General features: G+C 53.3%; 9 protein-coding genes and 2 long non-coding RNA genes across 15 annotated transcripts; 5 read left to right on the forward strand and 6 right to left on the reverse strand.

Annotated features, from left to right (window-relative positions):
* The first annotated feature begins 308 nt into the window (after window positions 1-308).
* Window positions 309-4,092, forward strand: RLN3 (relaxin 3). The gene is made up of 2 exons (XM_005588220.5): window positions 309-536; window positions 3,267-4,092. The coding sequence occupies exons 1-2, from the start codon at window positions 347-349 to the stop codon at window positions 3,503-3,505; spliced, it is 429 nt and encodes a 142-aa protein (XP_005588277.3). The 5' UTR covers window positions 309-346; the 3' UTR covers window positions 3,506-4,092.
* A 273-nt stretch (window positions 4,093-4,365) lies between these two features.
* Window positions 4,366-25,927, forward strand: IL27RA (interleukin 27 receptor subunit alpha). Of its 2 annotated transcripts, XM_074026128.1 has the most exons (15): window positions 4,366-4,540; window positions 4,936-5,053; window positions 10,102-10,199; window positions 13,622-13,779; window positions 13,868-14,025; window positions 16,995-17,154; window positions 17,258-17,331; window positions 18,555-18,738; window positions 18,831-19,019; window positions 21,755-21,856; window positions 21,931-22,089; window positions 23,519-23,644; window positions 24,358-24,451; window positions 24,631-24,724; window positions 24,832-25,927. In XM_074026128.1, the coding sequence occupies exons 4-15, from the start codon at window positions 13,698-13,700 to the stop codon at window positions 25,024-25,026; spliced, it is 1,617 nt and encodes a 538-aa protein (XP_073882229.1). In that variant the 5' UTR covers window positions 4,366-4,540; window positions 4,936-5,053; window positions 10,102-10,199; window positions 13,622-13,697; the 3' UTR covers window positions 25,027-25,927. The 2 variants fall into 2 exon arrangements, with proteins under 2 accessions (XP_073882229.1, XP_005588282.3); XM_005588225.5 differs by lacking the exon at window positions 10,102-10,199.
* Window positions 25,928-26,073: 146 nt separating this feature from the next.
* Window positions 26,074-35,012, reverse strand: PALM3 (paralemmin 3). The gene is made up of 7 exons (XM_005588227.5): window positions 34,876-35,012; window positions 31,996-32,044; window positions 30,154-30,234; window positions 29,467-29,609; window positions 29,246-29,330; window positions 28,189-28,234; window positions 26,074-28,035 (listed from the first exon to the last, which is right to left on the reverse strand). Exons 1-7 carry the CDS (start codon window positions 34,914-34,916, stop codon window positions 26,312-26,314), a joined length of 2,169 nt encoding a protein of 722 aa, XP_005588284.3. The 5' UTR covers window positions 34,917-35,012; the 3' UTR covers window positions 26,074-26,311.
* Window positions 35,013-43,430: 8,418 nt separating this feature from the next.
* MISP3 (MISP family member 3) lies at window positions 43,431-46,130 on the forward strand. Of its 3 annotated transcripts, none has more exons than XR_010583545.1 (3): window positions 43,431-44,563; window positions 45,022-45,165; window positions 45,408-45,761. XR_010583545.1 is itself a non-coding variant. In XM_045379870.3 (3 exons), exons 1-3 carry the CDS (start codon window positions 43,996-43,998, stop codon window positions 46,111-46,113), a joined length of 1,164 nt encoding a protein of 387 aa, XP_045235805.2. In that variant the 5' UTR covers window positions 43,431-43,995; the 3' UTR covers window positions 46,114-46,130. The 3 variants fall into 3 exon arrangements, 2 of the variants coding, with proteins under 2 accessions (XP_045235805.2, XP_045235806.2); XM_045379870.3 differs by having other exon boundaries at window positions 45,092-45,165; window positions 45,592-46,130; XM_045379871.2 differs by having other exon boundaries at window positions 45,092-45,165.
* A 4,918-nt stretch (window positions 46,131-51,048) lies between these two features.
* Window positions 51,049-53,140, forward strand: LOC141409214 (uncharacterized). Its single transcript, XR_012428461.1, has 3 exons — window positions 51,049-51,178; window positions 51,304-51,395; window positions 53,002-53,140. It is a non-coding gene; the product is annotated as an uncharacterized lncRNA (long non-coding RNA).
* On the reverse strand, window positions 51,306-55,102 carry C19H19orf67 (chromosome 19 C19orf67 homolog). The gene is made up of 6 exons (XM_045379969.2): window positions 54,768-55,102; window positions 53,205-53,349; window positions 52,979-53,079; window positions 52,710-52,895; window positions 51,952-52,086; window positions 51,306-51,480 (listed from the first exon to the last, which is right to left on the reverse strand). Exons 1-6 carry the CDS (start codon window positions 55,100-55,102, stop codon window positions 51,306-51,308), a joined length of 1,077 nt encoding a protein of 358 aa, XP_045235904.1.
* Window positions 55,103-55,387: 285 nt separating this feature from the next.
* LOC141409215 (uncharacterized) lies at window positions 55,388-55,839 on the forward strand. Its single transcript, XR_012428462.1, has 2 exons — window positions 55,388-55,512; window positions 55,609-55,839. It is a non-coding gene; the product is annotated as an uncharacterized lncRNA (long non-coding RNA).
* A 1,472-nt stretch (window positions 55,840-57,311) lies between these two features.
* Window positions 57,312-60,293, reverse strand: SAMD1 (sterile alpha motif domain containing 1). The gene is made up of 5 exons (XM_005588662.5): window positions 59,275-60,293; window positions 58,558-58,852; window positions 58,367-58,463; window positions 58,157-58,268; window positions 57,312-58,057 (listed from the first exon to the last, which is right to left on the reverse strand). The coding sequence occupies exons 1-5, from the start codon at window positions 60,226-60,228 to the stop codon at window positions 57,899-57,901; spliced, it is 1,617 nt and encodes a 538-aa protein (XP_005588719.4). The 5' UTR covers window positions 60,229-60,293; the 3' UTR covers window positions 57,312-57,898.
* A 1,208-nt stretch (window positions 60,294-61,501) lies between these two features.
* On the reverse strand, window positions 61,502-90,013 carry PRKACA (protein kinase cAMP-activated catalytic subunit alpha). Of its 2 annotated transcripts, XM_005588234.4 has the most exons (10): window positions 89,064-89,312; window positions 77,418-77,479; window positions 76,830-76,958; window positions 72,907-73,005; window positions 70,819-70,901; window positions 67,226-67,352; window positions 67,041-67,136; window positions 66,825-66,947; window positions 63,437-63,601; window positions 61,502-63,049 (listed from the first exon to the last, which is right to left on the reverse strand). In XM_005588234.4, the coding sequence occupies exons 1-10, from the start codon at window positions 89,107-89,109 to the stop codon at window positions 62,924-62,926; spliced, it is 1,056 nt and encodes a 351-aa protein (XP_005588291.1). In that variant the 5' UTR covers window positions 89,110-89,312; the 3' UTR covers window positions 61,502-62,923. The 2 variants fall into 2 exon arrangements, 1 of the variants encoding a protein (XP_005588291.1); XR_012428460.1 differs by lacking the exons at window positions 61,502-63,049; window positions 63,437-63,601; window positions 77,418-77,479 and having other exon boundaries at window positions 89,064-90,013.
* SMIM46 (small integral membrane protein 46) lies at window positions 83,132-83,454 on the reverse strand. Its single transcript, XM_074026133.1, has one exon. It carries the CDS (start codon window positions 83,411-83,413, stop codon window positions 83,261-83,263), a length of 153 nt encoding a protein of 50 aa, XP_073882234.1. The 5' UTR covers window positions 83,414-83,454; the 3' UTR covers window positions 83,132-83,260.
* Window positions 90,014-91,057: 1,044 nt separating the features above from the next.
* ASF1B (anti-silencing function 1B histone chaperone) lies at window positions 91,058-106,899 on the reverse strand. Its single transcript, XM_005588233.5, has 4 exons — window positions 106,606-106,899; window positions 95,891-96,006; window positions 93,079-93,255; window positions 91,058-92,216 (listed from the first exon to the last, which is right to left on the reverse strand). Exons 1-4 carry the CDS (start codon window positions 106,712-106,714, stop codon window positions 92,010-92,012), a joined length of 609 nt encoding a protein of 202 aa, XP_005588290.1. The 5' UTR covers window positions 106,715-106,899; the 3' UTR covers window positions 91,058-92,009.
* Window positions 106,900-117,173: the final 10,274 nt, after the last annotated feature.

Below are 117,173 nucleotides of genomic sequence, written 5' to 3' on the forward strand. Positions count from 1 at the left end.
GTCCAGGACCCTAATGTTGTGGGGGTCTGGTTGCATCCTCTTGCCCTGCCTGTTGGGATTATTCATTTCTGGTCTCTGCAGGATGGAGACCTTCTCGCCTTTCTGTCGATGATGACAATGAGCTGGGCCACGTCACCCTGTCCCTGGCGAAAGGTTATCACTTCACTGGGGACATGAGAAAGGTCGGGTTGCTGAGGCCGTGCCTGTCTCCCCTCTGCCGGAGAAGATAAGGGAGGCACTCAGCTTTCTTCAGGCAGAGTGTGGGGGAGCCACGATGTATAAATGGGGGGCCAAGAGGCAGCGGAGACACTGGCCCACTCGCACGTCCAAGGCATCTCTGTCCAGCATGGCCAGGTACACGCTGCTGCTGCTCCTGGCGGCGTGGGTGCTGACGGGGGAGCTGTGGCCGGGGACTGAAGCCCGGGCAGCGCCTTACGGAGTGAAGCTTTGCGGGCGAGAATTCATCCGAGCAGTCATCTTCACCTGCGGGGGATCCCGGTGGAGACGATCGGACATCCTGGCCCACGAGACTATGGGTGAGGCTGGGGAGAGAGTGGATGTAGGAGGGGAACGGGTGGCTGGATGGGTCCCAGGAGCTAAGGACAGAGATGAGAGGAGGTTGCTGGAGGAGGAGGGTCCTTGCCCTGCCACATTCAGCCAGGGACACCTGCCCAGCCTTGACACAAGGGCTCAGGAGTTAGCAGAGCTGCAGAGCTGGGATGGGGGGTTGCAAGCCATCCCTGGTGGCTGGAAGTCCGAGCACAGGTTACTCTTTTCTGAGCAGCTGCTATGTGTCCTGTGCAAAGCAAAGCTGCTGCTTGTATGCTCCGGAGGTGGGGGCTGGGAGAGCGCCATTGGCAAAGACAACACCAAAGTGGTTTCCAACCCTTTCCAGGAGATAAATGTGAAGGGTGTGATATACACATAGCCAGATTTTGTCACCTAATGCGTGACCTCTCTCCAGCAAGCTGGTTTCTCCTCCCGTCTCTGTCTTTTTTTTTGAGATGTGGTCTCACTCCATTGCCCAGGCTTGAAGGCAGTGGCCCAATCACTGCTCACTGCAGCCTTGACCTCCCAGGCTCAAGCGATCCTCCTGCCTCAGCCTCCAGAGTAGTTGAGACCACAGGCAACTGACACCACGCCTGGCTAGTTTTAATTTTTTTTTTTTTTTTTTTTGTAGAAACAGGGTCTCACTATGTTGCCTAGGCTGGTCTCGAACTCCTGGGCTCAAGTGATCCTCCTGAGATTGGAGTCTCTGAGTGGCTTTATCTTCAAATGGGAGACACAGTTCCTGAACCTTGCAGGATTAAGTGGTGTGATTAAGTCAAAAGAGATTAGGGCAGAGTCTAAGCAGGGCAGCGGCACAGTCTGGGATCTATCAGGAGAGTCGGAGGGAACAGAAGACCTAGCTTCATGAGGGGCAGGGGCCTGGGAAATAGATATTCATGTTGGTGAGAAGGAGGATAGGTATGAGCGTGGACCTAGAAGACACACCACTTGGATTCAGATAGTAACTCTACAACGTAATAGTTGTGTGTTCGTATGCTAATCTTTTTGTTTGTTTGTTTGTTTTTGAGACAGAGTCTCGCTCTGTCGCCCAGGCTGGAGTGCAGCGGCATGATCTCCGCTCACTGCAAACTCCGCCTCCTGGGTTCAGGCCATTCTCCTGCCTCAGCCTCCCGAGTAGCTGGGACTGCAGGCACCTGCAACCACGCCCGGCTAATTTTTTTTATTTTTTTTTTTAGTAGAGATGGGGTTTCACCATGTTAGCCAGGAGGGTCTCGATTTCCTGACCTCATGATCCACCCGCCTTGGCCTCCCAAAATGCTGGGATTACAGGCGTGAGCCACTGTGCCCGGCTTTTTTTTTTTTTTTTTTTTTGAGACAGAGTCTCATTCTGTTGCCCAGGCTGGAGTGCAGTGGTGCAATCTCGGCTTACCGTAACCTCCATCTCCTGGGTTCAAGTGATTCTTGTGCCTCAGCCTCCCAAGTAGCTGGGATTACAGGTGTGTGCCACCATACCCCGCTAATCTTTTTATTTTTAGTAGAGACAGGGTTTCACCATGTTGGCCAGGCTGGTCTCAAACTCCTGACCTCAGGTGATTCACCCTCCTCAGCCTCCCAAAGTGCTGGGATTACAGACATGAGCCACTGCGCCTGGCCATGCAAATTCTTTACTGAGTCCTGCCTCGGTGGTCTCCTCTGGAAAATAGGGGTGCTAACTGCACCCACCTCAACTGGTTGTCACTCAGAAGAATAAAGAAGTTAACCTGCTAAAGCACTTAAACGTTGTTTGACACACAGTAAGTGATCAATAAATTATTATTATTATTTTAGAGACAGGGTCTTGCCCTGTTGCCCAGGCTAGAGTGCAGTGGTATGATCACAGCTCACTGCAGCCTCAACCTCTTGGGCTCAAGCAATTCTCCTGCCTCAGCCTCCTGAGTAGCTGGGACTACAGGCTTGTGCCACCATCTCTAACTTATGCCACCATGTCTAACTTATTATTATTTGTAGAAACAGGGTAGTGCTGTGTTGCCCAGGCTGTTCTTGAACTCCTGGTTCTAGTGATCCTCCTGCATGGGCTCCTGGAAGTTCTGGGATTACAGGTATGAGCCACCATGCCTGAACTAAATAATCATTTTTGAGTGCTCATCATGTCCCAGACATTGTTCTAAGTTTTTTTTTTTTTTAATGGATATTAACTCCTCTACTCCTTATAAAACTTGAGAAGGTTGGAATAATTATTTTTTTCCACTTTGCAGAAAAGAACATTGAGGCTCCAATAAGTAAATTTACTTGCTCACGATTACAGCTTGGAGGGGCTGGATTCATGCTCAGTCAGCCCAGCTCCCAAATGTACCAGGTCCTCAATTAATAATAAAGAGTAAGGGAAAATAAATGACAGGGCTGGGTGCAGTGGCTCACTCCCGTAATCCCAGCACTTTGGGTGGCTGAGGTGGGCAGATCACTTGAGGCCAGGAGTTTGAGACCAGCCTGGCCAATATGGTGAACCCCGTCTCTACTAAAAATACAAAAATCAGCCAGGCCTGGTGGCAGACCCCTGTAATCCCAGCTACTCTCCCACCTACTCTGGCAGAGCCAGAATTTGAACCCAGGACCGGGTGGAATCAAAACTCTGAACTATGTCTGTGAACTATGTCTATAACTGTTGTCACAAGATCAGAGCTAGACCGTCCAGGAGCCAGGACTGTGGGTGCAGCGGCAGCTGAGCCCTGAGCACTAACTCTGTTCATCTTTTGCAGGAGATACCTTCCCGGAGGCAGATGCTGATGGAGACAGTCTGGCAGGCCAGCTGGATGAGGCCATGGGGTCCAGCAAGTGGCTGGCCCTGACCAAGTCACCCCAGGCCTTTTATGGGGGGCGACCCAGCTGGCAAGGAACCCCCCAGACTCTTCGGGGCAGCCGAGATGTCCTGGCTGGCCTTTCCAGCAGCTGCTGCAAATGGGGGTGTAGCAAAAGTGAAATCAGTAGCCTTTGCTAGTTCGAGGGCTAGGCAGCTGTGGGCACCAGTACCAATGCCCCAGTCCTGCCATCCACTTAACCAGTGTCTGGCTGGGCACCTGTCTTTCGAGCCTCACATATTCATTCATTCGTCTGCAAGTCACAGAGTCCAGGCACTGTGGGCTCAGGCACAGTCCCCCGACACCACCTAACCAACCCTGCCTTTTGACCAGCCTATCATGACCCTGTCCCCTGAGCAAGCTGTGCCCCTGCCTGGACAAGTGGGGACCCCTGATCCTGACCTCTTACCTCTCCCCAACCCTAACTATGCGTTTGCCTGTGACTGCACTGCCACAACTGGGTCCCTATTCTACCCAGACAGGCCACACAGTGACCCCTGCCCCCTGCCCAGTCCAAACTGTGGCCAGCTCAAATTAAGCCTCTGTCTTAGTCCAGCCTTTGCACGCAAGCTTCCTTTTCCCTGCTTTCCATCCCCTCTCCTCCAACTCCCCTGACAAAGTTCCAAGGCTGTGGACCCCAGAGAAGGTGGCAGGTGGCCCCCGTAGGAGAGCTCTGGGCACATTAGAATCTTCCCAAACTCCAATAATAAAAATTCCAAGACTGGCAGACAGTGTGTGTGTGTGTGTGTGTGTGTGTGTGTGTGTGTGCGCGCGCGCGCGCGGTTGTTGGGCGTAGGACAGGTTTCAGGGATGCGCGGTACGCGGTACCCTCCCTCGGAGGCCCCCACCCCCAGACGCCCTAGGCCGCCTCCCCACTCCCCCTCAGCAGCCCCAGCGGGGACTTTCCGTCGCGGGGAAGGGGCGGGGACCCGGAGCGAAAGGTGCGGAGGCGGCTGCAGGGGTGGCTCGGCTTCCCGTTGCCGCCTCGGGCGCTGTACCCAGAGCTGGGAGCCGAGCAGCGCAGCCGCGCGGGCCCGGCAGGGCTGGGCCGGACTCGGGACGCGCGGGGGGCGCCATGCGGGGAGGCAGGGGCGCCCCTTTCTGGCCGTGGCCGCTGCCCAAGCTGGCGCTGCTGCCTCTGCTGTGGCTGCTTTTCCAGCGGACGCGTCCCCAGGGTGAGTGCTGGAGGGAGCTCGTGTCCCGGGTGCTAACGCTGCTCTCCCCGCGAAGGCGCCAATGCTCTAGGATAAGCCACGCGTTTGCGGAGCGAAAGGCAGAGGTGCAGGCGCCACTCGGCTCCCCCGGGGCAGGGACCCGGCGACACTGGGGAATGGGCGGCAGCAAGGTCGAACCGGAGCCCCGGGGCGGGGTGGGGGAGCTCTCCGGGTGGTTAACAGGATGTGGCGAGCACAGGGAAAGGGGGGGGTTGCACGGAACCTGGGGAGGCTTCCTGCTGCTCATTTCCCTAAGCCCCCCACCTTGCAATTGTCAGAAGTCCAAGTTCTGGGGTGCGCAGGCGGAAGTGGGGGATTCGACCCCCTTTCCTGAGACCCTCTGACTCCCTCTCCAGGCAGCGCCGGGCCACTGCAGTGCTACGGAGTTGGACCCTTGGGCGACTTGAACTGCTCGTGGGAGCCTCTTGGGGACCTGGGAGCCCCCTCCGAGTTACACTTTCAGAGCCAAAAGTAGTGAGTACAGGGAGGTGACGTGGGGAAACAAGCTTTGGAGGTGGCCGCTCAGGTCCCAGACTGCCATGGTTGAAAGGTTCTAGGAGTCAAGCCTGGCCAACATGGTGAAACCCTGTCTATACTAAAAATACAAAAAAAGTTACCCGGGGGCGGTGGCGCCCGCCTGTAGTCCCCGATACTCAGGAGGCTGAGGCATGAGAGTCGCTTGAACCGGGAGGCGGAGGTTGCAGTGATCTCAGATCTCACCACTGCACTCCAGCCTGGGGCACAGAGTGAGACTGTCTCAATTAAAAAAAAAAAAAGAAAAAAAAGAAAAAAGAAAAGTCTCAGGAGTCTGCCCCCCTCCCCCAATACTCCTCCACTCCGAAGCCCTTCAATTCTAGCTTCCCTCGTTTCTCTGCTGTGTCACCCTGAGCAAATCACTTTCCCTCTTTGAGGCTCCTTTACATTTCTCTGTTAAATAGCAATCATAGGACCAGGAGAGGTGGCTTGCACCTGTTATCCCAGCATTTTGGGAAGCTGAGGCGGGAGGATCGCTTGAGCCCAGGAGTTCAAGAGTTCAGAGTTTTAGAGAGCCCGTCTCTTTTTCTTTTCTTTTCTTTTTCTTTTTTCTTTTTTTTTTTTTTTTTTTTTTGAGACGGAGTCTCACTCTGTCGCCCAGGCTGGAGTGCAGTGGCGCGATCTCGGCTCACTGCAAGCTCCGCCTCCTGGGTTTACGCCATTCTCCTGCCTCAGCCTCCTGAGTAGCTGGGACTACAGGCGCCCGCCACCGCGCCCGGCTAATTTTTTGTATTTTTAGTAGAGACGGGGTTTCACCGTGGTCTCGATCTCCTGACCTTGTGATCCGCCCGTCTCGGCCTCCCAAAGTGCTGGGATTACAGGCGTGAGCCACCGCGCCCGGCCTTTTTTTTTTTTTTTTTTGAGATGGAGTCTCGCTCTGTCGCCCAGGCTGGAGTGCGGTGGCCGAATCTCAGCTCACTGCAAGCTCCGCCTCCCGGGTTTACGCCATTCTCCTGCCTCAGCCTCCCGAGTAGCTGGGACTACAGGCGCCCGCCACCTCGCCCGGCTAGTTTTTTGTATTTTTTAGTAGAGATGGGGTTTCACCGTGTTAGCCAGGATAGTCTCGATCTCCTGACCTCGTGATCCACCCGTCTCGGCCTCCCAAAGTGCTGGGATTACAGGCTTGAGCCACCGCGCCCGGCCTATATTTTTTTTTAGTAGAGACGGGGTTTCACCGTGTTAGCCAGGATAGTCTCGATCTCCTGACCTCGTGATCCGCCCGTCTTGGCCTCCCAAAGTGCTGGGACTACAGGCTTGAGCCACGCGCCCGGCCTTTTTTTTTTTTTTTTTTTTGAGATGGAGTTTCACTCTTGTTGCCCAGGCTGGAGTGCAATGGTGCGATCTTGGCTCACTGCAACCTTCACCTCCTGGGTTCAAGCGATTCTCCTACCTCAGCCTCCCAAATAGCTGGGATTACAGGCATGTGCCACCATGCCTGGCTCATTTTTGTATTTTTAGTAGGGGTGGGGGGAGTTTCACCATGTTGACCAGGCTGATCTTGAACTCCTGACCTCAGGTGATCCACCTGCCTCGGCCTCCCAAACTTCTGGGATTACAGGTGTGAGCCACCGCGCCTGGCCGAGAGCCCCTCTGTTAAAAAACATAAACTATAATATAAATAAAGAGAAATAGGCCAGGCGCTGTGGCTCACGCCTATAATCCCAGCACTTTGGGAGGCTGAGGTGGGCAGATTACTTGAGGTTAGGAGTTCAAGACCAGCTATAGTAATCCCAGCTACTCGGGAGGCTGAGGTGGGAGGATCACTTGAACCCAAGAGGCAGAGGTTGCAGTGAGCTAAGATTGTGCCACTGCACTCCAGCCTGGGTGACAGAATGAGACTCTGTCTCAAAAAAATTTTTTTAAATAAAAAATGGCCAGGCCGGGTGCGGTGGCTCACGCCTGTAATCCCGGCACTTTGGGAGGCTGAGGCGGGTGGATCCCGAGGTCAGGAGATCGAGACCATCCTGGCTAACACGGTGAAACCCCGTCTCTACTAAAAAATACAAAAAAAAAAAAAAAAAAAAAATCAGCCGGTTGTGGTGGCGATCGCCTGTAGTCCCAGCTACTAGGGAGGCCGAGGCAGGAGAATGGTGTGAACCCGGGAGGTAGAGCTTGCAGTGAGCCAAGATCACGCCACTCCACTCCAGCCTGGGCGAGAGAGGGAGACTCCGTCTTGGAAAAAAAAAAAATGGCTGGCGCCGTAGCTCACGCCTGTAATCCCAGCACTTTGGGAGGCCGCGGCAGGCAGATCACGAGGTCAGGAGTTCGAGACCAGCCTGACCAACATGGTGAAACCCCATCTCTACTAAAAATACAAAATTAGCCAGGTCTAGTGGTGCATGCCTGTACTCCCAGTCACTCAGGAGGCTGAGGCAGCAGAATTGCTTGAGCCCAGGAAGCAGAGGTTGCAGTGAGCCAAGATCGCACCACTGCACTCCAGCCTGGCAACAGAGTGAGACTCCGTCTCAAAAACATAAAAATAAAAATAAAAAATAAAAACGGAAATAATAATGGAATCTGCCTCTGAAGGTTGAGTCTGAGTGTTCAAAGAGTTAGGTGCTTGGCAAGGAGAAAGTTGCTTCATAATGTGAAGCTGTTCTTTATTGCTGTGTGACATCAGGCAAGTCGCTTAACCTCTCTGAGCATGTTAAAAGATTATTCAGTGTGGTGCTGGGGATGCTGCAGTGAAAGAGGTAGACAGAAAGCCCTGCCCACAGTCCAAGGAAGAGACCTGTGTTTCTTCATGATGAATCGTACCTGGAAACTCATAATTTCAAATTGGGCTAAGTGAGGGAAGAGGAAAAGGGCCAGTGAAAGATAAGAATGGGAGACAGAGGTCCTGGATTTTTTTTTTCTTTTTAATAATAATGATTAAAATACACACAACAGGCCCTGCACGGTGGCTCACGCCTGTAATCCCAGCACTTTGGGAGGCCGAGACAGGTGGATCACCTGAGGTCAGGAGCTGGAGACCAGACTGGCCAACATGGTGAAACCCCGTCTCTACTAAAAATACAAAAATCAGCCGGACTTGGTGGCACATGCCTGTACTCCCAGCTATTTGGGAGTCTGAGGCAGGAGAATCGCTGGAACTCGGGAGGCAGAGGTTGGAGTGAGCTGAGATCGCACCACTGTACTCCAGCCTGGGTGACAGAGCGAGACTCTGTCTAAAAAAAAAAAAAAAAAAATCACACAACATAAAACTTACGATATTTTTAAAATTTATTTTGGGAACAGTGTCTTACTCCTGTCACCCAGGCTGGGGCAGTCAGCTCACTGCAGCAACTTCCCAGGCTCAGGTGATCCTCCCACCTCAGCCTCCTAAGTAGCTGGGACTACAGGCATACACCACCATGCCCAGCTAATTTTTTAAATATATTTTTTAGTAGACACAGAGTTTTACCATGTTGCCCAGGCTGGTCTTGAACTCCTGAGCTCAAGAGATCCACCTCCCTCATCCTCCCAAAGTGCTGGGATTACAGGCGTGAGTCCCTGTGCCTGGCCAAAATCTACGATCCTAACCATCTTTAAGTGTCCAGTTCAGTGGCATTAAGTACATTCCCATGGTGCTTTCCTGGTTACCATTCACCTCCAGAAGGGGGCCTAGTTTTTTTTTTTTGAGATGGAGTTTCGCTCTTGTTGCCCAGGCTGGAGTGCAATGGCTTGATCTCTGCTTACTGCAACCTCCGCCTCCCGGGTTCCAGCAATTCTCCTGCCTCAGCCTCCCGAGTAGCTGGGATTACAAACATGTGCCACCACGCACGGCTAATTTTGTATTTTTAGTAGAGACGGGGTTTCTCCATGTTGATAAGGCTGGTGTTGAACTCCCCACTTCAGATGATCCACCCACCTGGGCCTCCCAAAGTGCTGGGATTACAGGCATGAGCCACTGAGCCCGGCGGGGGGCCTAGTTTTAATTGGTGCAGGGATTGGGGAGTCAGATAAGTTCCTTCTTTTCTATTTTTATTTTAGTTTTTTTGATTTATGTATTGATTTTATTTATTTTGGGAAGAGGTCTTGCTCTGTCACCCAGGATAGAGGGCAGTGGTGCGATCATAGCTCATTGCAACCTCAAACTCCTAGCTCGAGCCATTTTCCCTCCTCGGCCTCCCCAGTAATTGGAACACAGGAATGTGCCATTCATTTTAAAAATTTTTTTGTAGTGGTAGCTCACGTCTGTAATCCCAGCACTTTGGGAGGCTGAGGCGGGAGGATGGTTTGAGCCCAGGAGTTGGAGACCAGCCTGAGCAACATAGTGAGACCATCTCTATTAAAAAAAAAGAAAGAGGCCGGGCGCGGTGGCTCACGCCTGTAATCCCAGCACTTTGGGAGGCCGAGGCGGGCGGATCACAAGGTCAGGAGATCGAGACCACGGTGAAACCCCGTCTCTACTAAAAATACAAAAAATTAGCCGGGCGCGGTGGCGGGCGCCTGTAGTCCCAGCTACTCAGGAGGCTGAGGCAAGAGAATGGCATAAACCCAGGAGGCGGAGCTTGCAGTGAGCCGAGATCGCGCCACTGCACTCCAGCCTGGGCGACAGAGCGAGACTCCGTCTCAAAAAAAAAAAAAAAAAAAAAAAGAAAGAAAGAAAGAAAGAAACAAAGAATAAGAAGAAGAAGAAGAGGAAGAGAAGGGAAAAAAGTAAGAATAATTTTAAAAGTAAATAAATAAATAATTTATTTGGTAGAGACAGAGTCTTGCTCTGTTGCGTAAGCTAGTCTTGAACTCTTGGGCTCAAGCGATCCTCCCACCTTGCCCTCCCAAAATGCTGGAATTACAGGTGCCATTATGCCCAGCCTGTAATTTTGTATTCTTTGACCATGATTTTCTCTCCCAGCCTCTGTAGTCACCAGTTTACTCTGCCTCTAGGAGGAGTTCAAATGTTTTAGATTCCATGTATCAGTGAAAACATGTGGTGTTTGTCTTTCCGTGTCTTATTTCACGTAACATATTGTTCTCCATTTCCATCTACTCGCTCTGTCGCCCAGGCTGGAGTACAGTGGCGCGATCTCAGCTCACTGCAACCTCCGCCTCCACGGTCCAACCGATTCTCTTGCCTCAGCCTCCCAAGTAGCTGAGATTACAGGTGCGCATCTCCACATCTGGCTAATTTTTGTATTTTTATAGAGCTGAGTTTCACCATGTTGGCCAGGCTGATCTCAAACTCTTCATCTCAAGTGATCCACCCGCGCAGTGTATTTTCTTCTTTTTTTTTTTTTTTTTTTTTTTGAGACAGAGTCTCTCTCTGTCGCCCAGGCTGGAGTGCAGTGGCCGGATCTCAGCTCACTGCAAGCTCTGCCTCCCCGGTTCACGCCATTCTCCTGCCTCAGCCTCCCGAGTAGCTGGGACTACAGGCGCCCACCACCTCGCCGGGCTAGTTTTTTTTTTTTTTTGTATTTTTTAGTAGAGACGGGGTTTCACCATGTTAGCCAGGATGGTCTTGATCTCCTGACCTTGTGATCCGCCCGTCTCGGCCTCCCAAAGTGCTGGGATTACAGGCTTGAGCCACCGCACCCGGCCTTTTTTTTTTTTTTTTTTTTTTTTTTTTGAGACGGAGTCTCGCTCTGTAGCCCAGGCTGGAGTGCAGTGGCCGGATCTCAGCTCACTGCAGGCTCCGCCTCCCGGGTTCACGCCATTCTCCGGCCTCAGCCTCCCGAGTAGCTGGGACTACAGGCGCCCGCCACCTCACCCGGCTAGTTTTTTTGTATTTCTTAGTAGAGACGGGGTTTCACCGTGTTAGCCAGGATGGTCTCGATCTCCTGACCTCGTGATCCGCCCATCTTGGCCTCCCAAAGTGCTGGGATTACAGGCTTGAGCCACCAAGCCCGGCTTTTTTTTTCTTTTGAGACAAAGTCTCGCTCTGTCGCTCAGGCTGGAGTGCAATGGCCAATCTCAGCTCACTGCAACCTCCGCCTCCTGGGTTCAAGTGATTCTCCAGCTTTAGCCTCCTGAGTAACTGGGATTACAGGCGTGCACCATCAGGCCTGGCTAATTTTTGTATTTTTAGTAGAGATGGGGTTTCACCATGTTGGTCAGGCTGGTCTCAAACTCCTGACCCGAACTCTGCCCACCTCAGCCTCCCAAAATGCTGGGATTACAGGCGTGAACCACCGCGCCCAGCCCCACATATTCTTGATCCATACATCTGGTGATGGACACATTCCATATATTGGCTATTGTGAGTAGTGCTGCATTGGGAAGACAGATGTCCGTTGGACAAACTTATTTCATTTCCTTATTATTTTTATTTATTTATTTTTTTGAGACAGAGTCTGGCTCTGTTGCCCAGGCTGGAGTGCAGTGGCTCAATCTCGGCTCACTGCAACCTCCATTTCACGGGTTCAAGCGATTCTCCTGCCTCCCAAGTAGCTGGGACTACAGGCGTCGGCCACCACACATGGCTAATGTTTGTATTTTTAGTAGAGATGGGGTTTCACGATGTTGTCCAGGCTGGTCTCCAACTCCTGGCTTCACGTGATCCGCCTGCCTCGGCCTCCTGAAGTGCTGGGATTACCGGCGTGAGCCACCACACCTGGCCCCTCTTACTATTTGTCAAACACACCAGGCACAGTTTGGCCTCCAGGCCTTTGCACCCTGTGTCTCCTCTTCCTGGAATGCTGTTCTTCTAGCTACTGTATGGTTCTGTCCTCATCTCCTTCAGGCCTTTATTCAAATGTCTCCTCAGGCTGGGTGTGATGACCTGCCCCTGCCCCACCCCTCTCCCCCCACCTCACCGCCCTCCCCGTACCTGTAATCCCAACACTGGGAGGCCAAGGGGGGTGGTGGTGGGGATTGCTTGAGGCCAGGAGTTCCAGACCAGTCTGGCCAACAGACCGAGACCTCTCTCTCTCCCTTTTTTTTTTTTTTTTTTGAGACAGAGTCTCACTCTGTTGCCAGGCTGGAGTACAGTGGTGCGATCTTGGCTCACTGCAACCTCCGACTCCCTGGTTCAAGCGATTCTCCTGCCTCAGCCTCCCAAGTAGCTGGGATTACAGGCATGCGGCACCACGCCCAGCTAATTTTTGTATTTTTAGTAGAGGGGGTTTCACCGTTTTGGCCAGGATGGTCTCGATCTCTTGACCTCGTGATACACCTGCCTTGGCCTCCCAAAGTGCTGGGATCACAGGTGTGAGCCACCGCACCTGGCCTCTCTCTCTCTTTCTATATATATGGTGTTTTTGTTGCTGTTTTTGAGACAGGGTCTTACCCTGTCACCCAGGCTGGAGTGCAGTGGCATGATTCCAACTCAACCTACTGGGCTCAATCAATCCTCCCACCCCAGCCTCTCAAGTAGCTGGAACCACAGGTATGCGCCACCACCCCTGGCTAATTTTTAAAACATTTTTTGTAAAGATGCGGGGTCTCAGTATGTGATTGCTTGAGGCCGAGAGTTAGAGGAGACTAGCCTGGGCAACATAGCAAGACCCCATTTCTACAAAAAATTTAAAAATTAGCTGGGCACTGTGATGCACACCTGTTATCCCAGCTACTCTGGAGGCTGAGTCAGGAGGATTACTTGAGCCTAGGAGTTCAAGGTTGCAGTGATCTATGATCCCACCACTCCAGTGACAGAGTGAGATCGTGTCTCTAAAAAAAAAAAGAGAGGACAGGACTGGGCGTGGTGACTCATGCCTGTAATCCCAGCACTTTGGGAGGCCGAGACAGGCGGATCACCTGAGGTTGGAGTTCGAGACCAGCCTGACCAACATGGAGAAACCCTGTCTCTACTAAAAGTACAAAATTATCCGGGTGTGGTGGCACATGCCTGTAATTCCAGCCACTAGGGAGGCTGAGGCAGGAGAATCGCTTGAACCTGGGAGGCAGAGGTTGCAGTGAGCCAAGATCGCACCATTGCACTCCAGCCTGGGCAACAAGAGCAAAACTCCGTCTCAAAAAATAAAAAAAGAAAGAAAGAAAGAGAGAGAGAGAGAGAGAGAGGAGGGAGGGAGGGAGGGAGGGAAAGGGAAGGAAAGAAAGAAAAACAGAGAGAGAAAAGAGCAGTTACAACTGGGCATGGTGGCTCATGCCTGTAATCTTAGCACTTTGGGAGGCCGAGGTGTGTGTATCACTTGAGGTCAGGAGTTCGAGACCAGCCTAGCCAATATGTGAAACCACATCTCTACTAAAAATACAAGAAAATTAGCCAGGTGTGGTGGCACACGCCTGTAATTCTAGCTACTTGGGAGGATGAGGTGGCAGGATCACTTGAACCCAGGAGGAAGAGGTTGCAGTAAGCCAAGATCACATTACAGTCCAACTTAGGTGACTGTGTCAAAAAAAAAAAAAAAAAAAAGAGCAGTTACATTTATTACCCTCATTTTGTAGATGAGGAAACTAGCGCACAGAGACGTTAAGTTACTTACTCAAGGTCACACAGCTCTGAAGCAGCAGAGGTGGGATTTGAACCCAAACGGAGCAGGCTGCAGCCACTCTGTTGGCACAAGGGTGGTTATTAGTGGCCCTGGCTGTAGCCGAGTGTACATCTCACTCCCGCCTCTCTCCTCACAGCCGTTCCAACAAAACCCAGACTGTGGCAGTGGCAGCCGGGCAGAGCTGGGTGGCCATTCCTCGGGAACAGCTCACCATGTCTGACAAGCTCCTTGTCTGGGGCACTAAGGCAGGCCAGCCTCTCTGGACCCCCATCTTCGTGAACCTGGAAACCCAAAGTAATGTGGCGGGAGGGTGGGGCGCTCTATGCGGGGTGGGTGCTCTTGGAGGGCATGGCTCGCTACACCCTGGTTTTCTCTTCCCCAGTGAAGCCAAATGCCCCCCAGCTGGGCCCTGACGTGGACGTTTCCGAGGATGAGCCCCTGGAGGCCATTGTCCATTGGGCCCCACCTACGTGGCCGTCTCATAAAGTTCTGATCTGCCAGTTCCACTACCGAAGATGTCAGGAGGCGGCCTGGACCCTGGTGAGTGCTGGGGTCCTTTTCTCCCCACGCTATCCTGGGCAGGGACTGAGGCAACATCCCCTAATCTGAAACCCAGCCAAGGACTCATTCTGTGCCTGTCCCTGAGCCTGTCTGCATCCCACACAAAATGCCTGCACGTGCCTCTTGTTCAGTTACAAATTCTCCTCCCATGGCCGGGCGTGGCGGTTCACGCCTATAATCCCAGCACTCTGGGAGGCCAAAGGGGACAGATCACTTGAGGTCAAGAGTTCGAGACCAGCCTGGCCAACATGGCGAAATCCCATCTCCACTAAAAATACAAAAATTAGCCAGGCATGGTGGTAGGTGCCTGTAATCCCAGGTACTGAAGGCTGAAGCAGGATTCACTGGAACCTGAGAGGCGGAAGTTGTAGTGAGCCGAGACTGGGCCACTGCACTCCAGCCTGAGCGACAGAGCAAGACTCAGTCTCAAAAAAAATTTTTTTTTCTCCTGCCAAAATAATCTATCACCCCGTCATGGTGGCTAATTCCTAAAATCCCAGCACCTTGGGAGGCTGAGGCAGGAGGATCACTTGAGGCCAAGAGTTCAAGACCAGCCTGGGCAACTTAGGGAGACCTCATCTCTACGAAAAAGGTGAAACAATTATGAGGGCATGGTGGCTCATGCCTGGAGTCTCAGCTACTCAGGAGGCTGAGGCAGGAGTCTCAAACTACTCAAGAGTTTGAGAACAGCCTGGGCAGGATAGCAAGATTTGTCTCTAAGAAGTTAAAAAATAATCCGGCTAGGTGCGGTGGCTCACACCTGTAATCCCAGCACTGTGGGAGGCCAAGGAGTGTGGATCACCTGAGGTCAGGAGTTCGGGACCAGCCTGGCCAACATGGTGAAACCCCATCTCTACTAAAAGTACAAAAAAGTAGCTGGGCGTGGTGATGGGTACCTGTAGTCCCAGCTACTTGAGAGGCTAAGGCAGGAGAATCGCTTGAACCTGGGAGGTGGAGGATACAGTGAGCTGAGATCGTGCCACTGCACTCCAGTCTGGGCAACAGAGCAAGACTCTGTCTCAAAAAAAGAAAAAAAAAGAGTTGAGAGTTGTGATTATTCATGCAATTCAGAGCAACATGAGATGCAGAATTTTTTTTTTTGTTTTGAGACAGAGTCTTGCTGTGTTGCCCAGGCTGGAGTGCAGTGGCCAGATCTCAGCTCACTGCAAACTCCGCCTCCCGGGTAGCTGGGACTACAGGTGCCCGCCACCTCGCCCGGCTAGTGTTTTGTATTTTTTTTTAGTAGAGACGGGGTTTCAGCGGGTTAGCCAGGATGGTCTCGATCTCCTGACCTCGTGATCCGCCTGTCTCGGCCTCCCAAAGTGCTGGGATTACAGGCTTGAGCCACCGCGCCCGGCCAGAATTTTTTTTTTTTTTTTGAGACGGAGTTTTGCTCTTATTGCCCGGGCTGGAGTGCAATGGCAGGATCTTGGCTCACTGTAACCTCTGCCATCTGGGTTCAAGCGATTCTCCTGCCTCAGCCTCCCGAGTAGCTGGGATTACAAGCATGCGCCATCATGCCTGGCTAATTTTGTGTTTTTAGTAGAGACGGGGTTTCTCCATGTTGGTCAGGCTGGTCTTGAACTCCTGACCTCAAGTGATCAGCCTGCCTGGGCCTCCCAAAGTCCTGGGATTACAGGCGTGAGCAACCGTACCCAGTCCCTTTTTTTTTTTTTTTGAGACGGAGTCTCGCTCTGTTGCCCAGACTGGAGTGCAGTGGCACCATTTCAACTCACTGCAACCTCCACCTCCCAGGTTCAAGCGATTCTCCCACCTCAGCCCCCCAAGTAGGTGGGATTACAGGCATGTGCCACTATGCCCAGTTAAGTTTTTTTTTGGTAGAGAGGGGGTTTTGCTGTGTTGGCCAGGCTGGTCTCAAACTCCTGACCTCAGGTGAGCCACCTGCCTCCACCTCCCAAAGTGTTGGGATTACAGGCATGAGCCACCTCACCCGGCTGAGAGGCAGACTTTGGAATCTGACTACCTCAGTGCTCAGCTCCAGCACACCAGCTCTGTGACCTTGGGCTAGTCACTTTCCCTCTCTGGGCCTCAGTTCCCTCACCTATAAAATGAGATAATAATAGAAGTTACCACTTCCTGCTATACCTAACACACAGAGTGACCACCTTTTCTCTGTCTGCTCAGGACTGTGCCAATTTTTCTGACAGGCCCATGTTCTGGAAACCCCCTTGGTCCTGGGCAAATACAAACAGTTGCTCGCTGTGCTGATAGATAAGTTCAAGTACCAGCTAGGCGCAGTGGCTCTAATCCCAGCACTTTGGGAGGCCGAGGTGGGCAGATCACCTGAGATCAGGAATTCAAGACCAGCCTGGCCAAGATGGTGAAACCCTGTCTCTACTAAAAATACAAAAGTTGGCTGGGCACGGTGGCTCACACCTGTCATCCCAGCACTTTGGGAGGCCGAGGCGGGCGGATCATGAGGTCAGGAGATCGAGACCATCCTGGCTAACACGGTGAAACCCCGTCTCTACTAAAAATACAAAAAATTAGTGGGGTGTGGTGGCGGGTGCCTATAGTCCCAGCTACTCGGGAGGCTGAGGCAGGAGAATGGCGTGAACCCGGGAGGTGGAGCTTGCAATGAGCTGAGACTGCGCCACTGCACTCTAGCCTGGGCAACAGAGCGAGACTCTGTCTCAAAAAAAAAAAAAAAAGACTCCGTCTCAACAAACATAAAAAAGCCAGGTGTGGTGACAGGTGCCTGTAATCCCAGGTACTCAGGAGGCTGAGGCAGGAGAATCACTTGAACCCAGGAGGGAGAGGTTGCAGTGAGCCAAGATCGCACCACTGCACTCTAGCCTGGGCCACAGAATGAGACTGTCTCAAAATGAAAAACAAAGTCCAAAAAAAAAAAACAAAAAAAACCCGATAAGTTCAAATACCCTTGACTCAGGCCCTGGGCCCATCACGCTCACCTGTCTCTTCCCCAGCTGGAACTGGAGCTGAAGACCATACCCCTGGCCCCTGTTGAGATCCAAGATTTGGAGCTAGCCACTGGCTACCAAGTGTATGGCCGCTGCCGAATGGAGAAGGAAGAGGATTTGTGGGGCGAGTGGAGCCCCATTTTGTCCTTCCAGACACCGCCTGCTGGTGAGGATATCTGGGCTTGCCCTCAATCTACGCCCTTCCCACCCACGGAGTCTGTCAAATCATGTCCCACTCATTTATTCCCCCGTTTCCTCATCCTTGCCAGCTCCAAAAGATATGTGGGTATCAGGGAACCTCTGTGGGACACCTAGAGGAGAGGAACCCTTGCTTCTGTGGAAGGTGAGCTTCAGGGACCAGTTACATTTCTCTGCATGTGTCAGGAATCCCCTAAATAACAATGACATAAGACCGGATGCAGTGGCTCACGCTTGTAATCCCAGCACTGTGGGAGGCCGAGGAGGGTGGATCACTTGAGGTCAGGAGTTGGAGACCAGCCTGGCCAACATGGTGAAACCCCATCTCTACTAAAAATACAAAAATTAGCTGGGAGCGGTGGCAGGCACCTGTAATCCCAGCTACTTAGGAGGCTGAGACGGGAGAATCGCTTGAACCCAGGAGGTGGAGGTTGCAGTGAGCCGAGATCACGCCACTGCACTCCAGCCTGGGCAACAAGAGTGAAACTCCGTCTCCAAAACAAAAAACAAAACAACAACAACAACAAAACACCAATGACATAAACAAGACAGAGTTTCCCATACTGCCCCCTTGAGGTTGCTTCGAAGATTCAAGGATGCGTTGCTAGAATGGTCAGTATAGGGTGGGGCATGGAGCAAGTCTCCACCAATGTCAGCTGCTTCAGAGAGGTCTGAGCCATGAGGATGGGTGCAGATATTCCGGGCGGAGGCAGCAGATGCAAAAACCTGACAGCGAGACTGGAGCTCAGCCCCAGAAAATATAACACAGTGTGCTAAGAGTTTATTTATTCATTTACTTATTTTGAGATGAAGTCTCGCTCTGTCGCCCAGGCTGGAGTGCAGCGGTGTGATCTCATCTCAGCTCACTGCAACCTCCGCCTCCCAGGTTCAGGCCATTCTCTGCCTCAGCCTCCAGAGTAGCTGGGATTACAGGCACCTGCCACCACGCCCGGCTAATTTTTGTATTTTCACTAGAGTTGGGGGTTTCACCATCTTGGCCAGGATCGTCTTGAACTCCTGACCTCGTGATCCACCTTCCTGGGCCTCCCAAAGTGCCAACATGGTGAAACCCCATCTCTACTAAAAATACAAAAATTAGCTGGGTGTGATGGCAGGTGCCTGTAATCCCAGCTACTCAGGAGGCTGAGGCAGGGACATCACTTGAACCCGGGAGGTGGAGGTTGCAGTGAGCTGAGATCGCGCCACTTCACTCTAGTCTGGGTAACAGAACGAGACTCAGTCTCAAAAAACAAAACAAAACAAGAAAAAGCTTCACTGACCAGTGGTTTATCAGGTGACCTCAGGGAGACACATACATGTGCCTAATTAATGGGAGATATTAACCCTTTTTTTCCCTTCATCCCTCAGGCCCCAGGGCCCTGTGTGCAGGTGAGCTACAAAGTCTGGTTCTGGGTTGGAGGTCGTGAGCTGAGTCCGGAAGGAGTTACCTGCTGCGGCTCCCTTATTCCCAGCGGGGCAGAGTGGGCCAGAGTGTCCGCTATCAACGCCACAAGCTGGGAGCCTCTCACCAACCTCTCTTTGGTCTGCTTGGGTGAGAGACTGTGACCTTCCTCAGCTCGGCGCCCTGGAGGGGTGGGAGGTGGCTTCCTGAGTGGCCAGCTGAGACTTCTCTCCACCCTCCAGATTCAGCCTCTGCCCCCCATAGCGTGGCGGTCAGCAGCATCGCTGGGAGCACGGAGCTACTGGTGACCTGGCGACCGGGGCCTAGGGAGCCACGGGAGCATGTAGTGGACTGGACTCGAGATGGGGACCCCCTGGAGAAACTCAACTGGGTCCGGCTTCCCCCTGGGAACTTCAGTGCTCTGTTACCAGGTGAGGCCCTGGGACACCTGGGTTTCCATCCCAGCTGTTAAAACAGAGCAGACAGATGGGTGGACTTGTAAGAGGGAGTGCTATGATTAAAGCAGCATGATGGCCGGGCTTGGTGGCTCACGCCTGTAATCCCAGCACTTTGGGAGGCTGAAAGGGGCGGATCACCTGAGGTCAGGAGTTCGAGACCAGCCTGGCCAACGTAGTGAAACCCTGTCTCTACTAAAAATACAAAAATTAGTGGGGCGTGGCGGCTCACACCTGTAGTTCCAGCTACTCGGGAGGCTGAGGCAGGAGAATCGCTTGAACCTGGGAGGTGGAGTTGCAGTGAGCCAAGATTGCGCCATTGCACTCTAGCCTGGGTGACAGAGTGAGACTCAGTCTCAAAAAAATAAATAAATAAATAAACAACAAAGTAGCGTGAATTCACGCAAGACTTTTTTTTTTTTTTTTTTTTTTTTTTTTTTTTTTTTTTTATTTTTGGAGGCAAGATCCCACTCTGTGGCCCAGGCTAGAGTGCAATGGCGCCATCTCAGCTCACTGCAACCTCCATCTTCTGGGTTCAAGCGGTTGTCGTGACTCAGCTTCCTGAGTAGCTGGGACTACAGGAGTGTGCCACCACACCCGGTTAATTTTTTTTTTTTTTTTTTAGTAGAGACGGGGTTTCACCATGTTGGTGTGGCTGGTCTCCAACTCCTGACCTCAAGTGATCTGCCTGCCTTTGCCTCCCAAAGTGCTCGGATTACAGGCGTGAGCCACTGTGCCCAGCCTAACTTTTCTTTTTTTCTTTTTTTTTTTTTTTCTTTTTTTGAGATGGAGGCTGGCTCTGTCACCCAGGCTGGAGTGCAGTGGCACGATCTCAGCTCACTGCAGCCTTCACCTCCTGGGTTCAAGCGATTCTCGTGCCTCAGCCTCCAGGGAGTAACCGGGATCACAGGCGCCTACCGACATGCCCAGCTAATTTTTTTTATTTTTAGTAGAGACGGGGTTTCACCATGGTTGGCCAAGATGGTATCAAACTCCTGACCTCAAGAGATCCACCCACCTCAGCCTCCCAAAATGATGGGATGACAGGGGTGAGCCACCACACCTGGCCTTTTTGTTGTTGTTGTTGAGACGGAGTCTCGCTCTGTCGCCCAGGCTGGAGTGCAGTGGCGTGATCTTGGCTCACTGCAAGCTCTGCCTCCCGAGTTCATGCCATTCTCCTGCCTCAGCCTCCCCAGTAGCTGGGACTACAGGTGCCTGCTACTACACCTGGCTAATTTTTTTTTTTTGTATTTTTGTATTTTTAGTAGAAATGGAGTTTCACTGTGTTAGCCAAGATGGTCTTGATCTCTTGACCTCGTGATCTGCCCTCCTTAGCCTCCCAGAGTGCTGGGATTTCAGGCGTGAGCCACCACACCTGGCATCTCTTTTTTTTTTTTTTAAGAGATGAGTCTCACTCTGTCAGCCAGGCTGGACTGCAGTGGCGTGATCTCAGCTCACTGCAGCGTCAACCTCCATGGCTCAAGCATTCCTCCCACCTCAGCGTCCTGAGGAGCTGGGATTACAGGCACACGCCACCAAGCCCAGATAGTTTTTGTATTTTTTGTAGAGGTGGGGTTTCTCCATGTTGCCCAGGCTGTTCTTGAACTCCTGAGCTCAGGCAATCCCCCTGTCTTGGCCTCCCAAAGTGCTGGGGTGACAGGCATGAGCCACCATACCTGGCAAGAAATCTTTATTAATTAGTTACTTAATTAAAGGACTTGGAAGAACTGCAAAGATGTTGGGTGAGAAATTTAGGACACAGTCCCAAGACCCACAAGGATATATGAACCAAAGAAGCAAAGGCACAATTATGGAAAATTCCCAGTTGAGGAAGGCTATGTGGATGTGATAGGGTTTAGAGGAGGGACTGCAGCAGCCTCAGTTACCACGGTAGGTGCTGTCAGTTGCCTGCTCATATCTGTTTGACCACGTCAGAGCCCTTAGGCCTCTCTCCCAGCTGCCCACACTTAAGTTTCCTGGCCTGAGGGCTTTTTCTGGTCACTGAGGCATTTTGCCTGAAGCAAGATGGAAATATTGAGGAGTTAAGAGCCCTCAGGAGCAGCCCTCAGCCATGACTAATGAGGCTTGGTGGATTAATACCCCAGCTCCCTCCTGAGCTGGGCTGACTCTGTGATGTCTGCTCTCTGCTGCCCCCAAGAGGTCCCCCATGGGACTGCGTCTCAGTTGTCCACAGTGAGAACTTGTTCCTTCCCCATTTCACTCCCCTGCTGCCCTATTGGGGTTTTCTGGGATTACCTCCTAGATAAATGACTTACACTCAGATCCTTATCTCAGGGTGTCCTTCTGGGGAACCCAATGAAGACACCTAGCAAGTAGGAAATGGGCATGGGAAGGAGAGCCAATTCTTTTTTTTTTTTTTTTTTTTGAGGCAGAGTCTGGCTCTCTTGCCCAGGCTGGAGTGCAGTGGCCGGATCTCAGCTCACTGCAAGCTCCGCCTCCTGGGTTCACGCCATTCTCCTGCCTCAGCCTCCCGAGTAGCTGGGACTACAGGCGCCCGCCACCTCGCCCAGCTAGTGTTTTGTATTTTTTAGTAGAGACGGGGTTTCACCGTGTTAGCCAGGATGGTCTCGATCTCCTGACCTCGTGATCTGCCCGTCTCGGCCTCCCAAAGTGCTGGGATTACAGGCTTGAGCCACCGCGCCCGGCCAGGAGAGCCAATTCTAACTGGTCTTTGTTCCTTTGTCACTCAGGGAATTTCACAGTCGGCGTCCCCTATCGAATCACTGTGACCGCAGTTTCTGCTTCGGGTTTGGCCCCTGCACCCTCCATCTGGGGGTTCAGAGAGGAACTAGGTAAGAGGTGGGGCTGGAGGATGGGGGGGCTCCTGTAACCCAGGCCGACCTTGACCTACTGCCTTCCTCCCCAGCACCCCTAGTGGGGCCAACGCTTTGGCGACTCCAAGATGCCCCTCCAGGGACCCCCGCCATAGCGTGGGGAGAGGTCCCAAGGCACCAGCTTCGAGGACACCTCACCCACTACACCTTGTGTGCCCAGGGTGGAACCAGCCCCTCCGTCTGCATGAATGGTGAGCTTCTCTGCCTGCCAACCTATCCTCCCAGCCCCCACAAGACCCACCCATCAGTCAACCCCACCCCTTGTCCCCACGTGGGCCTCTTTGGCCCAGGGACCATACATAGTGTCCTCAATTCCCTCTTGGCTATCAATGTAATGAACTTTCATTCAGCCATTAAAAATGAGGATGCCAATCTATATTTATCGACATTGAAAGATGCCTATCATATTTTATTAGTGAAAAAGATAAAAGGATGTCAAAATTCTGTGGTACGGTTCCTTTTTTTTTTTTTTTTTTTTGAGACGGAGTCTTGCTTTGTCACCCAGGCTGGAGTGCAATGGTGCAATCTTGGCTCGCTGCAACCTCCTCCTCCCAGATTCAAGTGATTCTCCTGCCTCAGCCTCCTAAGTTACTGAAATTACAGGCACATACCACCATGCCCAGCTAATTTTTGTGTTTTTAGTAGAGACGGGGTTTTGCCATGTTGGTCAGGCTGGTCTTGAACCCCTGACCTCATGATCCACCTGCCTCGGCCTCCCAAAGTGCGGGGACTATAGGCTTGAGTCACCGTGCCTGGCCTATATGTAATTTTAAATATATATATAGAAGGTCTGGCATGGTGGATCACACCTGTAATCCCCACACTTTGGGAGGCAAAGGCAGGCAGATCACTTGAGGTCAGGAGTTTGAGACCAGCCTGGCCAACATGGTGAAACCTCATCTCTACTAAAAATACAAAATTAGCCAGGCCTGGTGGCGCAGCCTGTAGTCCAGCTACTCAGGAGGCTGAGGCACTAGAATTGCTTGAACCCAGGGGGTGGAGATTGCAGTGAGCCGAGATTGTGCAAAGAAAAACTAAATAATATCTAAGCAGTGTATAAGATGGTGATAACTGCCGAGTAGAGAATGAAGCCAGGGGCTGGGCACGGTGGCTCACACCTATAATCCCAGCACTTTGGGAGGCCGAGGCAGGCAGATCACCTGAGATCAGGAGTTTGAGACCAGCCTGACCAATATGGTGAAACCCGGTCTCTACTAAAAATATGAAAATTAGCCAGATGTGGTGGCAGGCACCTGTAGTCCCAGCTACTCAGGAGGCTGAGACAGCAGAATTGCTTGAACCTAGGAGGCGGAGGTTGCAGTGAACTGAGATCGCACCACTGCAGTCTATCCTGGGCAACAGAGTGTTACAGAGCGAGACTCCATCTCAAAAAAAAAAAGAATCAAGGAAGGTGGGTGGTGAAGGGGGTGCAATTTCAAATAGAGCGGGGTCAAGGAAAGTCCCATGGAAGAAGTGACCTTTGAGCAAAGACCTAAAAGAGATGAGGAAGGAGCCATGCTGATATCTGGGAGAAAGTGTTGCAGACAGCAGGAAGAGCACATGCAAAGGCCCTGTGGTAGGCTTGACCACCTCCCCAACTTCTTTGGTTGTGTTCTCCAGTGAGTGGCAACACACAGAGTGTCACCCTGCCTGACCTTCCTTGGGGTCCCTGTGAGCTGTGGGTGACAGCATCTACCATCGCTGGACAGGGCCCTCCTGGTCCCATCCTCCGGCTTCATCTACCAGGTAGGGGGATTGGGATGGGATTGCCACAGGGAGGGGATGCGCTCTAGGTAGCGTCTGGAGTCATTACTTGGAAGCTGGTGCAGTGGCTCACCCCTGTAATCCTAACACTCTGGGAGGCTGAGGCAGGAGAATTACTTGAGCCCAGGAGTTCGACACCAGCCTGGGCAACATAGTGAGACCCCATCTCTACAAAAAATAAAACAATTAGCTGGATGTGGTAGCATGCGCCTATGGTCCCAGCTCCTGGAGAGGCTGAGGCTGGAGGATCGCTTGAGCCCAGGAGTTGGAGGCTGCAGTACGCTGATTACACCACTGCACTCCAGCCTGGGCAACAGAGCAAGACCCTGTCTTTAAAAAATTAAGAATTGCCAGGCGCAGTGGCTCACACCTGTAATCTCAGCACTTTTGGGAGGCCAAGGTGGGTAGATCAGTTGAGGTCAGGAGTTTGAGACCAGCCTGACCAATGTGGTGAAACTCCGTCTCTACTAAAAATACAAAAATTATCCGGGCGTGGTGGCGCGCGGCTGTAATCCCAGCTACTTGGGAGATTGAGATAGGAGAATTACTTGAACCCAGGAGGCAGAGGTTGCAGTGAGCTGAGATTGCACCACTGCACTCCAGCCTGGGCGACAGGGCAAGACTCCGTCTCAAAAATAAAAATAAAAAATAAAATAAAATAAAAATTAAGAATGATCTCTTCCCTACCCTACTAGATAACACCCTGAGGTGGAAAGTCCTGCCGGGCATCCTGTTCTTGTGGGGCTTGTTCCTGATGGGGTGTGGTCTGAGCCTGGCCACCTCTGGAAGGTGAGGCTGTCAGATACATGCATCTCTGCCCATGTGGGGAAGGCGGCTGGGCATTTCGCTGAGCTTCCAGGGGGCTTGAAGGGTGGCCTTGGGGCTCAGTCACATTCATGAACCCTGCATCCTGGGCTGGGGCATCTGGCCATCTGGATCCGCTGCCCTGACTCCTCCTGGCTTGCCAGGTGCTACCACCTATGGCACAAGGTGCTGCCCCGCTGGGTCTGGGAGAAGGTTCCTGATCCTGCCAACAGCAGTTCAGGCCAGCCCCACATGGAGGTGAGTCAAAGGGCCGGCCAGTCGGAGCCCTCTGGGGCAGTGGGGAGAGGGTGAGGGGTAGGTGGGGGAGGCTGGGGCAGGATTACAAGCTCCTCATCTCTTCCCAGCAAGTGCCTGAGGCCCAGCCCCTTGCGGACTTGCCCATCCTGGAAGTGGAGGAGATGGAGCCCCTGCCGGTTATGGAGTCCTCCCAGCCCCCCCAGGTCACAGCCCCACTTGACTCTGGGTATGAGAAGCACTTCCTGCCCACACCTGAGGAGCTGGGCCTTCTGGGCACCCTCAGGCCGCAGGTTCTGGCCTGAACCACACCTCTGGCTGGAGACTGCCAGCCAGGCCAGAGGGATGCTCATGCAGGTTGCACTCCAGTCCTGGATTAGCCCTCTTGATGGATGAAGACACTGAGGGCTCAGAGAGTCTGAGTCACTTACCTGAGGACTCCCAGCCAGGCAAAGGTGGGATTGAAGGACCCCTATAGAGAAGGGCTTGGCCTCCATGGGGAAGGCATGGATGGAAGATGGAGCAAAGGAAAATACATGAAATTGGCTGCCTGCCAAAATCTGTTCCGCTATAACAGAATTGCATTCGGACCCCAGCACAGTGGTTCACACCTATAATCCCAGCACTTTGGCAGGCCAAGGTGGAAGGATCACTTAAGGCCGGGAGTTTGAGACCAGCCTGGGCAACAGAGCAAGACCCCTTACTACAAAAATGAAACATCAAAAACAAAAACAATCAGCTGGGCATGATGGCACACATCTGTAGTCCCAGCTACTTGGGAGGCTGAGGCAGGAGGATTGGTTGAGCCCAGGAGTTCGAAGCTGCAGGGAGCTCTGATTATACCACTGCACTCCAGGCTGGGAGACAGAATGAGACCTTATCTTAAAAATAAATAAATAAAAAGCAAAAAGAAAAAAAGTACTGCATTTGGGCATCATCTCAGCTCCCTTGCAGCCAGGTGCAGCATGGACTGAGTTCTTGGCAACAGAACGTGGTCAGAAGTGACGTGGCAACACAGGGTCTGGGTGGGGGCTCCCCCACACACTTTCCTTGCCTATGAGCTGGAACATAACACATGCCTATGATCCAGCTTTGGCCATACGCAAGGGGAAGGTGGAGCAAGAAATGAAAAGGAACCTGAATCCCTGAATGACTGCATGGATCAGAACCACTGAGAAAAATAAACTTTTATATTTTTATAGCTACTGTCGCTTTGAGGTCTTTTTGTTACAGCAGCTCAATCTATACTCCTACTGATTATCATCTTTGACTGTAGCAGGGTTAAGCCTCAAATTTCCCACCAAGAGATGATGCTGTGATTCTGTGCTGACTACACACACACTCAAGCTGTCTGAGTGCTTTCATGTTTTATTTTCAAGTATAAAGGCTTCATCGCAGAAGGAGGCCAGGGTCACAGGCAGTGGGCAAGGGGTCCGGAAGCCCAGGTGTAGGTGGACGTGCAGGCTAGCTGGCTCCCAGGTGCCATGGTCAGTCCTGTGGTGCCCTGTCTGCGCCTGGGACCCTCTACTGGGTGCCAAGAGGCCGAGGTAGCTGTGAGAGGAGCTGGACGTGGGGTGGAGGGGCGCGGGCTCACATGACCGCACAACACTGGCACGTCTTTTGCTTAGGGCCGCTTGCCTCTTCACCCTCGGTGGGGGCAGATGGCTCAGGCTGCCGGGCAGGCGCATAGGTGGGCACAGGGTGGGCACTGGGGTTGGCGCTGGGCCCTTCCTCCTGAAGCAGTGGCTGGCATTCGGCGGGCTGCTCTGGGGCTGGGGTCTCTGCCAGAAGGGGTGTGGCATCCCCCAAGGGGCCTTGGCCCTCAGCGGCGGTTTGGGGCTTCACTCCTTCCTCCTCCGGGGCTCCTACTGGCTTCTCCTGGGGCTGGGGTCCTTCCTCCTCTGGCCTTGTCTCCGTGTTAGCCTCAAGGGGAGGCCCTGCCTCATTCACCTCCTCTGCCTGGGATTCACTTCCTTCCCTAGACTCCTGTTGTTCTAGATTCAGATCTCCCTCGGTCCCTTGGGTCTTCTCTGCCTCCAGTGATTCCTCACCTCCCCTTTTCTCTGCCTCCAGTGTCTCCTCCCCTCCCTTTCTCTCTGCCTCCAGTGTCTCCTCCCCTCCCTTTCTCTCTGCCTCCAGTGTCTCCTCCCCTCCCTTTCTCTCTGCCTCCAGTGTCTCCTCCCCTCCCTTTCTCTCTGCCTCCAGTGGTTCTTCGGTTGCCTCTGGCTCTTCCTCACCTCCTTTCTTCTCTACTCCCAATGGTTCTTCTACCTCCTCCTTCTCTGCCCCTCGCTTTTCCTCACCTTCTTCTTTCTCTGCCCTCAAATGTCCCTCAACTTTTCTCTCTACGCCCAGTGGTTCCTCAACTCCTTCCCTCTCTGTTCCCAGCTTTTCTGCACTTCCACTGCTCTCCAGTTCCAACTTCTTCTCCCCTCCTTTCCTCTCTACCACAGGCGACATCTCCGCTCCATCCCTCCCTGTCCCTGGCTTTTCCTCACTTCCTATTCTCATGGATTCTTCCGCTTTTCTCTTCTCTGCCTCCCAGGTCTCCTCGCCTCCTCCCGTCTCAGCCTCCTCAGCCCCCAATGGGCTTTCATCTCCTCTCTCCCTCCCTGCCACCTCAGGCCCTTCCAACCCCTCCACCAGCAGCTCCTCCCACTCTTCACTGAGGGTCACTCTTTCCACCCAAATGAAGGACCCCTCCTCTCCTCCAGAACCTCCCTGCCCGTCACCCTCAGGGCTGCCCCGGGGCACATCTTCCCCTTCTCTGGAAGCTGCTGCCTCTAATCTCTCCTGGAGCCTAGGCGAGCTGGACTGCACGGCCTCAGGGACCCTTCCTACCACCCCCGTGGCCTCTGTGTCGCTGCCACCCACCCCCTCCCATACCACCTCCACGATGCCCCTGTCCTCCTTCACCCAGGCCGGGAGCTCCAGGCTACCAGCTCCCTTCCTGTCTCCGATGGCTTCCAGCACCACTTCCTCCACCTTAGCCTCCAGCTCGGGGCCCGTGGCCCCTGTGGCACAGTCCTCTGTGACCCTCAGCCCTTCCCACACCACACTCACCACGCCCCCTCCTTTGGCCTCGCCCACCCGCCCTTTGGATGGCACCGCCCTCTGACTTAGCCCCTGCTCTGGAGTGGGGATGGGGCTGGGGCAGGGGCCATTGGCTTCTGAGGAATCCCCTGCTGCCCCGGGGACCTGCCTCGGGGCTGGCAGAAACCCCAAGACATCCTCCCTGGGCTCAGAGGGGGACTCTGGAGGCGTGCCCACTAGTCTGGCCGGCAGGGAGGCTCTCTTCTTCACATCAGTCTGGCCTGGGGGAGTCAGAGGCGGAGGGGAGAGGACAAAAGGGAAGACAGGGTTAAGATGGAACAAAAGGACCGCCATCCACACTCCCCTTGGGTCACCCTCTCACACCCAGGCTCTGGGGTGACCTGACCCCCAGACCTAGAGGCTCCCACACTTACCTACAGAACCTGCCTCAACAATGAGCTGGGAGAGAGGACGGTGACCCTGCAGAGATGGCGGAGACAAGGTCAGGCTGGCCCTCATCCCCACCTCCAGCCTCCCTGCATGCTAGGCTCCCACCCCACCACCCCCAAATACCCTCAGTGGCTCTCTATTACCTTCAGGATCAAACTCCACATTGCACCTCCGCCTTCCTCATCTATCTTATTGCCCTATGTTCTAGGACCTTGCACACAGTAAGTGCTTAAACAATGCTGCATTCCCATAGCCATCTCCTGTATTAGGGGCCTACTTTGCCAGTTACTGGTTACCATGGACAAGAGACACTTAAGCCTTTTGTTATTGGCACTTACATTCCAATCAACATAAATACAAATTAATTTTTTTTTTGGAGATGGAGTCTTGCTGTGTCTCCCAGGCTGGAGTGCAGCGGCATAATCTCGGCTCACTGCAACCTCCGCCTCCTGGTTTCAAGTGATTTCCCTGTCTCAGCCTCCTGAGTAGATGGGACTACAGGCGCCTGCCAGCATGCCCAGCTAATTTTTGTTTTTTTGAGACAGAGTCTCGCTCTGTCGCCCAGGCTGGAGTGCAGTGGCGCGATCTCCGCTCACTGCAAGCTCCGCCTCCCGGGTTCAAGTGATTCTCCTGCCTGAACCTCCCCAGTAGCTGGGACTACAGGGATACACCACCATACCCAGCTAATTTTTGTGTTTTTAGTAGAGATGGGGTTTCACCATGTTGGCCAGGCTGGTCTCCCAATTCCTGACCTTAAGTGATCTGCCCGCCTCGGCCTCCCAAAGTGCTGGGATCACAGGCGTGAGTCACCGCGCCCGGCCTGTACTGTTGTTATTCCCATTTTAGAGATGGGGAAACTAAGGCTTGGGAAAGGAAACTGACTTGCCCAAGACCACAGAGCAAAGTAATAGCGGGAAGCGGATCTGAATGCAGACCTAGTGGCCAGACTGCACTTGGAGAAAGCTGCATTCCTGGTTCCATGTTCCGCTTTGAGGCCTGCTGGCCACGCCCCCCATCCCACTCCCCTGATCACCCCCTCACCTGTCTGCGCCAGCTGGGCCTGTCTGAGGGCTTGTGCTGGGCACCTGTGGAAGCACTTTGCAACAGCTGCAGCTGGGACTGGAGTCTGAAGAAGAGAGGGGGCTGCTAGGACCTGGGCCCCCAGGCTCCTTGGGCTCCAGGCTGAAGCTACCAACTCCTTGGAATGCGCCCAGGGTCTCGATCTCACCCAGCTGGGGCAGAGCTAGCAGGTCTCCACTCACGTGAACAAGCTGTCTTCCAGGTTCCGGATTCGGGCCTGAGCCTGGCCCTCCGGCGACTGGGGGTCCTTCGAGGTGGGGTCCTCGGATGGCTCTGGCCCTGCAGCTGCCCCATCCATTAGCCAACGTTCCCGGAGAGACTTCCTCTGGGCAGGGGAAGGGAGTCGGCGCTGGGCATACAGACTACCCCGGTCCATGTGAAGTCCCCTCCCGACCTCTGCAGGCTGGGCAGGTATCTTATCACCACCTCACAACCACTTAGATGCGACATACATCAGGCTGGGATACACCGCCACAGTGCCACCCAACGCTGTAAGTGGGCTGACATCCCTTGTCCAAACCCTTCCAAAATGAAACAGGCACTTCCAAAGTGAAATCAATGTCCCTTCCTACTGGGCCCTCCCTGCCCCAAACCTGGACTTCGGCTCCTCTCCATCTCCCCCAAATTGGGACAAACAGCATCACCGTCCCAGACTTTTCCCCAAATGGAACAAATGTACCCATGACCACCCCACTTCGTCCCTCCCAGGCTGGGAAAGACGTCCCCCGCCCTGGCCAGGCTGGAACCAACGCCCCCAACTGCCTGCTCCCCCGCAAAATTGAGGCTCCTATCGTCCCCCAAACCGACTTGCACAGACACCCCCCTACTTCATTCCCCAGGCTAGGCAGGCGCCCCCGCCCGCCCCCAACCTTGAGCCGCTCCGCGCGGAGTTTCTCCTCCTCCAGCTCCCGGCGCGCGGCGCGGATCTCCTCCTGCAGCCGCCGCTTCTCCTGCGCACAGAGGACCCGGAGCTGCCCGCCGGCCGGGCGCGGCCTCCACCACCTCCTCTTCCCTCCCTTTCCCCTCCCTCCTCCGCGGGGTTCCCCGGAGCTCCCGAGGCAGCGAGCCCGGCGGGGGTGGCCCAGCGCGGGTCTGCGCCCAGGGCGGGGAGCGGGGGGCTGCGGAGGCGCTGACTCAGCGTCGGGCGGAGTGGGGGGGCGGAGGAGGGCGGGGCGGGGGCGGGGCCGGTCGCGCCCGGGATGCTGCGGAGGCCTAGCCCGCGCCCAATGGGGGTCTGTGGATGGGGGGATGTAGGGGGTGGGGCCTTGGGACAGCGATCGGGGGAGGGGCAGAGCTGGGGAGCTCCGAGATTCGAGGTTCAGAGAAATGGGGATCAAAAGAAGGGTGCGGCCGGACGCGGTGGCTCACGCCTGTAATCCCAGGACTTTGGGAGGCCGAGGCGGACAGATCGCTTGAGGTCAGGAGTTCTATACTACCCTGGCCAACATGGTGAAACCCGGGCTCTACTAAAAATACAAAAATTAGTTGGGCGTGGTGGCGCGCGCCTGTAATCCCAGCTACTGGGGAGGCTGAGGCGGGAGAATCTCTTGAACCCGGGAGGTGGAGGTTGCAGTGAGCGGAGATCGTGCTACTGCACTCCAGCCTGGGAGACAGAGCGTCTCAAAAAAAGAAAAAAAGAAAAAAGGAGAGGAGGGTGCTAGTGAGATGGGGGTCTGAAATGGCGATGCAGCCATGGGAGCACAGAGTAATGGAGTGTAGACATGGAATCTAGAGAGATAGGGTGCAGAGGTGGTGATGCAGAGAGATGGGTTACAGAAGTGGAGTACAGTGAGATGGGGTACAGAAGTGGGGTGCAGATAGATGGGGTATAGAAGTTGAGTGCAGAGAGATAGGGTACAGAAGTGGGGTATAGAGAGATGGGATGCAGAAGTGGGATGGAGAGAGATGGGGTACAGAGAGATGGGGTGCAGAGATGGGTTGTAGAAGTAGGGTACAGAGAGATGGGGTGCAGGGAGACGGAGTTCCATAGATGGGATAAAAAGGGTGCTAGTGAGATGGGGATCCAAAATGGGGGTGCAGCCTGGGAGTCCAGAGAGATGGCGTGCAGAGATGGGGATCAAAAGGAGGATGCTAGTGAGATGGGGGTGCAGCCACGGGGGTCCAGAGATACTGAAGTGTAGAGGTGGCGATCGGGGAGATGGGATGCAGAGATGGGGTCAGAAATATGGGGTACAGAGGTGGAGGTATGGATAGATGGGGTATGGAAGTGGGTGCAGAAAGTTGGGGTGCAAGGAGATGAAGGAAAGAAGGATGGGGGACAGAGATAGGATCAGAGTGGTAGAGACCCAGAGATGGGGGAGTCCAGAGAGAGGAGGAGGTCAGGGATGAAAGTTGCCAAAGAAGGAGTCAGGATGGGGGCTCCGAGGTAGGGAGATTTGAGAGATAGTGGTCTGATACAAGGCGGTTCGAGAGATGGGGCTCAGGCATGGGGTATTTGAGAGGCTGGCGTTCAGGAATAAGGCATAGACGATGCAGGCTCTGGAAGTGCGGGGGCCACAGCCCCTCATTCTGAGGGTGACGGTGACAGTGACCAGACAGGAACTGGGGGACAGAGGGAGCTGAGAATTGGTGCGGGGAGCCCTGGGCGGGGCTGGAGCTGAGGGAGGTCTCCGCAGGGATAACGAAGAAACGAGGAGGGAGCATGGGGGAAAGTTTGGGGGTCCCCAGGGTGCGGGTAGGGCGTCACTTACAGCGATGACTTCTAGCCGCTGCCGGTAGAGGGAGCTCTCCGCCATGGGCCTGTGGGGAGAGGGCACGGGCTTTGAGGGGCTCCCAGAGGCCGTAGCTGTCTTGAACACCCCTCTCTTTGCCAAGATCCCTGAGCAGTGTGGAAACCGCCCAGAGCCCAGCAGTTTGCCTGTGTTTCCCCTTTGTACATGGGAAGAGTCTGGGGCAGGGGGCAAGGGTCTTGGGAGGGGAACTGAGCAGTGACCATGACTGGTGACTTTCTCTCTTAGCCCTTCCTAAATCTGGCTTTGCCTCTCTCCGCCTCAGTTTCCTCATCTGTAAAATGGGCAGGAATAGCTTGACCACCCTGCCCTTGCCACCCCCGATCTCAGAGCACCTTTACAAGGAACTATTCATTCTGGGAAAAGCTCAGGATACAGTGCTGCAAAAATAGTCCCATTGTTTATTAATAATCATAATTTACATAATTCCATGATGAATAATATGTATGATTAATGATAATAACCATCCCCAGTCCGACCTGCAGAAACTCTCAAATGCCACCAAGCCCCTAACAAGCTGTGTGCCTCTTTCTCTTCCCAATCCCACACCCTCTTTGGACCTCAGCTCCAACCCAGAATTTCTCAAGCGCTGGGGGGTGAGGGAGTCTGTGGCCCTCCCACTGTTGCCCTGGTAACTCCAGAGCTGCCTCCTCCACCTGCTAACCCCCCTCCCTGGGGACAAGGGTCACTGGGTCACTCTGCCTAGGACTGGACTCTGCGCTGGGAGGAGGAGGACCTGTCATTTAAGTTTTAACTCGAGATTCCCCTGTCGTTGTCTTCCTCAAAGCATCTCTGCTTCCCAGCCTCCAGAGTGGCCTCTGGACCCACTTAGGCTCCCCCTGGAAGCTAGAGGGTGACTGTCATACTGCAAGATGATTAGGGGGCAGTCAGTGTCACACCAACCTTATCAACACAGACATGCATTGGGCACCCCCGACTATGTCGCTATGTTGTCCATGTGTCACAGGCCAGTATCTAGAAAGCAATATCTTTCTGCCTGTCATCTCCAACATCCGGCATGGACGGGCGCTGGGCATGGACAGGCGCTGATCCAGCCCTCAAACATTTATTAATTTGAACAGTCACCCTACTGGGTAAGCCTCATTGCCCGAACTCCAGCTAGGACCTCCCAGATCTTTTGCGGCCACAACGTGAAGGCATAATAGCACTTACAGTGCTTTATGTATGATATATATATATACTATATATAGCATATAATGTTCTAAGTGCCCTATGGGGTTTCCGTTGGGTTCCCACAGCCACCTGTGCCTCCCCTTCCCTGCCTCTATCATGACACAGTGGAGTCGACTCTTTGCTGAGTTGACATTCCAGCTAAGAACAAAATCAGCCAACCGTTAGCCAGCCCGTAACACGTGCCAAGTGCAATGTAATTCACTGAATCCCCCCAACGACTCTAGGAGGTAAGCTATATGAATGTGTCCATTTTATGGATGGGAAAACTGAGGTTCTGAGAAGTGGCAGCAGTTAGACTTGTCCAAGGTCATGGAGCCAAGATCAGAACTTGAAGCTGTCACATCCAAAATACTGAGAACACAGTTGGTGAGGGGGGCGGGGGTGCAGGTCCAGGAACCCCCATCAAGGCAGCTAAGAGATCCGCCTGAGGACCCTGAATGCTGTTTGAGGCAAGGTACTGAAGTCATGCTCTTTTTTTTTTGAGTCGGAGTCTCGCTTTGTCTCCCAGGCTGGAGTGCAACGGCTCAATCTCAGCTCACTGCAACCTCTGCTTCCTGGGTTCAAGCGATTCACCTGCCTCAGCCTCCTGAGTCACGGGGATTACAGGCGTGCACCACCAAGCCCAGCTAATTTTTGTATTTTTAGTACAGACGGGGTTTCACCATATTGGCCAGGCTGGTCTTGAACTCCTGACCTCAAGTGATCCACCCACCTCGGCCTCCCAAAGTGCTGGGATTACAGGCGTGAGCCACCGCGCCCGGCCACGAAGTCATGCTTTGCAAAATATCCCAAAGGAAGTCCAGATTCCGTGCTTATAGGTTTGCCCCTGGAGGAAGGCTAAAGTCCCGTGGTCTCCTCTACCACCCCCAAGATGTAATCTCCCTGCCTCTTCCTTGCTGGGGGGGATCGGGTTCCCATTGCTAAGCAACCAGGTTTGTAGTTGGTGAATAATGCAATGGAGGACCTAGAAGGGTGAGGAACCGAACTGGGGTCCCTAGTGTGGGGGGAAGCCCCTTTTCCAAAACTCTTTCCAAACCTCTGAAGCCCCCTCTACCCTTTTAACCTTAAAAAGCTCTCACCCCTCAGCTATGAAAAGACTTCACACACCCCATTCCATCTTGCTTATCTCTAACTAACTCTGGAAGAACAACGTAGGCGGCCCGGGCTTCTGGCCACCCGCAAGAATTGGTGGCCATTTCATGAAGGAGGTCATCTTTGCAATGTTATTATCTTTCCCAGGCTGGGAGCTTTTAACTTCTGTTGGATCTCAAGCCTTTTCTCCCACCCTGGACACTGAGGGGGTGATTCTAGAGGCAAAACGTGGAACCCAGTGACCCTGACCTTCCCCACTCCCCGCACCACAGCAGTAGCCCCACCCCCTGGCTGGACTTTGGGTTCTCAGCCCTGGCAGCGGAAAATCCCCGAAGAGGAAGGGGCAGGGGGAGCCTATATCTCTCTCCCACCCCATGACTCTTTAGGGAAGGGTGACATGGACGAGCCTATGGGGTTGGCTGGCCACCCCCTCCACTCCTCAGGTCCCCTTAGGAGAGGCCACTGGAGTGCTCAGCTCCCATACAAGGCCAGCATCCCCCATGAGCCCCTCCCAAGGCCCTGCCCACCAGCCCCCCTGACCCCACAGACACTTACATGGGTGTGGCCAGAGACCACACCTGGCTCTGCAGGGCCATCTCTGCCCAGAAGTTCACTTTCTGGTCTCCGAGTTCTGGACCCACCACTCGCTTGCCTGAAGGTGCCCCGGAGGCTGTGACTTGGCTGCCTGGAGTGGGGGGGGCTGCGGGCGGGCACCGGGAGAGCTGGTCCAGCGGGTTTGGGCCAGGGAGGCGGGAGGCACACCAGAGAGGGGGGCTGGGGGCTGGAGGGCAGTTCTGGGGAGGTACTATCAGCTGTCCTGATAAATTATTCACCAGTCTCTGGCCTCTTTGTTGCACTCAGCTGCCTCCCGGAAAACACGCTTTCACACACGCGTGGTCAGGCGTGGGGGTGAGAGTACTGAGTCGGTGACTCCCCCTGCCACCAGAGAATGGCATTTCTACTTGGCACCCCAATCATCTTGAGTCTGACTGCCGGCCAAGACTCACCCACACGAGAGCACCATTGCATAGCACACAGGCTGGAGACTGTTTCATTTTTTTAGAAATGGGGGTCTTGCTCTGTTGCCCAGGCTGAAATGCAGTAGTGTGATCATAGCTCACTGCAGTTTCAGACTCCGGGGCTCAAGCAATCCTCCCGCCTTGGCTTCTGAAAGTGCTGGGATTACAGGCATGAACCACCACACCTGGCGGAGAACATTTTTGTAAATTACTTTTTGAGGCCAGGTGCGGTGGTGCATGCGTGTAATCCCAGCACTTTGGGAGGCCCAGGTCGGTGGATCACCTGAGGGTGGAGTTCAAGACTGGTCTGACCAACATGATGAAACCCCGTCTCTGCTAAATACAAAAACAAAAAAAACCAACAAAAAAAAAACTTAGCTGGGCATGGTGGTGCATGCCTGTAATCTCAGCTACTCGGGAGGCTGAGGCAGGAGAATCACTTGAACCCGGGAGGCAGAGCTTGCAGTGAGCTGAGATCGTGCCATTGCACTCCAGCCTGGGCAACAAAAGCAAAACTCTGTCTCAAAAACAAAAAAAATTACTTTTTGAGCCGGGCACGGTGGCTCACGCCTGTAATCCCAGCACTTTGGGAGGTCGAGGTGGGCAGATCACAAGGTCAGGAGTTTGAGACCAGCCTGACCAACATGGTGAAAACCCGCCTCTGCTAAATATACAAAATTAGCCAGGTGTGGTGGCACACCTGTAGTCCTAGCTACTCGGGAGGCTGAGGCAGGAGAATCGCTTGTACCCAGGAGGCGGAGCTTGCAGTGAGCTGAGATCGCACCACTGCACTCCAGCCTGGGTGACAGAGTGAGACTCCATCTCAAAACACACACACACACACACACACACACACACACACACACACACACACACACACACAAATAGAAAGAAATATAAAAGCAATTGGTGCCAGCTATGGTGGCTCATGCCTGTAATCCCAGCACTTTGGGAGTCCGAGCAGGGCACATCACCTGAGGTCGGGAGTTCAAGACCAGCCTAGCCAACATTGCGAAACCCCCGTGTCTACTAAAAATACAAAAAATTAGCTGGCCATGCACCTGTAATTCCAGTTACTCAGGAGGCTGAGACAGGAGAATCGCTTGAACCTGGGAGGCAGAGGTTGCAGTGAGCTGAGATGGCGTCACTGCACTCCAGCCTGGGCAACAGAGCAAGGCTCCATCTTGAAAAAAAATAATAATAATAAAAAGAAGGCTGGGGCCAGCTGCAGTGACTCATGCCTGTAATCCCAGTACTTTGGGAGGCCGAGGCAGGCAGATCTTGAGGTCAGGAGATTGAGACCATCCTCGCTAACATGGTGAAATCCTGTCTCTACTAAAAAATACCAAAAAAAAAAAAAAAAAAAAAAAAAAAATTACCTGGGCGTGGTGGCAGGCGCCTTTAGTCCCACCTACTTGGGAGGCTGAGGCAGGAGAATGGCGTGAACCCAGGAGGCAGAGCTTGCAGTGAGCCAAGATTGCGCCACTGCACTCCAGCCTGGGCGACAGAGCAAGATTCCATCTCAAAAAAAAAAAAAAAACAAAAACAAGAAGGCTGGGTGTGGTGGCTCATGCCTGTAATCCCAGCACTTCAGGAGGCCGAGGTGGGTGGATCATGAGGTCAGGAGTTCAAGACCAGCCTGGCCAACATGGTGAAACCCCGTCTCCACTAAATATAGAAAAATAAGCTGGCCACGGTGGTATGCACCAGTAATCCCAGCTACTCAGGAGGCTGAGGCAGAAGAATTGCTTGAATCCTGGAGGCAGAGGTTGCAGTGAGCCAAGATCGCGCCACTGTACTCCAGCCTGGGTGGCGGAGTGAGACTCTTTGTCAATAAATAAATAAATAAATAAATAAATAAATAAAATAGGCCGGGCGCGGTGGCTCAAGCCTGTAATCCCAGCACTTTGGGAGGCCGAGACGGGTGGATCACGAGGTCAGGAGATCGAGACCATCCTGGTGAACACGGTGAAACCCCGTCTCTACTAAAAAATACAAAAAAAAAAACTAGCCGGACGAGGTGGCGGGCGCCTGTAGTCCCAGCTACTTGGGAGGCTGAGGCAGGAGAATGGCGTGAACCCGGGAGGCGGAGCTTGCAGTGAGCTGAGATCCGGCCACTGCATTCCAGCCTGGGCGACAGAGCAAGACTCCGTCTCAAAAAAAAAAAAAAAAAAAAAAAAAAGAATAAAATAAAGCCGGGCGCGGTGGCTCACGCCTGTAATCCCAGCACTTTGGGAGGCTGAGGCGGGCGGATCACGAGGTCAGGAGATCGAGATCACAGTGAAACCCCGTCTCTACCAAAGATACAAAAAATTAGCCGGGCGCGGTGGTGGGCGCCTGTAATCCCAGCTACTCGGGAGGCTGAGCCAGGAGAATGGCGTGAACCCGGGAGGTGGAGCTTGCAGTGAGCCGAGATCGCGCCACTGCACTCCACCCTGGGCGACAGAACTAGACTCCGTCTCAAAAAAAAAAAAAAAAAAAAAAAAAGAATAAAATAAAAATAAAAGCAATTGGCGGCAACTGCAATTGAGGGTGAGTTATTGAGAATACCTGGGATGGGGCTAAAGAAAGAGTGCTGCTATAGGCTGGGTTATGAGAGACCACTTCCCTGAAGAAGTGACATTTGAGGAACCAGCCACTTGACTGTCATTTCTTTTTTTTTTTTTTTTTAAAGACGGAGTCTGGCTCTGTCGCCCAGACTGGAGTGCAGTAGCCGGATCTCAGCTCACTGCAAGCTCCGCCTCCCGGGTTTAAGCCATTCTCCTGCCTCAGCCTCCTGAGTAGCTGGGACTACAGGCGCCGGCCACCTCGCCCGGCTAATTTTTTGTATTTTTTAGTAGAGATGGCGTTTCACCGTGTTAGCCAGGATGGTCTCGATCTCCTGACCTCGTGATCCGCCCGTCTCAGCCTCCCAAAGTGCTGGGATTACAGGCTTGAGCCACCGCGCCCAGCCTTGACTGTCATTTCAAACAGAGAAAACGGCAGTGCAAAGGCCCTGAGGTGGGAATGCAGTTGGGGGAGGGGTTAAGGGAAGTACGAAGCTGAAATGAAGTGACACAAGGGGACAGGGTGAGAAGATGTGACCTGAGAAGTGGGCAGGGCCTGCTGGGGCAAGGTAGAGAGTTCATATTTTTATTCTAAATTTGGTGGGAGCCTTTGTTTTATTTTTATTATTATTATTGTTTTAGAGATGGTGTCTCACTATGTCATCCAGGCTGTTCTTGAACTCCTAGGCTCAAGTGATCCTCCTGCCTCAGCCTCCAGGGTAGCTAGGATTAGAGCAAGCCTCTGTGCGTGGCTTGATGGAAACCTTAGAGAGGGAGGAGGTGGCTGGAACAAGGATGGAGAGAAGTGAATGAATCCAAAATCTGGAGGCGGAGTCAAGAAGTTTGCTGATAAATTGGAGGGTGGCTAAAGGAAAGAAATTAAGGCTGACTCCTGGGGTATTCTTTGGCATGAATAACTGAATGGGTGAAACTGACACACACGGTGAGGAGTAGGGTTGGAAGAACCAAGAATGTGGTTTTGGAAGTGTTCAGTCTGAAATGTCTATTAGACTGGAGACTGCTAGATATGAATCTAAAGCCTAGGGGAGCAGTCAGAGTTAGAGATATAAATTTGGAAGACATCAGCATAAAGATTATATATATATTTTATATATATATTATATATACATATTATATATATGTATATACTAGAGGTGGAGTCTCACCATGTTGCCCAGGTTGGTCTCAAACTCCTGGCCTCAAGTGATCCTCCTGCCACAGCGTCCCAAAGCACTGGGATTACAGGCGTGAGCCACCAAAACCAGCATAGATTTTTTTTTTTTTTTTTTTTTGAGACTGAGTCTCACTCTCTCACCCAGTCTGTAGTGCAGTGGCACGATCTTGGCTCACTGCAACCTCCGCCTCGTAGTTTCAAAGGATTCTCCTGCCTCAGCCTCCTGAGCAGCAGGCCCACGCCATCACACCCAGCAATTTTTTTGTGTGTATTTTTAGTAGAGACGGGACTCCACCATGTTGGCCAGGCTGGTCTCGAACTCCTGACCTCAAGTGATCCACCACCTCGGCCTTCCAAAGTGCTGGGATTACAGGCATGAGCCACTGTGCACAGCCCAGCCTAGATGTTTAAAACATGAGATTGAAATTTGTCAGAGCCTGAATCCTGGCAGGAAAGATTGTGCACTTGAGGCTGGGCGTGGTGGCTCACACCTGTAATCTCAGCACTTTGGGAGGCTGAGGCGAGTGATCACGAGGTTAGGAGTTCAAGACCAGCCTGGCCAAGATGGTGAAACCCTGTCTCTACTAAAAATACAAAAAATTAGCTGGGTGTGATGGTGGGTGCCCGTAATCCCAGCTACTTGGGAGGCTGAGGCAGATAATTGCCTGAACCTGGGAGGCAGAGGCTGCAGTGAGCCGAGATCGCGCCATTGCACTCCAGGGGCATCAGAGCGAGACTCCTCCAAAAAAAAAAAAAAAAAAAGATTGTGCACTTGAACGCAGTGATTGATGAGAACTTAATAAAGACCCAGTTTATAAAGGTGGAGGGGAAACCATCAAGGCACAGTACCAACACCCTGGGTTAGCAACACCTGGGAGCTGTGATACCTCTTTGCCCTGGAGAGAGCTATGTAGAGCTGCTGCCTATAGCAGAGGGACCAATGGGGCTTGGAGGGAGGGGACATGGGGTAAACTTTTTTTTTTTGAGACAGAGTCTCACTCTGTTGCCCAGGCTGGAGTGCAATGGTGCGATCTCGGCTCCCTACAACCTCCATCTCCCAGGTTCAAGCAATTCTCCTGCCTCAGTCTCCCAAGTAGCTCCCAAGTAGGCGGGGTCTGTAGGCGCCCGCCACCACGCCTGGCTAATTTTTAGTATTTTTAGTAGAAATGGGTTTTCGCCATGTTGGCCAGGCTAGTCTTGGACTCCTGACCTCAGGTGGTCCACTTGCCTCCGCCTCTCAAAGCGCTGGGATTTACAGGCATGAACCACCATCCCTGGCCAACTTTTTTTTTTTTTTTTTTTTTTTTTTTTTTTTTTTTTTGAGACGGAGTCTCACTCTGTTGCTCAGGCTGGAGTGCAGTAGCCGGATCTCAGCTCACTGCAAGCTCCGCCTGCCGGGTTTACGCCATTCTCCTGCCTCAGCCTCCCGAGTAGCTGGGACTACAGGCGCCCGCCATCTCGCCCAGCTAGTTTTTTGTATTTTTTAGTAGAGACGGGGTTTCACCATGTTAGCCGGGATGGTCTCGACCTCCTGACCTCGTGATCCGCCCGTCTCGGCCTCCCAAAGTGCTGGGATTACAGGCTTCAGCCACCGCACCTGGCCTTTTTTTTTTTTTTTTTTTTTTTTGAGACAGAATCTTACTCTTGCTCAGGCTAGAGTGCAGTGGTGTGATCACAGCTCACTGCAGCCTTGACTTCCCTAGGCTCAGGTGATCCTCCCACCTCAGCCTCCTGAGTAGCTGGGACTGTATGCACACACCACCAATATGCTGCTAATTTTTGCATCTTTTTTGTAGAGATGGGGTCTCACTACGTTGCCCAAGCTGGTCTTGAACTCCTGGGGCTCAAGCCATCTGCCCGCCTCAGCCTCCCAAAGTGTTGGGATTACAGGTGTGAACCACCGTGCCCAGCTAAACATCTTTTTTAAATGTTATTTTATTTATTTATTTATTTATTTAGAGACAGGGTCTTGCTCTATCACCCAGGCTGGAGTGTATTGGCATTATTATAGCTCACTGCGGCCTCAAACTCCTAGGCTCAAATGATCCTCCCACCTCAGCCTCCCAAGTACCTGGGACTACAGACAAAAACCACCATAACCAGCTAATTTTTAAAAAGTAATGTTTCTTTCTTTCTTTCTTTCCTTCCTTCCTTCCTTTCTTTTCTTTCTTTTCTTTCCTTTCTTTCTTTCCTTTCTTCCTTTCTTCCTTTCTTTTCTTTCTTTCTTTCTTTCTTTCTTTCTTTCTTTCTTTCTTTCTTTCTTTCTTTCTTTCTTTTCTTTCTTTCTTTCTTTTCTTCCTTTCTTTCCTTTCCTTCTTTCCTTCTTTCCTTCCTTCTTTCTTTCTTTTTCGTAGAGACAAGGTCTGCCTATATTACCCAGGCTGGTTTCAAGCAATCCTCCTGCCTCAGCCTCCCAAAGTGTTAAAATTACAGGTGTGAGCCACCGTGCCTGGCTGGGATAAACACCTTGGCTTCAGGCTCCTCTCTTTCATCAGGTGATCCCAATGAAGCCAGAGGGGAAGAAAGGTGAGACAGAAGTCTGAGAAGGGGTGCTAGTGAAGTAGGAGGAAATCAGGAGGGGGTGGTGTGCCCAAAGACCAAGGAGCTAATGAAGATGAGGACAGGGGATGAAGTCAGTGATTTAATCTGCCAAATGGACATCATAGGTGCCCTTGTCAGAAAAGGCTCCCGGAAGCCGGGCGCGGTGGCTCATACCTGTAATCCCAGTACCTTGGGAGGCTGAGGTGGACGGATCACAAGGTCAGGAGTTTGAGACCAGCCTGGCCAACATGGTGAAACCTCGTCTCTACTAAAAATACAAAAAAATTAGCTGGGCGTGGTGGCACACACCTGTAGTCCCAGCTATTCCGGAGGCTGAGACAGGAGAATCGCTTGAACTCGGGAGGCGGAGGTTGCAGTGAGCTAAGATCACGCCACTGCACTCCAGCCTGGGTGATAGAATGAGACTTTGTCTAAAAAAAAAAAAAAAAAAGTTCCTGGGAATGGGAGCCAAGAACCCAGCCCAGTTGGCGTGGCTGGAGGAAGGACCAGGAGGTGATACAGTGGGGAAGGTCCTATAGAGAAAATTTTTTCCCAGAAGTATACCGCTTTTATTTTTATATTTATTTATTTATTTATTCATTTATTTGAGACAGAGTTTTGCTCTTATTGTCCACGCTGGAGTGCAGTGGCGCGATTTTGGCTCACTGTAACCTCCACCTCCCAGGTTCAAGTGATTCTCTCATCTCAGCTTCCCGAGTAGCTGGGATTACAGGTGCCCGCCACCACGCCCGGCTAATTTTTTTTTTGTATTTTTAGTAGAGACGGGTTTTGGCCATGCTGGCCAGGCTGTTTTCGAACTCCTGACCTCAGGTGATCCTCCCGCCTCGGCCACCCAAAGTGCTGGAATCACGGGCATGAGCCTCCGTGCCCGGCCGGTAATGTATTTTTCCTTCTAGTCACCCCAGAATGGTGGCGTTGGGGGCAGGTTCTGGGAAGAGTCTGCTTCCATTAGGGGGAAAGTGGAAAATGTTCCCAGGGGAGGGTGGCCCGCTCAAGGGCATCGATCCTGCCCTTGAACCGCATGATCCAGCCCCAGCTGCTCTCTCCCCCTACCCTGGACGCCTCCTGTTTCCTGTCTGGGCCTCCCCGGGCGCCCGGGCCCAAGGTGACCGCCTTTCAACCGCAACCGCTAAGCTGCGCCTGTGGCGCGCTGTGTCTGTCTCTTCCTCCTCCCTCAATCAGGGAGTGCCCTTGGCCGCGGACACCTCCCGGATTTTTCCGGGAGGAGAGGGGAAGCCGCTTCTCGGCTTGGCGGGGGGCAGTGGCGCGCGGCTGGGAACCTCGCTGAGCCCAAGCACTGGTAGGGAGACCCCAGCGCGCAGTAAGGCGGCTCCTGGCGCCCCCTCGGGCCCGTGCTGTGCGCTGCAAGGCTGGATCAGAGGGAGGGCCCAGGGGTCTGAGGCTCGCTGCCCGCTGTCTGGCACCGACTGGGCGGGGCTGCCCGGGTCCCGAAAAGACGGCTTCGGGGGACACCTCACCAATGGGCTAGTGGTTCAGAACCCCAGTCCGACGCGCTACTGGGCCCAGTCTCCTGGACGATGACGGGGACATGGCTCTGAAAAAGTGCCAGGGTGTGCTCAGTAGAACACAGCACCCAGAGCGGCCCCCCAGAGAGCGGGGCCGGGTCTAGGGAAGCCCTCTTCCAAGAAGTCCTGTGCCCTGAGGTGACTGAGCGCGCTAGCTGATGAAACTGAGTGCCCCACCGAGGCGCCCCTGTCCCGAGGGCGGGGCCAGGGCGGGGCCGGAGTCCTCCTGGCAGGTGCCGGGGGCGGTGCCCGGCCCTGCCCCCGGGGGCCGTTCTCTGAGGCCAGAGGCGGGTCAGAGAAGCGGCCGGTGCGGGCGACGCCTTGGAACCCACGGGCGGCCACTGCCGCCACAGGTGCCTCACAGGGCCCTCTGTCCTCGCTCTGGGCATCAAAACCCCGGTTGGGAACTAAGGCTTCCGAGCTGCTTCAAACCCTGGACACCAAGGCCCTCACCGGCCGGAGAACGAAACCCTGGGGTCTTCTGAAGAGGGGGGCCACAAGCCCCCAGGACCAGACGACGAAGCCCCAGAGCTGCTGCGGAGCTGAACACCGAGGTCCCCAAGCCCTCCGCAAAGGACGTAGAGATCCTCGAGCAAGAGAGCGAAGTCCTCGAGCCATCAGTCGAGCAGAACGCAGAGCGCCCCGGGCTGTCCACAGCTGCGGGTTTTGAGAGTCCTGAGCCAGGCAGAGACGACCCTGGGCCGTCCGAAGCGCAAAGGGTGGAGGTCCAGGGGCAGCGTCCCCCTCCAGGCCCTGAGACCTCCTCCTCCAGGTCAGGCTCGGAAGCCCCCCACCTGCGTTTTCCGCCGTGCCCCAAGGGTCCCCAGCGTCTCCCGGAGGAGCTGTTCATGGAGACGCCCATCGAGCGCGAAATCCGCCGCAGCTGCGAACGCGAGGCGAGCCTGCGCCGGAGCCGGGGCCTGAGCCCGGGCCGCGCGGGCCGCGAACTCGTCGAGCTGCGCGTGCGGCCGGTGCTCAACCTGCCGGGTCCTGGCCCCGCGCTCCCGCGCGCCCTGGAGCGGGCGCGGGCGGGCGCGCAGATGCAGCGGGACATCGAGCGGGAGGCCCACCGGCAGGCGGCGCTGGCGCGCCCCGCGGCCCCCGAGCCGCGCGCGGGGTCGCCGCCGCAGCCGCTGGGCGAACTCAAGCGCTTCTTCGAGGCCGCAGCGGGGAGCGGCTCCTCGGCGGGGGCAGGGGGCGGCGCGGGCCTGCAGAGGCTGCCAGAACCCGGGGGACGGCCGCGCTCTGCCGTGCAGGGCGGGTGCCCGGTGCTGGGCAGCTCCCCGCCGCCTTTCACTCTGTCACTGCTGGAGCAGGAGGTGCGCGCGGTGCGCGAGCGCGAGCAGGAGCTGCAGCGCCAGCGGCGCAGCGTCTATGGCACCGCGGAGTTCAAGGAGCCTACGCCGAGCCTCACCGGTAAGCCGCAGGCGTAGCAACGCCGGGGACCCCCAGGGTTCCAGCCGTCCCCACTGACTGCCCAACTTCAGTGGCCTCTCCTTTGGCCCTCCGATTCTCGGGGTCTCTCTCTCCAAGCTCTCAAACTCCTGGGACCCCCTCTCAACTTTGTCTTGCCTACCCCTTCTGGAGCTCCATTACTCGCTGTGATCCACCCCTCCACCCGGAGTGATGGACTCTCTGATCCACACCACGCAGACTGCGCGGGGGTGGGGGCATTCCAGATGTCTTCCTTTTTGTCGGGTTCCAGGGAAGCCTGACTGGATTCTGGCACTCCTGGGTCCTCCCTCTGAATTTTCGGGCTCCTGCTTCTCCGTTCTGGGTTCACCTCCCTCCTCCCTCGGGTTCCTGGGTGCCTGGAGTTGAATGGAGGCTTCCATGGGGGTAGGGCGGAGGGTGAACGCCTGTGTGTGTTTAAGGGGTGCGGCCGGCCTCTTTCATCCTGGCTGCCGCCCGCTGGTGAGCTGAGCGCTCCTTCCCCCCCCGCAGCGAGCAGGGGCGACGGAAAGTTGGCGGTGATGTGGCCCCCCCGCAGAAAGGCCTCGGAGAACGGCCTGGAGCAGGTGGGAGCCCCCTTACCCGTGTGCCTCTAGCCCTTGTCGCTCCCCCCACCCCTCCCGTGCCAGGACGCTGGGTGGGGAAAGGTACATCCCCCCTGGAGGGCCACTCTGGTCAGAACTCAGTCTGGGACGCATCCCCGGGGTAAAGAGAAGACAGTGGTCTTGGGGCACAAATCGCCACCCTGAGCCTGGGTGCGGTGCACAGGTCCCTGAGGCCGGTCTTCCTTCTGGCCCTCTGTCCCCAGGAGGAGCGCAAACCTTGAGGTTTGAGCAGGTTGGGACCCCCGGCCGGAAGTAACGTGCGTGTCAGAGGAACAGGGCGGGGTGCGTCTAGTAAAAGGCCTGGAGACGGGTCGGCCCTCTGCATTGGGGAAGATGAAATCGACTTGACTTTGTGAAATTGACCAGCCCCCTCTATAAAACTTACAGTCCCCCATTGGGAAACTGACCACCACCCACAACTCCGCCAGTGAAACTGCCCAGCCCTTCTCTGCCAAGCAAACTGAACTACTCTCTCCCTTGACTGTTAAGAGGGCCGGAGTTACCGCCGCGGCTGCCCCACTACCCCCACCCCCAATAAAGCCTCTTCTTTCAGGGCACTGCAGCCTATTTTTTTCTGGGTCCTCTTCGTCTGGGGTGGGGCGGGAGCACGGCGGGCCGAGGGAGGCCCGAGAAAACCCCAAGAGGTGCGGGCCAGAATGCGGGAATGCGCCCTTACCGCCCTGTTCTGGGGCTGCCCGCCTCCCCCACACGACCAGACACGGCCTGGCCCAGGTCCTACCGCCCCCTGGCGGCTCGAGCGCAAAATGTGGCGCGTGGACCGAATTCACACCCTCTTGTTTCCAGGCTTCCTCCTCAACATTTATTGGTGCTAACGGTGTGCCCTGCGCTGGGCACTGGCTAGACAGAGGTGATAAGAGGCTATTCCTACCCTGGGAACGTAAACAATAGCTACTAAAAAAAAAAAAAAAAACAGGTGGTGAGGGTTCAGGCTTCTCAACATCATTGGTTCCTAATGATCACCGTTCTTCTTGACCTCACGGTCCTCACTATGAGGCGTGCTCATTCGCGGTGTTGGGGCAAGAGTTTCTGCTTTCCAAAAGTATCTGTGGCTGGGCGAGGTGGCTCACGCCTGTAATACCAGCACTTTGGGAGGCTGAGGTGGGTGGATCATTTGAGGCCAGGAATTCGAGACGAGCCTGGCCAACCCGGTGAAACCCCGTCTCTACTAAAAATACAAAATATTAGCCGGGTGTGGTGGTGCATGTCTGTAATCCAGCTACTCAGGAGGCTGAGGCATGAGAATCACTTGAACCCGGGAGGCAGAGGTTGCAGTGAGCCAAGAACGGGCCACTGCACTCCAGCCTGGGTGACACAGTGAGACTCTGCCTCAAAAAAATAAAAAAGGCAACTGAAACCTAGCTTTTAAAAGAGAAATCTGCATTTTTATTATTGTGACTAGGAAAAACTTTTTTTTTTTTCTAGGCAGGGTGCTAAAAAAAACTTAAAGTTGTGCGGGAGGAGAGGAAGGAAGGAAGGTGGCAAGCAACACCTGTTTGCAATAGGGCCTGTGGCTGTCAATTTGCAAGCTCTGGTTAATTTCTCTCCCCTGGATGGGGGTTCAAGAGGGTGCGTGAACACCCTAAATTGTCTCTAAAACTGTATCTGTGCAGTTAACATTCTGGGACTAGTTTTACAGTGTCTTAGAAGTGCACTGAGGGCCAGGCGAGGTGGCTCACTGCTGTAATCCCAGCACTTTGGGAGGCTGAGGCAGGTGGATCACGAGGTCAGGAGATCGAGACCATCCTGGCTAATATGGTGAAACACCCTCTCTACTAAAAATACAAAAAAAACCAAAAATAGCCGGGCATGGTGGTGGGCGCCTATAGTCCCAGCTACTCGGGAGGCTGAGGCAGGAGAATGGCTTGAACCCGGAAGGCAGAGCTTGTAGTGAGCCGAGATTGCGCCACTGCACTCTAGCCTGGGCGACAGAACGAGACTCCATCTCAAAAAAAAAAAAAAAAAAAAGAAGTGCACTGAGGACCAGATGCGGTGGCTCATACCTGTAATTCCAGCACTTTGGGAGGCCAAGGCAGGAGGATTGCTTGATCCCAGGAGTTCAAGACCAGCTTGGGCAACATAGTGAGACACTGCCCCCCTACCCCATCTCTACAAAAAATTAACCAGCTGTGGTGGCATGTGCCTGTGGTCCCAGCTACTCTGGAAGTTTAGCAGGAGATCGCCTGAGCCTGGGAGGTTGAGGCTACAGTGAGCTATGATTGAGCCACTGCACTCCAGCCTGGGTAACAGTGAGATCTGTAATCAAAGGAAAAAAAAAATTCACTAAGACCAGAAAAGGGGAGACCCAGGAAGTTTAAATTTAAAAATGTTTTCAGTTTTGGAGACAGGGTCTTGCTCTGTCACACAGGCTGCAGTGCAGTGGCATGATCACAGCTCATTGTAACCTGGATCTCCTGGGCTCAAGTGATCCTCCTACCTCAGCCTCCTGAGTAGCTGGGACTACAGGTGTGAACCACCACACCCACCCCAGGAACATTTTAGAATCGCTGTTTAAACCTTGGCTCTTGAGATCATAGCACTGCACTCTAGCTTGGGTGACACAGTTAAACTCTGTCTCTAAAACAAACAAACAAACAAAAAAACAAAAAAAAACTCTTGGCTCTGTCCAACTCTGTATCTTATACAGGGGCATCAAATGTCTAGTGAAATCCGTATGCATAAAATACAGAGAGGTCATGCTGATACAGGGCTGCATCCAAGAGCAGCTCAGCCCATGAAGGGCTCATCAGCCGACCCCATCGTCAGCCCAGTGACCCCATCCTCAGCATACTTCACTGTGACTGTGGGAGCTATGTGGAGAAAGGCAGGAGAGAGCCTGAGAAGGTGGGAAATGGAAACACCTAGAGGCTGGTCTTAATTTCCAGCAGGGGAGCCAAGAACTAAGTATGTCATGAGTGGACGGGGCCCGGGTGCACTGCACCCGGCCTAATTTTTGTGTTTTTAGCGGAGATGGGTTTTCACCATGTTGGCCAGGCTGGTCTCGAACTCCTGATCTCAGGTGATCCACCCACCCTGGCCTCTCAAAGTGCTGTGATTACAGGGAAGCATGTGGGGCAGCCTCAAGGGGTTTAGTGGAGGGGCATTTAAGAAAATGATGTCAACCGGCCGTGGTGGCTCACACCTGTAATCCCAGCACTTTGGGAGGCTGAGGTGGGATAATTGCTTGAGTCCGGGAGTTCAAGACCAGCCTGGGCAATATAGCAAGACAAAAATCTCTACCAAAAAGAGAGAGAGAGAGAGAGAGAGAAAAAAAAAAAGCACTTTCTTGGGTCTCATCCCAGACTTAGGCTGATGATCACTCTCCATGTGATTCTGATGCACACTAGGAAGTTTGAGAATCAAGGGTGTAGAAAGCTGCTGAGCAACAGGACCCAGGAAACAAAGCTTGTTTCCTTCCCCTTCCAGTACTGTACTGTCACCACCCACCCGAAACCCTGTCTTAAGCAGACAGTGGATTTGACTTAAAGGAGACCGTCTAGAGCTGCTTGTGGCTAGTCTGAGTTGAAATATGTTGGAAATGTGAAATACTAGATTTTATTTTTTCTGATTTTTTTTTTTTTTTAAACACATTGTCTCGCTGTTGTTGCCCAGGCTGGAGTATAATGGCATGATCTCGGCTCACTGCAACTTCCGCCTCCTGGGCTCAAGCAGTTCTCCTGCCTCAGCCTCCAGAGTAGCTGGGATTACCAGCGCCCGCCACCAGGCCTGGCTAATTTTTGTATTTTTAGTAGAGATGGGGTTTCGCCATGTTGGCCAGGGTGGTCTCAAACTCCTGACCTCATGGTCTGCCTGCCTCAGCCTCCCAAAGTGCTGGGATTACAGGTATGAGCCACTGCGCCCGGCTTTTTTTTTTTTTTTTCTTTAAGATGGAGTCTCGCTCTGTAGCCCAGGCTGGAGTGCAGTGGTGCGATCTCGGCTCACTGAAACCTCCACCTACCAGATTTAAGCGAGTCTCCTGGCTCAGCCTCTTGAGTAGCTGGGATCACAGGCGCCCACCACCACACCCACCTTTTTTTTTTGTATTTTGAATAGAAACCGGGTTTTGCCGTGTTGGCCAGGCTGGTCTTGAACTTGTAATCTCAAGTGACCCGGCCTGTCTCGGCCTCCCAAAGTGCTGGGATTATAGGCATGAGCCACCATGTCATGCCAAGATTTCTAAGACAGTACAAAAAAGGAAAATACCTCAGTTTTTTTACATGGATTATACATTGAAATAATATTTTGGGTTTAACAGGTTAAATAAAATATCACGAAAATGAATCTAACCTCTTAATTTTTTTATGTGGTTATTAGAAAATTTGAAATTACATACGTGATTTGCGTTTGCAACTCACTTGATATTTCCATTGGACCCCACGAGGCTAAAGAATCTTAAAGGCCGGGCATGGTGGCTCACGCCTGTAATCCCAGCACTTTGAGAGGCCTAGGTGGGAGGATAGCTTGAAGCCAGGAGTTCAAGACCAGCCTGGTCAACATAGCGAGACCCCTTCTCTACAATAATAATAATAAAATAGGGGCATCGATGCTGCCTATACTCCCAGCTGCTTAGGAGGCTGAAGTGGGAGGATCACTTGAACCCAGGAGTTAGAGGTTCCAGGATCGCGCCACTGCACTCCAGCCTGGGTGACAGAGCAAGACCTTTCCCTTCCCGCAAAAAATCTTACAGCCACAGGAAAACTCACAGGGCCTCCCTCAAAGCAGTATCAGGGAGCATCAGGATTTCCTTGATGTCATTCAGACCACAGCTGTGGACTAAAAACATCCTTGATGCAGTCAGAAATTGTCACCAGAAATACACATGGAAGAGCAATAGTGGCCGGGAACCGTGGCTCACGCCTGTAATCCCAACACTTTGGGAGGCCAAGGAGGGCGGATCACGAGGTCAGGAGATCGAGACCATCCTGGTTAACACGGTGAAACCCCATCTCTACTAAAAAAAAAAAAAAAAAAAAAAAAAAAATCAGCCGGGCGTGGCGGCGTGCGCCTGTAGTCCGAGCTACTGGGGAGGCTGAGGCAACAGAATGGCGTGAACCCGGGACACGGAGCTTGCAGTGAGCCCAGATTAGGCCACTGTACTCCAGCCTGAGCGACAGAATGAGACTCCGTCTCAAAAAAAAAAAAAAAAAAAAAAGGCAGAGCTCTGGGTGCTGGGGGGAAGAGGAACCAAAAGGGCCCTCCTTGGATTAAAAGGGGATAACCAGCGGCTGAGTGACACCTGGCTCAGGAGGACACCCTTCCCCTTGCAACGTGCCACAAGTACCCGGTTCGGGTCCAAGGTTCGCCACTTGCTCGCCGGAGCTTTGAGCGGGTGAGTTCATTTCCCTCAGCCAGGGTCTCCTCTCCAGTCCGAGGTTGGAGAGAGGCTAAGAGATCCTAAGCTTGGATTCCCTAGGGTTCTCCCACCTTGTCCGCACCCTGGATACCCCGAGAAAGACGACGACCTGTCTGGCAAGTACCAAAAGCTGGAAGAGAAAAAGTCTAACTCGGGCCCTTCGGAAACTGATCGAGGGCACTTTTCTGGGGCACGTCGGGAAAAGTAGTCTTTTACGCTACAAAGAAATAACTTCCGGGTCAAAATATGGGAGTGGGCGTAGCCCTAAGTCTCTTCCTCCAGTGGGCGTTGAATTTCCCCGCTACCCTAAACTTACAGTTTTCTGGGTTCCGGTTGTTGACCGGCACCATTTCCCTTTTTGCTTCATTTCTGCCTGTGCGCATGCGCCAAACTCTCGTCTGCCTATTGGCGAATTTCAGATTTCTTTGAAAAGACTACATTTCCCAGAAGGCCACGCGAGTGGGCGGGGAAACGTCCCCGGAGGAGGGGCGCGGCGTTCGCAGCGGACACTGAGCCTGTGACCTCTTTCTTTCTTTTATTTAACACAAAACTGACGTGTCCGCATTCACGGCCCCACGGCCAGGCCGGACTCGGTGCAGACAGGTCAGCTCGGCCTGGCCCTTTGGAAGGCGAGGCCAGGCTGCACTGAGAGAATGAGTGAGCCCCTCCCCTGCCCCCTCTTCTGGAGTTTGGAACTGTCAAGTTCCAGCTCCTACCCCCTTTCCCAGGTTCAAGACCCCTGTGCCGCCCACCCCGCGGGCCCGGCTGCGCTCGGAGGCCGGGCCTGGCCTGCCTGGCCCGTGAGGATCTGCACCAGCAGGTCGGTGGCCAGCATGGGCGTGGGCTCCTCGAAGCCGATGGTCAGCAGCTGCTGGTAGTCCCCAAGCGGCTGCGGGCACAAAATCCTGGGGTGGGGGGGCCAGGGATAGACAGGCCTGGACTTGAGTGCCCCCTGCCCCTCGGGAGTCTCTCCCTTTAAGTGAGATGCGTCAGCTGAAAGAGGCTTTGTTTCAGCTGCCGGTGGGAAAAACCCTCGGGGGAAACTTGTTTCCTTGTTGATCAGAAACTTAGTAATGGCTCCTAGAGGCTGAATAACTGGTCCTGACCTGTCCAATCGCATTGCTAGCTGTGTGTCCTTGGGCAGGTAACAACTTCTCTGAGCACCCTGTTTTCTTTGTTAAATGGGGCCAATAGCATAGATCTCGATGGGTTGTTACTGGGGTCTGCATGAAGTGCTTTTCAGGGCACAATAAAATACTATCATTACTAAGGGAAGCAGTGTTTGGGAAGGTGGATTATCTTTGGTGGGGTTCTGCCTCCCCATCTAGCGCTTGGTCTAGCGCCCAAGCCCACGTTGCTATTGCCCTAGCTCCTACCATGAATAAAGGTCATCCTCGGCTGGTCCTAGGGGCACCCATCGGCCGATGGACCACAGCTTCTGGATCTGCGGGCACGAATTGGCTGGACTCTGGCCTGTGTCTTCCCAAGTATCTCGATAGCACAGGAAGTAGCTGGGAGGGGAGGGAGCTGTAATTAGAAGTGATCAATTTCCTAGCTTCTTCTGTTGAGGGCTTTAATTTTGGAGGTGAAGTGGGAACTCGTCAGAAGTTGCCCTGAAGTTCTCAGGTAGGAATGTGACTCTAAGGCCTTTTCTCCCTGCCAGCCTCCTTTTAAGATGAGAACTTTTATTTTGGTGGGAGGGTGGGTTTTAAGAAAATAGAGGTAGCCTTTCAAAAGCCTTTAGTTTCCTGGTTCACTTTTTTTAAAAAGACAGATTATTGCTCCCACTCAGGGTGGAGTGCAGTGGCACAATCACAGCTCACTGTAGCCTTGAACTCCTGGGCTCAAGTGATCCTCCTGCCTGAGCCTCCCAAGTAGCTGGGACTACAGACGCCAGCCATCACGCCTGGCGAATTTGTTGTTGAGACAGGGTCTTGCCATCTTGCCCAGGTGATCTCAAACTCTTGGGCTCAAGTGATCCTCCTGCCTCAGCCTCCCAAAGTGTTAGGATTACAGGCGTGAACCATGGCACCGGGCCCTGGCTCACTTTTCACTTTGCTGGTGACAGTTTGGAGGGCCATATTGGCATTCATCATAAAAAGGGGAGGACTTTGATTTGGGTAAGAGGACTTACTAATCCACAAGGGAATCTTGTCCCCGACCAGGGGCCTCTGGGGTGGCTTCCAGGTGCCAGCGCATCTTCTTATAGAGGTAGCGGGGAAAGCGGCTGGCAGTGTAGGCGGTTGGAGCACAGTATCTGAAGATGGAGATCTCATGGGACAGGCTGATGGAGAACCTCCCGCAAAAGAAACAGGAGATGCTGGCAGGACATGAGAGAATGGAGGGGTGAAGCTGGGCCTTGGACTCCTTCATCCCCCCCATCTGAATCTCCTACCATTTTACCTGAGGGGGTTTGTCTCCTCCAGGTCCACGAACCCAAAGGAAGCATACATGAGGACCAGCTGTTCCAGGCGCAGGGTCAGCTGTTGGGAGATCTCTAACAGCTGCATACAGGATGGATACAGTGAGATCAGCTGGCCTGAGAGGAGTGGGCCTCCCCCTCCACCATCCCCGCAGGCTCGGAGCTGCGAGAAGAAAGGGGCGTGGGGTCTAAGAAACCTCCACACACCCCCTTTCGGACCAGCTCCTGCAGGGGTCCATAGATGTGGGGTACGCTTCTCGCGGCTGCCTCCAGGTACAGGAAGTAGGGCTCACACATCTGTAAGAAGGTGGGCATGGCCTTGGCCAGCTGCTCCTTCTGTACTTGGTCTCTGCTGAAGGAAGAAGGGGGCCTTTGCCTGCAATCCCTCACAATCCCTCCCCACCCCCCCCACCCCCGTTTTCCCCCATTCTACTCAACCCCAACCTGTATCCCTGGCTTTGACCCCTGTTAGAAAAGCCCCCAGTTTCAGGTCTTTTCTGAACATCTTTCTGGTTCACCTGCATCAAACCCATTTGGAACACTTGTTAAAAGTGCTGACACCTGAGTCTCACATCGCCACTTAGGACCCAGAGCTTCCTTAAGGGGCTGGGCGCAGTGGCTCACTCCTGCAATCCCAGAGGTTTGGGAGGCTGGGGCTGGAGGATTGCTTGAGGCCAGGAGTTCCAGACAAGCCTGGGCAACGTAGCAAGACCCCGTCTCTACACAAAAAATAATTAGCTGGGCATGGTGGCACCTATAGTCCCAGTTACTCAGGAGGTGGAAGTGGGAAGATTGCTTGAGACCAGGAGTTTGAGGCTGCAGTGAGCTATGACTGCCCCACTGCACTCCAGCTTGGGCGATAGGGCAAGACCCTGTCTCATTAGAAAACCAGCTTTATGAGAATCCCTTGAACCTGGGAGGTGGAGGTTGCAGTGAGCTGAGTTCGCCCCCACTGCACTCCAGCCTTGGTGACAGAGCGAGACTCCATCTCAAAAAAACACAAAACAAAACAAAAAAAACCCAACCTTGGCTGGGTGCGGTGGCTCACGCCTGTAATGCCAGCACTTTGGGAGGCCGAGGCGGGTGGATCACAAGGTCAGGAGTTCAAGACCAGCCTGGCCAAGATGGTGAAACCCCGAATCTACTAAAAAAAAAAAAAAAAAAAAAAATTAGCCGGGCAACACGTGTTGGCGGGTGCTTGTAATCCCAGCTACTCGGGAGGCTGAGCAGAGAATTGCTTCAATCCGGCTGATGGAGGTTGCGGTGAGCCGAGATTGCACCACTGCACTCCAGCATGGGCAACAGAGCGAGACTCCGTCTCAAAAACAAGCAAAATCCAACCCAGCCTCCTAGGAGATACCAATGGACACTGAAATTGGAGAGTCACAAGGAAACCTGGTGTGTGAATCACATGATCCTTTGGAGTCTCAAACTGATGTCCTACAGGCCAAGTTTGGCTCAGGTGGGTCTTGTTTAGTCGGCACAGGGTTCAAAATCTAAGACAGCACTTAAAAACTGGGAGAAAAAGTCCTAGAGACTTGACAACCCCAGGCCCACACTGCCAGGACAGTAATAGCAGCAGTGCCCTACCCTCAATTCTACAGTCCTCCTCACTCTCTTAAACTGGATTCTGATATGCTAGCTTCTTCCACTGCCTCCCTCTGGCTCCTAGCGCTTGTCATTTTGCAACCCTGGCATGTGTCACCTATCCTGTCGCCTCCCCTCCAAGTCTCCTTACCCATGGGGACCTGGGACCCTGTCCAGCATCACCTGTAGAGCAAGTAGCTCTGGAAATCATCCGCCTTCTTGAGTAGGTAGCGCAGCTGTTGGGTGATGGGGCTGAACAAAATGTCCAGGGATAGGCGGGGAGGTGCTGGCCCGGGCCCGGGGACCAGAGGTTCGGGGGAAGGCGTGGAGGCCGGGGCCTCAGCCAACTGCCCCTCGGCATCTTCAGGGTCCGGCTCAGATGGGTTCCCAGGCCTGCTAGGGGGTGTCGACCAGGAGCGGTCTCCGCAGGGCGGCGTCCCAGGTTCCAAGGCATCTGGAGGCGGTGTTTCTCCAGGGTCCAGGGGGAGCGACCCCTCGAACCACTGCTCCGTAGCCATGGTAGGACCAGAGGCGGGGGGGGTGGGGGGACCTGAGCTCTTTAAGCTTCTGCTGCTGCTGACGTTGGCCGCGGGTTCGACCCCGCCCCGGGAGCCTCCGACTGGCCCCTGCCTTGACCTCTCCACTGGAGCCGCGCCGCCGCGCCGGGGGCGGGGGCGTTCGCCTCTTTTGAATTTCAACACGCGGGAGGGGCGCGCCGCTCCAGTCCGCGCGCCCGCGGCCCCCTACCCCTGCACACGCGCCGCACGCGCTCCGGGAACCTGGCGGTGGGGAGGAGGGACCTGCCTAGGGAGGTGACCTCTGGCCGTGTCCTGGGGGTGTGGCTAGGGCCGGGACCTTTATCTCTCGAGGTGGATTCCTAGAGTGGAGGGGTCTCCAAACGTGTCTCCAACACCTCAACCCGGCACAGGTATATGGAATGAGGCTGCCCAGGCCCCAGCCCCTCACTCCCAGAACCCTGGTTTTTTTTTGTTAAAAATTTTTTTTTTTAATTTAAAATTTTTAGAGATGGGGACCTCTCTATGTTGCCCAGACTGGTTTCAAACTCCTGGACTCAAGCGATCCTCCTGTCTCGGCCTCCTGAAGTGCCCAGCGTGTTTTTTTTAAAAAAAACAAAAAACAAACAAAAAATCTCTAATGGAGTTGAGAAACTGCCTTAGAACTTAGTAGGGACTTTGGATGTAGTAGCTCTGACGACTACTACTAACAATAAAATAAATAAATCTGAAAAAACCTTCAGGCTGGTCTTGGTGGCTCATGTCTGTAATTCTGACACGTTAGGAGGCTGAGACGGGAGAACTGCTTGAAGCCAGGAATTCAAGACCAGCCTAAGCAACATAGCAGGACCCTGTCTATACAAAAAATAAAATGTTCGTTGGGTGTTGTCTGAGGCATGAGAATCACTTGTACCCAAGAGTTCGAGGCTGTCACCAGTTATGATTGCACCACTGCACTCTAGGCTGGGTGACAGAGCAAGACTCTGTCTTGAAACAAACAAAATCTTCACTTGGAAATCTTCTCCTCTCATGATCTCATCTGATGGCCCAGAAGGAATTTTCTGTTGTTTTAATGAAGAAGACCATGAGGTCTGGAGAGCCTACTATGGTCCTAGAACAGATTCCTGCCCCCAATATTTGTAGCAGATTATTTGCAGTAGACAAAGGCTGACAGGTTTATAGTTTTTAATGTACGTTATGTCAAATACTCTATATTTAAAGACTCGGAGTGAAGAACTCGGACAGGTGTCAGATGCCACCCTGTGTGATCCCGAGCACACAGTATCTCTGTGCCGGGCCAGCTGCCTCTTCTGTAAGGTGGGATTTTATGAGTTGTCTTATGGGGACTTGGGGAGGACAGTTGAGAAAATGCTTATAAACCCAAGGACTTAACTGCCAACCATTCAACAATATTTGAGGCCAGGCATGGTGGCTCAAATCCCAGGCAGGAAGAGAGAATCGCTTGCAGCTGGGAGTTTGAGGCCAACCTGGCCAACAAAGTGAGACCCTCATCTCCACAAAAAAATTTTTTTTCTTGAGACAGTCTGTCACCCAGGCTGGAGTGCAGCGCATGATCTCGGCTCACTGCACGCTCCACCTCCCAGGTGTAAACAATTCTCTGCCTCAGCTTCCTGAGTAGCTGCGATTACAGGCGCCCACCACCACGCCCAGCTGAGTTTTTTTTTAGTTTTTGTATTTTTAGTAGAGACAGGGTTTCACCATCTTGGCCAGGCTGATCTTGAACTCCTGACCTCGTGATCCACCTGCCTCGGCCTCCCAAAGTGCTGCAATTACAGGTGTGAGCCACCACGCCCGGACAAAAATTTTTAAAAATTAGCTGGCCATAGCAGAGTGCATCTGTAGTTCCAGCTACTCCGGAGGCTGAGGTGGGAGGATCACTTGAGCCCAGGAGTTTGAGGCTACAGTGAGCTATGATAGCACCACTGCACTCCAGCCTGGGTGATAGAATGAAACCATCTCTAAAAGGAAAACAAAAATTCAGCACCTGCTCTGTGCCTAGCTCAGTTCTGGGACATGGGGAGATTACAGAGGAAAAAAAACCCAAAGATTCCCACCTTTCTGCAGCAATTATTGTTATAGGCAGCTATAATTCATTGTTTCCCTTTTTCTCTCTCTCCAAATGATTCTGTCCTAACCAGAGGCTCTTTAATGCCCTCTCCCCGCCCCATTCATAAAACGGACTCCGTGGTTCTTTTTTTTCCCCTTTTCCTTTTTTTAAAATTTTATTTAAAAAACCTTCGGTGCAATATTAAAAAGCAATACAGCCAGCTCGAGCGACAATCAACAGAAAGAAAAGAGGCAGGAGAGGAAAGGCCCGAGGAACCCCAACCCAGCTAGTCCCCCTAGGGGCTGGAAGCCAGGGGCAGACTGAGAAGGGGGGCATGGGTGGTAGGGGAGGGAGGAAAGACCACCCACCAAAATAAACAGGCAGATCCAAACATTTATACAGGAAACATCTGGCTGAACGGAAGAGGATCTTGGGGAGATGAGAAGCCCCCCACATTTCATTTTTTTTTTTCCTAAAATGTCTTGGGCTGGGTGGGGAGGGTCAGCCACCTGGGGTTTAAGGAGCAATTCCCTCCCCACACCGACGTGCTGAGGGGCAGATGTGTAAGAGAGAGAGAGAGACACAAGGGGCAGAGATGAGGACAAGAGGGTGCCCTCCTCCCTGGAATCTGTTATGAGGGCTGAGGGTGTCCCCGTCCAGCTCCTGGACTCTGGGGGGTCTTGGGTGAGATGGGGGCCGGAATGGGTTGGGGCAGGGGTGAGGCTGGGCGCTCAGCCTAAGAAGCCATCGGGGTCATCATCCTCAAAGTGGCCTTGCTGAAGCACCTTGATGTGGTGCTCGTAGATTTTCAGGGCTGGCCCGAGGCGGATGGACAGGCCGGTGAGCACATCTGTACGCTGCATAAGCAGCAAAGATTTGCCATCAATTTCCTGGGTGGGACAGGGACAAAGAGAGAGAGCGAGCCGGGGTTAGGGCACATCCCAGAGAGCCCCTCTTTGTCAGTGTGTAGTCCTGGGCTGGGAACTCACCTGTTCTTGGAAAGCTGTCGCCTGCTCCGGGAAGCCAGCCTCGGTAAAATATTCCACAACATCCATCACCGTCCATTCCACGGGATCAGACGGCTTCTCTTTGCGCCCGGGACTGCATCAAAACAGACGGGCACCAGTGAACACGGGTGTCCCTCTGGCTGTGCCACACACCTGGGGCAGCACTCCCATGTCTCCAACACCCCAACTTACGGACAGCCAAAGGGGGTCCCGTCCGCCCCAGGTAGGGCTGGTTTGCCTGGGGGCAAAGGCACGGGGGACGGAGAGTCTGGCCCCGTGGCAACAGAAGCTGGGAAAGAAAAAAAAAACACCTGCCTTTGGCTTTGTTTTCGGGCTGAGTTCCTCCCCACCTAGCACTTTCCCCCACCCAGAGGAGTCCTTACCTGTTCCCCCCTCCTTGTTCATGCCTGCCATGGAGAACACCTGGCGGGTGCCGCTGCCCGGGGCTGGCCCCCGCCCTTCATCCTGGCCCTGGTGCGGTCCGCAGGGCGTCCACTCCTTGACCCTCTCCTTGGCACTCTGAGGTCCCCGCTCGCCGTTAAGCTGGTGGTGCTGGGCACCTGCAGGACGGTCACTCTCGGGCACTTCAGAGCCCTCTGACACATCATCTTCATCATCTTCATCTTCATCATCATCATCTTCCTCCTCTTTTTCAAGCACTCGCTCTTCTCCACCTCTCTGGGACCGAGGAGAGAAGCATGCAAGATTAATAGCTGTTCTAATCCCTGACCCTGCCTGTAGCATACGGGCGGTGGTGAGGAGGGCCCGATTCCACCTTTAAGAACAATACGGACTAACTTTTACGCATTCACTCCGTGCCAGGCTCTGTGTTAACTAAAGCCCTCGACAACCGAATCTCACTAAACTCGCTCAACAACCCCAAGGGGTCGCTACTGTTATTAAGCCGCGTTTACAGCGGAGGAAACTGAGGCTCCGGGAGATTCAAGCACTTGCCAAGGTCACCACGCACCCAGCCCGCAGGAAACGCGCGTAAAGCCCCAGTCACCCGCCACCCAGTTCCTCCCGGGACTCGCACCCCCGCCACCAACTTCGCCCGCACCTGCCCACCGCGCGGCGCCCCCGCTCCCCGGCGCGCTCACCTTGCTCCGAGACTGGCGGGCGCTGGCGGCCGGCGGCGCTCGTCCGGGCCTGTCCCCGCGGGGCAGCGCAAGCGCTCCGAGACGGGTGCGCTCCAGGCGTCCTCGCGCCGCCGCCTCCTCTTCCAGCAGCCCCTGCACGCGGCCGCGGGTTAGGCGACCGCCGGCGCCGCCGCTGCCCCCGAGGTAGCGCACGACTTCCCGCAGGCTCACGGGCCGCGCTGCGCCGCCGGCCCGCGCCGCGCCCCCCTCAGGCGGCGGCTGTGGCTGCGGCGGCGGCGGCTGCTGCTGCTGTGGCGGCGCCGGCGGCTGTGGCGGCGGCGGCAGCGGCGGCTCCCGGGCGGCGACGGCGGGCGGGGGGGCGCGGCGCGGGCCGGCCGGGGGCGCCACCACCGGGGGAGCGGCTGGCGCAGGCGGCGGCGCGGCCAGGGGCGCGGCCCGCTGCGCGCGGGGGCCCGGCTGCGCGGGGCCGGGCGAGGGGGGCGCTGTGGCGGCGGCGGCGGCGGCCGCGCGGGGCGCCCGGGCCGGGGCGGCGGCGGCGACGGGCGCGGGCGGTGGCGGCGGGGCGGGCGTGGGCGGCGGCGCGGCGGCGGCGGCGGCGGGGGCCCCGCGGGGGGCGCGCGGCGGGGCCGGCGGGGTGGCTCCGCGCCGGGGCGGCTGGACGCGCGCCGCGTTGCGGTACGAGATGCTCCCCTTGTAGCTGACCCGGAGCACGGCGCGCTGCTGGATCAGTTTCTCGAGCTCGGCGCGCGTGCGCTCCGGCTCCGGGCCGTGCCGCCGCCGCACCATCCGGCAGATGCGCTCCAGGTCCGGCCGCGCCTTGCGCGAGCGCAGCGAGTCGATGGTGTCCAGGATCCACTCTTGGTAGTGCGGGGAAGCGGCGGACGACGAGGCGGCGGCCGCCGTGGTGGCGGCCGCCGCCGTCTCCGGCGGGGGTAGGGCCGGGGGCCCCGCCATGCCTCCCGCCCGGCCCGGCTGCACCGTGCGCGCTGCCTCCCTCCCAGCGCGGCGCCCCCCTCCCCGGCTCCCCTCCCTCCGCCGCTGCCCGCCTCCTCCGCCTCCCCCCCCGGGGGGCGCAGCGCCTCGGCGGAGCGGCGGCGGCGCTGCTGTTTCTTTGCAAAAAAAAAAAAAAAAAAAAGAGAGAGAGCGAGAGAGAGAGAGGAAAAAACAGTGAGAGAGAAAGAAAAGAGAGAAAAAAATATGCACACACTCACTCACTCGCACGCACGCACACACAGACCCGCTTCTGCTGGGCGCGCGCGGGGCCGGGGATGCGAGGGGGAGGAGGGGAGCGCGGCGCGGCCGGCCCCTCCCCGCCGCCGCCGCCGCCGCACGCGCGCCCTGCGCCCGGGACACTCCGGCCCCCCTTCCTTCCCTCCCTCCCTCCTCCCCGCCGCCCGCCTTCCTCCCTCCCACCCCCACGCGCCCGCTTTTAAGGTGGAGCCCGGGCCCCCCGCCCGCCCCCTTTACCCTGCGCTCTCGCTCACTCCGGCTCGCTCCGGCCCCCCCTTACAACTCCCGCGCGCTTTTTAAGGAGGCGCCGCGGAGTTGGCGCCGGGGCGGGGGCGGGGGAAAGCGGCGGGCGGGGGAGGGGGAGGGGAGTGCCGGGGGGAGGGGAGAGGGGGCGGGCGGGGCGGGCAGGGCGGGCGGGCGGCGCTCGGCCGCCCTCCAGCCATTGGGCGCGGGACCCAGACGTCCCCGGCGCCCAGCCCCCCTCTCCACGCCTCCCCGGCGCGCTCCGCTCTCCGGACCGCACTTACCGGGAACTCGCCGCCCGCGGGCCGGGGCTGCCGCGCTCGCAGGGTGCTGCGGGGACCCTCTTGCTGCCGCCGCCCCCGCGTCCCTCAGGCGCGCCTGGCCCGGCGCTAAGGATGCGGGGAGGGGGGCGCGCACCCTCTCCCCCTTCTACTCCCCCTGCCAGGGCCGCCCCCGCCGCCGCTCGGCCTTCTGGCGCGCCGGCCCCAGCGCCTCCCTAGAGCGCCCTCTCGGTCCCGGGCTGGACGCCGAGGGGGCGCGCTGCAGATTTGGGGACCCCGAATCTGGGGTCAGAGGGCAGTTTGACGCTCGTTTCTCCTGCGGGGCCGAAGGAGTGCCGGAATTTCAGCTAAACCCTGTTTACAAGGACTTCAAGCCGGGACCTGATCGGCTTGCACTCTGGGGTCCGAAATTCCCTTTCCAACCCCCTGGGGGTGTGTGGGTGGGTGATCGAAGTCGAGAACACCAGCGACACTTTTTTTTTTAAACAAAACTTTATTGGTAATAGTTTTCAAATATGTTTACAACAGCACACTGTTCAAGAGGAAGTCTCGTCCTTCGCAGCACACAGGTTGAATCGCCCCCGCACCCACCCGGGGCCCCACCCCAGGCCTGAGAACTCCTCCTGGGATGGAGAGAAGTTATGAGAGGGGGAAATACGGGGATGAATAGGGTGGCTCCCCAGCGGCTCCCCACTTTTCTATTACGAGAGAAAAAAGCACAAATGAGACAGTGGGGGAGAGGTGATGGACAGCTGACAGCTAAGCTGGAGGAGGGGCGCCCAGGATGGGGGAGGCGGAAGCTGGTGGGTGAGTAAAACAGGCAGCCCCTCCCCAGCAGCTCTAGCCTTGAACCCCGGGCCATGGCGTTGGGGGACTTGGCCTCTTCTGTTCCCTTTTGCAGGGATGCCCTTCCCATTCAGCTGAGGGAAGACTGGACATTAAAATCTAGCGGAGAATAAAATTAAGGAGTTGGGGGAAACGCTGTTGGGAGGAAAGACTTGGGCTTGGGGCTCCCCCTCTGTCTTTTTGGGGGATGACTCCTCTTTGGCAGGGAGAGGGGCAGCTGCTTTGTCTGGCTCTCAAAGCCCAAGTGTGAAGACAGGTCTATTGGGGAAGAAGAGAGCGGAGGCTTCCTAAAGGGGCCTAGACCCTCGCAGGATTGGCAGAGGATTCCCCGGGGAGGGGCCCAGGGGAGATTAGCAGCGGGGAGGTTCAAACCCCAGCGCCTCCCTTTCCAAAGTCAGTCTGCTTCTCTTTAAAATGGATTTGGGGAATGGGGGGACATGGGAGGGGTGGGAGTACAGGAAGGAGGGAGGCACTGGTGGAACTTAAATAAGATTTTAAATTGTTGTTTTTTAAAAAAAATTCTAGCAAGCAGCCCACTGAACATGTCACTAAAAATCTCTCCTTCCCAGTCAGGATTACTCCGAAAGGAAGGTTGGCGCTTCGTTCATTTGCCCTTAGCAAGTGGGGCCTGTGGTTGGGTGGGATGGGGGTGTGGGTGGGGGATGGAGTTAAGTGTGAGCCCCTCTTTCCACACCCTGTCCCTGGATACACCAGCAAGACCTGGTCTGACTGGAGTTGAGAAACTCGTTTAAAACAGGCAGAAGTAGGCTGGGTGGGGCTGAGGGGCTGGGGGGCTGTGGGGAAGGAGGAAGGGAAAAGTGGGGGAGGGGGCAGGAGGGCAAAGGGGATGAGGGGGAGCAGCTGATATTTCTGTCCCTCTGATTATCTGGGCTTCCTGCTCCCCCTAACCCTGGAGGGTGGGGTGGGGGTGAAATTAGATGCAAGGAACTCTGGGGCCCTCTGGCTGTTCAATCCAACCCTCCCACCCCCCCACCAAAAAAAAAAAAAAAAAAAAAGAAAAGAAAATCCATGGGGGCACAGGCACACCCCTAAAACTCAGAAAACTCCTTGCCACACTTCTCATTGATGGAGACCCGGATTTCTTCTTCCTCATAGTCGTCAAAGTTACTCGTATCCCCAGGGCCTTTAAACTTTGGTATGAAGGGAGCTTCCACCTGGAGAGGGATCAAGAATCACCCAGACCTCAGCATTCAACATAATCATTATTACAACAATAAATGCGAATGGCCTAACATTCAAGAGATATTTACTCTGACTCAGGCCTGTGCTTCCCATTAGGTTATGGATTCCTCTTAACGCCTGAAACTCTTAATGTAGCCAACTCATCAAAGGGGAAATTATTTCCCAGAGAGGCATCTGCTGCACAAGGTCATGGAATGGCCAAATGACCCCAGAATCCCATTTCTAGACCCCACTGCTCTAAGCTCTCTACTCTAGGTTGCTCCTGAACCTGTGTTCTCTTCTCTTTCTCTCTATTGGCTGTCCTCCCTGACTCGCGGCTTGCTCCCAAACCCTCAGCAGCTTAAGGAGGGGAGACCCACCTTCCTCTGGTAGATGGCGATCCAGTCAGTCGTGGCAAACCACTTGTGGTTCTTGATATCATTGACCCCATTCTTGAGGTTCCCAAAGCGCTTGGTAAGATCTACCTGCAGGAGGTTCCGCAGCAGGTCCTTCAAGTCAGAGCTGAAGTGGGAAGGGAACCGCACCTGGAGGAAGGGGTACAAGGACAGGGTGGGAAGCTGGTCTGGAACTTGGGGAGCCCATGAGGCTTCTTTCTCCATCCAACAGTCCTACTGGGTGGGGGCCTCCAAAGCTGAGTGCCTGCTGGCATCCTGTAAAACAGCTCCTTGAGCCTACACTACAGTTTCCAATTTAGGAAGTGATACTGTGGCCTGAGAATCTGCATTTCTTTAAAAACTTTAAAAATTCAAGAGCTAGTTATTTTAAGTTTTTGTAGAGACAGGGTCTCACTATATTGCCCAGGCTGGTCTAGAACTCTTAGGCTCAACCGATCCTCCTGCTTTGGCCTCCCAAAGTACTGGGATTATAGGCGTGAGCCACCGCACCCAGCAAGAATCTGCATTAAAAAAAAAAAAAAAAAGTCTCATTCTGTAGCCCAGGCTGGAGTGCAGTGGTGCGATCTGGACTCACTGCAATCTCCGCCTCCTGGGTTCAAGGAATTCTCCTGTCTCAGCCTCCTAAGTAGCTGGGATCACAGGCTCACGCCACGACACCTGGCTAATTTTTGTATTTTTAGTAGAGACAGGGTTTCACCATATTGGTCAGGCTGGTCTTGAACTCCTGACCTCAGGTGATCCACCTGCGTCGGCCTCCCAAGGTGTTGGGATTACAGCTGTGAGCTACCGTGCCTGGCCCAATAATCTGCATTTCTAACAAATTCCCCAGCAACGGTGATGCTGGAAAGGGGTCCCCTTTAAGAACCATTGCTCTTAAGGCAAGTGCTATGATGATTTCCATTTCAGAGAAGGGGAAACTGAGGCTTGGAAGGGTTAAACAGCTCTTCCAAGGTCACATTGAGGCATGGGATGGGGCAATTCCATCTCAGGTCTACTGGACTCTAGAACTTGTATTCTCAGCTGCTGCTGCTGCCGCTGCTGCTGAAGGCATCTCTGCTGGGGTTCAGAGACTTCTGAAATATTCATGCTTATGACAAACTTTTTCTCTCCTCTCTTTCTGCATAGCTAAGGCTCTTCCATTCTTTAAAGTGCAGCTCGACTCTTCTTGAAAGTTTTCCCCATACGCTCTGAGCCCATAGCCTTGTATGCAAGTCATCACTGGAGTTATAGTTGCAAGAAACGACTTCTTGTTCCTGCTGTGCCTCTTACACGCTTTGTGACCTTGGCCATGGCCCTTAACCTCTCTGGGCCTGTGCATGCCTCTCAGATGTGGGGCAGATATCCCAGGGCTGCACGAGGGAGATAACACCACTGAGGGTGTGGGGGAACTAGAAAATGCTACAAAGAAGGGAGTCATGTGCATCTTCTCCTATGGGATCTTCTGTGATTTTTTTCTTTCTTTTTTTTTTTTCCACTCTGGACCATTTTCTTTTTTTTCTTTCTTTTTTTTTTTTTTCTGAGATGGAGTCTTGCTCTGTTGCCCAGGCTAGAGTGCAGTGGCGCAATCTCAGCTCACTGCAACCTCTGCCTCCTGAGTAGCTGGGATTTACAGGCATACGCCACCACACCCGGCTAATTTTTGTATTTTTAGTAGAGACAGGGTTTCAGCATGTTGGTCAGGCTGGTCTTAAACTCCTGACCTTGTGATCCGCCCGCCTCGGCCTCCCAAAGTGCTGGGATTACAGGCGTGAGCCACCGTGCCCGGCCTACTCTGGGCCATTTTATTGGCAGTTTCTATTCCACCCATGGCAGATGCCTCATCTTTCCTTTTTTTTGAGACGGAGTCTTGTTCTGTCGCCCAGGCTGGAGTGCAATGGTGTGATCTTGGCTCACTGCAACCTCCGTCTCCTGGGTTGAAGCAATTCTTTGGCCTCAGCCTCCCAAGTAGCTGGGATTACAGGTGCCTGCTACCATGCCCAGCTAATTTTTGTATTTTTAGTAGAGATGGGGTTTCACTATGTTGGCCAGGCTGGTCTTGAACTCCGGACCTCGTGATCCACCTGCCTCAGCCTCCCGAAGTGCTGGGATTACAGGCATGAGCCATCGTGCCAGGCCTTCATCTTTCCCTTTTAGTGATGCTATGTGTCCAGCCGGGTACCCCACTTGCCTGAATTTTTTTTAAAAGACTGTGTCTGGCTCTGTGACCCAGGCTAGTTTGCAGTGGCACAGTCACAGCTCACTGCAGCCTTGAACTTCTGGGCTCAAGTGATCCTCCTGCCTCAGCTTCCTGATGAGCTGGGAATACAGGGGTGCACCATCACGCCCAGCTAATTTTTAGCTTTTTTTTTTTTTTTTTTTTAAGAGATGGGGTCTGGCTATGTTACCCAGGCTGGTCTGGAACTGCTGGCCTCAAGCCTCCACTTCCCAAGGTGCTGGGATTACAGGCGTGAGCCATTGCACCCAAATGCAAAGTTTCAAAGCCAATCAGTGGCAGAGCTGGGACTGGGGTCCGGACTGGGGCCCAGGCTGAGCCTGAGGATGCTGCCACCACAGTGTCGTGACTCTGGGCCAACCAAAAGCTCCTGTGTAGGAGATGCTGGACCAAGTCGGGGGATGGTCGGGTCTTCCCAGCAAGGTGGTTGAGCTGAGGGCACAGGTGGGGTCCCCAACCTCTCTCCTGCTCTTAGTGCCTACGATGATTACCTACTCACCAAAGTGTGATCTTGGCCAAGACACATCCCTTTTCCCAGCCTGTTTCCTCACCTCTCCTGCAGAGGGTGCCACCATCTCAGGGTGTGACTGATGGGGGGATTCTAGGGCCTGGTGGATGGCAGGCACTTTGCGCCTGTCACAGATGTGAGCTGAGGTGGTTTCAGCACCCCTCATCCGAACCCTCAGAGTTAGGCAAGTCTGGGTTTGGGAGAGGAAGCATGGGCTGTAAACGCTAAGTGAGAGCACTCCTTGGTGAGGCTGCGGACAGCACCTGGGAACAGGAACCAAATACACTGGTTTTTCTGCCTTGGAATTTGCGAAAACTCACACTAACTGGGACAAGGAGTGACGAAGAGGGTTGCCTGGCAGGGCGGTTTGTGTTCTGCGGCCAAGAAGTTTCTGTGAGGCTTGGGGTTTTGGAAGCTCTTGGGATTCTGGAACCGCGGGGTTGGGGCTGGACAGTGAGGGGGCCTCAAGGTGTTGGCCTCAGTGTGGCCGGTGCGTCCAGCTTCACCACCTGGCCTGACTTAAGGAACTTCTAGATTATTCTGACAACAAGCAGGGCTCCCCAGGGAGTAGGATGAGTGAGCAGGGGAGGGTCTGTTTCTTCCAGGGCTGTGTCCCCGCAGCCGGACCTCACCTTCCCAGAGACGATCTTCTCATAGATCTGGATGGGCTGGTCTGCGAAGAAGGGCGGGTAGCCAGCAGCCATTTCATAGATAAGAACCCCCAGGGCCCACCAGTCCACAGCCTTGTTGTAGCCCTGGAGCAAGATGGGGGGGCACAGGGTGAGGAGGGGGCGAGCAGGAGAGCAGAGCCGGCCTCAGGGGAAGGGGAGGGCTGGGGAGGCGCCTACTTTGCTCAGGATAATCTCAGGGGCCAGATACTCAGGGGTGCCGCACAAGGTCCAAGTGCGGCCCTTCACGCGCTTGGCGAAACCGAAGTCTGTCACCTGTGGGCACAAGAACAGGCAGTTGGCAGGAAGGGAGGGTCCAGGCCACGGCTTCCCCAGGGCTGCCCCTCGCCCGGCCTGGTGGGCACCTGAATGTATCCCTGCTGGTCAATGAGCAGATTCTCCGGCTTCAGGTCCCTGTAGATGAGATCCAGCGAGTGCAGATACTCGAAGGTCAGGACGATCTGGGCCGCGTAGAAACGGGCATGGGGCTCGCTGATGGGGACAGATGGAGAGGTGAATGTCAGTGGCCATGCCCCAAAATGGTCCAGCAGGTGGCCCTGCAGAGCCTTCCCCAGAGGAAGACAACTCCAGTCCGGCTGTCAGAAATGCGAGGCACCTGATTCTTAGATAGCCCGACATGGGAAATAGCCTGTAGGTCCACCCACAGGAGAATGGAATCACAGACTGAGCTATAGTCATATAATGGAATTCCACTCACCACCACCACTGCCAACAGGACAGCCCATGCATCCACTCAACAACGTGGCTGCATTTCAAACTGATTATGTTAAAGCAAAAGAAGACACAAAAGAACATGAATGATTCCATTTATATCATGTCCACGCCCAGACAAAACAAAGGCACGGTGTTTGAAGTCAGAAAGGACAACTGCCTTTGGCGGGGAGGTGACGTGTCAAGAAAGGGATTTGGCCCGGCGCGGTGTCTCATCCCTGTAATCCCAGCATTTTGGAGGGTCGAGGTGGGAGGATCACTTGAGCCCAGGAGTTCGAGACCAGCCTGGGTAACATAGGCAAGATCTCACCTCTGTGTGTATGCAGAGATGTGTGTGTGTGTGTGTATATATATATATTTTTTTTTTCAGTATTTTTTTTGAGATGGAGTCTTGCTCTGTTGCCCAGGCTGGAGTGCAGTAGCATAATCTTGGCTCACTGCAACCTTCGCCTCCTGGAAACAAGTGATTCTCTTGCCTCAGCCTCCTGAGTAGCTGGGATTACAGGCATGCACCACCACACCTGGCTAATTTTTATATTTTTAGTAGAGACAGGGTTTCACCATGTTGGTCAGGCTGGTCTCGAACTGCTGACCTTGTGATCCGCCCGCCTTGGCCTCCCAAAGTGCTGGGATTACAGGCGTGAGCCACTGCACCCGGCCTCCACCTCTGTATATTATTGAAAAAAAAAAAAAAAAAAAAGAAGAAGAAAGGGATTCAAGGGAATTTTCTGGGGTGATAGAAAAGTTCCATATACTGTTTTAGGTGGAGGTTAGGTAACTGTATACAACTGTCAAAATTTGTGGCATGGAGCATTGAAGAACTGTGCATTTTATTGTATGTAAAGTGAATCTATAGTTTTCTATCTAAAATACAACTACAAGGCCAGCATGGTGGCTCATGCCTGTAATCCCAGCACTTTAGAGGCCGAGGGGGACAGATCACCCAAGGTCAGAAGATTGAGACCAGCCTGGCCAACATGGTGAAACCCCATCTCTACTAAAAATACAAAAATTAGCCAGGCAAGGGGGCGTGCGCCTGTAATCCCAGCTACTTGGGAGGCTGAGACAGAAGAATCACTTGAATCCAGGAGGTGAAGGTTGCACGGAGCCGAGATCACGCCACTGCACTCCAGTCTGGGTGACAAGACTGAAACTCCGTCTCAAAAAATAAAATAAAAGTACATATGTAAACTTATAAGTTAATAAGACAAATTTTTAAGCTAAAAATTTTTTTTTGTTTGAACAGGGTCTCTGTTACCCATTCTGAAGTGCAGCAGCGTGATCATGGCTCATGCAGACTTTTTTTTTTTTCCTTTTTATTTTTTTGAGATGGAGTCTTGCTCTGTCATCCAGGCTGGAGTGCACTGGCACGATCTTGGCTCACTGCAACCTCTTCCTCCCAGGTTCACTCCATTCTCCTGCCTCAGCCTCCCGAGTAGCTGGGAATACAGGTGCCCACCACCACGCCCTGCTAATTATTTTTTTTTGTATTTTTAGTAGAGATGGGGTTTCACCGTCTTAGCCAGGATGGTCTGGATCTCCTGACCTCGTGATCCGCCTGCCTCAGCCTTCCAAAGTGCTGGGATTACAGGTGTGAGCCACCGCGCCTGGCCGGCTCATGCAGTCTTGACCTCCCAGGCTCAGGTGATCTTCCCACCTCAGCCTCCCCAGTAGCTGGGACTACAGGCATGTGCCACCACACCTAATTTTTTTTTTTTTTTTTGAGATGGAGTTTCGTTCTTGTTGCCAAGGCTGGAGTGCAATGGTGCCATCTGGGCTCACTGCAACCTCTACCTCCTGGGTTCAAGCGATTCTCCTGCCTCAGCCTCCTGAGTAGCTGGGATTACAGGCGCCCACCACCACGTCCAGGTAATTTTTGTATTTTTAATAAAGACGGGGTTTCACCATGTTGGTCAGTCTGGTCTCGAACTCTTGACCTCAGGTGATCCACCCGCCTCGGCCTCCCAAAGTGCTGGGATTACAGGCATGAGCCACTGCGCCCAACCTATTTTTTTTTTTTTACTTTTTGTAGAGATGGGTCTTGCTATGTTAGGCTGGTCTCAAATTCCTGGGCTCTAGCAATCTGCCCACCTTGGCCTCCCAAAGTGGGATTATAGGCATGAGCCACAGTACCCAGCCTGTATCTTAAACTTACAAATTTATGTAGTTTTATTTTATGTATAAAAATATATATTAAAATCTACACATATAAAACTATTGACCTATATAAAATGAAATAATAGTATAATTTTTATTTTATTTTTTGAGATGGAGTCTCGCTCTGTCGCCCAGGCTGGAGTGCAGTGGCGCGATCACTGCAAGCTCCACCTCCCGGGTTCACACCATTCTCCTGCCTCAGCCTCCCAAGGAGCTGGGACTAGAGGCGCCTGCAACCACACCCGGCTAATTTTTTTGTATTTTTTAAGTAGAGACAGGGTTTCACCATGTTAGCCAGGATGGTCTCGATATCCTGACCTCCTGATCCACCGGCCTCAGCCTCCCAAAGTGCTGGGATTACAGGTGTGAGCCACCACGCCCGGCCAATTTTTTTTTTTTTTAAGAGACAAAACCTCACTATGTAGCCTAGGCTGGTCTCAAATTCTTGAGCTCAAATGATCTTTTCGCTTCAGCCTCAGGAGTAGTGGGATTACAGATGCATGCCACCTTTTGGGGCTCAAAAAATGCACAAAATCAACAACTTCAATTTTTTTTTTTTTTTTTTTTGAGACGGCGTGTCACTGTCTCACCCAGGCTGGAGTGCAGTGGTGTGATCTTAGCTCACTGCAATGTCTGTCTCCTGGGTTCAAGTGATTCTCCTGCCTCAGCTTCCCGAGTAGCTGGGATTACAGGTGCCCGCCACCACGCCCAGCTAAGTTTTGTATTTTTAGTGGAGACGGGATTTTGCCATGTTGGCCAGGCCGGTCTCGAACTCCTGATCTCAGGTGATCTGCCCACCTCGGCCTCCCAAAGTGCCAGTGAGAACCACCGCGCCTGGGACCAACTAAAGTTTGGACACCTAACTTGCCATGTTTGCTCTGTTTTGTTTTGTGGTGGTTGAAACATCACACATTCCTCAGCATAGGGGAAACACAAACCCATAGGATCCTGGGAGACCACCTGCATGTTCAAGCATGCTGGACTCCTCTGCATTCCCCGGGGGGCTTGGTTGTGCACTGCCACCTGTGGACACCCGACAGCCTGATGTGATGGGGGGTGGCCTGCTTACCTGAACCTTCCAATCCGCCGTAGGTGTGAGAACATCTCCCCACCGGGCACGTATTCCATGACCATGTATAAGTTTGAGTTGTCCTGTGGGAAGCAGTGGCTGGTCAAGGGCCCACTCCCTGAGACTTGGACCCTATCTGAAGGCCTTGGGGGCCTCCTGGCTGGTGTTCCAACATTAAATGACAACAGCGATCCTGGCTCTCCGTAGGAATCATGTTCTAGGGACCAGAGGCTTTGCTGGCTGAACCCACATGTTGCATTTCATTCTGCCCAGGAAGCAGGGGCAACCCTTATCCTGCTGTTAATGGGTGAAAGTGAGGGCTGGCTCATAGGTATGTCAGGAGCTGGTTAGCCTGCCCTGGCCGGAGGGTGAACTCTGTAGTACCTTGCTCTGGGAGCCTGAGTAAGGCTTTGAGGTCACAGTTTTGTCATCTGTAAAATGGGATCATGATGGGCTGCAAAATTAGTGGGACCCAGAATAAAAAAGGTGGCCCCTGGTTAAAAAGTTATTACGGAGGGCCGGGTGTGGTGGCTCATGCCTGTATAATCCCAGTACTCTGGGAGGCCGAGGTGGGTGGATCATTTGAGCCTAGGAGTTTGAGATCAGCCTGGGCAACACAGTGAGACCCTGTCTCTATAAAAATACAAAAATTAGCTGGGCATCATGGCATGCACCTGTAGTCCCAGCTACTCAGGAGGCTGAGGTGGGAGGATTGCTTGAGCCTGGGAGGCAAAGGTTGTAGTGAGCTGGAATTGCACCACTGTACTCCAGCCTGGGCAACAGAGTGAGACCTTGTCTAAAATAAATAAATTAATTAAATAAATAAATAAAAATAAATGGCTGGGCAGGGTGTCTCACATCTGCAATTCCAGCACTTTGGGAGGTCAAGGCAGGCGGATCACCTGAGGTCGGGAGTTCTAGACCAGTCTGACCAACATGGAGAAACTCCATTTCTACTAAATACAAAATTAGCCAGGTGTGTGGCACATGCCTGTAATCCCATCTACTTGGGAGGCTGAGGCAGGATAATTGCTTGAATCCGGGAGTCGGAAGTTGTGGTGAGCCGAGATCGCATCATTGCACTCCAGTCTGGGCAACAGGAGCCAAACTCCATGTCAAAAAAAAAAAAAAAAAAAAAAAGGCTGGGCTGGGCACAGTGGCTCACGCTTGTAATCCCAGCACTTTGGGAGGCCAAGGCAGGCAGATCACTTGAGGTCAGGAGTTCAAGACCAGCCTGGGCAACATGGCAAAATCCTGTCTCTACTAAAAATACAAAAATAAGCTGGGCATGCTGGTGGGCACCTGTAATGCCAGCTACTCAGGAGGCTGAGGCAGGAGAATTGCTTGAACCCGGGAGGCAGAGGTTGTAGTGAGCCAAGATCGCGCCACTGCATTCCAGCCTGAGCCACAGAGTAAGACTCTGTCTCAACAACAACAAAAAATTATTACAGATCTCAAGACAGCAGCAGCAGCAGCAGCAAAGCATTAAACCAGGTGTAGGGTCCCTTGGAGCATAGACCCTTGTGCTTCTCTGGGTCGAACGCCCATGAAGCTGGCCCTGAGTGGCCTTTCCTGTTTCTCATGACTACAGCTTTGGATGGCACCCAAAACGGCTCCCAAAGGGTGCTCAACACGTGCCTGCAACTGTCATGACAACGCCACCAGATTGGAACTGGTATGATCCCCATTTTACATATGAGAAAACTGAGGCTCGGGGAGATAAGTCTCTTGCCTGGGGCCACACATCAGGAAGTACTGAGCTGGGAACTGAGCCCCGGCTGCCTGGGACAGCGTTTGTGCTCCCGGGTCACGCTCTTGCCATAAACCGGGTGCTGCTTTTGAGGGATGTTATTGAGGTTGGGTGACTCGCCAAGGGTATCGAGCTACAAATTGGCCGGCCCAGGAACTGAACTTGGGTCTACCAGAGTCCCAGCCTGACTCCTGTCCCCTGGTCTCCCTCCTCCAGGGAGCTTGTTCTTCCACAAAAGAGGGCAGCCACTGAGTGTCCTCAGCTCCGACCCCAGCCCTGGGGGCCAGAAGGCTGGGACCCAGTGCAGTGACCTTGCCCCTTGGCCACTGGGACCCCACCTTGAAGGAGAACTCGAGTTTGACGAGGAACGGAAAGTTGACGGCTTGCAGGATGCGCTTTTCATTCAGGGTATGTTCGATCTGTTTCAGCTTCACCACCTGGGAAGGGTGGGAGGGGAGGGCAGAGAGGAGGGGGAGGTGAGAGGGGACTCATTTCCCCTGATGCCTGGAACTAGGGATGCCAGAGCCAGGCCGGTTCCTTCAGCCAGAATCATTTGTGTGCCTGTGGCCTGTCGGGCCCTTGGCTGATGCTGAGGACACAGCGTCAGGGAGGCTAGGGGCTGCTTGTCCTTGCATGGCACAAAGTCCAGGGCAAAGAATACATGGGTTACCCCCAGAGATGTCAGAGCCGTGGTGGAGGGCATCTTGGGGTTGCGGAGAAGCAGCCCCCAAGAAGCCCATGTAAAGTACCTGGCATGGTCTGAGGAAGGGGGAGTCAAAGAGGGCTTCCTGGAGGAAGGGGCAGCTGAACTGAAATTGAAAAGACAGGCAGGAGAAGGCCAAGGGGTGGGGGGTTTAGGAACTGCCTTACCCTTGTCTAGAACACTCCACACAGCAACCTGAATCTCAGGCTAACTGCTCCTCAGCCATCAGCTGTCCCCAATAGCAGATGCCATGAGCAGGCACCTAGCACCTAGTCTCTCACTGAATCAGGACAGGAGCCCTAGAGGCCCATGCTGGGAGTATGCCAGTTTGGAAGACCAGACACAGAGAGGGGAGGTGACTTGCCCAAGGTCACACAGCTGGCTGATGTCAGGCTGGTGTGTCACATGTAGTCAGCCTGGTCCCTTGGTCAGCTGTCAACTGCTTTGCTCACACAGCTGTGTCCTCACAGTCTATACCTGCCCTGCCCAGTTCAGTCCCCATTAGCCACAGGGGGATGCTGGGCCCCTGAAATGTGACTAGTTGACTGGGGAGCCAAATTCAAAAATTTTAAGTATCTTAAATATAAATTTAAAAACTGACACCAGTTGGGCATGGTGGCTCACGCCTGTAATCCCAGCACTTTGGGAGGCCCAGGCAGGTGAATCACCAGAGCCCAGGAGTTTGAGACTAGCCTGGGCAATGTAGCGAGACCCCATCTCTACAAACAACAACAACAACAACAACAACGACAACAACAACAACAACAAAAAGCAATTAGCTGGGCATGGCACGACTATGGTCCCAGCAGCTTCAGAGGCTGAGGTGGGAGGATCATTTGAGCCCAACTGCACTTCAGCCTGGGCAAGAGAGCAAGACCCTGTCTCAAAAACAAAACAACCAGCCTGGCCAAAATGGTGAAACTCTGTCTCTACTACAAATATTAAAAAATTAGCTGGGCGTGGTGGCGGATGCCTGTAATTCCAGCTACTCAGAAAGCTAAGGCATCGCTTGAACCCGGGAGGCGGAAGTTGTCGTGAGCTGAGATCACACCATTGTACTCCAGCCTGGGCAACAAGAGTGAAACTCCATCTCAAAAACAAAACAAAACAAAACAAAAATTAAACACTTGATGTAGGTACTGGTGACTTTCAGGCATAGTTGGAACAACTTGGGCATGTGAATCTGCTTTTTCTTTTTTCTTTTTTTTTTTGAGATGGAGTCTCGCTCTGTCGCCCAGGCTGGAGTGCAGTGGCGCGATCTCGGCTCACTGCAAACTCCACCACCTGGGTTCACGCCATTCTCCTGCCTTAGCCTCCCGAGTAGCTGGGACTACAGGCGCCCGCCACCACGCCCGGCTACCTTTTTTGTATTTTTAGTAGAGATGGGGTTTCACTGTGTTAGCCAGGATGGTCTCGATCTCCTGACCGCGTGATCTGCCTGCCTCGGCCTCCCAAAGTGCTGGGATTACAGGTGTAAACCACCGCGCCAGGCCTGAATTAGCTTTTTCAACTTCCCTCCTTTTTCTCCTCTTTCCAGGAAAAATTTACCCTCAGAGTTGAGACCTGTTGTAAGCATCCAATGGACACTGGATTTTAAAGACACTTCAGTACAGAAAAAAAGGAAATATTTCCGAAGTCATGAAGGACTGGGAAAAAAACAAAAGGAATGTAAAATGTTTCATTAATGATATTTTCACATTGATAATATATGGAAACGGTAATACTGTAGATATACTGGCTTAATTAAAACATATCATTAGGCTGGGCGCGGTGGCTCACATCTGTAATCTCAGCACTTTGGGAGGCCGAGGCAGGCAGACCACCTGAGGTCAGGAGTTTGAGACCAACCTGACCAACATGGTGAAACCCCGTCTCTACTAAAAATACAAAAATTAGCCAGGCGTGGTGGCGGCGTCTGCAATCTCAGCTACTTGGGAAGCTGAGGCAGGAGAATCACTTGAACCTGGGAGGTGGAGATTGCAGTGAGCTGAGATCACACCACTGGGCGACAAGAGTGAGACTCTGTCTCAAGAAAAAAAAAAAAACAAAAGCCCCAAACATGTCATTAAAATGAATTTCATGAATGTCATCTGCTTCTTTCACTTTCTTTTTTAATTACAATTTTTTTTTTAAATTTTTATTTATTTATTTTTTTGAGACGGAGTCTCGCTCTGTCGCCCAGGCTGAAGTGCAGTGGCCGGATCTCAGCTCACTGCAAGCTCCGCCTCCTGGGTTCACACCATTCTCCTGTCTCAGCCTCCCGAGTAGCTGGGACTACAGGCGCCCGCCACCTTGCCTGGCTAGTTTTTTTTTTTTGTATTTTTTAGTAGAGATGGGGTTTCACCGTGTTAGCCAGGATGGTCTCGATCTCCTGACCTCGTGTCCACCCGTCTCGGCCTCCCAAAGTGCTGGGATTACAGGCTTGAGCCACCGTGCCCAGCCACAATTTTTTTTTTTTGAGAGATGAGGTCTGGCTGTGTTGTCCAGGCTGGAGTTGAACTCCTAGGTCCAAGTGATCCTCCTGCCTCAGCCTCTCTGGTAGCTAGGACTATAGGCATGCGCCACCATGCTTGGCTCTTTTTACTGTTTATGATGGAGCAAAGAGAAAATTTAAAATCGATTCTGTGGCTTGGGTTACATTTCTGTTGGTTACATTGCTGCTTTATAGCAGTGCCCGGTATAAAGTTGGATCACAAAAATATTTACGGGAAGAAAGTCCACGTAAACACCGCTTTCCCCAAGAATGCTCCTGGCCTCCTCCCTTTGGACTGGTGTCTGACCCTGTGTCACAGTGCCCGGCTTTGAATGCATGGCCGGCCTGGAGAGGGAGCTTTGGGAAGGCAGCACAGGGCCCTTTCGACCCTTGGAGCTGGCACATTATGGGGGCTCGGGGAATAGTGGGTGAGCCTGGCGTGGAAGCTCATGTCCGTAATCCCTGCGCTTTGGGAGCCTGAAGTAGATCACTTGAGGCCAGGAGTTCAAGACCAGCCTGGGCAACACAGCAAGAGACCCCCTGCCTTAAAAAAAAAAAAAAAAAAAAAATTAGCCAGGCATGGTAGTGTGTGCTTGTAGTCCCAGCTACTCGGGAGGAGCTCAGGAGTTTGAGGCTACAGTGAGCTATGATCACGTCACTGCACTCCTGCTTGGGCAACAGAGCAGGATCCTGTCTCCCCGCAAAAAAGCAAGTGGCCAGGCGTGGTGGCTCACACCTATAATCCCAGCACTTTGGGAGGCTGAGGCAGGTGTATCACCTGAGGTCAGGAATTCGAGACCATCCTGGCCAACATGGTGAAAACTCATCTCTACTAAAATTACAAAAATTAGCTGGGTGTGGTGGCGGGTGCCTGTAATCCCAGCTACTCAGGATGCTGAGGCAGGAGAATCGCTTGAACCAGGGAGGTGGGGGTTGCAGTGAGCCGAGGTCGCGCCACTATACTCCAGCCTGAGCAACAAAGCAAGACTCTGACTGGAAAAAGCAAAGCAAGTGAGTGAACGGGTGGATAGGGCACTCCAAGGAGTGGGCACAGTCCAGGCAAAGGCGAGGACGGGCCACCTCACCTTCTGTTTGTCGAGGATCTTCATGGCATAGTGGTTCCCGGTCTCCTTGTGTTTCACCAGCATCACCCGCCCGAAGGAGCCCGTGCCGAGGGTCTTGATTCGTTCAAACTGATCCAAGTGGGCTGTGTTCTGTGGGCAGAGGGGTCGGCAGGCTCAGGGTGCATCCTCCCCGCGGCCTGCTGGGCTAAGGTCTGAGGCATCCCCTCTGCCACCGGCAGAGGGGGCCCCGGGGAGCACGTAGGGTCAGCGGGGTTGAGGACGGGGGCGGAAAATCAAGATGGCAGAGGGTGCATTCCTTAAGGCGGGTGGCAGGGGCCAGATCCGGCCCTGGCCTGGGGCCTGGGAGCTGCTGGCAGCTGTGCTAGGGGCAGGGGCGGGCTGTTGGAAGGGGTGGTGGGATGGGGGTGCCTGGCATTGGGCAGTCAGGTGTCTCCACACAGGAGCCCTCATGGGTACCTAGGGAGTGAATGGGGAGGATCTGAAGCCTTCCACGGGGTTTCTGAAATTCTAGCTGTGTTGCTGGGACGCAGCTGGGGGCTGGGGGTCACCAGCTCACCCCTCCCCGGACTCTGTACCCGGTGGCCTTACCTGAGCGGGACTTTCCCATTTTTTAAGAAAATCTTCTTTGGCTTTGGCTAAGAATTCTTTCACTGAAAGGGAGACAGGGGAGGGTTAGACAGAGACCTCCATTTCACCGGGGCGGGTTCAGGTGATTTCTGGGGAGATACTTGGTAGAAATTGGGGTGCAGTTCCCTCAACCTAGAGCCTGACCTTTTTATGGTGCCTCTGGGGGCCCTGGCCGGGCCGTGGCCTGGGCCTCCCTTGCTACAGAGAGGTGGGATCCAGCTGCTACTCCATCCAAAGTGGGGTACAGAGAGTCTCAGGGGTCACCCCCAGGGGAACGGAGGGAGGCACCCAGGCAGGCCAGCCCACCCCCACTCGCCCCAGTTCTGACCGACATTCCACGGCCAGGGCCGACGCCAGCCGAGGTATTTATAGCCTTGGGATTTGGCTGTTCCTCTGGCCCCTTCTCTGGGGAGGCTGGGCCTGGGATGGAGGCCTCGGGGGCTCGGGTAGCAGGCGCCCTTGGGGGGCTCAGCTGTCACCTTGGCCCCCAGCTGGCCCTGTTCCTCTCGTGTCGATCGCAAGGGCATTGCTCCAGAGCTGGTTCAAGGGAAGTCTCGCCCGATGCCCACTCCTCGGCCCCACGGCATCCCAAGGCGAACATCACCGCCTGGCTAACGTTGAAACTTCCCCGGCAGACCCTGTGCCGGCTGCTGTCTACACTGTCTCATCTGACTCGCTCGGCAACCTGCCTTGTATCCATTGTGTCCGTTTAACAACCCAGAAAACAGGCTTGAAAACAGTCATTCTTATCTCTGCTGAGACGCAGCCCAGCAAAGTGGCTAAGGGCCAGGACTTGGGGACAAGATCCAGTTCAGAGCCCAGCCTGGTCTCCGATGAACTCTGTGACTTTGGGCAACTGATCTCACCTCTCAAGGCCTCAGTTTTCCTCATCTGTAAAGTGGGGTGGTTTTTTGGGGGTTTTTTTTTTTTGAGACGGAGTCTCGCTCTGTCGCCCAGGCTGGAGTGCAGTGGCGCGATCTGGGCTCACTGCAAGCTCCGCCTCCTGGGTTCCTGCCATTCTCCTGCCTCAGCCTCCCAAGTAGCTGAGACTACAGGTGCCCGCCACCTCAACCGGCTAGTTTATTTTTTTGTATTTTTTTAAGTAGAGATGGGGTTTCACCGTGTTAGCCAGGATGGTCTCAATCTCCTGACCTCATGATCCGCCCGTCTCGGCCTCCCAAAGTGCTGGGATTACAGGCTTGAGCCACCGCACCCGGCCTGTGGGGTGGTTTTAAGGAATGAATGAGTTCATCTTGGCAAAGGGAGTTGAACAGTGGCCCATGTGATGTTAGCGCCAGATAAATGTCAGCTACTATTATTTTTTATTTATTTTTAAAATTATTATTATTATTATTATTATTATTATTATTGAGATGGAGTCCCACTCTATTGCCAGGCTGGAGTGCGGTGGCACGATCTCAGATCACTGCAACCTCCACCTCCCAGGTTCAGATGATTCTCCTGCCTCAGCCTCCTGAGTAGCTGGGATTACAGGCACCTGCTACCACGCCCAGCTAATTTTGGTATTTTTCGTAGAGACGGGTTTCACCATGTTGGCCAGGCTGGTCTTGAACTCCTGACCTCAGGTGACCTGCCTGCCTTGGCCTCCCAAAGTGCTGGGATTACAGGCATGAGTCACTGCACCCAGCCTATTATTTTTTAAATTGAGGTATAAAATATGAGGAGAAGGCCGAGGTGGGCGGATCACGAGGTCAGGAGATCGAGACCATCCTGGCTAACACGATGAAATCCCATCTCTACTAAAAATATTAGCCAGGTGTGGTGGCGGATGCCTGTAGTCCCAGCTACTCGGGAGGCTGAGGCAGGAGAATGGCGTGAACCCAGGAGGCGGAGCTTGCAGTGAACCGAGATCGCACCACTGCACTCCAGCCTGGGAGACAGAGCTAGACTCTGTCTCAAGAAAAAAAAGAAAAAAAAAAAAAAACATATGGGGAGAGAGGCTGGGTGCAGTGGCTGACGTCTATAATTCCAGCACTCTGGGAGGCTGAGGTGGGCGGATCATGAGGTCAGGAGTTCGAGACCAGCCTGGCCAACATGGCGAAACCCCATCTCTACTAAAAATAAAAAAATTAGGCCGGGCACGGTGGCTCACGCCTGTAATCCCAGAACTTTGGGAGGCCGAGGCGGGTGGATCACTTGAGGTCAGGAGTTCAAGACCAGCCTGGCCAACATGGTGAAACCCTGTTTCTACTAAAAGTACAAAAAAATTAGCCAAGCATGGTGGCTGCAGAATCGCTTAGACCCGGGAGGCAGAGGTTGCAGTGAGCTGAGATCATGCCATTGCACTGCAGCCTAGGCAAGACTAGAGCGAGACTCTGTCTCCAAAACAAAACAAAACAAAACAAAAAAATTAGCCGGGCATAGTGGTGTGTGCCTATAATCCTAGCTACTTGGGAGGCTGAGGCAGGAGAATTGCTTGAACCTGGGAGGCAGAGGTTACAGTGAGCCGAGATCATACCACTGCACTCCAGCCTGGGTGACAGAGCAAGACTCTGTCTAAGAAAAAAAAAAAAGAAAAGAAAAAATAAAATAAAATATGGGGAGAGACTGGCCATGGTGGCTCACGTCTATAATCCCAGCGCTTTGGGAGGCTGAGGTGGGCAGATCACTTGAGGTCAGGAGTTTGAAACCAGCCTGGCCAACATGGTGAAATCCTGTCTTTACTAAAAATACAAAACTTAGCTGGGCACGGTGGTGCATGCCTGTAATCCCAGCTATTTGGGAGGCTGGGGCAGGAAAATCTCTTGAACCTGGGAGGCAGAGGTTACAGTGAGCCGAGATCGCACCAGTGCACTCCAGCCTAGGCGACAGAGTGAGACTCTGTCTCAAAAAACAAAACAAAACAAAAAAAACAGGGAGAGCTGGGAATGGTGGCTCACACTTGTAATCCCAGTGCTTTGGAAGGCCGAGGTTGGAGGATTGCTTGAGGCCTGGAATTAGAGACCAGCCTGGCCAACATAGCAAGACCTCATCTCTACAAAAAGTAAAACAATTAAAAAATTAGCTGAGCATAGTAGCAGTCCATGCCCGCAGTTCCAGCTACGCAGGAGGCTGAGGCAGGAGGATCTCTTAAAACCCAGGAGATTGAGGTTGCAGTGAGCTGTGATCGCACCACTACACTCCAGCCTGAGCAAGAGTGAGACTCTGTCTCAAAAAAATAATAATACTCTGGGAGGCCGAGTTGGGAGGATTGCTTGAATTCAGGAGTTCAAGACCAGCCTGGACAACATCAAAACCCTCTACAGAAGGCCGGGCGCGGTGGCTCAAGCCTGTAATCCCAGCACTTTGGGAGGCCGAGACGGGCGGATCACAAGGTCAGGAGATCGAGACCATCCTGGCTAACCTGGTGAAACCCCGTCTCTACTAAAAAATACAAAAAACTAGCCGGGCGAGGTGGCGGGCGCCTGTAGTCCCAGCTACTCGGGAGGCTGAGGCAGGAGAATGGCGTAAACCCGGGAGGCGGAGCTTGCAGTGAGCCGAGATCTGGCCACTGCGCTCCAGCCTGGGCGACAGAGCAAGACTCTGTCTCAAAAAAAAAAAAAAAAAAAACCCTCTACAGAAAATAATAACATTAGCCAGGTGTGGTGTTGTGCACCTGTAGTCCCAGCTACTCAGGAGGCGGAGGTGGGAGGATTGTTCAAGCCTGGGAGGTAGAGGCTGCAGTGAGCCATGATTGAACCATTGCACTCCAGGCTGGGTGACAGAGTGAGGCCCTGTCTCAAAACAAGAAAAGTAATCATAAAAAAACCTCAAAAACAAATATAGGGGCATTGAGGGTTCAAATTTTTTTTTTTTTTGAGATGGAGTCTCGCTCTGTCTCCCAGGCTGGAGTGCAGTGGTGCGATCTCTGCTCACTGCAAGCTCCGTCGCCTCCCAGGTTCACGCCATTCTCCTGCCTCAGCCTCCCGAGAAGCTGGGACTACAGGCGCCCGCCACCATGCCCGACTAATTTTTTTTGTATTTTTAGTAGAGACGGGGTTTCACCGTGTTCACCAGGATGGTCACGATCTCCTGACCTCGTGATCTGCCCACCTCGGCCTCCCAAAGTGCTGGGATTACAGGCGTGAGCCACCGCGCCCGGTCGAACGCTCAAACCTTAAATGCACAGCTTGACAGATTCTTGCATTACGGACTTGTCCTTTAACCACCACCTAGGGCTACAAGACACCAGCCCCTCACTGAGTGTTTTCTATGCTTCGTTCTCACCCTCTGGGGTGGGAGCTGCTGTTATTCCCACTGTACAGATGAGAAGACTGATCAGGTCTGAGGTCACTGACCCGCCCCCACTTCCCATGAGATTAACTACTTCACTGCCGACTCAGCCATTGGTTTCAGCGCTGAGTCCAGGGCACCAGGGTGGCCAGTGTGGACAGAGCTGCCTTCAACCCCCTGATGTTCCTGAGTTTGCTACCACCCTGAGGGGCCCTGTACACTTGCCCTTTGGCATTGCTGGTTGTCTGCCTGCCAGGAATTCCACATGGCCTTTAGGGGGAGCCACCCCCCCTACCTGTCCCCAAAGCTCTCCCTCAGCATTCAGAGAGAAGAGCCCTCATGGGGCTAGAAAGTGGTAGATGGTGGCTGGGTGCGGTGGCTCACGCCTGTAATCCCAGCACTTTGGGAGGCCGAGACAGGCAGATCACCTGAGGTCGAGAGTTTGAGACCAGCTCGACCAACATGGAGAAATCTTGTCTCTACTAAAAATACAAAATTAGCTGGGTGTGGTGGCACATGCCTGTAATCCCAGCTGCTCGGGAGGCTGAGGCAGGAGAATTGCTTGAACTTGGGAGGCAGAGGTTGCGGTGAGCCGGGATCGCGCCATTGCACTCCAGCCTGGACAACAAGAGCGAAACTCTGTCTCAAAAAAAAAAAAAAAAGAAAAAAGAAAGTGCTAGATGGGGGATAGAGAGAGACCGTGGCCAAGAAGGCCCCAAAAAGAATGACCCCGCCAAGAGGGGACAGGCAATGAGTGGCCAGGAGTCCTAGATGGGTGCCTGGCTGGGCCACCAACTAGCGCAGGGGCCTGAGCCTGGGGGCTGCACCAAATCCAACGCTTTCACTAGCAGAACCTTTGTTTGTGTGTTTTGTTTTGTTTTGAGATGGGGTCTTGCTATGTTGCCCAGGCTGGTCTCTAACTTCTGGCCTCAATGGATTCCTCCACCTTAGCCTCCCAAAGTGCTGGGATTACAGGCGTGAGCCACTGTGCCTGGCTTCACTGCTAGAACCTTTGTGACCAAAAACATCTTCCTTGGAAACCTCCAAATAATCCACACAGAACTCAGCAGTGGATGGGGAGGGTGGAGGGTGCCCTCTTGGGATTCTACCTTCACCCACACAAGAAGGCAGAGAGGTGCCGGGCTTCAAGGGAATCCGAAAGGTCTGGTCGGTTTTCCCTTTGCTCTTAGCAAAAGGGAAAGAATTGCTGAATCCTGCACCTCCCTGACTCGCTGAGCTCCCAGGCTCTGGCTGTCCGCTGGTGCCCCATGGAGCAGTTCCACAGGGTGCCCTGCTGTTAGCATGGCCCTTCTCTGGCCTCTCAAAGGACCAGAGAGCCCAGGCTCTGGTGCCACTAGCCTTGTGAGCTTGTCAGATTTGGGGACGGGGCATGGGGGAGGCCAGTGCCAGGAGGAGCAGGCAGAGAGAGGGATGATGGGGGGAGGGGCAGGTAACCTCACTCAAGAGGCCCCACACTCACCTCTGCTTCCTGTCTCTTCCAGCAGAGGGTGGAATAAAGGGTGGGTGGGATGGGGTGATCTGGGGGCCTTCTGTCCCCTGGCCAGGGAGGCTCAGGGTGCTGGCTGTCGCTCAGGCCCCCAGAAGGTGTGGTGCAGGTAGCCCAGGAAACGTACAGCCAGGTGGGCCCAGAGGAACAGCTGCAGCCACAGCTGGAAGGTGGTCTCCGAGTCCCCACCCTGGCTGCTGCCTGATCCCAGATCCATCCCCGGCCCCCCTGGGCTCTCCCTGGAATCTTCCTTTTGCTGAGAAACCAGGAAAACGCAGAGCCTCTAAGTCAGCTTCCTTGGGAAGGCCTCAGGGGACCAGGGAGGAGGAGCTGGTTGCCACAGAAGCTTTTAAAGGTACCTGCTCCAAGCTGGCCAAGGTTTGCAGAGGGCTTCCTTGGCAGGAGGCGATGGGAAGATTCTCCCGAGGGTGTCCCTCTGGCTGGCCTGTGTGCCCCAGGGCGGGGCCATAAAGCTAACTTCCCTTTCCAGGGACTTCACTGCTCCCGGGACGCCAGGCCCTGCCTTCCTCAGTGGGCACTGGACTATGCAGAGGACAGTGCCCGGTGTGCCCACAGCAGTGCCCACTGGGCAGAGGGGAAAGAGTTAAGGTTCAGGATCAGGCAACAGCCAGAGACTCCCTGGGGGCTAAAGAGGCCCCAGAGCTCTCTTAATTCGCTGAAAGAACAGCTGGAGAGAAAGGCTTGGGGCAGGGGGTGACAAGAGCCACCCTGCTTCCTCCCCTGAACGCCCTTTCAGTGTGGAACCCCCAAATCCTGCTATCCCGAGGGAGAAAATGGGTACATCTGGCTCTTTGCTTTGCTCCTATGCGTGGGTGGAGAGGGGAACGGCATCCTGGGATGTCCTTGGCCTCTGTCAAACCTTGCCCTGTGCTTGGCTCTACTCTCGGCCATGAAAGTCCAAACCGGAAACGAGCGGCTAAACCCAAGGGTGGGGGAGGGGGAGGCAGCCTTGACCATCTTTCTCCTTCTTCCCAGATCCCAAAAGAAGCGGAGAGTCTCAAGCCTGTAATCCCAGCACTTTGGGAGGCCGAGACGGGCGGATCACTAGGTCAGGAGATCGAGACCATCCTGGTTAACACGGTGAAACCCCGTCTCTACTAAAAAATACAAAAAAAAAAAAAAAAAAAAACTAGCCGGGCGAGGTGGCGGGCGCCTGTAGTCCCAGCTACTCAGGAGGCTGAGACAGGAGAATGGCCCGAACCCGGGAGGCGGAGCTTGCAGTGAGCTGAGATCCGGCCACTGCACTCCAGCCTGGGCGACAGAGCGAGACTCCGTCTCAAAAAAAAAAAAAAAAAAAAAAAAAAAAAGAAGCGGAGAGTCAGTGGCAGCCTCTTTGAGAGTGCCCAGCACCCAGGACCCCTGCTAGCTAGCAACAGGAAGTGGCAGAGGATGGTAACCCAGCCAGCTGCTGGCCTATACAGCCTGCCGCCCTGCCCACATCTCCCACACGGGGGGTGCCAGCTCCCACTGTGGTCCAGATTCCATTTGGGCTCATAGAGAAAACTCCTTGACACCCTTGGAAAAGCCAGGGCCACAGCAGAAGGCAGAAATCTAGAAACTCGCCCTGGGAATGGGGAATTGCAACAGCAGAATATCAATTTGGGCAAGGGGCTCGAGGGTCTTCCTCGGAAGGGGCCCAGCCTCAGAACCCCCTTCCTCCAGACAACAATCTCAGACCCTCTGCCCTTTTGAAATCTGGCTGTCTGGCCGGGCGCGGTGGCTCAAGCCTGTAATCCCAGCACTTTGGGAGGTCGAGACGGGCGGATCACGAGGTCAGGAGATCGAGACCATCCTGGCTAACACAATGAAACCCCGTCTCCACTAAAAATACAAAAAAATTAGCCGGGCGTGGTGGCGGCGCCTGTAGTCCCAGCTACTCGGGAGGCTGAGGCAGGAGAATGGCGGGAACCCGGGAGGCGGAGCTTGCAGTGAGCCGAGATCGCGCCACTGCACTCCAGCCTGGGAGACAGAGCGAGACTCCGCCTCAAAAAAAACCAAAACAAAACAAAACAAAACAAAAAAAGAAATCTGGCTGTCCTGGGAATTCTGGGGCAGGAATGCCCAGCCTGGGCTGGGCCCCCTACTCGAGGCTGGCTGATTCCTCCAGTGGAGCCTGGATTCCCTCCTCTGGGCTTACCATGCCACAACTCTGAGCTGGACCCCAACACTGGGATGGCTCATCCCACAGACTGAGCTGAACCCCAACACTGGGATGCACCTCTCCACCACCCTTGTCTGAGCTGGCCCCCCTGCTGGGTGGACCATCCTCCCTTGTCTGAACTGGGCCACCGATCCCCTCTGTTCTTCCCCAGTCCGCACAGCCTGGGGCTATACAGGAGGCGTTTCCAGGGCCAGCCAGGGGTTCACATCCTCTTCCTCTTCGCCAGTGCCCCAGACGCCTCTGCAGCCCCTCCCTGACTTGAGGGGCAGCGTGTGCCTGGGAAGTTGCTATAGTAACAGGGCTCAGCCTCACCATCGCTGGAGTTGGAAGCCATCACTCAGTCCTGTTCTCAGGGCACCGGGACTACGGTGGCTGGGAAGGCTCATGAGACCTACCGTGTCTGCCGGGCTGTCCATCCCCAGAACCCTCCCTGCAGGGGGAGCTAGGGAGACGTGGGGTGGGATCAGGAAGAGAAACCCAACCCAGAGGCCACTAGGGTGCAGAGGAGGGACAGATAGGACCCTCCAAGTTTCTGTAGACGTGGTTGCGCTAAGGGGAGCACTACCTTGACAAGACCCTCTTGGGCACCCATACAACTGCCAAGGCACAGAACGTGTTTGGCCGTCTTAGGCATCCATAGGATGTTGCATGGCACTAGTTCTTCCCATCTAGCGTCTTCTTGGGGGGTGCTTTTCTCTCTTTGCCGGGATCTGCTTGTGTCCCGGGGATGGGGGGGGGCTCCCTTTTACCAGCTCTGCCTCTTCCCCTATGGGCCAGCTCCCAGGGGTATCTTCAGTCAGTGCCAGCCACGACCTGAGCCCCACTTGGCTGTCTGACCTGGGCGCCTGCCCTCTGGGGCCGCTGCTCCCTCTCCATTCTTCGAACCTGGCCAGCATCTGGGACTTAGTCTTTTTTCTCGGCCCTCTCAGCTCTCCCAATGGCTTTGCCATCTTTGGGTGTAGATTCTCCCCATTCCACTCCAGGGCTCATTCTGGATCCCTGGCCTCTTGGGAGGAGGCGGAGTCTGTCTTGCCCTGGCAGAGATGGTACCACAGGGGACTGCAGGATGCTTAACTGGTGCCTCCCAAGGCTTGGGCATTTTCCTGACCCCAGTCGGGCCGGCGTCTGGCAGATGAAATCCAGGTGCCCCCTGCAGGCTGGCCTGGCTACTGCCCCCGCCCCTGCCCCACCCTTGTAAGAAGGCAAATTTTGTCCAACTCTATCCTCTCAGAATCAGAGCGCCTCAAAGCAAAGAGGGACTTCCTTCCTCATCTTATTTCCTTCTCTGGAAGCCTCTGGGAGGAAGTACAGCTTCGGGCGTTTCTCAAAGTGTGACATGGTCCCATTGGCAGAACATGACATGATTTTCGGGATGTTTCATTTATCTAGTTACACTGTATTTAATGTGTATCAGAGAAAATATAACTGGCATAGCAATCCCATGATTTCATTTATATTATTGTTTAGAATGAGCTCCAAGTTTACATCTGAACAGAAGTGAGTAAAATTTTTATTATTTTAAATTAAGAAAATATGATAGAGTAAAAATCTGGGAGGCTGCTGAAAAATGTCAGAGTCGGGAAATTCTGGGGTCCAAGAAGTTTGCTGGTAGGTGGATCTGGATGTGAATCCTGCCTCTGTGACATCATCTATGTCATGGCTGTCATTTCTGCCAGAGGGCTCCTTTGGAAAATTTGGATAACAGCCCGTTATGAAAGTCACTAGAGTAGATATATCTATCTGCCTGGCCATTTAGCCTGTGGCACAGCCTAGATGCCCAACAAATAGTAGCTCTATTTTACCGTGATCATTCATTCCTGGGTGTCTGACCTGTGCTCTGAGAGAATCAGTGGTTCCTTCCAGAGCCTCTGATCTTTTTCTTAGGATCCTTTTTCTTGTGCAGCTTTCCACCCGCCACCACATGTGTCTAATAGCCTTGAAGGTTTTCCAGGACTGTCATCTCCCCAACTTTCAACTGAGCCACCGTAATACATAGCTGCCTGCCTCCACCTTCCACCTCCCAGCTGGCCTCACCTGCTGGGGGCCTGACTCCTCCCCCTCTGCCAAGTCCCCTCCAAGCTCATGCCCAGACCTTTTTTGGACACTACCCACCTGCTCCTCTGTCATCAAGCACTCAGCTACAGGCACTTCCCTCCCCGGCCCCCGCCCATTGGTGACATGTCAGGCCTCTTCATGATTGCTCTGTAACTCTGAGTTCTGCTATCTGAATCCGTATAGGAATAAAGTTCCCTGGCTTTCATACCTTTCTGGGAGGGGGTAGTCAGGGAACTCAGATGCTGGGGTTTGAGACCAAAAACTGGCCTTCCTTTTCGACTAATAGTTCTGACTATTTCTGGGTAAGTGGACAGGGGATCCCAGCCGCCTTCCAGCTTTCAGACTGACGTGACAACAATTTAAGAGCTATAAGAATTGGGAATGGGGTTCAAGACCATTTCTGATGGTATTTCCAGATAGAGAATCTCTTTCTCTGGCTGGCTGGAAAAGGCCAACATAATTTGGGGGCAAGTGGGTGAAAAAGGTCTCTCTCTGGCTGAGCCCTGGGAATGATCAGAATCACTAGACATCAAAGCAAATCACTAGACATCACCCATTACTCTCTTTGACTGCCTCCCCCTCCCCAGTGCTCTTTCTGACCATCCCAATTAAAACCGAATGAACCTCGCTAAACGCAGACACTTTTCATCCCAAACCAGGAGCGGTGGAAGAAGCCCCAGGCACTGGGTGAATGACGGAGCCTCAGTTGTGAAACGACCATTTATTGAGGGGCCCTCCATGGAGCCTAGAGCTCACTGCAAGGCAGGAAATGCGAGGGGGCTCTGCCACCACCCCCCTACCCCAACGCAGGAAAGAGGACGCAATGAATCCCAACAAGACCAGCTCAAACTTGGCTTTGGAAGCACTGAAGCAGTTCTCTACGTTCATAAACAGTCTGCTACCCCAGCCAGGGACAGACGCTTGCTTGGAGGACGGAGCCCAAGCAGAGAAGCAGAATGACACAGTGACAGGATGAGAGAGGCAGAGGGACCCAGAAAGATCCTGTCCCCCATGCCAAGTGACACAGAAGAAAAAAACAATGCTGGAGGTGGCTCTGGGAAATGCTCAGGGGGGTAGGATGGGTTTGGAAGCGGGGGCTGTGCTAAGGTGAAGAGGGGAAGGGCAGGAGAAAGATGGCGGGGGCTGGAGGGGGGAGGGGTGTGGTCACCAAGTGGCCAAGGTCCCTGCGCGGTAGAGGCAGACAGACCCCATCGCATTCCCAAACTGGCAGAAACATGGGTCGGGGTCAGGCAGAGGATCCCATAGGCGACAGAAGTGAGTGAGGAAGTGGGGGGATTAGAATCTGGGGAGAGGGGCCAGGAAAGGAGGGGGTAGGCTGGTGACAGGGCCCCATGTGGGGCCCCAGCGGTCATACGTGCCATGGTTGGCAGTGACAGCTGGGGGGGAGCACGGTCTTTGCAGTGTGGGGCGGCCCTAGGGGAAGGGGACCCCTACAGGGGGTACTCTGCGGGCCCGCGGGCCCCAGCCTTGGACAGGCCGGGGCAAGGGGCGCTGGGGGGTAGGCAGAGAGGAATGGGGGGGCCCCGTAGGGGGAGGGGCCAGGCGATGATGGACAAGGCCAGGACTGGCAGCGCAGGGCCGGGATCGGGGTCACGGCCGGGGCACTCACCGCTCTCCTGCTCGCTGCCCTTCTTGGCGGCGGCGGCGTTGCCCATCGCGGCGGCGGCGGCCGGGGCCGGTCCGGGAGCTGCGGCGCGGCGGGTGCTGGCGGCGGCCGGCGGCCCCGGAGCGCGCTGGGCGGCGGCGGCGGCGGCCCTCGGGCTGGCTGCGCTAGCTGCGGCGCCGCGACCCCCGCCCAGCCCCTGCTTCCCGCGTCTCTCCGCGCCCGCCCGCCCGGGAACCTCAGCCCAAGATCTCTGCTGCTGTCCGTGACGCCCCCGCAGCCCGCCGCTCATTGGCCTAGGCCGCCCTGACTGACGGCTCCGCGCCGCCGCCCATTGGCCCTCCCGCGACCTTCTCTCGCCGCTATAGGCTCTCAATCTCGTGACGTCACCGCGGACTCTCGGCCATTCACGCGCTCGTGAGGCCGCAGCTGGGCGGGCAGACGCGTCCGATTGGCCGAGGCGCTGGACTGGGCCCGGGGTCCGCCCCGCGAGGCCGCCGATTGGCGGAGGTGCCCTGTTCGACAAGCCCCCAGCAGAACGCTCAGTGTCAATCCGGGGGTGAGAGGGCGGGGCAGAGGCGCAGTCTGCGGGCCCGGGCCGGCGGGGCGGGGCGGCGGAGGCTGGCGGGCGGCCGCGCAGCACTCCGAGGCTCAGGAGGCGGCCCCGGCGGGCGCCCGGCCGGCCCCGCGCGCGCCGCAGTCCCCCGCCCCCGCTCAGTGCGGCAGCGGCTGTCGGCCAGCCGGGGTTGGCGCCGCGGCCTGCCCGGCGCAGCCGCTGACCACCTGCCAGCGGGGGAGGGGCGCGACCGGCGCGCGGGTCAGAGGTCGCCCGGCCGCCGCCGGCGTCATTCATAAGGCCTGGCGCTGGGCAGCCGTGGCCAGGCCTGCTTGGGGGCCAGGCCGCGGGGCCTCCTGGGTTTTCCCAGCCGCAGTCAGGAGGATGCCGGGCCCGGCGCAAGGAGTGGCTGGGAAGGGGCGCTCAATGTCCACCCCTTTGCTGGGTCCTAGCCCTGGGCTGCCAGTAGTAAGAGCTGGCACCCACTTAACGCTCCTTCGCACCACACTCCCATCGCGTAGGTGCTACCATCATCACTCCCATTGCACAGATGAGGAATCTGGGGTACAGCCAGGCAGATTCCCTGCTCCCATTCCCCGTCTGTATTTCCTGTCGGCAATGCAAAGGGAACCTGCCCCTTCCTTCGGGATCCTCTTTCAGTACACACTTAGCCGAGGACAGTCGGGGTTTCCCAACTGCGACATTACTGACAGTGGGGCTGGATCATTCTCTGCTGGGGGTGTCTTGCGCACCACTGGGTGTTGAGCAACATCCCCCGCCTGTACCCACTGGATGCCAGTAGCCCCTCCTCTTTTCCTGCTGGCTGTGGCAACCGCTGTCTCCTGACATTGGTGAATGTGCTCTGCGGGGCCGAACTGCTCCTGATTGAGAAGCACTTAAGAGAGGGTCAGGGGAGGGGAGAAGTCAGGTCACCCTGACACGGAAGGGCTAGCTGGGCTCAACTGCAAGCCGATCTGCTGCTTAGACTTGAACAGCCTACGCCCTCTCCAGCCGCTGTCTGCACCCATGTTCCCAGATCAACCATGGTTCCAGGGAGGGAGAGTCAGAGCCTTTCTGTGAATTACGCGAAAATGGCTGACCACTCGGCCTCTGGATGGTTACATGGTTAAGGTTTAGTAAAATTTAATAAAAGCATTGCTGTTTGTGTGTTGGGATCACGATGTTAATTTCTTCCTGTGGGTCAAGGGCAGTCTGAAAAATCACTGATTATAATCTATCTGCAGGACAGCTGGTTTGCTTAAATTTTGACAAAAACCTCTTCTGGAACCTCAGTCTGGAATACTGTAGAACCAATTAAGACTGGAGTAGGAAGCTGGGAAGAAGACATGGGACAGCCCACCCACTGGACAGGTCATGAGACCACTTCTGGGGGAGAGTGGACAAAGTTGCTTCAGTCCACACAAGACAAAAGCACAAACAATCATTCTAAACCAAGTGCTTTTAATTTTCAGACCAACCAAACATTTTTAATATAAAAACATTTTAATAATATACAAACAGCAATCACAACAGCATCCACATGGCAGCAAGGGGACCAGGGCACAGAGAGGGAGAGCAGGCTGGGGAGGGATGGTTTTCAGGGTCCCAGTTGCTTCCCTGGCTTGAAATCACCCTGGTCCTAGCAGAGAGAAGATTAAGGCTGCCAGAAGCAGAGGGTCCCTGACCCCGACCCAGAGACAGACTGCGCAGGCAGGCCCTCTGACACCATCTTCCAACTAGAAAAAGCCAGATCCATTTAGGAGATAACAGGAAGGTGGCTATGATTGACAGGAAAGGCAACATGGTTCCTCAGCATCCTGCTGATCACACCTCTGGGAGCAGAGTTTTCCAGGGGCTGCTGGATTGAAGAGGACCTAAGAATCTTCCTGGGAGCAGGACAGAAATGGGATCTAAGTCTACCTACTAACCAAGATTCCTGCCTGTGACACCAGAAAGCTGGAGTGGATCTGCTCAGTGAACGGGAAGAGAAAGGAATGACAGAACCTTTGGCTCAGCAGGACCAGAGCCTTGACGGGCACTGACCAAGAAAGCCTCTAGGCAGGCCAGGGAGGTCTGTCGGAAAGCTTTGGGTCAGTGGTACTCAGGGGTGCACAGTGGCACAATGGCCTTAGGTAGAATTTATGAAGACGAAAAGAACACAAGTCAGAAAGAATTTAGAACTGAAGTACCTGCTTCTTATAGGCCTGTACAAGAAAAGCGAGATCATCCTTCTGGCCAGGACTAGAGGAGTCCCGAGGCCTGTTCTTTCCTAGGGGCTGAGTTTGACAGACCTGGATGCAGCTGATGGCCCCCAAAGTCCTCTAGATGGGCCCTGCAGGACTTGCTGGGAGGCCTGGTTGCCCCTCCTGGTGTGCTGGGACACTGGGTTCCTGCAGTTAGATGCAGTCCATGGAGTTCTCAGGGAGGAGGCCAGGGATGCAGCCAGGGAGGCCCAGGCCCTTGATAGGAGTGCAGTTGAGTGGGAGGCTGCAGCCCAGGGAGGGGTCCTGGGTCTCTATGGCCTCCAGCCTGTCTGTGTTGTTGTCCCAGTTGATGTGGAAGCGGGTCACCCGGGGGTTCGAGGCCAAGATGTTCCGCTGGAGCTGGGGCAGAAAGAGGAACGTCAACCCTTGTTGACATGCCCTCTCCTTGCTCCCATAGAGCCAGGACACCCCCAATCACCCATCTGAAGCCCAGCAAGAGCAACCCACATATGGAACTCCAGAAAACACCTGTGCACCATGATTTAGGGCTAGGACCTATCTTTTTGTTTTTTTGAGACGGAGTTTCGCTTTTTTTGCCCAGGCTGGAGTGCAATGGTGTGATCTCGTCTCACTGCAACCTCCACCTTCCGGGTTCAAGCGATTCTCCTGCCTCAGCTTCCTATGTAGCTGGAACTACAGGTGCATGGCACCATGCCTGGCTCATTTTCTTATTTTTAGTAGAGACGGGCTTTCATGTTGGCCAGGCTGGTCTCGAACTCCTGACTTCAGGTGATCCGACAGCCTCGGTCTCCTAAAGTGCTGGGATTACAAAGTGTGAGCCACTGCACCTGGCCCAGGACCTATCTTTTTTTTTTAAGGGACAGTCTCTGTTAGCCAGGCCAGAATGCAATGGCATGATCTGAGCTCACTGCAGCTTCAAACTCCTGGGCTCAAGTGATCCTCCCACCTCAGCATCCAGAGTAGAGTACTCCACCCATGTCTCACTCATTTTCTGAGGTGGGGAGGGGGTAGGGACAGGGTCTCGTTATGTTGCCCAGGCAGGCCTATCTAATCTTAATTCTCTAAGACATGCCTTTGAGAAACAAAGGCCTTTTTCTCCTATTCTAACTCAGTACTGTAAGAACTGAACATTACTTGAAAACCTTAAGAAGTAACCTTGACTCCCAATTTGAATGGCTGAACTCCCCCCCAAGTATAAAGAATGGCCTTGTGGGAAGCAGGAAGTGGAAACAGGACCCACCTGGGAGAAATCTGGCTTCATGGGTGGGTTCTCACGCAGCTCGGGGTTGAGGTACTCGTTGTTGACATAGTAGCCCACTCGGATGAACTCCTGTCCGTGGTAGGTACAGGTGATGAGGACTACGGTCACACCCACGGCATCAGTCTCTGGGATGAGGGATGGGTTGGGGGCATCAGCCTAGGGGAGACACATCCTAGGCCTTAGCAGTGCCACAGCCATGCCTCTATGTCATTAGTAGAAACAAATTCCCAAGCAACATGTATTTACTGAGCAAAAAGTATGCTCTCTGCCCTCAGTTTTCTTTTTTTCAACCTCTGCCTCTCGGGTTCAAGCAATTCTGCCTCAGTGTCCCAGGTAGCTGGGACTACAGACGCACACCACCACACCCGGCTGACTTTTTTTTTTACATGGAGTTTTGCTCTGTTGCCCAGGCTGAAGTGCAATGGTGGGATCTCAGCTCACTGCAACCTCCACCTCACAGGTTCAAGCGATTCTGCTGCCTCAGCCTCCTGAGAAGTTGAGATTACAGGCGCCTACCACCACGCCTGGCTAATTTTTGTAGTTTCAGTAGAGTTGGGGTTTCGCCATATTGGTCAGGCTGGTCTTGAACTCCTGACCTCAAGTGATCCACCCATCTTGGACTCCCAAAGTGTTGGGATTACAGGCATGAGCCACCGCCCCCAGCCTTTTTTTTTTTTTTTTTTTTTTTTTTGTTACGGAGTCTTGCTCTCTCTCTCCCAGTCTGGAGTGCAGTGGCATGATCTTGGCTCACTGCAAGCTCTGCCTCCAGGGTTTACGCCATTCTCCTGCCTCAGCCTCCCAAGTAGCTGGGACTACAGGCGCCCGCCACCACACCCAGCTAATTATTTTGTATTTTTTAGTACAGACGGTGTTTCACCGTGTTAGCCAGGATGGTCTCCATCTCCTGACTTCATGATCCGCCCGCCTCGGCCTCCCCAAGTGCTGGGATTACAGGCGTGAGCCACCGTGCCCAGCCTACACCCAGCTAATTGTTTTTATTTTTTCTAGAGATGGGGGTCTTGCTATGTGGCCAGGCTGGTCTGGAACTCCTGGCCTTAAGCAATCCTCCTGCCTCTGCCTCCCAAAGTGCTGGAAGCCACCACACCCAGCCAGAATCTACATTTGACAACTCAGGCAGGGTGCTGCATGAGAGCCACTTAGGAGTTACGGTCTATCCTCATTCATTATTCATGGGGTCCATATGTGCAAGTTCACCTACCTGCTACATTTATTTGTAACCCCAAGATGAATACCTGCGGTGCTTCCACGGTCACTTGCAGACATGCACAGAACAGGGAAAAGCTAGAGTTACCTACCACGCCTGTTCCTACCTGAGGTCAAACAAGGCAACGCTCTGTCTTTTGGTCTCAGTTCTTACTGTGAATGAGCATCCTTTCCTCAGCCTACTTAGTGCTACCTTTTTTCCATGTTTTGTGCTTTTTGTTGGTGAGTTTGCTGTCTATGATGGCACCCAAAGGTAGTGCTGAAGTGCAGTGTAGGGTGCAAAAAAGGCCTTATGGAAAAAATGTGTATTAGAGAAGCTTCATTCAGGAGAGTTACAGTGCTGTTGGCTGTGAATTCAACATAAATGAACCACAGTATATATTAAATAAGGTGTCTTTTTTTTCTTTTTTTTTGAGATAAGTCTCTCGCTATATCACACAGGCTGGAGTGTACCGGTGTGATCTCAGCTCACTGCAATCTCCACCTCCCGGGTTCAAGCGATTCTCCCACCACACCTGGCTAATTTCTGTATTTTTAGTATAGATACGGTTTCACCATGTTGGCCAGGCTGGTCTCGAACCCCTGACCTCAGGCGATCCACCCACCTCAGCCTCTCAAAGTGCTGGGATTATAGGTGTGTGCCACCATACCCGGCCTGGTGTCTTTCAACAGCAACACACATACAAGTTTACGTATTGACTGGCTGACGAAAACGTGACTTCCAACAATCTAAGCTTGTATTTACCCTGGGGCAATGGTTCAGTACTCACTAAATCAGTGTTCGCGGCAACTTTATAGAACATAACTCTTGTGAATAACGAGAATTGACTGTAAATCAGTGGCAGCTTTGACACAGAGGTGGGGGAAGGGAGGGCCTGAGAGCCTCTGAGAGGTCAGATAGTTCCTGACAGTAGAACTAGGATTTGAACCTGAACTTTAAAATTTTTTTTTAATTGATTGATTGACACAGGGTCTCAACTCTTTTCTTTTTTTTTTTTTTTGAGACAGAGTCTCACTGTATTACCCAGGCTGGAGTGCAACGGTGTGGTCTTGGCTCACTGTAGCTTCCACCTCCCAGGTTCAAGTGATCCTCCCATTTCAGCCTCCCAAGTGGCTGAGACTACAGGCGTACACCACTATGCTCTGCTGATTTTTAAGTTTTTTGTAGAGCTGGGGTCTCACTATATTGCCCAGGCTGGTCTCAAACTCCTGGCCTCAAGCAGTCCTGCCACCTTGGCCTCCCAAAGTGCTGGGATTACAGGTGTGAGCCACTGTACCCGGCCTCTGTTTTTTTAATACTTGTTTTTTCCTTTTTTTAGAGACAGGGTCTCACTGTGTTGTCTAGGCTGGAGTGCAGTGGCTCAATCATAGTTCACTGCAGGCTCGGACTCCTGGGCTCAAGCAATCCTCTCACCTCAGCCCCTGGAGTAGCTGGGTCTATAGGCGTGAGCCTCTGTGCCCAGCTGAACTTGAACTTTTGATTCCTGAAGCACTCTGTGGGATTTCAGGTAAAAGAAGATGTTTCTAGGAGTCAAGAGCTAAAGGCCTAAGGCCTCATCTTTCTTACCTGAAAGACAAACATGTGTCTCCCTGCTGGTACAGGGCCCACCAGCACCGAGTCTAGGATCTGATCAAACTCCTCACTCTCAGCGGAGCCAACATAAATGATCTTCCACTCCAGGTCTGCAAAGACATAGGAGGGTTAATGAATTGAAATAGCTCAACAGCAACAAGGCAGGGAAAGGCTCTTGTATTCATTTTTCTTTTTTTTTTCTTTTTTTTTTTTTTTGAGACGGAGTCTCGCTCTGTCACCCAGGCTGGAGTGCAGTGGCCGGATCTCAGCTCACTGCAAGCTCCGCCTCCCGGGTTCACGACATTCTCCTGCCTCAGCCTCCAGAGTAGCTGGGACTACAGGCGCCTGCCACCTCGCCCGGCTAAGTTTTTGTATTTTTAGTAGAGACGGGGTTTCACTGTGTTAGCCAGGATGGTCTCGATCTCCTGACCTCGTGATCCGCCCGTCTCGGCCTCCCAAAGTGCTGGGATTACAGGCTTGAGCCACCGCGCTCGGCCTCATTTTTCTTTTTTGAGATGGAGTCTCATTCTGTCATCCAGGCTAGAGTACAGTGATGCGATCTCGACTCACTGCAACCTCCGCCTCCCAGATTCAAGTGATTCTTGTACCTCGGCCTCCCGAGTGGCTGGGATTATAGGTGCCTACTGCCACACCTAGCTAATTTTTTTTTTCTTTTTTGAGATGGAATTTCACTCGTCACCCAGGCTGCAGTGCAATGGTGTGATCTCGGCTCACTACAATCTCTGCCTCCCAGGTTCAAGTGATTCTCCTGTCTCAGCCTCCCGAGTAGCTGTGATTATAGGCGCCTGCCACCATGCCTGGCTAATTTTTGTATTTTTAGTGAGAGGGTTTCACCATGTTGGTCAGGCTGGTTTAGAACTCCTGACCTCAGGTGATCCACCCGCCTTGGCCTCCCAAAATGCTGGGATGACAAGTGTGAGCCACTGTACCCGGCTTTTTTTTGTATTTTTAGTAGAGATGGGGTTTCACCATGTTGGCCAAGCTGGTATCCAACTCCTGACTTCAAGTGATCTGCCTGCCTCAGCCTTCCAAAGTGGTGGGATTACAGGTGTGAGCCACTGCGCCCAGCCACATCTTGTATTTTATTTTTACTATTTTTCAAGGCAGTCTCCCTCTGTTGCCCAGGCTGGAGTGCAGTGGTATGTTCATGGCTCACTGCAGCCTCAACCTCCTGGGCTCAAGCGATCCTCCTGCCTCGGACTCCCACCATGTTGGGAATACAGGTGTGGGCTGCTGTGCCCAGCCTTGTGGTAATTTTAAACAGAACCTTAAATATATTAGAAGATTCTTATTCCATCCATCTGACACTTAGTGCCAGGCAGTGCAGTCCTGAATGCTGAGGTGGGCACGAAGCTCTACCTCCATTAGGGAATTCTGTTTTGTAAGCCTAGCTATGACAGATGACCTTGACTGTACCTCTGGGGAAACCTGGGCCTCTCAAGGCCTGAGCGTGAACTGTATGGCAGAGGCTGAATTAAGAGCCACATGACACAGACGTGCTGAGAAAGGAATGGCAGGGGGTTGGGTCATTTCAGGGCCCTGCCCACTGGGTGCTGGGATAGGAAGCAGCATCCTCTTTCACACACAGGGACTGGTGCCACTCAACGAAGTAGATCCCTCGACAACTGGGGCAGGGCGGCAGATTCCAATCTGGCAGGAGAGCCAGCCCGCAGGAGGGGGAAGGTGAGGCTGCTTAGGGAGCCAGCCACCCTGGTCTTCCAGATCTAGCACTAAGTCATGCCTACTTAGAGACATTTGGGCGACTCAGTCAGCAAATGCGGCATCCCGGGGTGATCCTCTGAACACTTTTTTTTTTTTTTTGAGACGGAGTTTCGCTCTTGTTGCCCAGGCTGGAGTGCAGTGGCACGATCTCGGCTCACTGCAACCTCTGCCTCCCAGATTCCAAGTGATTCTCCTGCCTCAGCCTCCCAAGTAGCTAGGATTACAGGCGCCAGCATTTTTTGTGTTTTTAGTAGAGATGGGGTTTCACCATGTTGGCCAGGTTGGTCTCGAACTCCTGACCTCAGGTGATCCAGCCACCTCAGCCTCCCAAAGTGCTGAGATTACAGGTGTGAGCCACCGCGCCCAGCCTCAAACCCTAACTCTTGCACCCCATCCAGCAGGAGGGCCCCATCCCCTGAGTATGCTCCATCAAGATGAAAGGCAAGTGCTTATGGAGCGCCTGGCTGTCAGCTGTGAATCACAGGGAATTCCGGAGACCATGGCCTCTTGCAGGAGGTCCAAGTGTATCAGGGGCAAGGTCATGCTGGTACAGGGAGGCTTGGCAAGAGGCTCGAAACTTATTTTCGGCTCTTTAGAAATTACACAACCCTTCAGCTCTAGCAGCTGGGGGAAGTTTCACAAGTTGCGATTTTCACAGGAAGCAAACTCTCTCAGAAGCTCCCTATTCCTTGGTCCAGTGTCCCACAAAAGCATCCAACTTTGGAAGCACACTGCTGCTGGGTCATGACTACAGAAGCTTGTCACCTGAGTCCCAAGCCCTTCTTTGATGCACTGGCTGCCCGTCCCTTTGTGGTTTCACTCAGGAACCCTACAGCAGGTCTGTAGGATATGGGTGACCACTGAACTCTTGGGTGTTTCGTCGAACTAGCCTCTTATTATTTGCAGGGAGGAAGTTGACTTTTTCCCCCTAGAGATGGGGTCCCGGTCTGTCACCCAGGCTGCAGTGCAGTGGCGCAATCATAGCTCACTATAGCCACGAATTCCTGCGCTCAAGTGATTCTCCTGCCTTAGCCTCCCAAGTAGCTGGAAACACAGGCTTGTGCCACACACCCAGGTAATTTTTCTTTTTTTTTTTTTTGAGACGGAGTCTCGCTCTGTCGCCCAGGCTGGAGCGCAGTGGCACGATCGCAGCTCACTGCAAGCTCCGCCTCCCAGGTTCACGCCATTCTCCTGCCTCAGCCTCCTGAGTAGCTGGGACTACAGGCGCCCGCCACCTCGCCCGGCTAGTTCTTTTTTTTTTTTTTTTTGTATTTTTTAGTAGAGACGGGGTTTCACTGGGTTAGCCAGGATGGTCTCGATCTCCTGACCTCGTGATCCGCCCATCTCGGCCTCCCAAAGTGCTGGGATTACAGGTTTGAGCCACCACGCCCGGACATAATTTTTCAATTGTTTTTAGAGATGTCTTGCTTGGTTGCCCAGCCTGGTCTCAAGCAATCCTCCCGCCTTGGCCTCCCAAAGTATGGGAATTTGTCTGAGCCATCATGCCCAGCCTGTTGATTTATTTTTGTTACAAGTAGTGACACAATTAGAATCAAGTTTTGGGGGAAGACAGAAAAGCAAGCCAGCCCTGCTCTCTCCTTTCTAAAGCAGTTGTTATCATTCTGGTATATTTCCTTCAGCTCTTTCCTCTCATAGCCGGTAGAGTGCTGTATGGGTGCATTTAATTCATGTCCTGGGAAGGTAGATGAAAAAGACTAAAGTGTATCCACGAGCACATGTTGTTGTCCAGCTGAGGTCAATATTAATTGGCAAAACCTAAACAAAGAGCATGTGGAAACTCACTGAAGGAAAAGGGCCCCTGCAACCGGGCGCGGTGGCTCACGCCTATAATCCCAGCACTTTGGGAGGCTGAGGTGGGTGGATCACTTGAGGTCAGGAGTTCAAGACCAGCCTGGCCAACATGGCGGAACCATGTCTCTACTAAAAGTACAAAAAACTAGCCGGGCATGGTGGCGGGCGCCTGTAGTCCCAGCTACTCCAGAGGCTGAGGCAGGAGAATGGCGTGAACCTGGGAGGCGGAGTTTGCAGTGAGCAGAGACCGCGCGCCACTGCACTCCAGCCTGGGTGACAGAGCCAGACTCCATCTCAAAAAAAAAAAAAAAAAAAAAAAAAAAAAAAAAAAGGAAAAGAAAAGAAATGAGCCTCTGCAACATAGAGAGACATTGACTCTACTAAAAATCAACAAAATTAGCTGGGTGTGGTGGCGCACGCCAGTGGTCCCAGCTACGTTGGAGGCTGAGGTTGGAGGATCACTTGAACCTAGGAGTTCAAGGCTGCAGTGAGCCACGATCGAGCTACTGCACCCCAGACTGGGCGACAGAGACCCTATCTCAAAGGAAAAAAAAAGAAAAAGAAAAGATGTACTGTGTTGACTGTCAGGCACATGGGCTGAAATGGCTTTCAACCAGGGTCAGAAAGAAACTGGAGAATTAACTGAGGGCTGTAGAGAAATACTGATGCAAGAGTGATAGAAGCTGGTTGGGCACGGTGGCTCACACCTGTAATCCTAGCACTTTGGGAGGCCGAGGCAGGCGTTTTGCCTGAGCTCAGGAGTTCGAGACCAACATGGGCAACATGATGAAACCCATCTCCACTAAAAAATATAAAAAATTAGCTGGGCATGGTGGTGGGCACCTGTAATTCCAGCTACTCAGGAGGTTGAGGCATAAGAACTGCCTGAACCCAGGAGGTGGGAGAGGTTGCAGTGAGCCGAGATCATGCCACTGCACTCCAGCCTGGGCAACAGAGCGAGACTCTGTCTCAAAAAAAAAAAAAAAGAAGGAAGGAAGGAAAGAAAGGAAGAAAAAAGTTATAGGGCCAGGCGTGGTGGATCACGCCTGTAATCTTAGCGCTTTGGGAGGCTGAGGCGGGTGGATTGCTTGAGCTCAGAAGTTCGAGCCCAGCCTGGGCAACACAGTGATACAAAAAATACAAAAAATTAGCCAGGCGTGGCGGCACGCGCCTGTAGTCCCAGCTACTCAGGAGGCTGAGGCAGGAGAATTGCTTGAACCTAGGAGGCAGAGGTTGCAGTGAGCTGAGATCACGCCACTGTACTCCAGCCTGGGCAACACAGTGAGACTCCATCTCTACTAAAAATATAAAAAGTTAGCTGGGTGTGGTGGTGTGCACCTGTAATTCTAATTTTTGTATTTTTAGTACAGACGGGGTTGCACCATGTTAGCCAGGCTGGTCTCGAACTCCTGACCTCAGGTGATCCACCTGCCTTGGCCTCCCAACGTGCTGGGATTACAGGCGTAAGCCACCATGCCTGGCCAAGAATCATCTTACATTTGCTGAAATGGCCAGGCATGGTGAGGTGCACCTGTGGTTCCAGCTACTTAGGAAGCTGAGGTGGGAGGATTGCTTAAGCCCAGGAGTTCAAGTCCAGTCTGGACAACATAGTGACACCCTATCTCTCTTTTTTTTTTTTTTGAGACGGAGTCTCGCTCTGTCGCCCAAGCTGGAGTGCAGTGGCTCGATCTCGGCTCACTGCAACCTCCGCCTCCCGGGTGCACGCCATTCTCCTGCCTCAGCCTCCCGCGTAGCTGGGACTACAGGAGCCCGCCACCATGCCTGGCTAATTTTTTGTATTTTTAGTAGAGACGGGGTTTCACTGTGTTAGCTGGGATGGTCTCGATCTCTTGACCTCGTGATCCTCCTGCCTCAGCCTCCCAAAGTGCTGGGATTACAGGCATGAGCCACTGTGCCCGGCCAACACCCTATCTCTTTTTTTTTTTTTTTTTTTTTTTGAGACGGAGTCTCGCTCTGTCACCCAGGCTGGAGTGCAGTGGCCGGATCTCAGCTCACTGCAAGCTCCGCCTCCCGGGTTCACGCCATTCTCCTGCCTCAGCCTCCGGAGTAGCTGGGACTACAGGCGCCCGCCACCTCGCCCGGCTAGTGTTTTGTATTTTTTAGTAGAGACGGGGTTTCACCATGTTAACCAGGATGGTCTCGATCTCCTGACCTCGTGATCCGCCCGTCTCGGCCTCCCAAAGTGCTGGGATTACAGGCTTGAGCCACCGCGCCCGGCCCACCCTATCTCTTTTAAAAAAAAGAAAAAAAAATCGGGCTGCAGTGTTGTAAGTAGCGACATATGTGTATGATTGCATTTCTGAATATAATCTTTCTTTAGAATTATACATGGGACACAAATCACCAACACAGCACGAACTCATAGCTACTGTGTACAGGACACAGCTGTACACATGAGGTGTGTATCTAACCTTCTGAGCAATGTCAAGGCAACTCAACTGTGTTCCATGTTATCTCTCTGCGCTAACTTCACAAGCTAGTCCCTGTACAAGACATACCTCCACTGTGTGTGTGTATGTATGTGTGTGTGTACATATATATATAAATGATAAGACTAAAGACACGTACATGATTACTGTAGCTGAACTAGCTAAAGAGTCTGCTTCCTGCTTTTTTGTTTTTGTTGTTGTTTGAGACAGTCTTACTCTGTCACCCAGGCTGGAGTGCAATGGCGCAATCTGGGCTCACTGCAATTTCCACCTCCCGGGTTCAAGCGGTTCTCCTGCCTCAGCCTCCTAAGTAGCTGGGATTACAGGCGCCTACCACCCTTCCCAGGTAACTTTTGTATTTTTAGTAGAGGCAGGTTTTCACCACATTGGCCAGGCTGGGCTCAAACTCCTGACCTCAGATGATCCGCCTGCCTTGATCTCCCAAAATGCTGGGATCACAGGCGTGAGCCACTGTGCCTGGCCTGTTGTTGTTTTTTGAGACAGAGTCTTGCTCTGTCACCCAGGCTGGAGTGCAGTGGCACAACCTCAGCTCACTGCAACCTCTGCCTCCCAGGTTCAAGCAATTCTTCTGCCTCAGCCTCCCGAGTAGCTGAGATTATAGGCACCCGCCACCAAGCCTGGCTAACTTTTATATTTTTAGTAGAGATGGGGTTTCACCATGTTGGCTGGGCTGGTCTTGAACTTCTGACCTCAGGTGATCCACCTGCCTTGGTCTCCCAGAATGCTGGGATTATAGGCGTGAGCCACCGTGCCCAGCCTGTTTTTTTTTTTTTTTTTTTGCCTTTGTTCATAATCAAAGATCAGTCCTGCTGCCATAACAGCTTTGTTAGTTCTGGGTCAGAACATCTGGCTTCTATGACTTACTCAACCAGTGTCTGTTGAATTTCTCAGCTAAACATGGAAGCATCTATTTCCAGATGTGGAAGATAAAAGTACAAAGGGGGCTTGAGGCCCTTGAGAAATAGGAGTCACTCAACTGGGGCTTAGGAGTTAGGGTGGTTTTTTTTTTGTTTTTGGGTTTTTTTTTTTTTTTTTTTGAGATGGGGTCTTACTCTCTCACCCAGGCTGGAGTACAGTGGTGCAACCATGGCTTACGGCTTACTGCAGCCTTGACCTCCTGGGCTCATACAATCCTCCCATTTCAGCCTCCTGAGTAGCTGGGACCACAGGCACATGCAACCAAGTCCCATTAATTTTTTGATGTTTCTGTAGAGACAAGGTTTTGCTATGTTACCCAGGCTGGCCTAAAACTCCTGGGCTCAAGAGAGCCTTCTTCCTTAGCCTCCCAAAGTGCTGGGATTACAGGAATGAGCCACCTCGCACAGCTGGATTGGGGGTTTTGTCAAGATTTTCAGTTGACACTGCTGAGAGTGAGCCAGATTCTCTTTTTCATGGAGAGGAGGCCAGAAAGAGGCAGAAAGCAAGCTGGCAGATCAGTCACAGAGAGCCCTAGGACTGGAAGAGCCAGGATTTCTCACTTGAGTTTCTTGAAGGAAAAGCTTTATCATCCGGGTGCAATTAACAATAGCATTCCCTGGCCGCGTGCTTGTGATTCAAAGTGTAATCCCAGCACTTTGGGAGGCTGAGGCGGGCAGATCACTTTCGGTCAGGTTTGAGATCAACCTGGCCAACATGGTGAAACCTCATCTCTACTAAAAATACAAAAATTAGCCGGGCATGGTGGCTCAAGCTTGTAATCCCAGCTACTTGGGAGACTGAGACCACAGAATCGCTTGAACTCAAGAGGTGGAGATTGCAGTGAGCTGAGATCGCGCCACTGTACTCTAGCCTGGGTGACAGAGTGAAACTCCATTTCAAAAAATAAATAAAATAAAATAATAATAATAATAATAGCATTCCCCTTCACTGTGTTTTGAGTATCCTGATTAGGCAATAAATTGTGTGGTCATTCCTATCTATGCTCCACCTCTGAAATAGGGAATCCTTCTTCCTTTCTTTCCCTGGATCGGAGCAAAGATAAAGAACTTAGATTCAAAACTTCAGTGCCAATATTTCTACAAACTGGCTGGGTGACCCTGGATAAATCACTCCATTTCTATTAAAAGATGACCAGCAGAGGCTGGGCACGGTGGCTCATACCTGTAATCCCAGCATTTTGGGGGGCTGAGGCGGGCAGATCACCTGAGGTCAGGAGTTCGAGACCAGCCTGGCTAACATGGTGAAACCGCATCTCTACCAAAAACACAAAAATTAGCTGGGCGTCATAGCAGGCACCTGTAATCCCAGCTACTCGGGAGGCTGAGGCAGGAGAATTGCTTGAACCCGGGAGGCGGAGGTTGCGCCACTGCACTCCAGCCTGGGGGACGAGAGTGAGACTTCGTCTCCAAAAAAACAAAAAAAGGAGCAGCAGGTTGAATTTAGCCTTTCTGCCTCTAATTCTATAAATAAGTAAAGTCACAGGGCAGGGGTTTCCTAGGAGAAGTACCAGATAATGACCACACAACCATTTTTAAATGCAAGGAACACAAACAGGCTGATTGAAACCTGATCTCCTGCCGCCTGGGAGCTGGGAATCCCTCAACCTATTACTTCCTTCCATTTCCTCCTGGCTTTTAAATTAAATCTTATTCCACAGTGTCATTCTACACTTTATTTATTTATTTACACGCTGCCCTGTTCCAGAAAGGATTTAACGCGGCTTATTCTATAGTTAGCCACAAGTAGACTGCTTAATTTAAAAAGGAGCAAGACAGACCAGGGAGAGAGAGACCCACTGGCCTACCCGAAGCACATCCACATCTCACTCTATCAGCCCCAAGCTAGTCCAGGTGACCAGCTTTGAGGGCCAAACATCCACCTGCCCCCGAAAGGCACTAGTTAGCACATCCTGGCTTCACAGGCCCCCAGATCGCTACCTCCTCGGCTACTGCCTTTTCTCTTTTAACCACCAAGTAGAAAAATGGCCTAATGGAGTACTTCTTTCTGAAAGCAGGACTTGCATTTTAGTGGTGCCAAGGCTCCCTGGGTGACCTTAGATTTTGGGATTTGTACAGGCCTTGACTTGAAAGGTCTTTTGCGCTTTGTGGCTCCTGTCTTCTCATCTGTGAGATGAGAGCCATGTCCACCTTTAAGTCACACAGATTAACAAGTACATCTGCAGAAGCACCTTGGAAAAGATGTACAGGAGGCTGTGACCTCCGGGCTCCAGCTGACTGTTTGAAGCTGGAGCCTGTCACAGCTCAGCCCAACCCACTCACCCTCCAGACTAGGTCAGACCATCAAAAGCAATGGAAGCTTGGCACTGATTATCCAGCTATATTAAAAAAAAAAAGAAAAAAAAAAAAGACCGGGCGCGGTGGCTCACGCCTGTAATCCCAGCACTTTGGGAAACCAAGGCGGGTGGATCACTTGAGATCAGGACTTCGAGACCAGCCTGGCTAATGTGGTGAAACCCTGCCTCCAACTAAAAATACTAAAATTAACCGGGCATGGTGACAGGTGCCGGTAGTCCCAGCTACTCGGGAGGCTGAGGCAGGAGAATTGCTGGAACCCGGGAGGCGGAGGTTGCAGTGAGCCGAGATCGTGCCACTGCATTTCAGCCTGGGCAACAGAGCAAGAGTCTGTCTCAAAAAAAAAAAAAAAAAAAGAAAAAGGAAAAAAAGAAGAAAGAAAAAGCGAGGGAAGAACTGCTGTAGTAACTCAGTTGGAAACGGGTGGGCAAACCTGGAGAAGCAGCTAATACCTGCCTGGCTATGCCAGCCCTCAGATCGCAGTGTGTTTATCCAAGTCCACAGAAGAGGGTGGGGAAGGGGAGCTGGAGAGACCAAGTTCCCCTCAAAGACGGTAGCATCCTTTCCCAGGGGGAGCTCAAGCATAGCAGGGGTTGGGCCCCAACGAAGGAGGAACCAGGTTCCAGGGTATGTGCAATGGCAGAAAAGCAACAGCAACTGGTGCGGGTGGGGTTGTTGAAATATTGGCAGGTTGGGGAGGGGATTGGTGGGAGACAAATGGGAAGATGGGGGCGAGGGCGGTCCTGAAAAGGGGTTGAGGGGTTTTCACAGCGAAAAACGGTTACTGGTGGGGAGCGTCTTCACGGTGAGGAGGGAAAGGAGCTTGCGTGAGAGATCTCCATAGGGAAAATGGCAGATGGCTGGGATTTCCCCCGGGGAAAATGGGAAGGGGCTGGACATTCGGAGTCTCCAGAGGGAAAATGGGAGGTGTGAGTATCTCACTAAAGAGGGAATAAGTGGGCAAAAATGGGTGGGTGGCTAAAGCGCGGGTCTTGCCACAGGGAAATCACGGTGGCTGAAGATCTCCGTGGCTTAAGAAATGGAGGCCAAGAAGATCTCTCCATGAAAACGGGTACCTAGGAAGACCTCCAGATTAAAAAGATGGATGAGGTTTCCCACGCGGGAAGTGGGGCTTGACTGGGGTTAATCTTTATGGGGAGGTCGGGGCGGGCAGTGGGGGAAGAGGTAACGGGGAGGTCCGAGTTAGCTAGCTGGGGGTCTCCACCCGGGAGGTCAAGGCGGGCAGTGGGAGAGGAGGTCACGGGGAGGTCCGAGTTGGCTGATGGCGGGGAGTCTCCACCCGGAGATCCGGATTGGCGGAAAGGGGACGAGGGGTTTCATGGGGGAGATCAAGTTGGCCATGGGAGCGCTTCTCCAAGGGGAGGCCGGGGTCGGCCCGGGGGTGGGGGTCCCCGCACGGGCCCAGCCTCACCGTCCGCCAGGGCTTCACTGCACTCGAAGCTGATCTCGAACCGGAAGGGGCTGTGGAAAGGGCTCGGGTTCTCCAGGACCGCCACGTTCAGCACCGACACCTTGGCCATCGCCTCGCCTCGCCTCGCCTCGCCTCGCCGCGCCGCGCCGCGCCGCAGCAGGGGCAGGGGCAGGGGCAGGGGCTGTGGCTGTGGCTGTGGCGGAGGCCGCGCCTGGGTCCGGTGAGTGGGGGGGCGTCAGTGGGGTACGGCAGACCAAGTCCACTCCCGCCTCTTCTCTCCGCGGACTGAAGTGCGCACCTAAACCGCGGACCGCCTTCAAATAGCCGGCCTCCGCCCTCTGGCCAATCACCGCCAACGCTCCCCTGGCGGCGCGCGCACCCCCTCAGCCAATCCTGGAGCGCCAGTCGGCGCGCGCCCAGACTCCCCGGACCAATCAGCGGAGCTCCCTCTCCGCGGCGTGTGAGGAGGGCGAAACCATCTCCAGGCTTCTTAGCGTGTCCGCTGGGAACCAATCCCCAGCGTCTCCGACTCGGATGTCAACGGCGGGAGTGGACGGAGTCAGAGCGCCGGACTCCTTCTGCCCAATCCTGAGGGTTCCCGCACCGGCGTAGCCCGCCCCTCGCCTCGCTTTTCCGGGAGCTGCATCCCGCACCGCGCAGCGCCGCCAACCGCCGAGCGGTGGCGCGCGGCGCTCGCTAAAGAAGGCGGGAAGGGCGGTGCTCGCACCCTCAGTGATTGGCAGGAGGGAGTGGGGCGGAGATAAAGAGGGTTTTCTGAGAGTTGATTGGCTGGATTGGTAATGGTGCCGGGAGCAGAAGGAGGCTCAGCTGGGGATTCGCTGGAGAGAAGCGGAAGTCGAGCGCCGCCGCGGTGCTGGCGAGTGTGAAAAAAGAGGAGGAGGGTTGCGCCCTCAGCGTCTGTCAACAGGTGAGCGTAGTCTGGAGCTTTTCTGAGTGGCTCCTGACCCTTAAGGTCCAGCGGCCCTGGAGTCCGTTGTGAACGTTGCGAACGTTCGGAGTGGCGGTCACGCGGCGCCCTGGGACCTCGGGAGTCCAGCCCGGTTCGGATCCCGCTTTCGCCCACGAGGGGTTCGAATCCCGCTCTCGCCCCCGAGGGGTTTGGATCCCGCTCTCGCCCCCTCAAGGGCTCTTGGAAGGTTTCAAGCATACGGTACTGAAAATGGGAGTTTCAGTTCGGGGGCAGACCAGTGTTCGAGTCCGGGCTCTGCTACTCAGCTCCTGAGGCAGCGTCTCTCCATTCAACGGGGGCAGTGGCAATTCCCTGACATGATTCATGACCGCACAATACATCCGGAAACTTCTCTCCGCCGCATCCCGTCGCCCCCGGCCTGGGAGACTCCAGGTCGCAGAGTCTCTGCCCCCACGGGCGATCAGCTCTACCCAGTGGAAAAATAATGCCAGCCGCGCACCTAATTTTACATTTTTTGGAAACCACTTTTTTTTTCTTTGAGACGGAATCTCGCTCTGTCACCCAGGCTGGAGTGCAATAGCGCGATCTCGGCTCACTGCAACCTCCACCTCCCGGGTTCAAGCGATTCTCCTGCCTCAGCCTCCTGAGTATCTGGGATTACAGGTGACCACCACCACAACCAGCTAAATTTTTTTCTGTATTTTTAGTAGAGACCGGGTTTCACCTTGTTGGCCAGGCTGGTCTCAAACGCCTGATCTCAAGTGATCCGCCCGCCTTGATCTTCCAGAGTGCTGGGTTTACAGGCATGAGCCACTGTACCCAGCCATATCTTTTTTTTTTTAATTTAAGATTTACTTTTTTTTTTTTTTTTTTTTTGAGACGGAGTCTCGCTCTGTCGCCCGGGCTGGAGTGCAGTGGCCGGATCTCAGCTCACTGCAAGTTCCGCCTCCCGGGTTTACGCCATTCTCCTGCCTCAGCCTCCCGAGTAGCTGGGACTACAGGCGCCCGCCCCTGCGCCCGGCTAATTTTTTCTATTTTTAGTAGAGACGGGGTTTCACCATGGTCTCGATCTCCTGACCTTGTGATCCGCCCACCTCGGCCTCCCAAAGTGCTGGGATTACAGGCGTGAGCCACCACACCCGGCCTAGTTTTTTTTTTTTTTTGTATTTTTTAGTAGAGACGGGGTTTCACCGTGTTAGCCAGGATGGTCTGGATCTCCTGACCTCGTGATCCGCCCGTCTCAGCCTCCCAAAGTGCTGGGATTACAGGCTTGAGCCACCGCGCCCGGCCAAGATTTACTTTTTTTAAAAAAAATTAAATTTTAGAGGCTGGGCGTGGAGGATTTCTTGAGGCCAGGAGTTCAAGATCAGCCTGGGCAACATAACAAGACCTCATATTTACAAAAATATAAAAGAATAAGCCAGGTGTGGTAGTGCATACCTGTAGTCTCTGCTACTCCTGAAGCTGAGGCAGGAGGATCTCTTGAGCCCAGGATGCTCCAGCCACTGCACTCCAGCCTGAGTGTCAGAGTGAGATCCTGTCTCTCAAAATTAAAATTAAATTTTAGGCTAGGCGCGGTGGCTCAAGCCTGTAATCCCAGCACTTTGGGAGGCCGAGACGGGCGGATCACGAGGTCAGGAGATCGAGACCATCCTGGCTAACATGGTGAAACCCCGTCTCTACTAAAATATACAAAAAACTAGCCGGGCGAGGTGGCGGGCGCCTGTAGTCCCAGCTACTCGGGAGGCTGAGGCAGGAGAATTGCGTGAACCCGGGAGGCGGAGCTTGCAGTGAGCTAAGATCCGGCCACTGCACTCCAGCCTGGGCGGCAGAGCAAGACTCCGTCTCAAAAAAAAAAAAAAAAAAAAATTAAATTAAATTAAATTTTAGAGGGCCGGGCGCGGTGGCTCAAGCCTGTAATCCCAGCACTTTGGGAGGCCGAGGCGGGCGGATCACAAGGTCAGGAGATCGAGACCACAGTGAAACCCCGTCTCTACTAAAAATACAAAAAATTAGCCGGGCGCGGTGGCGGGCGCCTGTAGTCCCAGCTACTCAGGAGGCTGAGGCAGGAGAATGGCGGGAACCCGGGAGGCGGAGCTTGCAGTGAGCCGAGATCGCGCCACTGCACTCCAGCCTGGGCAACAGCGTGAGACTCCGTCTCAAAAAAAAAAAAAAAAAAAAAAAAAAAAAAAAAAAAAAAAATTAAATTTTAGAAAAGAAAGTTCAGTTTAGCTGTCTTGATAGCCACAGTTGAGTGCTCCTGAACCCCTGTGACAAGTGGCTCCTGTATTACTGGACAGTGAAGGTCAAAAACACATTTGACCAGGTCACTTCTCAGGATGAGAGCATTGTCTTCGAAACTATGCTTTGTCTCCTGTTAACTACCCAGCTCCAATTTCAAACCAGCCTAAGTAACCCTCTTTTTGTTAAAAATCTGACAAGTCACTCCCAGTGCAAAGCTCTGCCCAGAACCTCTTCTTCTGGGCTCTTGGCTGGCTTATGCCTTCTCGTCATTCAAGTCTCTGTTCAAATGTCCTCTCCCCAGAGAGGGCTTTCTAAGGGTGCCCTGGACAGTGTTCAAAATCACAGGCCATAAGCCTGAATAGCACTTATCAAAGGCACTAGTATTTCTTACCTAGTCACCTCTGGAAACAATCCAGTTCCTGTGGGATTTTTTTTTTTTTTTTTTTAAACAGAGCTCTGTTTCCCAGGCTGGAGTGAAGTGGCATGATCATGGCTCACTGTAACTTGGAACTCTTGGGCTCAAGTGATCCTCCCACCTCAGCCTCCCAAGTAGCTGGGATCACCAGTGCGTGCCACCATGCCTGATTTGTTTTACTTTTTTTTTTTTTTTTTTGAGAGGGAGTCTTGCTCTGTCACCCAGGCTGGAGTGCGGTGGTGCGATCTCGGCTCACTGCACCCTCCTGCTTCTGGCTTCAAGCGATTCTCCCACCTCAGCCTCCTGACTATATGGGACTACAGGCACACGCTACCTTGCCTGGCTAATTTTTGTATTTTTAGTGAAGATGGGGGTTTCACCATGTTGGCCAGGCTGGTCTCAAACTCCTAACCTCAGGTGATCCACTCGCCCCAGCCTCCCAAAGTGCTGGGATTACAGGCATGAGCCACCATGCCCTGCCTGTTTTACTTTTTAAATTTTTTGTAGAGACAGGGTCTCGCTGTTGCCCAAGCTGCTCTTGAAACTTCCGGCCTCAAGCAGTTCACCTATCTTGTCTTTAAATGCTGGGATTACAGCGCCTAGCCCATTTTTTTTGGTGTGTACATCTCACATTAAGAAAAATTTTTTTTAGCTGTTAAAAAAAATTGAAAGCTTTTTAATATTCTTTTGAAATTATTTGGCTTCAAGGAAGCTCACATTTATGATTCCTTTGATTTCTTGGCAATCGTTGCATACTTGGGGATATTTGTGATTTGAGAAAATCTAATTTCCAAATGTAATTCGATTGCTTATGAATACTAAATTTAATGATTAATGCAGTTGTCATGATGTCATATTTCTAGATGCTTATTTAAATATTTATTCATTCCAACTTTGTAGTTTTATCTTTGCATTGTGGAACTTTTTTCCCTTTATCCCTATCCCTGACCTTTTCATAGCCCCTGAGAAGCTCATGAGCCACCAGCATTATTTCCGTGGCGCTAATGAAGAAAGTGGCCCTGTCTATGATGCATTCTCCTTACAGCTGGCTGAATGATCTTCACTTGTAAACCAGATCATGTCATTACTCTGCTTAAAACCTTCAAAGGCTTATCCTACTTAGAATGAAACCTAAGATCTTTCCTATGGCTTAGGCTGCCCTGCGTGGTAGCCTCAGCTGACCTCTCAGGCCTCATCTACCATTCTTCTTGTCACTGCTTTCAAGCCCAGCTGGCTTTATTCCCCTTCTTTCAACACACCCAGCTTATTTCTGCCGCAGGGCTTTGCACTTGCCGTTCCCTCTGCCTGGAATGTGCTTCCTCCGGATAATTGCATGGCTGTCTCATTCTCTTCGCTGTGGTTCAGCTCGAATGTCCTCTGAAAGAAGACTTCCCAAAGTACCCTATTTAAAGTACCCTTTCTTGGCTGAGCACGCTGGCTCATGCTTGTAATCCCAGCACTTTGGGAGGCCAAGGCGGGCAGATCGCGAGGTCAGGAGATCAAGACCATCCTGGCTAACATGGTGAAACCCCATCTCTACTAAAAATACAAAAAAATTGGCCAGGCACGGTGGCTCACGCCTGTAATCCCAGCACTTTGGGAGGCCGAGGCAGGCGGATCATGAGGTCAGGAGATCGAGACCATCCTGGTGAACATGGTGAAACCCCGTCTCTACTAAAAATACAAAAAAATTAGCCGGGCGTGGTGGCGTGTGCCTGTAGTCCTAGCTACTTCAGAGGCTGAGGCAGAGGAATTGCTTGAACCTGGGAGGTAGAGGTTGCAGTGAGCTGAGATTGCGTGACTGCACTCCAGCCTGGTGACAAAGGAAGATTCCATCTCAAATAAATAAATAAATAAATAAATAAATAAATCTATGTAAAGGGTGAGTTTAGCATATACCTGGAATGTGAAAAGTACTCAGTGTGAACCAGCCAGGTGCAGTGGCTCACGCCTGTAATCCCAACACTTTGGGAGGCTGAGGCAAGTGGATTACTTGACCTCAGGAGTTCAAGACCAGCCTGGGCAACATAGCAAAACCCCAACTCTACAAAACATAAAAAAATCAGCCGGGTGTGGTGGCATGTGCCTGTGGTCCCAGCTACTCAGGAGGCTGAGGTGGGAGGATTGCTTGAGCCCCAGGGGCAGAGGTTGCAGTGAGCCAAGATCGTACCACTACACTCCAGCCTAGCTAGGCAATAGAGCGAGACCCTGTCTAAAAACAAACAAAAAACTATGAACTTAGTAGCACATAGTGATAAGCAGGTATGTCTTCATTCTTCCTGTGTAATAGTTCAGGTGCACACATGCTCAAGAAAGTGTAAGAAGTGCTATAGCAAAATACTGTTACCCAGCTTGAAAGCTAAAACATTAGAGATGCAACTGAAGGGCCTTATACCCTACATGAAACCCATTCCTCTTCCTTTTTCCTCAAATGTAGCCGCAACCCTGAATTTGGTGTTTACAGTCTTCTGTGCATATAGGCGTGTATCTTTAAACAATAGTTTTTGTCATGTTCTATACTTTTATATAACTGGTGTCTGTGCAATTTAGAGTTAACCTAGCAGGCCTGAGACTGCTATCCTTAGAAAAGCCTGTTTGAAAGATTGGCCCTTGGCTGATATCTAGGAACTTGGATTTCGGGAGGGTTCCTGCCGTTCCCCAAATGATGAGTGCCTAAACTATTTCCACTAACAATGTGGTTCATGTTGAATACCTGCTCTCCTTCTGGAGTCTGGCATTTTGGTACACGACCACCCCCAAGTACAACTCTGGTCACCGAGTAATGAGCTTCCCTGGTAGATCACATATCCCTCGTGCTGTCATACTTGGCAGTAGGAATTGATGGAGTCCTGTGTGACTCCACTAGGAGAGGACTCTTAGAAGCTTGTCCTGGTTTCCTCTGGACTTCAGCTCCTGCGTCTTTTCCCTTTGCTGATTGTGCCTTGTATCTCTTCACTATCATAAATCACAACCATGCCTACACCTCTAAGCTAAATCCTGTGACTCCTCCTAGTGAGTCATTGAACCTCAGTGTGGTCTTGGGGACCTCTGATAGCAGGATCATCCTGGGTGTATCCTGACAGCTGGTATTAGGGTGGCACTGGGTTCTGCCTTCTGAAACTTGCTTCTTTTTTTTTTTTTTTTGAGACGGAGTCCCACTCTATCCCCCATGCTGAAGTACAGTGGTGTGATCTCAGCTCACTGCAAGCTCCGCCTCCCGGGTTCACGCCATTCTCCTGCCTCAGCCTCCCGAATAGCTGAGACTACAGGCGCCCGCCACCTCGCCCGGCTAGCTTTTTGTATTTTTTAGTAGAGATGGGGTTTCACCGTGTTAGCCAGGATGGTCTCGATCTCCTGACCTCGTGATCCGCCCGTCTCGGCCTCCCAAAGTGCTGGGATTACAGGCTTAAGCCACCGCGCCCGGCCACAGAAAGTTTTGTTGGACAGTGTTTACTTATCAATTCACTTGGTTGAAATTTAGGGTGTTTTCAGTTTTCTACCATTACAAACGGTGTGGCAGTATGCGTTGGTATCTGTGTCTCCTTGAGCACACATAGGAGTTACTCTGGGACCTAGGAGTTGAAGTATTGGACGGTGGGTTGTGGTAGTATTCACCTTTATGAGATGCTGCTAATCTGCTCTTCATGATGGTACTGGTTCTCACTCCCACCATTAGTGTTCCTGTTGCTCAGTGTCTTTACCTTTTATTTATTTTTATTTTTATCTTTGAGACAGAGTTTCGTTTTTGTTGCCCAGGCTAGAGTTCAGTGGCACAATCTCGGCTCACTGCCGCCTCCCGGGTTCAAGCGATTCTCTTGCCTCAGCCTTCTGAGTAGCTGGGATTACACATGTGCACCACCACACCTGGCTAATTTTTGTATTTTTAGTATAGATGGGGTTTCACCATGTTGGCCAGGCTGGTATCAAACTCCTGACCTCAGGTGATCCGCCCACCTCAGCCTCCCAAAGTGTGGGATTACATGCATGAGCCACCGAGGCCAGTCACAGTGTCCTGATAAGTATTTGCTATTGTAACACTTTAAAATGTTTGTCCTTCTGATGGTAGGAATTAGTGGTTTCGGATTGCATTACCTTGATGACTATTGAGGTAGAGCTATTTTCACATGTTTATTGGCCATTTGCCTTCTGTGAATTGCCCACTTTTCTGCCGGATTGTCTTCGTCTTATGGAGTGCAGTTGTTCTCACATCTGAGCCTTGTCTTTTATTTTTATTTTTATTTTTTGAAACAGAGTCTCGCTCTTGTCACCCAGGCTGGAGTGCAGTGGTGCGATCTTGGCTCACTGCAACCTCCGCCTCCCGGGTTCAATCAATTCTCCTGTTTCAGCCTCCCGAGTAGCTGGGATTACAGGTGCCCGCCACCACGCCTGGCTAATTTTTGCATTTTAGTACAGATGGGGTTTTACCATGTTGGCCAGGCTGATCTCAAACTCCTGACCTCAAGTGATCCTCCCACTTCGTCCTCCCAAAGTACTGGGATTATAGGCGTGAGCCACCGCACCCAGACGCCTTTTAATTTTTATAATGTTTTAATGTTCAGGGTTTTTATTTTTTTTATTTTTTTATTTTTTTATTTTTTTTTTGAGACGGAGTCTCGCTCTGCCGCCCAGGCTGGAGTGCAGTGGCCGGATCTCAGCCCACTGCAGGCTCCGCCTCCCGGGTTCACGCAATTCTCCTGCCTCAGCCTCCCCAGTAGCTGGGACTACAGGCGCCCGCTACCTCGCCCGGCTAGTTTTTTGTATTTTTTTTTAGTAGAGACGGGGTTTCACCGTGTCAGCCAGGATGGTCTCGATCTCCTGACCTCGTGATCCGCCCGCCTCGGCCTCCCAAAGTGCTGGGATTACAGGCTTGAGCCACCGCGCCCGGCCCAATGTTCAGGGTTTTTAAAATATTATTACTGTTATTATTATTTGAGACAAAGTCTTGCTTTGTCGCCCAGGCTGAAGTGCAATGGTGCAAACTTGGCTCACTGCAACCTCCACCTCCCAGGTTCAAGCAATTCTTCTACCTCAGCCTCCCGAGTAGCTTTTTGGGCTGGTGGCTCACTCCTGTAATCCCAGCACTTTGGGAGGCCGAGGCGGGCGGATCACCTGAGGTCAGGAGTTTGACACCAGCCTGGCCAACATGGCTAAACCCTGTCTCTACTAAAAATACAAAAATTATTTTTTTTTTGGCCACTTGGAGGCGGGTGCCTGTAATTCCAGCTATTCGGGAGGCTGAGTCAGGAGAATTGCTTGAACCGGGGAGGCTGAGGTTGCAGTGAGCCAGATTGCACCACTGCACTCCAGCCTGGGCAACAGAGTGAGAGTCTGTCTCAAAAACAAACAAACAAAACATGTATTCTGAGAATTAAATGAGATAAAATGTAGGAAAGAACTTTTAAATGATACATTTCAGCATAAATGTACTGTCCCTGGGCACGTGCAGATGAATGGGTGCCACTAACTACCACCTGAGGGTCAGAGGTTTTCAGGCACAGCAGGTTTATTTTTATTTTTGAGACAGTCTCACTCTGTCGCCAGGCTAGAGTACAGTGGCGTGATCTCGGCTCACTGCAACCTCTGCCTCCCGGGTTCAAGTGATTCTCCTGCCTCAGCCTCCCGAGTACCTGGGACTACAGGCGCATGCCACCACACCCGGCTAATTTTTTTTTCTTTTTTCCTTTTTCTTTTTTTTTTTTTTTTTTTTTTTTTTTTTTTTGAGACGGAGTCTCGCTCTGTAGCCCAGGCTGGAGTGCAGTGGCCGGATCTCAGCTCACTGCAAGCTCCGCCTCCCGGGTTCACGCCATTCTCCGGCCTCAGCCTCCCGAGTAGCTGGGACTACAGGCGCCCGCCACCTCGCCCGGCTAGTTTTTTGTATTTCTTAGTAGAGACGGGGTTTCACCATGTTATCCAGGATGGTCTCGATCTCCTGACCTCGTGATCCACCCGTCTCGGCCTCCCAAAGTGCTGGGATTACAGGCTTGAGCCACCGCGCCCGGCCTTTTTTTTTTTTTTTTTAGTAGAGACAAGATTTCGAATGTTGGCCAGTCTGGTCTCGAATTCCTGACCTCAAGTGATCTGTCTGCCTTGGCCTCCAAAATGTTGGGATTACGGGCGTGAGCCACCACACCCAGTCAGACACAGTGGGTTTAGGTTGTGTGTGGTGAAGGGGAGAGTAAAAGACACAGAAGGACTGGTCATATTTGACTCTCATTGTATGCGGGATTCGATTTCAAATCAGAGCATGAGGTCAAATCACATATAGGTAAAATTATCTACTCTTTTTTTTTTTTGAGGCGGAGTGTTGCTCTGTCACCCAGGCTGGAGTGCAGTGGTGTGATCTTGGCTCACTGCAACCTCTGCCTTTTGGGGTTGCAAGTCTCCTGCCTAAGCCTCCTGAGTAACTGGGATTACAGGCGTGCACCACCACCTTCAGCTAATTTTTATAGTTTTAGTAGAGTTTCGCCATGTTGGCCAGGCTGGTCTTGAACTCCTGGCCCCAAGTGATCTGCCCACCTCAGCCTCCCAAAATGTTGGGAATACAGGCATGAGCCACCATGCCTGGCTAAAATTATCTACTCTTTTTGGAGATGGTCTTGCTCTGTCGCGCAAGCTAGAGTGCAGCGGCACATTCTCGGCTCACTGCAAGCTCTGCCTCCCTGGTTCAAGCGATTCTCCTGCCTCAGCCTCCCGAGTAGCTGGGATTACAGGCACCTGCCACCGTGCCTGGCTAATTTTTGTATTTTTAGTAGAGATGGGGTTTCACCATCTTGGTCTGGCTGACCTCGAATTCCTGACCTCATGATCCACCCGCCTCGGCCTCCCTAAGTGTTGGGATTACAGGCGTGAGCCTCCGTGCCCGGCCAATTATCTGCTCTTAAAAGTCCCCATGCTAGGCCAGGTGTGGTGGCTCACACTTGTAATCCCAGCACTTTGGGAGGTTGAAGCGGGCGGATCATGAGGTCAGGAGATCGAGAC

The sequence above is a fragment of the Macaca fascicularis genome, chromosome 19, assembly GCF_037993035.2.
Source record: "Macaca fascicularis isolate 582-1 chromosome 19, T2T-MFA8v1.1".
Classification (NCBI taxonomy): Eukaryota; Metazoa; Chordata; class Mammalia; order Primates; family Cercopithecidae; genus Macaca; species Macaca fascicularis.

Coding starts and splice junctions, on each gene's coding strand:
- RLN3 (XM_005588220.5), top strand. CDS start 347: ATGGCCAGGTACACGCTGCTGCTGCTCCTGGCGGCGTGGGTGCTGACG. Junction 537..3,266: donor CCTGGCCCACGAGACTATGG/GTGAGGCTGGGG, acceptor CATCTTTTGCAG/GAGATACCTTCCCGGAGGCA.
- IL27RA (XM_005588225.5), top strand. CDS start 4,441: ATGCGGGGAGGCAGGGGCGCCCCTTTCTGGCCGTGGCCGCTGCCCAAG. Junction 19,020..21,754: donor CTTCAGTGCTCTGTTACCAG/GTGAGGCCCTGG, acceptor TTTGTCACTCAG/GGAATTTCACAGTCGGCGTC. Junction 21,857..21,930: donor GGGGTTCAGAGAGGAACTAG/GTAAGAGGTGGG, acceptor CTTCCTCCCCAG/CACCCCTAGTGGGGCCAACG.
- PALM3 (XM_005588227.5), bottom strand. CDS start 34,916: ATGGCCCTGCAGAGCCAGGTGTGGTCTCTGGCCACACCCAT. Junction 32,045..34,875: donor TGGTCTCTGGCCACACCCAT/GTAAGTGTCTGT, acceptor CTCTCCCCACAG/GCCCATGGCGGAGAGCTCCC. Junction 28,036..28,188: donor TGTTGAGGCAGGTTCTGTAG/GTAAGTGTGGGA, acceptor TGACTCCCCCAG/GCCAGACTGATGTGAAGAAG.
- MISP3 (XM_045379870.3), top strand. CDS start 43,996: ATGGAGACGCCCATCGAGCGCGAAATCCGCCGCAGCTGCGAACGCGAG. Junction 44,564..45,091: donor GCCTACGCCGAGCCTCACCG/GTAAGCCGCAGG, acceptor CCCCCCCCGCAG/CGAGCAGGGGCGACGGAAAG. Junction 45,166..45,591: donor CGGAGAACGGCCTGGAGCAG/GTGGGAGCCCCC, acceptor TAAAACTTACAG/TCCCCCATTGGGAAACTGAC.
- C19H19orf67 (XM_045379969.2), bottom strand. CDS start 55,102: ATGGCTACGGAGCAGTGGTTCGAGGGGTCGCTCCCCCTGGACCCTGGA. Junction 53,350..54,767: donor CAGAGCTACTTGCTCTACAG/GTGATGCTGGAC, acceptor TTCTTCCTTCAG/CAGAGACCAAGTACAGAAGG. Junction 51,481..51,951: donor GAGGATGACCTTTATTCATG/GTAGGAGCTAGG, acceptor CCCCCACCCCAG/GATTTTGTGCCCGCAGCCGC.
- SAMD1 (XM_005588662.5), bottom strand. CDS start 60,228: ATGGCGGGGCCCCCGGCCCTACCCCCGCCGGAGACGGCGGCGGCCGCC. Junction 58,853..59,274: donor CCCGCCAGTCTCGGAGCAAG/GTGAGCGCGCCG, acceptor CCTCGGTCCCAG/AGAGGTGGAGAAGAGCGAGT. Junction 58,269..58,366: donor GGGACCCCCTTTGGCTGTCC/GTAAGTTGGGGT, acceptor GTTTTGATGCAG/TCCCGGGCGCAAAGAGAAGC.
- SMIM46 (XM_074026133.1), bottom strand. CDS start 83,413: ATGGATCTGGGATCAGGCAGCAGCCAGGGTGGGGACTCGGAGACCACC.
- PRKACA (XM_005588234.4), bottom strand. CDS start 89,109: ATGGGCAACGCCGCCGCCGCCAAGAAGGGCAGCGAGCAGGAGAGCG. Junction 67,137..67,225: donor ACCAGCAGGGATACATTCAG/GTGCCCACCAGG, acceptor TTGTGCCCACAG/GTGACAGACTTCGGTTTCGC. Junction 66,948..67,040: donor CTGAGATTATCCTGAGCAAA/GTAGGCGCCTCC, acceptor ATCTTGCTCCAG/GGCTACAACAAGGCTGTGGA.
- ASF1B (XM_005588233.5), bottom strand. CDS start 106,714: ATGGCCAAGGTGTCGGTGCTGAACGTGGCGGTCCTGGAGAACCCGAGC. Junction 93,256..95,890: donor GACACATGTTTGTCTTTCAG/GTAAGAAAGATG, acceptor TGTCTCCCCTAG/GCTGATGCCCCCAACCCATC. Junction 92,217..93,078: donor TGAAGCCAGATTTCTCCCAG/GTGGGTCCTGTT, acceptor TTTCTGCCCCAG/CTCCAGCGGAACATCTTGGC.